The sequence below is a fragment of the Amblyomma maculatum genome, chromosome 5 (genome assembly GCF_055883805.1).
Source record: "Amblyomma maculatum isolate TAMU_Amacu chromosome 5, ASM5588380v1, whole genome shotgun sequence".
Classification (NCBI taxonomy): Eukaryota; Metazoa; Arthropoda; class Arachnida; order Ixodida; family Ixodidae; genus Amblyomma; species Amblyomma maculatum.
Window position 1 is genome coordinate 112868824 of NC_139348.1, and position 144179 is coordinate 113013002.

The 144179-nt window shown below is 44.4% G+C and overlaps 1 protein-coding gene and 1 pseudogene across 1 annotated transcript; one reads left to right on the forward strand and one right to left on the reverse strand.

Annotated features, from left to right (window-relative positions):
* Positions 1–39048: 39048 nt before the first annotated feature.
* On the reverse strand, positions 39049–56205 carry LOC146189253 (Golgi SNAP receptor complex member 2-like). Its single transcript, XM_084605215.1, has 4 exons — positions 55656–56205; positions 52052–52097; positions 47746–47899; positions 39049–39201 (listed from the first exon to the last, which is right to left on the reverse strand). The coding sequence occupies exons 1-4, from the start codon at positions 56203–56205 to the stop codon at positions 39049–39051; spliced, it is 903 nt and encodes a 300-aa protein (XP_084461341.1).
* Positions 56206–64479: 8274 nt separating this feature from the next.
* Positions 64480–65346, forward strand: LOC146189254 (uncharacterized; annotated as a pseudogene).
* Positions 65347–144179: the final 78833 nt, after the last annotated feature.

Consider the following 144179-nt stretch of genomic DNA (forward strand, 5'->3'; position numbering starts at 1 on the left):
ACTATGGAAAATTTATTCATTTATTTATTGATACATGCTGCAGCCTCAATGAGGCTATTTTTCAGCGTACTACACGAGACTGGAATGACCTGCCCACCGAAGTTGCCATTATCATCAACCCACTAGAATTGAAGCGGAGCGTCGCCAACCTTTCATCTTAACATTTTTTACCATTGTTTGCCAGATACCGTCCACTCCCTCATGTAATGTCTCAACCGAGACCTTTGAGGAAATAAATAAATAAATAAATAAATAAATAAATAAATAAATAAATAAATAAATAAATAAATTACCTGGAGTAGGCAGGGAGAGAAAAGGAAAATACAAATATATACAAATAAAAAGTAAATGGCACTAAGAAGCAATGAGAGTGAAAATATATTTCGTGGGTCGCGAGCAACCCTTTCCAGGCAGCAAATTTCAGAGCTCGATGTATAGAGGAAAGTAACTTTGTTTGAAGCTCAGCATGGAAGAAGGAAGGGGTAATGCTCGGGATACGGGAGCTTCTAGTGATAGAAGACTTGGTAAAGTTCAAGTAGTTTTCCGTGAAGAAAAGCGCGGAGAATTAAGCACCGCGTGCAAAATCTTCAAAGATTTTACCCGTAGCCGAAATGATAGTTCTGTGCGAGCTAAATTCGTATAATTATAAGGCGAAATCTCACGGCCATAGCAGTGACAGATGGAACGTGTTGAATTTTTTTTTTTATTTAGTCTAACGGTTTATTAACAGGTTAATTAGGAGGACTGTATACGATACAACCATAATCATAAATTGGGCAGCTAAGTGTTTTATACGCGACTAGTTTGGTTTCCTTTGGCGCCTTGCACAATGTACGATGTAGGTACGAGAGACATTGAAACGCTTTCTTACATATGATGCTTTGTTATATCAATATCTTAGGACCATGATATATTAGGAGAAAAATGATAGGAAAACTTACAGGAAATTATAAGAAAGGAAAATAAAATTTCGTAAATATTAAACGCTAACCCACCTGATCAAGTGAATCATGAGATGCGCAGAACTAGCTAGGTAAGGGCCAGGCTTGGTAAGTAATCCATGCATTGACACTAAGAAAACTTCTTGTATCGCGTCATACATTGCAACCAATCAGGGCAAAAATCTCACCTCGAAGCTACACTCAACACTTTGTCTAAAGCTGCCCTTCACCTAATTGTTGAACCTCTGCCTGTATTCTCCACGCATAGGATTTCTTTTGTCGCTTGCGATGTGGGCGCACCTTTGTAGTTCAAAGCAGGGCTGATGGGATACTTGATATGGCAGGTACAATCCCTTAGACCATAACCTGAACGAATCCCATGCAACTTCCTTTTATCACAGCGACCCCCTCCGAAATCCAAATCTCCGCATAACTCTCCTGTCACGTATCGTGGACTGCATCAGACACTAGCGCTTACATGGGGCAAAGCTAGTCATATTACACCCCCCTTGATCACCAGCAATGTCTCTTTTACTAGAAACTGCACGTAGTACCACAGGGGCAGCGACTTTTCCCCCAGTTGCAAACCATCCTCACACAAACATAGTGCTCGTTTTCTCACCCCCATCATTTTCTATACTACAATTATTTCCGGTATGTAGCAGGTCTGCAGAAGGCGTGATGGGTACCTCTAAATGACGCGGTTACACAGCCTACAGTCATTCGCAGGCAACAATAAGAGCCATTGAAACAGAAACCCTTTAATCAGGCCTTCGCGAGCAGTTGATGAAAACACTGGCGGAAGTCACCTCAAGTCCAGTACAGAATGTATGGCTCTCCTGGTCATGCTGTCGCAGACAACCAGTTCACTCAGTTCATTTGCGAAACTTTACACTGGCCACCTGTAACTTCCTGTAATTATTCTCATCATTCTGACGGTGGTCCTTGATATCAGAAACAAATCTACAGGAATTTCGACAACATGCGGTAAAATAATAAGACTATTCTATAACAGCTCCTTCAACTGTTCACTTCATTCCGTCTTACACCCGTTGGGGTTTATCATCGTCGGGCCACGCTTTCATATCCCAAGTAGCCAGATCATTATGCCAACCAATTCCCTACTATAGCTGCCCTTTTGAGTGCTCATCAGGTATACAATCACCGCATTCCCCTACACATCCTTAATTCATCAAGGCTTCAGTTGTATCGTGTTGTTGTGGTTTCGGTTTCGGGACCGAAGCTTACTCGCCTCAAGGGGGCGTTGTATGAGCGGCGATAGTGTAATTTTAAGACGCCGCGGACTAAGTAAAGGACGGGAGAGGAGTGGTTACTCCTGGCCCTACGGGTTAGGACTGGTAGGTCACCGCCGCTTAATTGCGGTGTGGGCTAGCCTGCCACAGCATTTTTATCTAATGTAGGCTGTCATCGCGCACGCCACCGCTTCGGTGATGGACGACGCCTGTTGCGACACGCGTCTTTCTCTCCCTGTTCTTTTTCTTTCTCCTCTATTTTTCTTTCTGTCCACACCTGGTAGCGGATGTGGCTCAGATACATGCCAGTGGCAGGCCTGCATTTTATTTTCTTTCTTCATACAGTAGCACCAACAAAAGAATACTCTCGCTCTTTTATGTTCGGTCCGCGGCTGAGTCCGTACGGTTAAAGATCCCCAGGTGGTCGAAATTACTCCGTAGACCTCCACTACGGCCCCCCTTTCTCTCTATCCACTTTCACTCCCACCTTCATCTCTTCCCTTACGGCGCGGTTCAGGTGTCCACAGAGCAAGTGTGACAGATACTGCGCCTTTCCCTTCCTATGAACCAACCAACCGTACGGTGCGGTTGCGGTGTCCACAGAAAATAAGTGAGACAGTTACCGCGCCTTTCCCTTCCTATAAATAAATCAGTATCACTGAAAGCAGCCGGCCCGGCGTGCCCCAACTTGCTTCGTGCTTCGGCGTGACGTTCATGGGGGCCATGCCGACACCACATTTTTGGCGACTAGGATTTAAATACATCAGGCCTTGAGGAGAGGTGAGGAGATTTTAACGAGTTCCACACTACGCCTACTATATTTGTTGTCCTGCCTTAAAGCAGAATTTTTGCGTTTTGCTGCTTTTCAACACAACTACAACGTCGTCTGCCTGACCCATCGACGCTACTGCGGCGTCTCCTGCACGGTTGTCCTAAACACTTCATTCCGCCTGCTGCTTCTTCAAAATGGACGGGGCGATTCTGCCACCACCCTTCTGGTCATGCCCCGGCGTTCCAGCTGTTCCTTGGCTTAATTGGCAACGTGTTTTCCAGGCTTACGCCGACGCCACCGCCAAGGCGGCTACGCCGACCACAAGAAAGCGATGTTGCTCAACGCGCTGGGAGTACAAGGCATGAGTATTTACTACAGCCTCGACGAGTTAGAGAAGCCGGCTGGAACCGACGTAGGGACAGGTGACTCCGAGGCGCCGGATGTATACAAAGCAGCGTTTCAAGTGCTAGACAAGCACTTCATGCATGACGAAGAAAGCGAATATTGCAGCCGTGCACATTTCAAACGCAGAGTGCAGAGTCCCGCAGAGCCAACTACGGAATGCATTGGAGATGTGCAACGGCTCGCAAAATCTTGCAAGTTCAGCTACGCTACCGATATCATGGTGCAAGATCAAGCTTTGTGCGACTTGCAGTCGCATGAAATTCGCCTCCGGTTTGTCCAGCTTGATGAGAATTTTACCATCACGAAGGCAATAGAAATTGCACAGGAACATGGGCGCACTGCTAGAATAACGCAGGAGGTCGGTGTTCTACAAGTTACGCCGCTTCACAGTGTCGGCAGCAAAAAAATGACGGACGCGACCCGTGTCGTCCTCGGCGAAAATTTCAATATGACATTATTTTTCGCCTTGTTCCAGTCCAAGATGGCGGCCTCCTTTCCCGTCCGGCTTCACTTCAAGATGCCAACGCCCTCTAACCGGTGAGCGATGACGGAAGCCGGTTCATCTTAAATAACTATCAAAGGACAGCCAGCGTTACTAATATGAAAGCATACTTACATCTCCCGCTGTTATCTACTCGAAGAAAACTATCCCGCCTCTCACTTTTTCACAAAATATACTACCATAACTCCACCTTGCGTTCCTCATGGGTTCAGCCACCATCCTACATTTCGTTTCGCCGCAACCATAGTCAAAAGTTAAACATTCCGCACACAAACACAGTTGCCTATTTTAACTCCTTTCTTCCCCGCACCTGTAATGATTGGAATAACCTCTCTGCTCACTAACAAGTATAACTGAAGAACAAAAATTTAAATCCGCGCTGCAATCTTTCTTCTTTGCCTAGTTTTAAAACTTACTGTATGGTTATTTGCATAACATCATTGTATACTGTTGCTTATTATATTTTTATATTGTTGTTTTTAACACCTATACGGTTTTCCTAAATTTCCTAAATTGCACATGTACCTTGTTCTTTTTTATTTGCTTTGTTTTTCAGATTTGTACGCTTTTGTTAACCTTCTGTTTTATATATATATCCTGTATGCGCCCCTCCCCTCTGTAACGTACAACTGTACCATGAGGGTATTATAAATAAATAAATAAATAAATAAATAAATAAATACATAAATAAATAAATAAAACGAGGAAGTCGAGCTGCCCGGCAGGAAAGGAGGCAACCGTTCGTCTCCGCGTCATCAGCCCGACCCGGCGCCTGTTTTCGCTGTGGCTTGCCGGATCACTGGGCGAATGTTCAAAGTTCCCTTGCTGGCCAAAAATACTGCCAGGCATGTAGAAAAAAACGGACATCTCTTCTAAGTGTGCCGTTCAGCAGAAGATACGGCGAGAACCACCAATGAACCGGAAACACAGAAATGTACCACTACAAATACATTGACTGTGCTCAATATCGAAGATGGTGGTAATGCGCAGTCATTTATACGTCTTCCGATTCAAGCTGATAATGACCCTTTTCTTAATTATCGACAACGGAGCAGTCGTCTGTCATAAATGTTCCGAACTACGAGATGCACTGTTCACATATCCGCCTGCTTCAATGAAATTTAATCGTCTAGAACTACTCGCAGCAAGTGGTGAGAATTTGGGATTATTCTCCACAACCGTGAAGTATCAAATTAGTGGGCTGCGGTAAAATTTTATGTCATGGAACATGGTTCATCACTTATGGGACTTGACGCTATTACGAATTGAAACTCGTCATCATTGGTAAAACTGCCTTGTGCACCGATCACTCCCGTGTCTGCCGTTCCGCCCAACGCACCGTTGCAATTTAGTCATCTCTACCCTCAGGACTTGGCTCTGGTAAAAGGCTACGTGCATCAGGTGACTCAGCACCGGACGTAAAACCTCTGACCGGTTTCACAGGAGGTATAAACTCTTCTTGCAGTCCTGTTGTAAGAACGGTGTTCCGTAGACAGCAATACCTGAAATGACACGTGGCCGCAATGGAGGGAGCGAAAGGGCGGTGGAGGGTGGCAGGTCCTGGCCCTCATGGGGCTGGGATAGATAGGTCAACGCCGGTTGCGGTGGGGACCAGCCTTCCAACGAATTGTTTATCTATTGTAGGCCGTCATTTCACCCGCCACCGCTTAGGTGGTGGGCTATGGCTGTTGCGGCGCGCGTCTTTCTCTCCCTCCTATTTTTCTCCTCTATTTTTCTCCTCTATTTACTCTCTTCTGTCCGCACGAGGCAGTGGAGGTGGCTCAGCTACAGAGCCAATAGCAGGCCCGTGCATTTTCTTTTTCTAGTTCCTCCAGCCAAAACAAGGGAGAGAAGATTCCATGTATACATTTGGCAGTAGAGTAAAAGCACGCAACGTGCTAAGTACAGAGGTCCATTTACAGCACACATCAAGATATCGAATAATTCATTTAATCTGAGTGATAGAAACTTTTAAAATGCTTCCAAATTTGTTCTTGTGCATGCAGAGAGCAGCAGTAATGGGAAACAGAGCACACAGTCATCTAACAATGCTTCTTTGTTACAGCACAACTCTCAGTTTTTTCATACGAGATTCCTTCCTTGGTAGCTATCCCATTCCAGAAGTGCAATTATCTTCAGCCGGAAGGCGAGATTATAGGCACGGGTTCAAATTCCGAATGACTTTCCCAGTCAAAAATTTTACGCTTACAGCACGGAGTGCTGAGTGCTTCATAGAATCTGACGATTTTATTCAGGCATCAGTTCTACATCCGGTGGTGGTGACAAGTCAACATGTTCTTTTCGCCGGATAGATGTGTAACTGAGCCTAACGGATCAATACAGGCACCTTCACAACAAAGGACAGATATGCCCAGCCCTCATGCTTTCCGTGAAACGCCTAGCGCCCATGTCTTTGAGCCGTGAAAATTGCTGTTGGCGATGTCTGGGCACCCGCTCGGTCATGTCCGCATACGGTTTAAAGCGGACTGCCAACAGATTTCCACAGGCAAACAGCTACTATGTCACAATGCTCTGCGCAAGTATTTATCGTGGCTAAGCTGTGGGCTCCACACTGGCGAAACATATGCACCCTCGACTCCTGGCAGTCCGTCAATTGCCTGCGCGGAACCACAGCAGCTAAGTGCTGGCAAAATGTAGTGTGCCCGCATTGTTGTGCCCGAGCGATGGTTCGGGAACGAAGCTGCAAGGAGCTGGGCCTTCCGTGCGCTGCCCGGGGCCTCGAGGAAGAGACTCAATGCTCAACCATCTCCGTTTACGTATAGAGAGTGACTGCCTAACAACCTGTACAATATCGAGGGCGCGTAGTCCGTTCAGAGAGAGAGTGTGAAATACAGTAACAAAATTACAAAACCAATAGGCACGACTGCTTCCAAAGGTCCGACATAGTCGCCGTTTGTCTTTCGGCGAATCGTCCCCGTAACGCTGACACAGGCACACAGCAGTTCACAGGAAACAGAGCGGTCCCGTCGAAGGCTTCAAAGGGAACGCGGAGAACACGCAGCCCAGCGGGCGGTTATCCCTGCTCGGCCACCGGGAACATAATTCTACTTGCTCCCTCTTTTCCTCGCCGCGGCGTCTTGTCCGTGCGCATCGCAGGCCGCTGCGCGGTCGCTCCTTCCCGTCGTGGCGGCGTCGAGCGCCTTCATGAAAGCCAGGGGAGTCGTCCCAAGCACAACAGCGTCTAACCCATAATTCCCCGCACAGGGTGGCAGCTCTGAGCTCCAAAGTCGATAGGCTTGGGCCGAGCAATCAATTGGCTAACAATGCTTGCTTTGGTGCCATGTCACGAGCAAAGAAAGAATCATTGATATTCCAACTTGCAGCCTGGCTGTAACAATTATTCGAAATAGGTGGGCTAAGCTGCATACTTCGCAACATAGAGCGCGTAGGTTCGTCTCAGGCTTAGTAAACTGTGGGTCTCTTAGAGCGCGTAGGTTACTCTCCGGCTTAATAAACTTTGAGTCTCTCTCACAAATTGCTCGTCGAACAGCTGCCTGGAGCAAATCATGGAGTAATATCAGCGTTTTATTCTTCCAACTGATCTTAGTCAGCGTTACACAAAAATCAATTTTTGAGGTCGGTCAGCCCGTGCAAGGTTCACGCGTGGCGGTGCATTGGCCAGTGAGAAAAATACTCAGCGAGTGTAATAATATGCATTTATTTGCTTAATGGAAGAACCACAAGGTGAAACACGCGTAACGGAATCCATTTAAGTAATATGACAACATTTCAAACCCTGAAAGAAAAAAGAAAAATATAGACTCGACTAATTAAGAAAATATATAGCCACATATATAAATTCCATACAGTAATATGCGAGATAATATATTTAGACTAAAAAGAATAAAGAAAACGTGCTCGGAGAGTCAGCATGTACTATGGCGAAGGAGGTTCGGCGATCGTCGACATCCTGGGAGCTCAGAAGCGGCAAGCCCAGAACGATGAAACGAGCTGCTCGGCACCTGTAATTCGGCCCTAGCAAGCCCGCAGACAAAACATTCCCTCTCGTCCTCCGCCTGTTTCCCATCGACTGTGCTGGCGCTTCTCACGTGCGCTCTTGGCTTGCCCACGCTCTGCGCAGACGAGCGGTGAACGACAGGGAGGGCAGAGACCCTGATAGCGGCAAGAACCTCCTTCGGTTTCACAGTTTTAGTACACAGCACTGAACCAACGGTCCTACAGCCATAACAAGAAGGTAGAGAAGCCTCCATGTATACATTTGGTAGTCGAGTAAAGGTACGCAATGCCCTAAGTACACAGGTCCGTTTACAGTACAAACCGAGGTATCGAATAATACATTTAATCTGAGTGATGGAAACATTTAAAATGCTTCCAAATTAGTTCTTGTGCATGCAAAGTACAAAAGTAATGGTACCTAGAGCACACAGTCATCGAACAATGCTTCTTTGCTACAGCCGAACTCTCAATCTTTTTCATACGAAAATACTACCTTGGTAGCTATCCCCATTCCAGAGATGCAATCATCAGCAGGAAGGCGAAATTATAGGTACGTGCTGAAACTCCAACTGACGTTGCAAGTCAAAAATTCTACGCTTACAGCACGGACTGCTGAGCGCTTCATATCATCTGAAGATTCTATTCAGGCACCAGTTCTACATCCGGTTGTGGTGCCGAGCCAACATGTTCTTTCACCGGATAGATGTGTAACTGAGCCTAACGGTTCAATACAGGCACCTTCACAACAAAGGACTGATGTGCCCAGCCCCCATGCTTGCGCTGAAATGCCTAACGCTCATGTCTTTGAGCTTTCGAGCTCACATGCAGTAATTCATAAGTCTCCGCTCCCAGCTTTGTCTGAGGTGCGCGTCACTGAATCTTCGGACTCTTCTGAATTCTCTGCTTATTCATAGTTGTGTGAAGCACCTAGTGAAGGTACACATCGCCATTAATCGCAATAGTCTCTGCGGTCAAAAAGGCAGCGCTAGAAACCGCGCCACGTAAAAGATTTTGTTTCATGATTGCTTGATGTGTTTATATAACTTCCAGTTCCATGTGCCACACCTAGTCTGGTGTTCAAATATGTTTTGTGCTGGCAGTTTACTGTGTTGTCACGTGTTTATTTCGCTTACACAGTGCTATTTCATGCTTTTTGTTCTAGAAGTGGGGAGAGAGGTGGTCAGATGAACGTCAAAGGAATGTATATCATTAATACCTGCCCCAGTAGCACAAAGTGATGGGTCGATGTGTGTCCCACATATACAATGTGGGCAAGAGGCTGCCTATGTCAAATCTGCATTAGTCCTGCTTGGGGAGAGTGCGGGAAAAACGCACTTCGGCTGATCATATCTAACCTTAACGGGCCTCTTGCAGGCTCTCCGTGGCCTTCATAGGAGAGGGCAACCTATATGGGTTCAACAACAGATACCTATCTGCGGGCGATTTGCAGGGCTACATGGTCACGAAACGTAGGCATCCCCACTACGTAGAGCCCTGCAGGCACCGATTGCGGGATATTGTAGGCAAGCAGCTAGCATGCCTACATCTAGCCTATAAAGGTCCCGGGTAGTATACGAATGCGCTGAGTACTGGGCACTCCAGTGGCGAAGCGTGGGCACCCCCCAAGAGCAAACTGGCCGTATAGAGACCAGAACGGATCCGCAGCAGATCAATGTGGGTAAACAACTGGCGTTCCCGCATCAAGCCCACAGAGGTCCCACGCAGGAAATACCAGAGCTTAGACGTGAGAAGTGCTGTTGGCGATGTGTGGGCGCCCCCTCTGTGATGTCCGCAATCGCTTCAGAGCGGACCACCAACAGATTTCCAAAGGCAAACAGCTACTATGCCCGCGTGTAGCTCACAATGCACTGCGCAGTGTTTATCGGGGCTCAGCAGTGGGCTCCACAGTGGCAAAACATGGGCACCCTCCACTAATGGCAGTCCGTCTATTGCTGGCGCGGAACCACACCAGCTAATTGTGGGCAAAATGTAATATGCCCACGTCTAACACACCATTCTCCGAAAAGAGAATCAGCTGTGACCTCCAAAGTCGATAGGTTTGGGCCGAACAATAAATAGGCTGGCTAACAATGCTTGTTTTGGTGCCTTATTACGAGCAAAGGGTCAGTGATATTCCAACTTGCAGCCTGGCTGTATCCATTACTCCAGTTAAGTGGGCTAAGCTGCATACTTCGCAACTTAGAGCGCGTAGGTTCGCATCAGGCTTAGTAAACTGTGGGTCTCTTAGAGCGCGTAGGTTAGGCTCCAGCTTAATAAACTTTGAGTCTCTCTCACAAACTGCTCGTCGAACAGCTGCCTGGATCAAATCATGGAGGCATAGGAGCGTTTATCCTTCCAATTGATCTTAGTCAGGGTTAGACAATATTCACTTTATTGAGGTCGGCCAGCATGTGCAAGGTTCACGCGTGGCGGTGCATTGGCCAGTGAGAAAAAACCTCAGCGAGTGTAATAATATGCAGCTATTTCCTTTCAAGACGAAACACAAGGTAAAACACGCGTAAAAGAATTCATTTAGGTAATATGACAACATTTCAAACCCTGAAACGAGAAAAGAAAACAAAGAGAAATGTGATCTCGACTAATTAGGAAAATTAGCAACGCCATCTATATATTCCATGCAGTAATATGCTAAATAATATATTTAGATAAAAAAGAACAAAAAAAACGTGCTCGGAGAGTCAGCATATACTATGGCGAAAGGGGTTCGGCGATCCACTACATCCTGGGAGCTCAGAAGCGGCAAACCCAGAACGATGAAACGCGCTCCTCGGCGCCTGTAATTCGGCCCTATCAAGCCCGCAGACAAAACATCCCCTCTCGTCCTCCGCCTGTTTTTCATCAACTGTGCTGGCGCTTCTCACGTGCGCTGTTGCCTTGCGCAAGCTCTGCGCGGACGAGCGGTGAATGACAGGGAGGGGAGAGACCTTGATAGCGGCAAGAATCTCCTTCGGTTTCACGTTAATGTTGTAGTACACAGCACTGAACCAAATGTCCTACAGCCATAACAACAAGATAGAGAAGCCTCGATGTATGCATTTGGTAGTAGAGTAAAGGTACGCAATGTCCTAAGTACACAGGTCCGTTTACAGTACAAACCAAGGTATCCAATAATACATTTAATCTGAGTGATGGAAACATTTAAAATGCTTCCAAATTAGTTCTTGTGCATGCAAAGTACAAAAGTAATGGTAACTAGAGCACACAGTCATCGAACAATGCCTCTTTGCTACAGCCGAACTCTCAATCTTTTTCATACGAGAATCCTACCTTGGTAGCTATCCCCATTCCAGAAATGCAATCTTCAGCAGGAAGGCAAAATTATAGGCACGCGCTCAAATTCCAACTGACGTTGCCAGTCAACAATTCTACGCTTACAGCCCGGACTGCTGAGCGCTTCATATCATCTGAGGATTCTATTCAGGTTGTGGCACATCCGGTTGTGGTGCCGAGCCAACATGTTCTTTCACCGGATAGATGTGCAACTGAGTCTAACGGTTCAATACAGGCATCTTCACAACAAAGGACTGATGTGCCCAGTCCCCACGCTTTCGTTGAAACGCCTAACGCTCATGTCTTTGAGCCTTCAGGCTCACATGCAGTAATTTATAAGTCTTCGCTGCCAGCTGTGTCTGAGGTGCACGTCACTGAATCTTGGGACTCTGCTGAATATTCTGCTTATTAAGAGTTTTGTGAGGTACCTAGTGAAGTTCACATCGCCATTAATCGCAATAGCCTCTGCGGTCAAAAAGGCAGCGCTAGAAACCGCGCCACCTAAAAGATTTTGTTTCATGATTGCCTCATGTGTTTAACTTCCAATTCCATGTGCCACACCTAGTCAGGTGTTCAAATATGTTTTCGGCTGGCAGTTTACTGTGTTGTCACGTGTTTATTTTGCTTACCCAGTGTTATTTCATGCTTTTTGTTCTAGAAGTGGGGAGAGAGGTGGTCAGATGAACGTCAAAGGAATGTATATCATTAAAACCTGCCTCAGTAGCACAAAGTGATGGGTCGATGTGGGTCCCACATATACAATGGGGCAAGAGTCATTAGTCCTGCTTGGGGAGAATGCGGGAAAAACGCACTTCGGATGACCACACCTGACCTTAATGGGCCTCTTGTAGGCTGTCCGTGGGCTTCATAGGAGGGGGCAACCTATGTGGGTTCAACAACAGATATCTGCGGGCGATTTGGAGGGCTACATGGTCACGAAACGTAGGCATCCCCACTACGTAGAGCCCGTCAGGAACCGATTGCCGGATATTGTGGGCAAGCAGCTAGCATGCCTGCATCTAGCCTATAAAGGTCCCGGGTAGTATACGAATGCGCTGAGCACTGGGCATTCCAGTGGCGACGCGTGGGCACCCCCAAGAGCAAACTGGCCGTGTAGAGACCAAAACAGATCCGCCGCAGATCAATGTGGGCAAACAACTGGCATTCCCGCATTAAGCTCACAGAGGTCCCACGCAGGAAATACCAGAGTTTAGACGTGAGAAGTGCTGTGGGCGATGTGTGGGCCCGCACAGATTTCCAAAGGCAAACAGCTAGTATGCCCGTGTCTAGCCCACAATGCACTGCACAGGATTTATCGGGGCTCAGCTGTGGGCTCCACAGTGGCGAAGCATGGGCACCCTCCACTCCTGGCGGTCCGTCTATTAAACTGCGCGGACTAACAGCAGCTAAGTGCGGGCAAAATGTAGTACGCCGCGTCTAACCCACAATTCCCCGCATAGGGCGTCAGCTCTGAGCTCCAAAGTCGATAAGCTTGGGCCGAACAATAAATAGGCTGGCTAAGAATGCCTGCTTTGGGACCATGTCACGAGCAAAGGGTCAGTGATATTCCAACGTCCAGCCTGGCTGTATCCATTACTCCAAATAAGTGGGCTAAGCTGCATACTTTGCAACTTAGAGCGCGTAGGTTCGTCTCAGGCTTAGTAAACTATGGGTGTCTTAGGGCGCGTAGGTTAGTCTCCGGCTCAATAAACTGGGAGTATCTCTCACAAATTGCTCCTCGAACAGCTGCCAGGAGCAAATCATGGAGGCATAGGAGCGTTTATCCTTCCAATTGATCTTAGTCAGGGTTAGACAATATTCACTTTATTGAGGTCGGTCAGCATGTGCAAGGTTCACGCGTGGCGGTGCATTGGCCAGTGAGAAAAAACCTCAGCGAGTGTAATAATATGCAGCTATTTCCTTTCAAGATGAAACACAATGTAAAACACGCGTAACAGAATTCATTTAGGTAATATGAAAACAGTTCTAACCCTCTAACGCGAAAAGGAGGAAAAATATAAATTGGACTAATTAAGTGGTTAAGCATCACTTTCTATATATTCCAGGCAGTAATATGCGAGATTATATCTCCAAACAAAAAAAAAATTAAAACGAAAACGCACTCGGAGAGTCAACATACAGGGACTACCGAGAAAGAGTTTCGGCGATCGTCGACATTGTGGGAGATCGGAAGCGGCAGGCCCAAACCCACGCCCCCATGTTTGTGCTCTCATTGAATTCCAAAGGTTTCTGTAACAAGTCAGCACGTCAGGTTTGGCTGCACTTGAAAAATGGCACAGATTGTAAGACCCTGACGCGAAAAAATTTCCGCAATATTCTGACTACTATTTGCCAAGAATACCAGGTTCTATGAGATTTGAATTTAGTATATATTTGGAGATTTTTATAATTGTGTTCATTGCAGGAAGTATTCATAGTACGTTCACATAAGGGCAAGAAAACGATTTTTGACATGACATTTTTTTTTCTTTTTCTCGAAAGAAACGACCTATTTCTTAATATTACAATGAATATTCTATTCTTTCAGTAAAATTTGTGTCGTCATATTATCAACGTCATCACCATCAGCCGGGCTATACCCAATGCAGGACGAAGGCCTCTCTCATATTTCTCCAATTAACCTGGTGCGGTGCTACCTGCATCCACTCGACCCCTGCGAAATTCTTGACATCATCCACCCTCCTAACTTTCTGCTGGCCCCTGCTACGCGTTCCTTCCCTTGGAATTCAATTTGTTACTCTAAGCGACAATCGGTTGTCCTCTCTTCCCACTACACGCCCTGCCCATGTCTATTTTTTCTTCTTGATTTCCTCCAGAATGGCATTACCACGAGCTATTTCCCGCCCGGACTCTGCACCCTTCCTATCATCCTACTATCCGATCATCCTATTAGTCTTGAGCTGATTCTTTTCGACAACAGCGCACATTGATCCGGCATTTCGTTGACGGCTGGGCATTCTTTGCATGAATAAATACTTCGTAGTGTTCGATAACAACACTAGTTGTTTGGAACCGAAGGACGATGACCAAGCTTACGAAAACTCGCCCATCGCAGCATAAAATAAAAGTAATTTCTGTTTGTTTTCTTTTATTCAATTCCACCGCTACCAATGAAAATGTGTCCCAAAGGGAAAGTCCCAGCTTTGTTTACCAAAGTAACATGACCCGATAGATCTCGAACTGCATAACTTTCGAAGAATGTTAAAACATGAGAAATATGATGTAATTTGTTGCGAGGACCAGTACAATTCTAAAACTTTGCTTATTAACATTGGAAAAGTAGATAGAGGAGTAACCGTGTACTTGTTTTCTTTGTTGTTCAAAATAGACTTGAGGACTGTTTACTTTAACCATCGGAAGTAGTTATCTTGTGGAAGAGCATCCAACCTTCGTTCGGGAGGTATCAGGTTCGATCTCTCTTTGCCACCCTGGTGCTCATCGTCTTCCAATACGCAAAAGAGTTCCCTCGTCCTGGTGCTCGACTCTTCTGAAGTAAAATGCTTCGGAAAACGGCCTCCCACGAAACCATTACAAAACATGGGGACCATTATGCATTTCGTCTTCTTGACACGTTGCCGTTGCAACCTGAAATGAATCCGGATGAATTTGCTGAATATTCATCCAACCCGAACAGTTGAGCCACCATGGCAGGTGGTGTCGCACTAGGATTACGCCAGCTACCATCATCATCTGATTTAAAGGAGCAAAGCAGATGCGTTTCTGGGACGCTTGTGTTGTGGTGTCATGATGCGGTGCTGTCTATTAGTGAAGGGCGCTCGTATACGTCGTCGTATTCTGCGAGTACGCATGGTGCGTCTATATCACCTCCTGTTCGCCGCCGGGGTCGCTCACCTAACACTGAGGACGAGTACATAGAGATGTGGGATAGGAGTGCAGATGCTATTAGGACAAACGGTGGCTAAAACGACCGAAGAGATGGGGTCAAGAGCGGCTAAAGCTAAGCGCCTGAAGCTTGCCAAGGATCCAGGCTATCCTGCGAGGCACGCGGAGGCAAAACGGCATAAGCTGCAGGAAGATGCTGATTACAGAACAAGGCAGGCGTAGGGAATGTGTCAGCAGCCGGCTGCATAAGCTGGGTGCTGAGCGAGGGACGTGGGCCGAAAATCCTGAGTAGAATCATGTGAAAGAGGTGGAAGCGCAACGTCAGTGGCGAAGTGATGGCGCCGAAATGCGGCTTTGGGGACGTCGAAGTCAGATGTCGACAGCGACTGGGCAATCCGGTGGTGGGAGCAAGGGAGGCCGAAGCAAAGCGACTGACATAGACAGAAGAATCGTTGAACGAAAAAGCTGTGGTAAAAGTGCTATCGCGTCTTCCTTTTGGGGGGAAACTTGAGTGTTTCATAATTTCATTCTAGATTCTTGCACCAGGGTTAGTATTCTACATGCTGTTTTTCTACGGACACCTGTATTGAACTAGACTTCAAATAAAGGATGAGGTGTACAGCAGGTTCCTTACTGAGGCCCTGCTCCTGGTGGAAAATGTTCTACGTGAAGTCAGGGCGAAGGCTGAAATGGCTGTGTGTTGTATATTACCGTCGGGCAAGTATTTACAGTCTCAGTTTTATTGACGCTCTTTTCAAGCTTCTCTGACACCAAGAGAGCGATATCTACCTTAGATTATCTAGTTTACGTTGCTTGTTGGGCATGCGAATAAACCGAAACTTTGCAGTCGGTAACCTTGCTTTAGCACAAAGCTGCTTGTTGAAGCCTTGCACCAGTGACAGGAGGATGACTTCGCTGTGGTCGAATTCAGCATTGATTTGACTTGAATCTAAACCTGCATTTTTTTCCTTGCGGCCATGATGTCTGCTTTATTTAACCCAAACTTAGTTTCCGCAGTTGGTAATCTTTGGTTAAGACAGCCTTGGTGATAAATGTGCCGTCAGTTTCAATATGTGGACATTGTCCAGGAATGTAGGTAGTGAGCGAGAGATGGTTATTTCCATGAACGGACGTACGGACAAGGGAAGCGGATATCTATCTTCTAAATTCATTCCTGCGTTGAAAAGACATTGAGCAATGTGACTGCCATGAGGATAAAGTTCTTTTTACCTAATAATATTGGCAGCAAAAGATTGTTATATTTTACTCGCGTCTACAGAAAAACAATATTTGCGTTATATATAAATATAACTACCCGGATCATGATGTTTAGAGAAATGCTGGGAAATATATCTGACTTGCAAAAGATGGAATACGCATAGTGCGTACTTTAAAGATAGTTCTTCCTTACTGTGATGTTTTGCAACGTATAAATGGCAGTCCAGTTAATTTTATGAAAATAGTAATATTACCTGCGAACTTAAATTTTGTACCAATGTTTGGTGAATTCGGTATGTGTTCTGTTGCAGAAAAATTAAGCTTTGGCTATACAAGAAATGCCATCGCTCTAAAAATTTATGAATTCAGATTATTGCATTTATACTAGATACTAATATCCATACGCTAAAGAATGGGTACTGAAAGTAGCTAGGAAAATCCAGTCTAGCCCGAAGGCTGTTTGAGTTACTTGATTTAATTACCAAAATCAAAATATCGGTGCGCAGTCAATGATCATTGCAGAATGCTCGTGATTCGTGGATTATTGCACTTATACTAGATACTAATATCCATACGCTAAAGAATGGGTACTGAAAGTAGCTAGGGAGGTAGTACTAGGTTAATAAGACATGGCTGAGTAGATATTGCTGAGGTCCCTTCGCGTACAATCATGGGGTCCCTTTAAAGGCATGAAAAAATTCTCAGATTCTATTCCCGGTTTTGGGCGTGCTGACAAAAATATAGGAGGTCAGTTTGAGTGTTCAGTTCGGCGTCACAATTTTCTTGTTTCTTAGTCTGGGCAGGTCGAACTCTTTTAGGGATCGGAAAAATCGTACAATTTGCTAAGATTTCTTTTAAATAGTTCGTGACGATACACAAACTGTTTCGTTGCTAGTTCAACTGATCCTAACATTTAGATGCACTAGCCCACATTTTGGGCTGTTGCAAATACGCCTTTGAGATTTGCGCACACAGATTGTAGGTTTAATCCAACACTTGTACTAAAAGGCGCCGAATTTGTTCGGGTGAGCAAAAGCGCATTCCTTGATATTGACGGCGACTGATTGGCCCCCGGCATGATGACGTGAAAGTGCTTTTTTAACCATCTGCGGTTTATACCTGTATTCGCGGCGCTCACAACAGGTTTTATTTAAGACATATAATGCAATCTAACAATGAATCAATAAGGTCGTGAGGAAGCTCTGGTAATAATTATGAATCTCTTGTAATTTTTATTCCTGATGAGTGAAGAGTGTACAGATGTAATTTCATATTACTGGTAATGCCCATTCCGAAGCATATGCTCTTCCAGAAAAGCAGCTGTAGACCGTGCAAAAGTGGGTGGTTTCTCTACTGTATGAATGCTCTTTGTTTAAAATAAAGACAACATACTTCAATGCCTGTGCAAATAATTATGTCTACTCTAGCATAAAATATGCACTGGTTACACCAAGTTTATTCTGAGGAATACACCAAAGTATTACACACATATTACATAAAGATATCACATGGGTGGCCTGCAAAGGAGCACTGGCCCTTAGTTAGAACGCCGGAAAATTAGGCACGCTCATCGTTTTATCTTTGTCTGTCGCGACGCTCGGAAAGCACTTGAAGGCGCAGTTGCTTCGACACGACGCTGTAATCCAGCGGCAATCCTCGCACAGCGTTTAGCAGGGCTTTAGGAAGTTTTGGATAATTGTAAAACATTCAGGCGCTTTTCAGGCTCTCGATACAAGGGACTGTAAAGGTTTTGCAATCAGGTATTCATTTACAAGGAACACCCTTTTATTATCGCCACATTTATCCTCGAAATCACTGCGTTAGTCTATGCTGTCACGAGAAATACATCAATGAGAGCTACAATTTATCTATGGGCAAATATTTGCTGTATTTACACACAATATGTTGACGCTGTTTCGAATTTCTTGGTTCGACTAAAGCTTGTCTCTCCAGGAGTTTTGAAAAATATCTAGTGTAAAAAGGTATTCAGTCAATCCCCATCATGCAGCGTTATTGCCAGAGAAAAATATCGCGACTGAGCAGTTAATGGGATTCGATTTCCTTAAACACCACATAGAGACGAATGAAAGTAATTCTTGAAATTGTGCAACATTTACGATAAGCTTATGCAGCCATTAGTGGCTACTTCTCATCGAAATATTCTTCTAGAGCGGTTTTAGGTTCTTCTCAATGTTACATATTGCTTAATATCGTGACGAGGATCTCCCGCTTGTTAAAGTAAACAAATTGGTTGCATTTATTAGCATTATAGCGCCATATTGTTTACCTATTTTGTTTCAAAATTCTCGTCACGTTATGAGTCTGCCAATAATAAAAAAAGCTAAATATTTCTCTTCTTTGAAGCGTACAGGGCAATATTGGGCCTACAGAAATGTTGTGAAGAAGCATAATTGGAAACAGTTGTCCGTAATACGGCACTGAAGACTCGAATATTATTAATGGGCGCTTTGATTGCCGCATAGACGTCTGAAACTTCCGCTCCTTTACTGTATAAAGTGTTTTCCAGGTTGGGGTCTTTTTTGTTGTTCAGTCTATGTTTTCATCCCTAAGCTAAAATAGTTTTTTTTTTTTCATTTGATAATCAATACATTAGTTCACGTGCTATTTGTTTAGAAGATTTTTGCAGCACTAAAGAAAAATAGAAAATAGGAGACACAAACGTACTCGCAGCAATGGTGTGCCCACACACAGCACTTTATTGCACCATCAAACAAGTTGTGGAATAGATCCCTATATTTGGCAAGCACAAAATCGTGAAACGAAAAGCCGAACTGAGCGTTATTGATGCAACATAAATTGCTCCTACACGAAGGATGGGACACGTGTCCATGTCAGGCCTTTGTTTTCGTCCAGACTGGAATACAGCACAATTTGCTTTATTCCAGTCGCAGATCCCAATCCACATGAGGCGTATTTTCGCAGCAAGAGGTGCAAAACGTGCTTCTCAATAGAAATACTCTCTTTTTCTTGTCCACTTTCAGGGATGAGCAACGATACGCTAGCAGGGATTCACCAAAGCAGAGAAAGAAAATCTTTTTGCCATGACAACACCTCGAATAGCTAGAATTCGGTGTAACATTCAGGGGTGTGCAGGCAAGCGGGAAAAAAGGCAGTTAACAGCAGCAATGTCACATAGTCGACGTGGTCAAGACGTTTGCTCTGGAATCAAAAGGCTACTCTGCATCATAAGAGCTGTGTTTTCTGGGAAGGCGTGTTTACCGGATCAGGCTGGCCAGGAAAATAGAGCCACCATGCAAGACCATTCCTACGTGATTGACACAAAAGAGGGAAGCCTCTCAGTCATCGACCAAAGGCGAGTAGAAAAGAACGTGCTTCGGAGAGCATGCTGTTATTCTCACAAAACGTCTGCTTGGACACTGCACTTAACGCGCTTCGGTGCAATCAAACGGCCAACACTTGTCCGTACAGCAAATGACCTCTTGAGACCCATGCTAAACGCGCTAAGATCTGTAAATAACGAGTTCGGGCATAAAAGCAAGCATAGTCCTCTTCTGAGTTCGATTAATAAAGATTTGGTCATTTTTCTACTGGCTCCTTTGTGGGTTCTTGCGCAGAGTACAGTGAATAAATTTGATTCCATGTTTCTTTGTTATATTGTGACTTGTGGTTGAAATTATTTAATTTTCGAAGGCAGAGGACGAGAGAAAAAAAAATCACTAAAAGAAAACGCAAGAACGATGTGCAAATAAAGCTGTGAACACCGGCTTGTTTCGATAAGAACATCTGACGTGACGTAAACTACTGAAAGTGATTTTGTCAGACACAAAAGAGAGTTTTTTGAAATACCACTGCTGAGTACACTGTGCAACAAAATTCGTCTCGACCGGAGCTTAAATTATTAGATCGTCTACTTAAGATATAAGCAAGATTTATAATAAACCAACCGAGTGATTCTGTCCAGCTGTCCAGCTCAAATATCGCTCAACACGGCTCCTGGAAAACTGTCCTCCCTTATCTCCATCTCCTGTGGTGGGTACCAAAAAAGCGATCGGTACAGCCATCCTAAACTGGTATTCAATAAGCTACTGAGGACATTTCCGTTGTATATCAAAACTATTATATAAAAAGTTGGACAAAATACATAAACATTTCAGGCTACAATAAATTTTCCTTCCATGTGGTATATTTAGAGTACCCTGTTATACATCCTGCATTTTAGTATCAATATTGTCCTACCTGACTCTTTTTATTAATTCCTTCACATTATTATAAACTACTCGATTCGTTTCTATAGAAGGAACCTAAAAATAATAGGACGTTGGCAATATTCAAGCTCGAAAAATAATTTTGAAACAGTAGTTACCAACCTCCAAAAAAGAATAAACCATGGTTACTACAGATAAATGCCCAGAGGCGAGCAAAATAAAAATCTACGCGCTTGAATTATAACGGTTGCCTAAACAAAAGCAGCCAAATGATGGGCGATGAGAAGAAAATATAAAGTTTGTTGGATTAGAAATGTTGATTTGTGTTGTCTTTTTATAATTATGTTTTAGAGGTAACATCTGCTTTTCGGGAGCCCTGAGTGGGAAGTTCATGGTCTAGATGTATTCATTGGTCTGCATCACTTAATGACCATCCGATACTCCACATCGAGGCAAAGGCACTTTTTCTTCTACCATTTTATTTTATCAAAAAAATATGTCCAATAAAGGTTGCTTCACTTTGGCTTGGCATTTCTTAACCAGCTTTGCCAATTCTTTACGAGGTTCGTTAGAGTCATTGAGATGGAGCCTAGTAGGTTATAGTAATTCCAGCTTTAGCGGAAAAATCATACGGCAGATTTTGTTACATTTTACTGCCTTATACTCGTTGGACGTTATCCTAAAAAACCTAAAAAAGTGCTTCACTTGCAGTTATTAGAGGAAGTGGCAGTGAGAGAGAGGGCGAAGTGGTTAGAGCGGGAAAAATAACTAAAACAAAAAGATAGCTATGATCTTTGTTTACGTTTTGTTCTCAATATCCTTCTAAGCAATTGTCGATGGTTTGCTTTTATGAAAGGGATAATAGTTTCGGCTGGCAAATGCAAAAACGAGTAATAGCTAATTATTGAAAATATATGTTCTAAGTATTGCTTCTTTTGTATTCAAACGCATTAATTCAGTTTAGTCAATATTCCTTCAATGAACGCTGGCATGCTACTGCGTTCCCAAAAAGCGAGAGAGTTGATAAAAACATTAAGCTTTCGACTATTAGTTTCCACCTCCTGCTTCACCCGTGAATCCTTGTTCCTATCAATCCACATTTCTAATTGCCTATTCATCGTTTCCTTCATTTAGAACTCGAATATCTCAGGATAATTAATATTACAAATTCGGAAGAAGTCTCTCGTTTTATTGTATGAAAGACTACCCGACATAAATATAACACCGCTGCCGAACCAAGCAATACGAGCAACTGGCTAGGTTTCGAAGTAGTAACTTGTCTTTCACAAAACAGAATTCTCACGCTTGCTTCGATTCTCGCCTCATAAAAAAAATGGCTGAATTGGCACCTCCTACCATGGTATGTGACAGCGTGACGTCACACAACTCACCGACCAATCAGTATCCGGCCATTTCTTCGTGCCATTAGCCCCAAGGCAAAGCGGCCCTGTAATATTTCGCTGACAAAACCGATAAGGCGTACAAGGCTGAACTTTGCGCAAAACAAGATTTCGAATGCGCTCGCATTTAGTCCCAGCAATTATTTAAATAAGAAAATGTTCAGAAGTCATACGATGTCGCTAGCGTGTATTGCGCCAGTGACATGACCAGTGGAAAATGGCTGATGCAGAATACTTTTTGACCAAGGCTATGCGTTTTTGCGAGAAGATAAGGAAGTGTTCCGTCGTCGTAGACAACGACCAGGAACTATACTTGCGTGCTCTTCGCCGCCATGCCGGTTTGCGAATACCGTGTATGTATATGTGAATACATGAAGCTACACGTAACAATATAAACCAATCTCGAAGTCTCGATTTCAAAAAAAAAAAAAACCTGTGGGAGACAGATTATCTCTGCTTTAATTGCTCTATTTTGCTGGCTCACTTTGTGCATCCTTGTTTACACGAAAGCAAATTGCTATTCGTCTAGTAACTGGGATATAATAATTGTGCTTTTATTACTAACGTCTACAACTTAGCGTTGAGTAATAAGCTATCATACAACCATCTCGCTTTAACCAAGCCGTATGAACGTGCCTACGCCCCCTAGCGACAGTTGGCATAACTCAGTTCTGGCTTTCGACCTCACCTTCCCACTTCAAAAGTGACGCCTGAGTTCGCAATGCCTTCCAAGTCGGCCATGCCGTTCACTCTAATGACGTCACACAAACCCAACGACAAGCGAATGTACAGCTGCGTCCCCTGCCAGCTGCAACCCTTTAGCGGCATACCCCCAATTTTTACTTATATCCCAGACAGTGCTGATACCGGATCTAGCTGCTGTGTTCAAGAACCAATTTCTCATTCTACGGCATGGTCACCTCACCTGTTTACAGCAATGCTACACTGTTCATTACCGCCTTTTTTATTTTCCTTCCAAGTTGCTTAGTTAAACTTTAATGAAGTGGAACTAAATTAAAATAAATTCCTTGCTATAATGGTATGATCATGCCCCTGATAGCAGGCTGTTTTTCTTTGTAATTTGTTAATACAATGTGCTTTCGGATTTACATTTTCTTAAACGCTTTTCAGCGGCTTTTATATTCTCGAAAAAAAAAATTAAAACACGGCACACTGGACAAAGAAAAGGACGACTAGACACCAGAGACTCTGGAGCCACGTCTTTCTTGCCTTTGTCCAATACGCGCTGTTCTTTCCAAGGTCCTGTGCCAGCCGGCACAAATGTCGGCATTAATGTGTGATTTATGTTGTCCTGTTTTTGCATTTTTCTCTAAATATACTGATGACTGCAAAAATAAAATTTCCTCCGTTTCGCTAATCGAAGCCATAAAGCTTCCCAGTTTTGTGACCGCCTTTCCACACTCAGTGTTTGGTAATATATGAGTGTATTAATATAAATATCAGCCCTTTCTTAAAACTAGACATGCACTAAATTTTATCGCGTACATCTCTGCGGAAAACAATTTCTGTTATCTTAAATGAAATTGCACTTTGTTGAGCGCACTCCTAATCGCCCTTTAGAGAGTAGTTGCTCAGAGGCGCGTGCGGCACTGCATTGCGAAATGATTCAGCGGCATCCGGAGTGAGCAAAGACGTTTATGCAATATTTTCACCTAATTTTCAGACTTTAACATATTTGCGCTCTAAGGGGAGCAAGAAAAACAAGAACATCATCCAATCTCTCCTATAATGGCACCGTTTGCAGCAGGTGTTGCTTTTCTCTGGCTCAGAAAAGTATTCGAACTACGTTAAGGGATGTTTTCTGGTAAATAATTACTCTGAAACTTCTGGCTGGAACGGTCAATCTACATTTAGAACGCCAGCCGCCAGAATATTTCGACATCTGGCTTCCAGATAATTCACGGAATCACCCACGATTTCGCGGTTTGTTTTCAGCCATGTAATGATTCCCATGTGCCGATATCAGTATTCGCGCCAAAAACTTCCCGAGCTCTATACGCAGAACAAAAACAAGCAGCCCAGCAATTTCCCCTCAACAAAATCTACGCACAAGCAAAAGGAACAGAAAATGGCCGCAAGTATTGTCACATATTTGACGAAAAAAAAAATCAGTACCATGCATGTGAAAAACTGCTCTTTGTTGTAGTTTCATTTTATATCTGAGTTTTCCTCCCTATGGTTCCCTTTCTTTAGCAGCCGTCCCCTCATTCATGCAACTTGCTATTGATGATGCTGCCTAAAGGGTAATGCTGCAACTATAAAACACTTGGTTTATTAGTTTACAGCCTTAAATGAACGATAAATGTTGGTTTCAAAACGAGTCTTTGGTCACACATTTGAAATCGCGCCATAAGAAGCCAAGCGAGTCACTTTTTGCACTTCTTCATAAACATAAACTATGAATTTTATACTTTCATGTCATTATGAGCCATTGATTATAGCACTGCCTCCACAAGGGGACCAATATGTTTCGCCTATCTTCTCAGCAGCATTCACCGTGCAGCAGAGCGCGTACTCAGCAGGTGGGCAAATTTAAGATGCACAGGTAGCATTTATACAATTCAGCTAGCTAGTGTGAAGCTCAACGCTGCGATTTATTAATATATAATTTAATTGAAAACAACTCGACAAGCGCAAGCTTGACGAGTCCAAAAACAGAACCGAGTTGCCTATACACGATAGAGCCTCCTTAGTAGCAGGTATCGCCGTCACGAGTTTAAGCTAAATTCCTTGACAATGCATGAATGCGAATATTTCTGCCTCAATGTTTGCACACAGCAGGAATCCTTTTTTATAATGCCAATTAGTAACTGGAACCAGTAAACTTCAGTACCCATTTATTAGCAGGGATGTTTTCGTGCAAAAACATAAGGAAGACAGTTATTACAAGAAAGTGACAATAAATAGGATGCTCATATTGTGCTCATTGTGGAATCAACACCTTTACTGTTACGCTTTCGCTACATGCGCTTAAGGACGTGCATATTTGCAGCTTTAGTTCAGAGTACCGGATCCTGCATTGCTATCATGTGTAAAGAAATCTATCTTCTTTATTCACCTGCTTCTAGGATTAGCGGCGGACTTTCACCAACTCACTTCAATGCATGGCCAATAAGTAAACTATTTAGCGCAAAATTAGAACGCACTGAACAGAGAACACAAAAGACGTTTGACGAGCGCTATGGCCAATAGTGAGCGCGGGAAAATGACTTGGTGGTGCTTGAGACCCAAATATGGACAGTTTCAGAACGGGGCGGTAGATTTTGTTATCTATCCTTAGGGATCCATTTATTATTACTTCACCTCGCGACGTCAATACCAGCGCGGCCCATCACTCATAGGGCGGACCGCGCGGACAATACGGAGCAACTCGGGCAGCAGCTTTGCTGATAACTCGACTGCGCTTTCTGCTTATACGCGACACTGTCCGTTCTTTTTCTCTTGAGCCTACGAGAGGTATCCGGCACTGGTGCATTGTATCTTCTTAATATAGTGCCATGCAGCCTCATGCTTTCAGCGCTATCTTCCATTTGGCTTGCAAAATGATATTGTTATATGGATGTGTGTCAATCCCAGATTCCATGATACGTCGTAGTAACACGTCGTCTTTATGCGGCGAGCCTCAGCTTGGGGATGATATCCATAAATGGTTGCAAGCAAGACTAAACATAAAGAACCTGTGGACCAGGAAACGAAGTTATGCACATTTAAATGTGGGAAAAATTATATATGGCAAACCGGCTAATGTATTAATACGCGCCTGCGCCAACATAACACTTCTTTGACAAGTGCCCCTTCATCCAATTTGGCCCTTCATTATAGAGACTGTCATTTGAATAAACCTAGTGGGTCAAATGTGCCTAGTAGGAAAAAATGCCTACCGCTTTTTAACAAAACCAAGATTAAGTTTAGACACAAAGATCAAATGACTAGAGAACTGTCAGAGTCATATTACATCCATAAAAACAGTAACACGTGCGTGAGCTCACCATCTGTAAGCATCCAAGATTGTGGGATTTTATATCTGGATACCTAGGAAAGATCTGTGAAGCGCATGTGCCTTTGGTTGTCTTCTGCGAGTATTTAATCGGTGTTCTTCGAATAAACTTTCAGTTGATAATAGCGCCTGTCCTTGTCATTACTCTCTCGTTGTTGTTCTCCGTCGCAGCGCTCGTAATTTGCAAATGGGTTATTCAGCGCTAAAGCTGTAACAGGGTCGGAAAGTACTGAAACAAGAAGCAAGCAGCCGTGTGAGAAAAAAAAAACAAACACGAAATGTAGTGACCACACAGAGATCACGTGGCTATATATGGTGCTTTCCTCGTTCTGACGGTGGAACTCGTCTATATGAGAACTATCTGTAGAGAACAAAAAAGGAAAGGATAGAAAAAAAGAAGTGAGAGAAATAAGGCAAAGATAAAATAGGGAGAGATCGGATGCTTTAGTGGGGCATTAACATAGAACGTGGAGAAAAAGGACGACATTGCCAGAGGGGAGAACAGTTGCACTCAACCTACAGCATAAGGAATAAACGCCATTTCCTTACGTGTTGGTATAAGACGTCGTCGTGGGTCAGGCCATGACAGGAAATGGGAGGATATGGCTCGAAACGGTGTCCCGTATCTAGATATTAGAGTGCAGTGCTTCACAAGCTGCCGCCCTTCACGACGAACGAATTGCCAAATTCCCTGACCCACGAGGAATACAATAACTGCGTCTGCTGGAAAAGTGCCTTTGATGAGAGTGCCATCGATAACTTCGATATGTAACCGAATATTAGCTCGGAATCAATTGCCGCATATTAAAAGAAAAGTGAAATATCTAGCTGTTTGATAGCCTAAGGCAAGGCCTCGCCTCCGCAGCCCTGCACAGTTCTCGGAAACATAAACTTGTTTCTCTCAGCTGTATAATGAAGCTCATCGCTACGTAGCGGGGTCAGTACAGAGACTCGAGTGAGCGAAGCTGTCGTGCTCAATCCATGTTTTATTTTGGCATACCTAGTTCCTCCAGTACTTTGGCTCTCGGTAGGCACTGCACGCAAGATTTTGTCTTATTTTTTTTTTTTTATACATGCGCAGTTTTTGATACTTAGCTCGTTGATCAATTTATATATTCAAGTAGAGTACGAAAGTCTGCCCAATTTCCAAACAATCGCGGATTTACGATGATCGCCTGATATTTTAGCAAAAAATGCATAACACCAGATTTGGCCGCCGCATTACTTTCGTTGCTTTTCAGAGTTTCGGATATTTCCCTTTTTGCAAAGTTTCCCCGCATAAAAGCAGTAAATTTCCCTGTGGCCTAATTCACCAGGTCTTTTATTCCCTCGTCCATACGCTAGCCACTCAGCTGATTTCCCCCTTTTTGACCCGTCAGTTTCCATCAACGTTCGCACCGACCCTTCCCGGATATGCAGTTGGTACCATTCTAGCCCACTGTCGCTAACTTCGTCATAGCTAATGTCATACCTCATGCCAGCCGCCTACTCTCGACCACAAAACAAAATTACTCAAATACTGAGCTCGAGTGGCTCGTCCATGTCTGGCCAGTAGGGAAATTCATACCCTACCTATTCCTTATTTCATTCGCTTTTGTCAATATTGTCGAGCGCTGTTGTCAAGCGCTCAGGCAGTACGTCAAGAACATAGGACGCTCATGGGCCTAGTCATCACTAAGCTTAATCTCGACGCTATCATATGAGCACCTAGTGACGCGAAAGCATTTCGAAAACGGAGCTCCGGCATCTCGCAAATTTTTGTCAATGACTGCACATAGAATAAATGCCGAATAATTACTGCTCCATATCATAGAATGCAATTCCGGACTTATGATGAAAACCTTTCATGCTTGCTGAGCAGATATTTGATGCCAAGATCTTGAGGCACCAGTGTGCGAGAGGCAGTTTTAGTCTGTATAGAAGGAAATTACATTAAAAAAAAAGGGTTTAAACTGTATCTTTATCCAGTCATTCGATTCTTTTCTATGACTCTCATGAATCCTTATGCTCGCCATGCCGAAAATTATACTATCGGGACTGTTCGAAGTATTATTCGTACGGTAAGGTGCGAGTGTGCAATTAATCGTTTCTTCCCAGTATATATCCTTACTCATGAGTGGAATGACAGACACAAGGAATGCATTTATTGTCTTCTTCTAATAGCAGCCTTCAATTTTTTAAATAATGCAAATTCTTACAGGGATGAAATAATGGAGCATTCAGCATCTATAAACTTCTCGCTGACTATGCAACAGACCCTTCCAACAAATTCAATACCGCGAGTATTCTTTCCTACTGTGCCTATCTTTAGCCCACTCACTTTCCATGGCAACAGACAGCTTTAAAGAATTTAATACTGTGAGGTCTTCAATCTACCATTGCTCTCTCGCTGCTTTCACTCAATCTTCGTCCGGTACGTTGCGCGACCAACCTGGAATGTTTCATTTAAACGTAACCACCGGAGGAGCGTTGTTAGAACTAAGTTTTGTTTTTTAGTTTGGTTTGTGGGGTTTAACGTCCCAAAGCAACTCAGGCTATGAGAGACGCCGTAGTGGAGGACTCCAGAAATTTTGACCACCTGGGGTTCTTTAACGTGCACTGACATCACACAGCACTCGTGCGCCTTGCTTTTCGCCCGCATCGAAAAGCTGCCGCCGAGGCCGGGATTCGATCCCGCGCCCTGTGGGAACAGTGGTCGAGCGCCGCAACCACTGCGCCACCCCGGCGGGGTTTAGAACTAAGTTCTGCAACTCTTATAGAAAAGAAAGTGCTCAAGAAAAAACAGCCTGTTAAAGCAATATTGCATTTTTCCTCATGCTGTTTAAATTTTTCTTCGGCATAAATAATTTTTCTCATTCTTCTACGTTTTTGCTACAATAAAACTAAATAAAAAATACACTATAAATATACGACCTTGAACGCACATTATGTTCCACGAAGACGCTCGTTCGAGAACATTTGGTTTGGTTCGTGGGGTTTAACGTCCCAAAGGACTCGGTCTATGAGAGACGCCGTAGTGGAGGACTCCGAAAATTTCGACCACCTGGGGTTCGTTAACGTGCACTGACATCCGCATAGCACACGACACACGGGTGCCTTGCTTTTCGCTGCGATAGAAAAGCGGCCGCCAAGGCCAGTTCAAGATTTAATGTTATATATATATATATATATATATATATATATATATATATATATATATATATATATATATATATTACGCTTCAAGAGTTGCCCCCATAAACGCTAAGTCGACGCTAACACTTTGTGCATAGCGCACTTTCTTTAGATACAATTAATTGGCGTAGTGATCCTTAGTATCCACCTAAAGAATGCCATTTGGCTGTCATTAAAATTTATTAGCTCCGACAGGAGCGTAGACTTCAAGATAAATTATTTGATTCATGTGTCGCCTCGTGAGAGGTATGTTTTCTGTACACTACGGGCCAGGCGTTCGTCGCCCGCGTAGAGTGTTTGCGCGCCTGGTTGTGTGTTGTGTCATATTTATTTTATGGCGTCGCCGCTGCCTGGCGGAAGCACAAAGGCAACAGGCACGCGCAATTTATCCAGCGCTTCGATATCTCCGTCTCCTCCTTTGGAAGTTCCCGTCCGAGCTTCTGGAAACAGATGGGGAAGCGCGGTTCCTGCAGCGCTGGCATACACATTTCTTTGTTGTTCGTCCGGATGGTCTCGCCATGCCGGCACTGCTTTATTGAGTGTTATGGAGGGTCGTGTTCTGTTTCTTCCGAACATTCCCTCCCTTCCCCCCCCCCTTTTTTGGGGGGGTGGGGGGGAGGGATTTTGGAGTCTTAACGCCTGTAAGTTGTAGTAGTAGTGCAAGTCGTGTGCTTTCTAGCTTGGCATTACTGCAACGATCGTTGTGCTGGACGGACCTGCATCTTGTATATCATTGTTTGATATAGTGTTGGACAGAGTGTATAGTATATAGTGTGCATTTGAGCATGTATACAAGCGTATAGGTATATATGTATATGAGTTGTAATAAACTGCTCTTAAGTGTAAATTAAGGATTATGTAATTATTTACCACTACTTAATACACATGTATTCTTACATGTCTTCTTCGCTATTTCAGACATGTTTTACTATAGAATTACTTTTTGAGAGGCTCCCTCTCTTCGATCGACATTTCTGCTAATGATAACGTTCCATATAATTCTTAGAATAAACATAGAATTTATACAGCAGTAAACTGCGAAATGAAAATCATTTTCACAATAATATTTGAGATGGGCATCAAGTGAAGCATTTTTGATAATGACACAGTTATCTGCCTCATGAAAAAAGAATTGAAGATGGCTTAGCTCTGCTATGCCTGGATATACGTAGCGAAAAGCAGTGACTACCTCGCGATCAGAAAAAAACTAATTTCTCTAGTCTTGCGCGCCGTTCGACAGCAGCTAAACGCTCCTTGGCCTCCATGTCGAGGAACTTCAAGTACACAAGCGCCTTATAATTCATTCCCTAGATGCTGCGCCTTTCCTTTCCTATATTTTGTTTACAAGAAAGGAAAGGCGCAGCATCTATCACTCGCGGAAGGCAAGAAGCGCCGCTCGGCAGCGTTGGAGAGCACTCGTTCCCGCTTGGTCCTCATAGCTGACGACAGATGGATTACGTCACATCCTTGACATCACCATAATTGACTGACAACTATTTTAGTCTTTGGTACTTTCAAATTGCGCGCCAATCGCAGTATATGTCACTCGCGGAATCTCGCTATCAGCTTCAAGGTAGACAAGCTGAATTATGAGTGTTTCACGACCCGGGGCGTGGCTAAGCTGCCCTTGGCTGTGAAGTCAAGGCATACGGCATAGAGCATATGGCATACGCGAAGCTCAATTCCAATCCTCGTAGTGGAGCTTTTCACTTCAAAATATCAAAACCTCGCTCCTTTAAATAGGAATGCACCGCACGTTATTGTTTTCTTCACTGTTAACCTTTTTATGTGTCTTCCATAAAAACATTTGCACGAAACGTTCTCCTTACTCCATATTTAGAAAACGTTTTATTAGACAATAAGCATTCACATGAGCGGCGACAAATGACAAGTATGTATGTATGTATGTATGTATGTATGTATGTATGTATGTATGTATGTATGTATGTATGTATGTATGTATGTATGTATGTATGTATGTATGTATGTATGTATGTATGTATGTATGTATGTATGTATGTATGTATGTATGTATGAAGGAGCCGGCAAACGACAGGTAGCGTCTACCCGGGGTTATGCCCTACTCTGCTCTACCTCATTTGGCCCGTTTGTGGTGGGTTGTGAGGCTTGAGCTTTTCGAGCGCACCCCGGGCCTGCTGGAGGGCCCATAGTTGCATGTCGTTGTCTGTATGCGCTTTGAAGTTCCGGCGGGTATGTCCTGGATACAGCTTCGGTCGGGAACCTGGCACAGTCCCACATGAAGTGCCATTGGTCCGCCGGACCCACTTGACATACACTGCATATATTGTCAGCGCATGTTAAAGCTCCCCAGGTGGTCAAAATTACTCCGTAGCCCTCCACTACGACTCATCTTTCTCTCTATCCACCTTCACTCCCACCTTCCTCCCTTCTCTTACGGCACGCTTCAGGTGTCCACAGAAACGCCTGTAACAGTTACTGCGCCTTTCCCTTCCTGTGGACCAATTAAAAAAATGGTGACCTACAATTTTGAATGGCAATATATACGAAGGTATAGACAGTGTGGAAGACTTGCCTTGTCAGATGGAAGTAAGGATGCACTAGGTGCGATCCTCCTGTGAGGGTACAGACCTGAACCTGCGACCATCATCATCCTACGGCTACCCCAGGCAAGGCCTCCCGCACCATAAGGTTTGGGGGTTTTTTTGTTTCGGGGAGCGGGCTTTTCCCAGCCAAGGGGCTCATGCAATCCGGCCTGTTCCCACCGGGGCGGGGTCGCAGTACATATGCACCACGTCCGCACCACCCCGGTGGGTAGAAGCCTGACGCGGGCAAGTCTTCTAATATCTCACTTCGAGTTTTCCGTTTTCTTCTTTGAAGATCACCATGGGGGGTCCCCATTCTTCAAAAAAACTTCTTTCTCCCTAAGTGGGCCCCGCCGGGGTGGTGCAGTGGTAAGACGCCCGACTACTGTGCCGGAGTTCCCGGGATCGGATCCCGGCCTCGGCGGCTGCGTTTCGATGGAGGCGAAACGAAGTGGCGTCCGTGTGCTGTGCGATGTCAGCGCACGTTAAAGATCCCCAGGTGGTCGAAATTACTCCGTAGCCCTCCACTACGACCCCCCTTTCTCTCTACCCACTTTCACTCCCGCCTTCATCCCTTCCCTTACGGCGCGGTTCAGGTGTCCACAGAGCCAGTGTGACAGATACTGCGCCTTTCCCTTCCTATGAACCAACCAACCAACCAATCCCTAAGTGGCGTCTCTCTCTCTCTAGGTGGAACCATAGTTATTTTCTGATTTTGGCCTTCACTTCATGGAGGCTCGGAGTCTTGTTCGAGTAGGCCGCTTTGCAGCAGGCCAACCACACCTGATAGTTGACCTCTGCCAGCGTCAAGACAAACTGCTTGCGCCCTTCCTTTGGAAGCGGGTCGAAGTAGCGCACGGTGGGGTATGGGATCCCGGGGAGGCCGAACATATCTCTCAGACGCTCTAGGAGTGCTGCGGGAATTAGGCAGTCAAGAAAGATGTGCTCCGCTGTCTCTCGGGCCAAGCAGAAGGGACACAGGTCAATCATTCCTGACGTCACAGCGACGAAGGCACGCCTTCTGATTGGTAAGATGCCTCTTGCGAACCTCCACATCAGGGAGGCTCGGCGTACATCGAGGAAGTGGGCGGTTATGTACTGCCAACTCGGTCTTTCTGCACATAGCATGTGGCTTGATAGGCGGGCAGGGAGCGGAGGGGTGATCATATTGATAATTTCTTTCAGGTGCATGGTTAGTGGGTCAACGTCAGACGAGTTTTCTTTCAGGGACTCTAAGTCTGTGGCTGCGGCTCGGTAAAATGATAGGGCGACCTGCTAAATGAAATATGAACTACACCAATCGCAAGCATTCGAGTTTGGCTTAATGCGTTATTTCTCTCGCCTTAATTCCTCAGAAAGAACAACAATGTAATAAATAAAACCGCTATATGGTGCATAGGGGCTGTAAGAATCGTCTCACACTTTCTGCTGTCTTGATGTAAAAAAAAAATTTTCCGTTCGTTCAACGCGTTCGTCTTCTTCACACCGTATTATGTTTATATATATATATATATATATATATATATATACGGGTTGCTTGAGAAATAGAACAGAAGAAAGCAAGCACGAAAATTATATTTGTTTCTTTACAAAAAATTCTTCAGTACCGATGTTAATGGACGCGGAATAAAACCGCCTGTATCGCTGGTTAACTCTGTCATTATAGTGCTCTTCTAGAGCAATATAGAGCACTATACTCTCGTGCCGGACATATTTTGTGCTCCAGATATTTCGTTTCTCTCGTATTTCGATGTTTTTTTTTGTAAACAAAGGCCTTTCAGTTACACCGCGTTTATAAGTCGTGATGTGGTCGTTCAGGCTGTAATAATAATTTGTTCATAGAAAGGTGAAACCCCGCCGGGGTGGCGTAGTGGCTACGGCACTCGACTACTGTTCCCAAGGGTGCGGGATCGCATCCCAGCCTCGGCGGCCGCTTTTCCGGGAAGGTGAAAAGGAAGGTGCCCGTGTGCTGTGCGATGTCAGTGCACATTAAAGAACCCCAGGTGGTCGAAATTTCCGTAGTCCTCCACTACGGCGTGTCTCATAGCCAGAGTCGCTTTGGGACGTTACACTGATTTATTTATAGTAAAGGAACGGCGCGGTAACTGTCTCACTTGTTTTCTGTGGACACCGCAACCGCGCCGTGAGGGAAGAGAGGAAGGTGAGAGTGAAAGTGGAAAGGGAGAAAGAGGAGCCGTAGTGGAGGGCTACGGAGTAATTTCGACCACCTGGGGATCTTTAACGTGCGCTGACATCGCACAGCACACGGACGCCTCTTCGTGTGCTGTGCGATGTCAGCGCACGTTAAGGACGTTAAACCACACAAACCAACCAACAGAAAGGTGAAGGCACTTGTTTCTGTGGACACCTAAGCCGCGCCATAAGGAAAGAGAGGAGCTGTAGTGGAGGGCTACGGAGTAATTGCGATCACCTGAGCTTCTTTAACTTGCTCTGGAATAGTACTCTAGCACTATCGCGGTGGCATATCACTGCACACGGACGCCTCTTCGTCGAAACGCAGCCACGGCGGTCGGGATTTATTCTGGGTACCAAATGATATTATTGATTTATCTTTCGTGTTCAAGAAAATTTAAATTTCAGAGCGCTGCAGAATTTGCATTGGAGTTATTCGACAGCACGTATGCTGATGTTGGTTGCTTGTGGTTGCTTAATTCACTTCTTGTTTACCCATTTTAGTCTTAGGCACATTCAAATTGCGCGCCAATTCCTTCCTATGCCCTTTTTCGGCTTCACTTCCGGTAGCGTGACGTCACATCCTTGATGTCAACCTAAATGACTGACTTAACTGTAGGGCCATTTGTTTTACTTACACCAGCTACACCTCTGCAGCAAAAATCTATTGTAGGTATAGGAGATTTACTAGACTGGTGTAGCTGATGTAGGTTAAACAAATGGTCCTTATGTTAGTCTTTGGTACTTTCAAATTTCCTGTCAATCCCTTCCTATGCCCTTTCTTGGCTCGACTTCAGATTGCGTGATGCCAGCCTTATCGACTGATTTATTAACTATTTAGTATTTGATACATCTCGTCGTCATCCTAATAACTGACTTAACTATTTTAGTATTTGAAACATTCAAATGTGGCGCCAAGCCTGTGGCTCATGGTAGGCAAGCGGAATTATGAAGAGCGTTTCAGGATCCGCGGTGTGGCCCTCTTTTGTTTGATATTTACATTGGACCGTTTGTATAAAAATAATGAAAAATGACACTAATAATGGGTTTAAGTTACAAGCAGCCGAGGTGAAATTGTTTGCGTACGCGGACATGTTGCTGTTTTTACGGTTGAACAGGAAAACGTGCTTGGGGCTGTTAAATGTGTCCGTGAGCTCTCCCATGTTACCGGTAGTGAGGTGAACTGGGTCAAGGAAGGGTGGCAGTTCCTGGCCCTACTATGCTGCGATGGTAGGTCAGCGCCGCTTGCGGCGTGGGCTTGCCAGCCACCGACTTTTATGTGTTGTAGGCCGTAATTGCACCCGCCACTGCTTCGGTGGTGAACGATGTCTGTTGTTGCGGCGCACGTCTTTTTCTCCCACTTCTTTTTCCTTTCTTCTCTATTTTCTCTTCTGTCTGCACGAGGCAGCGGAGTTGGCTCAACTACAGAGCCAGTAGCAGGCCCGTGCATTTTCTTTTCCTTCTTTCTACAGCCACAACAACAACAACTTGCCAGTTCACCGGACTAAGTGTCTTGGGCTATAGAATGGAGGTGGTGAAGGATGGCAGTTCCTGGGCCTACGGGGCTGAGCCGGTAGGTCAACGCCGATTGCGGCGGGGGCCAGCCAATCACCGAATATTTATCTGTTGTAGGCCGTCATTGCACCCGCCACCGCATAGGTGGTTGACGACGGCTGCTGCGGCGCGCGTCTTTCTCTCCCGCTTCATTTTCTTTCATTTCTTCATAACTCTTCTGTCCGCACGAGGCAGCGGCGGTGGCTCAGCTACAGAGCCAGTAGCAGGTCCGTGCATTTTCTTTTCCTTCTTCCGACAACCACAACAACCACTTTTGGCTATGACATGGACAGTGGCTATCGAAGCCTGACCACTTAGCCAATTTGACCAGGGCGAAGACCCCGACCAAGTACATAGATATCGAACTGGATAGTTACGGCCAAAGCGTGCAATATTAGAAAGGGAAGACGCAGGAACTACCGGAGAAAGCAGAGAAGTGGAAAGGCGCCGACATATCCATTTTCGCCGAAGTTACAGTGTGTAATCTTTTTTTCCTCCGCAAGCTATGGCTAACGTTCGATATGGTACGCGTTGAAACTGCTGCGTTGTTCGCGGGTAAACTTACAAAACTCGACAGGAGTTTTGCCGTTTTTATTTGAGCGGCGAAATGAGAACGCTGCAGCAGGACGAATCTGTTCCGGCGGGTTAAAGATGGGGCTTCAATCGATTTTGGTTTATTTCGCGACGTTTCCGACCCGTTCTTGCCCTTTAGGCTGCGGAACCTGCTGCCTGATTTTGTTTTCTCCACCGAAGAAGTAGCGTGTGGGTTTGTATGGTTATTACAGGGAGGTCATCGAGAGTGTTAGATTTATTTCAGCACGTTTCTCTATGGAATATTTGTTTTATGTAAAGAGGAAAAAGTTGTACGGCGATCTGTGTGGTATTGTCTTCCCAGAACCCTTTTACAGGGTCATATACAGTGGAGGCCTCGGCACAGATGTATTAAAGAGTGTAAAGAACATGCAAGTTCCGCCAAGAGCTAAGAGCTTTTTTTTTTTTTTCAAATTACATACCGAAACATTACCAGTAAAGAAGTTTTTGGAGGGAAGGGGATTTTTTTTTTTTTACAGTGGGGAGCCCAATATTTAATCTGTAAGCAGCCGGGAACAATAGATCATGTTTTTTTTATATTTTTGGGAAGGGGTATATCTGGGCTGTATTACAACGGACCATAACGAAGGTTTCCCACTGTACTCGCACGAGATTCGATATTTAAGCATAGAGAATGAGGATTGGGTTCCATTTGACATAATTATGCTTATGGGCCTCCACTGTATATGGCGCTCCAGCATGGCAGGCTATCACTGTGACAGGGATGCCAGACCTGCTCCAATTTATTTTTGAGAGTGTATGGAAAGGTTTATTGCCATCCAAAAAGTAGCTGCGGAACCTCTCGAATGGCTCTCGAGGGTAGAGCCTTTGTTGTCGGTGCGGAAGTTTTAATGTGACAAGGCCAGTTTAACGCTGACTGATCAGATTCATGTATATTGCCTTGTGTGTCTTTTTCCAAGTTTTGACCGGAGTTTTGTGTTATGTCCTATGCCGAAGCCAGGCAATAAAGAAAAAAATCCGGGGCGTGGCACAGTGGTAAAGCGCTAGGCTGATGATTCAAGACATGGTGGTTTCATTCCCGCTGGAGGCCTTTTTTTTTATTTAGGCAGTGTTGGCAGAGCTTGGCGAGGGGGCTGCGCAGCTGGCCTTGGCTGTGACGTCACGCGCATGCGCAAAACTAGGCTGTGTGTAACCACGCGAATCTGCGGTCTGACACGGGTAGTGAAGCTTTCGCTTCAAAATTTCCTACTTGCATCTCTGCTCACACGTATGCTGGCAGATATGACAACATAGCGGGTTGAAGGCATCGCTGTGTCGTTTTGGTCGCTGTTTATCGCCAAGTAAAGAGCCCTTTTTTGCCTTTATATAGCCAGCTCGCATTGCAATTCATTTAAAATTTTGTAAAATTTAATCACGTCATATTTTTTTTTCTTTCCTAACTGCGTTCACTGCTGGCAGTACTGTTTGACTGATTCATGGTACTTTCTAAGAGAACATATGCTAAGCACTGTACAAGCTTCAAGCGGTTCTGAAATTGCCAGAAACGTCTTGATAGCATGGCAGTAGGTAATTATTTCTGCTTAGCGGCAATAACCGTAAATGCTATGGCGGATGCGGGAATCTGCGAGCGTAATGCAAGTTCCTCGTGCACGTTCTTTGGCAGTACGGTCGCCGAGGGGGCTGAGAGCGTAGCGCTTCGTTCGAAGTGCGCACGTGTCAGCTTCCCACGTTGCTACGCACAGCAACGTACTCGTGTGCTTTCTTGCTTGTTTCGGTATAAGTCCGGGTCAGCATCCACGGCCATGGTAAAACGGAGCACGACATTTTAAGTGCCGATACGCCTTTCCTGTAGGAAATGAAGGAATATCACTTGTTTCCGAGAATTCATACATTATATTCCTCAGCTTTCAATATGCATGTGCACGTGAAAATCTTTAGCACCAAACAGCGTGTTCTGGTTTCGTGGCCCACACCTTTACCACATTGCACTAATCCAGCTAATCGATAAGCGGTAAAATAAAACATGTATGGCCTGATTGAGGTAAACGGTCAGACGTGTTAAGTCCACTTTCACTCCCCTAATATTTGAATATAAGCACAAACAAATGAAAAATTTTCAATACTCTGCTTAAGACATATGTCGAAGAAACACCAAGTATGTTACCTTAATATTTAAAAGTGTAAAGATTTTGATATTAACAGGTTAATAAATGAAGTGGTGGTGGTGGTAAAAATTTAATGTCTAGCAGATACAGGATAGGCCTTAACCTATACGCCTAGTGGCAGCATGGAGTTCTTGAACCCGGGAGGCATGTTCGGTCAGTTGGATTAGACCTAGCTGACATTCAGGATATGAGCTCCACAGTATAGTTTGCCAGAATTCCTATGTTTTTTTTCTCTCGATTTATATTTTAGGTTTCTGGTGAAGTACATATCATATGTACCAGATCCGTCTTTTCGTGACATTTTGCGTCTATCTGAAAATTGTTCTGTCTGCCACCAGCTAAACGTAGCTGGATTCGGAAAAGGTCCTTGTTTGTTAGCTCTTACAGATGAAAAATGGTTAGAAAGAAAGGCTCACAAAAAATAGAATAAAACAGTCTCGTCTGGGACATGACGTTACAAATTATGTTCGCACTTGCCGTGACTGTCAGCGCTGAAAAATTCCCCCTGTCAAGCCAGCCGGCTTCCTAAAACCCATAGAGCCTCCTTTCCAGCCATTTTAACAAATCGGGGTGGATTTGTTCGGACCATTCCCTATCTCAAGCTCCGGACAAAAGTGGATAATAGTGGCCATCGACTATCTGACACGTTATGCGGAGACAGCGACTCTTCCGAGTGGAACCGCTAAAGAAGTTGCAAAATTCTTTGTACTGCAAATCGTCCTGCGCCAAGGTGCTCCCCGGGTTGTGATCACGGGCCGAGGTGCTGCCTTTTCTGCTGAGCTTATGCAGCATATTCTTGAATTAAGTCACACAAGATAACGCAGGACTACTTCATACCACCCCCAAACAAACGGATTAACCGAACGTTTAAACAGAGCGCTTGCCGACATGCTTTCAATGTATGTGGACGTTCAGCACAAAATGTGGGATGCAGTCCTACCATACGTAACGTTCGCGTATAATACAGCCATACAAGAAACGACCAATATGACGCCGTTTAGCCTTGTTTATGGCCGCCTAGTCGCCACAACACTCGACGCGATACTGCCTCATGTCGACGACCACCCCCCTGATGACGTTGCGTACTTTTTGCAACATGCCGAAGAAGCCCGCCAGCTCGCTAAGCTGCGAATCCGTGAGCAGCAGGTGCAGTATGCGAGACACTACAACCTGCGACACCATGAGGTTGAATATCAGACGGTTGACCTTGTCTGGGTTTGGTCTCCAATTCGACGACGCGGATTTAGCGAAAAGCTCTTGCGTCGCTACTTCGGCCCTTACAGAATTCTGCGGCGCGTTGGCGCTCTCAACTACGAAGTTGTTCCTCACGAGGCCCCACGATCAATTCGTGCCGCACGCACAGAGATGGTCCACGTCGTTCGCCTCAAACCTGATCACGCGAGGACGCCCTCCCTGTGAGTATGTGACTTGCCTCGAGCATCGGGTTGATGCTTCCTCCCCGGGGGAGCTAATGCTGCCAGTGTGAAGAAGACAAGGAAGAGAAGCAGAAGACGACGAAGTTCCCGTTTCGCTCTCCGACCGTTCGCCCCTGGACTTCGACAACATAGTCCGCCCTTCAATACCCATGGAGTCGCTTACACGGATGCCTCTTATGTGGCTCCTCGCGGGTCCGGAAGCCAGGTCCTCTTTCATCCTCGTCTATCTACCCCTGTCACACACTAGCGGCCCCTTTCTCCATTCTCCGGATATTATCTCGCTGGAGGTCCTCTCCATCATTCATGCAATTCAAAGTTTCCATTCTCTCCCACCTGTGCCTCGGTATATTACATACACTGACTCCCAGGCTGCTATCCGTGCCATTCAATCTAAAAGTCTAACACTTCATTTGTCCACGGAGCTCGAGGTTACACTCGTTGCGCTGCAGCCCTGCCTCGTCTTCCTCTGATGGATCCCTGGACACTCGGGGATTTACGGCAATGAGCTGGCGAACCAGCTCGCCCGTGAAACTCGTAACCGGGCACCATTTATCCCCTGGCCAAGATCCTTGCAGGGCGGGTCGAGAGTGTCTCTTCGCGCCACCATCAGTGAATACTACAATACTGCTTGCTTAGACCGCAAGCTCTACCCCGACCCTCATCCTAATCTTTCCGTTCGGGAGGGTCATATCCTTCGGCGAATACAGTTGAACACACTCATAACCCCTGCCCGGCTATATCTCTACAAATTCCGTCGCGATCCATCATGCCCCAACTGCCCTTCCCCTTATGCCAACCTTTCACACTGCCTATTTTCATGTCCGGTTGCATTGCAATCGCGATTCTTTCCCACCTCTTCCCATACTATCTGGACCTGGGTGGACTGGCTTGGTGCTGAGGGTGAAGAAGAACAGCGCCTGCTCTTCCAGCAGGCCATCGATGTATTAGGCGCCTAAGTGTTGCAACTCAATAAAGTCTTGTACTGCTACTACCAAAGGGTTCTCTGTGTTACCGGCTCTGCGGCCTTCACACGCCTTTTTGCCAACGTGACAATATCACGGTGCACAAAAGGTTTGTAAAATATTTCCTTAGAGGAAAATTTGCATTTCTCTACGCACCTTGTCATCGTACAGCGCAAACAATTGCTGAGAATTGCAGAGTGTGGACTTCCTTCGCGGCCTCCGTTCATTCAAGCTTCTCCGAATAAGCGCTGTCTTGAAATTATAGGTGGTGGAGATTAACGTGTTCGACCATCCCTGGAATCTAAAGCAGCATGCTACAAACCCTCATATGCCTGAAGACGCCCACCACCGTGAGGTGTAAGTAAATACGACTGACTCTCGCGCTTGTTTACCCCACGCAATGGTATATTGATGTCTATAGCATGTGATGCATTATTGATTTTTACTTTCTCTACATTAATACGCGTCTCGCCGTTACAGACGCTCCTCATCGTCATTAGCAGGAGGTGAAACTAAATGTCAGGTTCGTTGTTATCTGAATTGGTGTTCACATTGCGGATGAGAATATGCAAACTCAGCATAAATGTACAGAACATGAAGGAAAAATCAATCAAACTTAATATAGGTATTTCTACATAATAATTTACATTTTAAGTCTTCATTTATTGCTCATGACCGGTATCTTTTTGAGAAATTATTATATATGCAAACAATAACACAAATTTTAATTGAGGCTAACACAGAGGGCTATGAAGCGCAAAAGGGTAGGAAGGAGTAACGTTAAAATATAGGAAGGGTGCAGAGTCCGTGCGCGAAATACCTCGTGTTAAGGACATTATAGTGGAAATCAAGAAAAAAAAAGGACATGGGCAGTGCATGTAGTGGAAAGAGAAGACAACCGATGATCGCTTAGGCTAACAAATTGGATTCCAAGGGAAGGAAAGCGTAGCAAGGGGCGGCAAAAAGTTAGGAGGGTGGATGAAGTTAAGAATTTCGCAGGGGTCGAGTGGATGCAGCTAGCATCAGACACGGCTAATTGGAGAAATAGGGGAGAGGCCTTCGTCCTGCAGACTCTCGTCCTGGTATAGTCCAGCTGATTATTATGACGTTGATGATGATATGACGACACGAATTTTACTGAAGGAATAGAATATTCCCTAATATTTTAGGAAATAAGTCGTTTCTGTTACCCCTCATAAAAGCCCACACCGAAGGGCCCTTGAGGTATCTGAAATAAATAATAAATGAAAAAAAAAACAGAGATAAAAATGTCATGTCAAAAACTGTTTCCTGGCGCTAATGCGCACGTACTATATCGCCTTCCAGCAATGAACACAGTTATAAAAAAATATAAATCCATACTCAAATCAAATCTCGTGCAACCTGGTATCCTTGGCGAATAGTAGTCAGAATATTGCGCATAATCGAACGGTAGTGTCTAAACATCTCTGCCATTTTTCAAGTGCAGCGGAACCTGACATGCTGACTTGTTACAGCCCCCATTTGGAATTCGGTCAGAGCACAAACATGGGGGAAAGGGTTTAATGAAAATATCGAGAACGTTTTTTAAGTGAATATAGGCGGACCATTTATTCCTAGATGAGCAGCTCCCCGTATATGAGTTTTCAAAAGAGAAACCAAGAAAAGTCTCCTGTGGGTTTACTCACCGTTTCTAACTATGTTTTCATGTCTTCATAGAAACCACGCTGATCTCAGCTACTCTAAATAATGCTCGTCTTACTATATGCTTCCTTGATCATTTTATTTAGCGTTTATTCTCGTGCTTTCATATGGATGTCCGTACGTGAACAGGCAACTAACAGACCGTATTACTTTCAAGCCTGAGATCCGATTCCCCAAGCCCCCCCCCCCCCCCCTTCCCCTATGAATAAACATCACTTCTTCACAGTAAAATTCCTTGTTAACCTCAAGTGAAACCAGCTCTCGTGTTCTGCGTCGTCCTCGAGCTCTCGTATACTGCGTCGTTTCAATAGCAGGAACGGAATATTGATGCCTGTCGACTGTTGGGCTGCCCCATTGAGATGCCCCATCTAAATCAAATGAAATAAGTAAAATTAAAGGTTATGTATTAAACATCGGACTGAGAGTTTCAATGAAGGCATGTTACATGTACACACTGAATGTTCCTCGGGACACAGGTCAACAAAATGTTCACATCTCATGGAAAGTATCTCCTTGTCAAGTGGGAACTTTTGGTATGGGGTTTATTTCTTGCCTTGTATTCGATAGTTTTCTAAATAGTACGATGTTTTATTTTATTTGTAATTTTTTTCACATTTCTTCTTGTCAGCTCCTGTCGGTTCTTCACTGCTACCATTCTGCATTTACCCTAACAAGGCTACCTAGCTATTTTAGTGGTATCCAGCAGAAACATTTTCCTGCTGGGTCTGAATTTATATCTTTCTTTTTATATTACGTTACACTCATTTTTGCTTCCTGTGTCCTCCGGTTATATATTTTTTATTTCACTTTGCAGTGTCACCTTTTCTCATCTTTTGATTTCTTCTTTGACGTAGGAATAAGACATGTCTTGAAGAATGTGGCGCTGGGATTCTGGCGAGGATTTTGTGGTAAAAGTAAGAAAGGGCGTTTTAGAGGTTCATGTGAAATGAGTTGCATATTTGTTGTCTGTATGCTGCGAAAAGTATATATGACATTTGAACTCATCAATTTACAAATAACGGCTCAGAGCACAAATTGCTATTGGGAGCAATCTAGAACCTTTTCACCAAACATTGGATACTGCGAATGTTCAATATTATCTTTCGAGACGCCGCCAATGCTTTTTCAATGTAAACAGCCGGCCCATATGATTCGGCACTGAAGAAAGGGGTGAAAAGCTGCTTCCCAGGGAGGGAATTTACTACTTACGTTTCAGGAGAAATTTCTCATACGGTGCCCACTATATGATTATGCTTTTCCTTCCCTTACACGCATATTTAAACTGTACGTTTTTTTGTGTGCTGGAACTATTGCTGAAAGAAAAGAGAAGAGAATACAGAGTGCGAATGAATTAAGCAAGATAGCTAAAACATACAAGATGCTTGCCATTAAAATAGCATTTGCTGAAATAGGGCAGTGAGCAGATAATAGGCTAATGGGAGGGCAACCTGCCTCATCATAACGCCGGTATGCACTGGTACATGTGTTTGATAAATGGCCACTTATTCAATCACAAAGGCAAGTATCGCTGGTAGGAAACGGGCACTCAATATGGATTCGAACTGCTGCACATATTAATAGTCCTAAAGAGTTTGGTTCTGTCAGGCATAGGAGTGACTGCCACTGGTTCTGCTTAAAATGCTCAGAATGAAATGATTTAATAAGACAATGACTGCAGTTTTTGTAGACTGTAAAATTGCAACAGCGCATTGCCCTTGTGCGATATTCTGTTTGCAAAAGGGATCGTTTTGCACGCGACAGGAGCTTCCTTTGAAGCATGTTGCTGCTTAATACCCGTTCAGTGTTGCACCAAAAATCTTGGAATGCTGAGAGAAGAATCCTTTACAGCGGTATGGTATATCTGAGTTTTATAGAAAAAACTTTCTCTGCACAAATCCTGATATCGAGTTCTTCAGGCAGAGAATAAATAGGTATGCGGGACCAAGTGCACTTTTTATGCAAGGGTTATTTATCAAGGCAACCATTTCCGGGCAACCTTTTTGAAAAAACAGACTTGTAAGGGTACTTCATCGTAGGGCCATATTATATAATACTTTGTAGCCTCTGAAAGAACAAGTTTGAGAAAAGGCAACCTTATCTAACATTTCTATGTTTTTTTTCGCTTTTGCCCGCTTAATACATGCGAAAATTGGCTCCAGCAAAAGGAGGGGACAAGCAGTCCCAGCTCCTGTAAGGGCTGAAAAGATGAAATGCTTTTATGTAAACTAGCAAGTTTAAAATAACAACGTGATCTTTTAGAGAGAGGATCACCTTGCTCACCCCACTTCAGCAAGAATACGCGCTCGAATGATGTGAACACCACATAATAAACGTTCTAGTACGTCAGATTATGAAATTTCTTCTTGCTGTCATATCTATTCGCTTGGAAACTGACTCTTTGCGGAGAGCTGAATAGAGGAGACAGTAAAAATGTTCTGAGTGTATTGAGTGTTTGTTAATGCAGTCTTTGCTGCATCAAGCAGATTGCGCCTGTCAAACATAATGTACCGACATAAGTAGAGTGGATTTCCTGCACACGTCGCTTCACTCGAATGAGCTTTGTTTCGTATTTCAAGGTGAAAAAATGCTTGGAATGCAAGGGTCACGTGTTCTCCCTTCTGCTTTGAGGTCAAAGTTTCTGCGAGCTTTGTAGCAATAAAACATGCTTTGATTAGCCCCAGTTAACTGCATGAGCACTTACGGGCTGCTGTTTTCTATCACAGGTAATATATAAACAACAAAGCCGATGTGTGTACAATCGGCAATTAAGCAATGTATAGGGCAAACGTGACGAAAGGCGTCCAGTGTACCACAGATTTTATACAACGTAGGGTGTTGGCAATCTGTATAACCTTGCTATTTCTCTTTTGTACTTTTTTTGAGATGGCATGAAAGAGTATGTGACATTGTGCTATAGAATGTGGGATAGGGGAAATTAAGCCTATAATGAAAGCAGGGAGGTAAAAAAGTTAGAAAGGAACTAAGATCTGCATAAAGTATATATATACTTTTCTCACCAAAGTTCACAACAAAATACTACAGAATAAAGAATTTACTTAGCGCGGTAATAAATATCAGTAGGAATACATGAAAGGCAAATTTGGAATGTTCGACTAAACTCTTGGTGTTAGTCCGTCAAAAAGTATTCCTGTCAACTCAATATTTTTTCTTTTGTATTACGTGCAGGGCTCGTAAATACAGTGTTTATTTCTCAGGTTGATATGCCAGCCACGTGATAATCTGTAGCCATGACAATACTGATTAACTACATCGGCTCTTCGAAAATATCTCTGAATAAATTTTTTAGCACAGGATGATTGTTGGATATGTTAGTGCAATGATCGAAGTTTTCCAAATATGCTCACCATATTCGGTTAAGGCGCATGATTATGGGACTAGAAACCTTTAGTACGGCAAACGAAGGGAAAAAGCACTTTCATCTTGGCGGCGCTTTTGAGGGTAATCTACAACTCTAAAAGAGACATATTCAGGTGCTGTAGCGAGCCAACACACGTAAGTTTACGCATATTTTTCTATAACTTTACTAGGCTAACACTAGTTGTCTGACAGGCTGCCTTCGCATTAAATAACAATTCTGACCATTCGATTGCCTCCAATAAATATTAATACCGCAATACCGTCACGAATTCCAGAATCCATATTCCGAGGCAGAACATTAATTTCACTGAAGCTTTATGCAGTTTGATTTCCCGTCAGTTTCAGGCTATCACATGCTGGAAATGAAAATGAAAACTCAAAATTGTTGAAAAGAAACAAACGTTTTCACTGAGGCATTCAAAGTTGGTGTGAAGTATGGCTTGGTAATGTTTATGATGGTCACGTCCTTTTGACATTTGTAGCCTCAGATGTGCGGCGAATATTTGAAAAAAAAAAAGTTATAATTTTTACAGAAAACGGCACCGTCGCTATCCGTGATACGAAACCAAAGGACCGTTTAGAGTTGTCTTTAACATTGCACAACCGTGACAGGTTGCTTATCCGTACTATTAAGAATTTTTCCTGCTCTAAATTTTCACGGTTGACTTCCAGGCCAGCCGAATTGCAAATTTCGAAAATTTCTGACCTGGCAATATCTGACCAAGGCTCTCATATTGCTTCTCTTTTTCCCATCCGCAATAAGAATTAGCAGACCAAGATTACCTACCGCCAGTGGACCTTTCTATTTGACTCTTCATTCTATTACTTTCCCTCTGTCTAACTTTGCTGTTGTAGAATCAACGCTCGCTGAATGCGATTACAGCTTTCGAAAGAACAAAAGAGTGCTTGCTGCGATAGAGCAGTCAGCATATTCTGTTCTCTATCTCTCTCAACACTACCTCGATTCCCCCCCCCCCCAAAAAAAAAAAAGAAAAAAAAAACATATTCTTCATAAAGTGCTGCCTTTACTCGAATTTACATAATGCTTTTTGCACATAACATACTCCTCAGTGCAGAAAAGACTGAAAACGAAGAGGCTGGCTGCAATCGCTCACCCATCCAACCAAGGTGAATTTTTCTTTTTCCATCCCAGTTCCGCGCGGTTTGTGCACTATTGATCGGAGTAGCCTCCTATTGTAACGTGCTTCCCTCTAACATTGAAAGTAGGCACGCAAACTGGGAGACGATTGATTTAGCGATCGATTATATGTCTGCGCCTGTTAGTAAAGTTTACAGAAAAGCAGATTACCATATTTGTCTTGAGCTGGTTCTTTTCGACAGTAGCGCACATTAATCTGGCATTTTGCTTCTGGCTGGGCATTCTTTTCATGCATAAATACTTCGTTGTGTTCGATAACAACATTGGTTGTTCGGAACAGAAGGACGATGGCCAAGCATACGAAAACCCGCCCATCGCCGCACAAGAAATAAGTCATTTCTCTTTGTTGTTTTTTATTCGCTTCTTTCGCATCGAATGAAAATGCGGCCCCAATGGAAAGTCGCCAGTACGCTTGCCAATTACAGTAGCATGACTCGATTAATCTCAAACTGCATGCGTTTTGGAGAGTTTTCAAACAGAAGCGATATGACATAATTAGTTGCCAGGACCAGTACAAATCTAAAGCTTTACTTAGCAACATTGGAAAAGTGGATGTAGTAGTAAGCGTATGTGTTTTTTTTTTGTTAGAAAGTGATCAGAGGACAGTTACTTTAAGCGTCAGAAGCGCTGGTCTTGTGGTAGAGCATTCACCTGGCATTCGAGAAGTGCCAGGCTCAATCGCTCTTGTTGCCCAGTACTCACCGGTTTCCGATACGTACAACAGTTCTCCTGTCTTGGTGCTCGACTCTTCTGTGGTAAAATGCTGCGGGAAAGGGCCTCAAACGAAACGATTCCAAAACATTGGGACCATTCTGCAGTCCCCTTTTCTTCAGACGTTGCCGCTGAAAACTGAAATAAACCCGAATGCAATTTATCAATAGCCGGCTAATCTGAACAGTTGAATCACCATGGCAGGTGATGTCGCACTACGATTTACGCCAGCCATAATCATAATCCTATTTAAAGAAGCAAAGCAGACGCGTTTCTAGAAGGCGCTTATGCGGTGTATGCGGTGCTGTCTGTCAGTGCAGGGCGCTCGTATAATTCCTCGTCTTCTGCGAGTAAGCATCGTGTGTCTATATCGCCTCCTGCTCACCGAAGGGGTCGCCAACGTAACACCGATGCCGAGGACGTAGCGATATGAGATAGGAATGCAGATGCGATTAGTGCAAAAGGTGGCAAAAACACCACGGTGTGAGCAAGAGGGGCTGACGTAAAGCGCCTGAAGCTGGCTGAGGATCCAGGGTATCCTGCGATGCACACTCACGCAAAGCAGCTTAAGCGGCCTGATGTTGCTGAGCACAGAGCAATGCAGGCGAAGGGAATGCGGCAGATACCAGCCGAATAAGCTGGGTGCTGAGCGAGGAACGCGAACGAAATGCGGCAAAAGTGGGCCGAAATCCGGAGTAGAATCTAGCTGAAGAAGTGGAAGCGCAACGTAAATTTCGTAGTGAATGCGCCGAACTGCAGCTTTGGGGAAGTCCAAATCGGACGTCAATAGTAACTGGACAATCCGTTGTTGGGAGCCAAGGGGACTGAAGCAAAGCGACTGAGTCGGAAGAACCGTTGAACGAAAAAGCTGTGTTACAAGCGCTATAGTGTCTTTCTTTTAGGGGGAATCTTGAGCGCTTCGTAATTTCATTTTAAATTGTTGCACCAGTGTTAGTACTCCTCAAGCATTTTTTCTACGGATAACATTAATGAACTAGACTTTAAATCAAGGATAAGGTATACAGGAGATTCTTTTTTATTGACGTCCTTCTAAAGGTGGAAAGTGTTCTACGTCCAGTTAAGCCGAAAGCACAAATGGCTTTTTGTCGTATATTATCGCCGAGTAAGTATTTACAGCCTCGTTTTTATTAACCCTCGTTTAAAACTTCCCCTCACAACAGATAACGATATCCATTACAGATTATTTAGTTTAAGTTGCTTGTTGGACTTCTGAATAAACCGAAACTTAGTAGTCTTCCAGAATATCGGTAACTTTGCTTTAGCTCAAAGCTGCTCGTTGAAGCCTTCCACCAATGATAGCAGGATGACTTCGGTGAGGTCGAATTCGGCTATTATTCGATCTGAACCTAAAGATGCATTGTTTTTGTGCTCACGATTTATTTATGTTTTATTTATATATTAATTTATTTATTTATTTGTACAAGTACCTCACATGTTCCAAAATAGAACATTGTGTCATTTGGTCATTTGGTCATTATTGAATCCAACTTTATTTTGCGTAGTTGCTATCCTTTAGTTAGGAGAGCGTTCGTGAGAACTGGGGCATCAGTTGCCATATTTTGACCTTGTTCAGGAATGTAGACAGCAAATTAGAGATGGGTATGGGGGAACTGAATGTATACTCCCAAATGCATTCCTGCGTTAAAAAGACATGGAGCATTGTGACTCACATCAGGATGAAGTTTTTTTGCCGAAAAATATTGGCAGCAAAGGATTGTTATATTTTTTTCACGTCTAGAGAAAAACAACGTTTTGCGTCTTATATGAATAGGACTACCGGTTGATGATGTTTGGTCAAATGCTGGCAAAACTATATGACTTGCAAAAGATGGAATATCCATAGTGTGCGTTTTAAAGAGGGCTCTTCCGTATTGTGAGGTTTTGCAATGAATAAATGGCAGTTCAGTTAATTTTATAAGAATAGTAATATTACCTGCACACTTGTATTTTGTCCCAATTTTTGGCAAGTTCTGTATGCTTGCTGTTGCAGAATAATTAGCTTAGACTATGCACTAAATATCTTGGCTTTAAAATATAGTTAAACTGAGTCTGGAGGTACTACTAGGTGAAGACAATACGGCTTAGTAGATATTGCTGGGGTCACTTCGCGTACAAACATGTGAAAACATTGAAGGCATTGAAAAAATGTTCAGGTTCTCTTAGCCGCTTTTTAGGCGTGCTGAACAAACATAGAGGTGACTTTGAAAGTTCAATATGGCGTCACAAGTGTCTTGTTTCTTATTCCGGGAAGGTCGAAATCTTTTTGGAACCCGAACATTTGTAAAATTGTGTAAGATTTTTTTCAAGTCGATCGTCACGATATAGAAACTGTTTCGTGTCTAGGTCAACTGCTCCTAACATTTAAAGGCATGAGCACAAATGTTGATCTGGTACAAATACAGGTTTGAACTTTGCACACAAGATTTATGGGTTAAATCACACACTTGCACTTCGTGCCTTTTTTGATTTTGTGGTGACTGATTGGCCCTCAGCATGATGACGTGAAAGCGCTATTTTACCATTCTGCGGTTTATACCCATATTCTCGACGCCCACAACAGTTTTATTTTTTTATAAGGTATATAATGCATTCTAATAATAACTGAACAAATAAATCGTGAAGGAGCTCCGATAATATTTAGGGATCTCCTGTAATTTTTGTTCCTGATGACAGAATAGTGTATGTGGGTGAATGCATTTTACAGGTAATGCCCATTTCCGGGCATATGCTCATCCAGAATAGGAGCTGTAGACCGTGCAAAAGTGGGCGTTTTCTCTACTATATGAAGGCTTGTTGTTTAAAATCAATCCAACATACTTCAATTCGTGTGCAAATAATTATGCGTACTCTAGCATAAAATGTGAATTGTCTACACCAAGTTTATGCTGAGGAATGCACCAATGAATTACACGAATATTACATAAAAAAATCACATGGATGCCTACAAAGGAGCACAGGACCTTATTTAGAATGCCGGCAAATTAAGGCACACTCCTCGTTTTGTATTAGTCTATTGCGACACTCGGAAAGCATTTGAAGGCTCGATATAGTTTCGGGCAAGACTCTGCAATCCAACGGAAATCCTCGCATAGCCTCTAGCCGGCCTTGAGAAAGATCGAATAATTCAGATAATACAAAAAAATGAGAAGCTTTGCAGGCTCTCGATGCAAGGGACCGTAAACATTTTGAAACCAGGCATTCATTCACAAGCAACCACCCTCTTATTATCGTCGCATTTATCCTCGAAATCACTGCGTTAGTCTAGGTTGTAGCCAGAAGTACATCTTTGAGATCTACAATTCATCTATGATCAAATATTTGCTGTATTTACACACAATATGCTGAAGTTGTTTCGAACTTCTTGGTTCGACTAAAGCTTGTGTCTTTCCAGGCTTTTCGAAGAATATCTAGTGTAAAAAGGTATTCAGTCAATCCCCATCATGCAGCGTTACTTCAGAGAAAAATATCGTGACTGAGCAGTTAATGGGATTTGATTTCTTTAAACACATCATAGAGCCGAATGAAAGTTATTCCTGAAAATTTGGAAGCCTTTACGATAAGCTTATGCAGCCATTTGTGGCTATTTCTAATCGAAATATCCTTCCAGGGTGGTCTTAGGTGCTTCTCAATGTTATGAAATTGCTTAATATCGTGGCGAGGATCTCCCGCTGGTTAAAGTAAACAAATTGGTTGCATTTATTAGCATTATAACGCCGTATTGTTTACGGATTTTATTTCAAAATTCTCGTCGTTATGAGTCTGCCAATAATACAAAATCTAAATATTTCTCTTCTTTGAAGCGTACAGGGTAATACTGGGCCAACAGAAATATTGTGAAGAAGCATAATGGGAATTATAGTCCATAAAACGGCACTGAGGACTCAAATATTATCAATGGGCGCTTTGGTCGCTGCATCGACATCTAAAACTTCCGCTCGTTCACTGTATAAACTGTTTTCCAGCTTGGGGTCATTTTTGTTGTTCAGTCTATGTTTTCATCCCTAAGCTAAAATAGTTTTGTTTCATTTGAGAATCAATACATTAGTTCACGTGCTATTTGTTTAGAAGATTTTTGGAGCACTAAAGAAAAATCGAAAATAGGAGACACAAACGTACTCGCAGCAATGGTGTGCCCATCACACAGCACTTTATTTCACCCTAAAACAAGTAATGGAATAGATCCCAATATTCAGGGAGCAAAATATCGAGAAACGGGAAGCCAAACTGAGCGTAATTGAGACGACATAAATTGCTCCTACACGAAGAATGGGACACGTGTCTATGTCAGGCCTTTGTTTTCGTCCAGACTGGAATACAGCCCAAATTGCTTTATTCGAGTCGTAGATCCCAATTCACATGAGGCGTATTCTCGCAGCAAGACTACAAAAGGTGCTTCTCGATAAAAATACAGCCCTTGTCTTGCCCGCTTCCAAGGATGAGAAACGATACTCAAGAAGGAATACTCTAAAGCAGAGAAACAAAATCTCTCTCTCATGATACGCCTGGAATAGCTAGAATTCGATGTAACACTTCAGGGGTGTACCGGCAAGAGGGAAAAAGGCAGTCGTTAGCTTCAATATCACGTAGCGGACATGGTCAAGACCTTTGCTCTGGAATCAAAGAGCTATTCTACACCATGAGAGCTGTCTCTTCTGGGAAGACGTGCTTACCGGATCAGGCTGGCCAGGAAAATAGAGCCACCATGCACGACCAGTCCTACGTGATGAACACAAAAGAGAGAAGCCTCTCAATCCTCGTCCAAAAGTGAGTGGAAAGAACGTGCTTCGGAGAGCATGCCGTTATTCTCACAAAATGTCTGATTGGACGCTGCACTTAACGCGCTTTGGTGCAATCAAAAGGCCAACACTTGTCCGTCCTCATGAAAACCCTGCCAAAAACCCCACGAGCCGTACATATCTAGTTTGGGCACAAAAGTAGGCAGTCGTCTTCTCAGCTCGATTAATGACAATTTGGTCACTTTCTACTGGCTCCTTTCTAGGCTCTTGCGCAGACTATTGCGAGTAAATTTGATTCCATGCTTCTTTCTTATATTGTGACTAGTGGTTTAAAATGTCTAATATTTCGAAAGCACATGACAAGAGGAAAAAAACAATCACTAAAAGAAAACTCAAGAACGATGGAAAATAAAGCTGTGAACTCTGGCTTGTTTCGATAAGAACATCTGACTTAGCCTAAATTACTGAAGGTGATTCTGTCAGACGCAAAAGAAGTTTTTTGACATACAACTGAGTGCACAGTGCAAATAAATTCGTCTCGACCGGAGCTGAAATTATTAGCTCGTCTACATAAAACATCAGCAAGATTTACAAAAGACCAACCGAATGATTCTGTCCAGCTGTCCAGCTCAAATATCGCTCAACACGGTTCTTTAAAAACTGCCCCTGTTATCTCCATCTCATGTGGTGGGTACCTAAAGAGCGATCGGTACAGCCATCCTAAACTGGTATTCAATAAGCTACTGCGTAGATTTGGCGTTGTATATCAAAATGATTATATAAAAAGTGGGTCAGGATACGGAAATATTGGCGGCTACAATAACTTTTCCTGTCATGTAATATATTTAGAGTGCCCAGTTCAACCTTCTAATTTTTCATACCGTTATTGCCCTACCTGATGCTTTTTATTAATTCCTTCACATAATTATAAATGACTGCATTCGTTTGTATGGAAGTTAAAAAATAGTGGACGTTGGCAATATTTGAGCTCTAGTAAAAAAAAGGTGGAAACAGTAGTTGCCAACCTAAAAACATAATCCATTGGCACTATAAGTTACTGCCGAGAGACCAACAAAATAAAGGCCTACGCGCGTGAAATACAACAGTTAACTAAACAAACGCAGCTAATATACAGGCGGTGAGGAGAAAAAATATAAGCTTTGATTTTTTGTTTTTGTTTTTGTGGCATGACCGCGCTTTGACTTCCGGAATTAATTAAAAATATTGATTTGTGTTGTGTCTTTATAATCACAGTTTAGAGTTCACTTCTGCTTTTCGGGAGCCATGAATGTGGAGTTCACGGTCTCGATGTGTTCATTGGTCTGCATCACATAATGACCATCCGACACTCCACGTAGAGGCAGAAGAAGAACCTTGAGAATGCGATGTAGTAGAGTGGCTCAGGACTTTTACTCCTATGGTAACGAGGGTAAACTGCGCAGATAATTGAAATGGTCTCAATATTGTTTCTCTGAAGAGCGCCTTGACATATGATGGGAACTTCCTTGATGCATTACTTTAGAGTACTTTACGCACGAGGCTCTCCTCCATCTTGGCCTCTAGGGCACCTATGTGTGAGGGCACCCACTGAAGTGTGTATGTACACATCTGCTGGGCATATTATGCACCAAACATAGATAGATACGAGACTAGGTACTTACGGTGTAAGCTTTGAAGAGCTGATTTCAAGTGCATGAGTATTACAACTGCTGAAGCCTGATAAGAACCTTAATTATCTCTGGCGCCGCTAATGTCACAACCCCTGCTATGTAATTAGCTGCAGACAGTGTGTGATAATGCCACAAGGTTACGGCGCCGCCGCTTCTATGTATTGCTATGAAAAAAGAATAAATATGGCAGTTAAAGAGGCCGTTTCAGTCCCAAAACCTAAGTCAAATTTATTATGCTTTAACGGCAGGTTTACTACATAAATAGCTGGCTGGAGCATCCAACTATATTATATAAAGCAAAGCACTCCTTTGTTTCTGTCTGAAAGCATAGTGAATGAATGGCAACTGCTTACAGAGCAAACTATAGTGTTCTGGCGTTGCTGATATCATACAACACGCGCAGATATGACATAGCGCTACTGGCTTGCCACCTGCTCTGTCGAGACAGAGCACATTTGATAAAAGCTCATTTTTTCTTTCCCTGTCATAATGGTTATTAGCGGCATCAGTCCGCATACAAGAAATGCCAGGCGATCATGTAGTGTTTTTAACGGCTGTAACGTTCTATAGAAGACCATGATTTTTATTCGTCACGAACAATGTCTGCTACACACAAAGGCGACTGCTCCTCCCTCGAAACCTTTGAAAGAGGAGTGGCCTGCACCGACACTGTGTTTAATGACATGCACGAGTTCTTCAACACAGTACACGTCATTGCTCGTGACATAAGGTGACTTTATTTTAGAGTTAATTATTAAATTCTACTAGGCAGGTAAAGTTCATTCTTTTCAATCCTAAACAGCCATACATTTGCCTACAAAGGAGCGAACAAAAAAAAAAAAAAAGGATCAAGCAAGCTGCCTGCCTTTAAGGGTTAAAAGAAGCGGGGCTTAACAGGAGGCACCAATATAGAACACTGTGATTTAATTTGGACACCGCCGATTTCTAGTGAATGCAGGGTAGTATTCATAATTATAATATTCAAGAAATAATTAACCAGAGCAATCTGGAGATCTTTCTGCTAAAAGGACTCTATTTTTCTTTTTTACGTTGGAAAATCTGAACCCAGCGCATTTACATGTCTTAAGTACCCGTATGTCTACTGAATAGTCGGAAACAACTTTATTCAGCTTAGCAGGGGACAGTCAGTGAACACGTCGCGTGTAGGACTGTGCACTCTGAACTTTTGCATGCTATGCTTATTACTCATTAACGTGTGTTTTGTTCAAAGATTAGTTGGGGCTGTATGGATGTATGGATGCGAGAGTTGGACTGTGAAAAAGGCTGACCGCCGAAGAATTGACGCGTTTGAATTGTGGTGCTGGCGAAAACTCTTAAGAGTTCCTTGGACTGCCAGAAGATCAAATCAGTCGATATTGTCGACCACAAACCCTGACTGCTCATTGGAGGGTCAAATTCTAAAGTTAAAGCTCAGCTATATTGGTCATCTGATGAGAAGAGAGGAGTCGCTGGAGAAAGATTTGATGTTGGGAAAGGTTGAGGGTCGCCGGAGAAGGGGTAGGCAGCGAACGCGATGGTTAGATGGCATTCTCGAGGCATTGCAGATGAAGCTATGTGATGTTAAGAAGATAGTGAGAGACCGGAAAGCGTGGCGTGACATGGTCCATAGGGTCACGAAGAGTCGGACACGACTGAACGCCTGAACTGAACTGATGGTCTTATTACAGTTCTGCAGGAAAGAAATTGCTTTTAAGGCGACAGAGTAATTCAAAATGCCGAAGACCCCGGCCTAACCAGCAGCTAAATGTGTTTTGGAATCAAGGAGGAATTTCATACGCAAAAGAGTCCTCTTAGACAAGCAAGGAGATTGGAATGAAAAGCTTCTATACAAATGCTTTACCACTTACTGGTCATCCTCATTACGGTGTTGGACATGCCAAGTGTGTTGGCCACATCCAGAATCTTTCGGTGCGCGCCCTTGAGCGTAGTCCTTTGCTCCCGCAGATTGGTGAGTATGTTGCTTCCGCTGCCAATCAAATCGCCCACATTGTGATGGGCGGACTGCGCCCTGGAATGGAACTGTAACGACTCATCGATGTAGATCGCCGTGTCGCGGCTGTCATTCGTGGCGAATTTCTTCGAAAGAAGCTCCTCTCGGTTTTGCAGAGCTTCTTCACGTTCGAAGCGGCGGCGCTGTAGATTGGCCAGAGCAGCCTGAAGGTGCTTTTGCTCATACCTGAGTTCGTCCACTGTCATCTTTGCGTTCTGTCGACGCGGCACTGGCTCCTTGTTGGCCAAGATGGAGAGCCGCTCGCAGTTTGATGAAAGCTCGTTGATTTTTTCCTGAATTACACCTTCGATGCGTTGAGCTTCATCGCCGACAGAGACCTCATATTTCTTGAAGCACTGGTGGATGTCTTCCACGATGCTGTTCGAGGCGTGGTACAGTCGTTCCATATTACGGCACTCAAAGAAGCAGGTGAGAAACGGGAAATGGGCCTATCACCAGACAGGTTTCACCGCGCCATAGGCGCAACTACGAAGACAGCTTCTACCACATGTCACATCGACAAACACTGCGAATGACAAACACGGTGCCTGTTTTGCAGTCCCGCACAACGTTGGCCCCGCACTTAATAGTAAGATTGATAAGGTTGGGTTGCACGGTTGTACTTGTGCTGCTACTATTGCTACTATCACACTGACCGCGCCTAGCCATAAGCCTTATCGAAGGAATTCACTTGATATCAATGGAGACGTATGACAAATCATTTTTTCTCCTGTAATGAACATTAGAGGTACTTTTTGTCAGGCTTTTCAAGAGAATTTTAAATTTCATAGATACAACAAAAACTTCACTAATGCGAGAGGAGCAGGTCACTATAGACTGATTCGTAAGGGCTGAGAAGTTGAGAAGGTGCTTAGTAATTCGAAAGGCTACCATTTTTTGGGCTCAAAAATATAGAAACAGGGAACTTGCTTTACATAAAGGCACAGTTAAACTGAACCTATTTCCATGAAAGCCGCAGAAAGGCAAATGCAAATGGCGTACGCAAACCCTCCGCTTAAGGTTACGCCGAGATGACGCGATTTTTCCGGTGTCTTTTAAAAGATAATTTTGCTAAGCAAGCTGTCTTTCAATTCTTCCCCAAATATGACTGCCAACCTGCCCTGGGTCCTCTCAGTATAGCTATCCATGACACAGAAGACAAGATCACCTGCCCTTTCACAATGGCTGAGCTGATAGCTGTCATTGAAGACTTGCGCCCTAACACTGCACCCGGTCATGATGATGTGTCTTATGATCTATTCCGCAATTTGGAATAATTGACTTCACTTTTCAGAACTTTAAACGAAATCTGGATGTCCTAGTGAAATGCCACCAGATTTGAAACATTCTGTGGCATTTCCCATGCCGTTTCTCAGAATAATCCCTGCAACTCTTGTTTCCTACACCCGATTTCCCTCATCCCATTTGTACGAAAAGCTACTTGGCACTCGACTCTCGTGGTGACTTCACAGCCATCAGAAATATTCGTCTTCGGAAATTGGCTTCTCAATTGGGTATACGGATGTGAAGGTGACCCGTCAGCTTTTTGCCAGTAACGTAATACATTGTTCCCCACACTGCTGTCTCGTTCGCACAGGCGTAGCAACAGATATCACGAGGGCCTACGACAACATTCTGCATATTGCGATCCTAACGACCATGTCATCACTTGGAATGCCCTTGCAGCTTTGTAGAACAATTCGTGTTTTTTTCTCCCAACTTTTGCTATCCGTGGTAAACCAACAGGAGATTTTGTTTCCATTCGCAGTGTTGCGCAGGTCACAGTTTTAGCCCAAACGTTTTTTATTATTGTTATAATTCCACTCATGCATACCTGCGGGAGGTGGTCAGTTCGAAACCCGCCGCCGGACACCCACCGGTAAAATTGGGTACAAGCGTCCCCCGGCCCGGCGCCCGGCTCCTTTAGGGGTGTGCGTTTGGAAGAGGCTCTGCTAACCCTGCTGTGCCCCTTCGGGGGCTTAGTTTCGAACAACCATGGCCTGCAAAGGCCGTGCCGAATAAAAAAAGGGCCACATTATGGGCTGCTGCCGCGCAAGGCGGACTTATTGTTGTCCGATGGCGGAACGAATCACTGCCACATCGGCGCAACTATTTGGGCCGTGACCCCTTTTCCCAAGCATTTCACCCCAGAAGAGCCGAGCACCAGGCCGGGGGAAAGCTTGTACCCATTAAAAACCGGTGGGTAACCGGCGGCACCAGGAATCGAACCCGGTACCTCCCGAATGCGAGGCGGATGCTCTACCACAAGGCCACCGCATTCGGGAGGTACGGGGTTCAATCCCCAGTGCCGCCGGGTACCCACCGGTTTTTAAATGGGTACAAGCTTTCCCCCGGCCTGGTGCTCGGCTCTTCTGGGGTGAAATGCTTGGGAAAAGGGGTCACGGCCCAAATAGTTGCGCCGATGTGGCAGTGATTTGTTCCGCCATCGGACAACAATAAGTCCGCCTTGCGCGGCAACAGCCCATTATGTGGCCCTTTTTTTTTTTAGGACTGCTGCAGCTGAGGCTCTAAGGGAGCACTTCAGGTGACGGTCAAAGGAAGTACCTTTGCAAGACAAACAGAACCACCTTTGCAGGCTGCGAGGTTCGAAACTGGGTTTGGGCCCACTGCGGAGGAGGGGCGCGCAGCGGGGTTTACGGAGCTTCTCCCAAACGTACACCCCTGTAAAAGCCGAGCACCAGGCCGGGGGACGCTTGTACCCATTTTTACCGGTGGGTGTCCGGCGGTGGGTTCGTTCGAACCCGGCCTAGTGGTTAGAGCGCCCGTCTCGGCTGCGGGAGGTGGTCAGTTCGAAACCCACCGCCGGACACCCACCGGTAAAAATGGGTACAAGCGTCCCCCGGCCTGGTGCTCGGCTTTTACAGGGGTGTACGTTTGGGAGAAGCTCCGTAAACCCCGCTGCGCGCCCCTCCTCCGCAGTGGGCCCAAACCCAGTTTCGAACCTCGCAGCCTGCAAAGGTGGTTCTGTTTGTCTTGCAAAGGTACTTCCTTTGACCGTCACCTGAAGTGCTCCCTTAGAGCCTCAGCTGCAGCAGTCCTAAAAAAACAAAACGAAAAAAAAAAGGGCCACATAATGGGCTGTTGCCGCGCAAGGCGGACTTATTGTTGTCCGATGGCGGAACGAATCACTGCCACATCGGCGCAACTATTTGGGCCGTGACCCCTTTTCCCAAGCATTTCACCCCAGAAGAGCCGAGCACCAGGCAGGGGGAAAGCTTGTACCCATTTAAAAACCGGTGGGTACCCGGCGGCACCAGGGATCGAACCCGGTACCTCCCGAATGCGAGGCGGCCTTTGAACAACCATGGCCTTTGCAGGCCATGGTTGTTCGAAACTAAGCCCCCGAAGGGGCACAGCAGGGTTAGCAGAGCCTCTTCCAAACGCACACCCCTAAAGGAGCCGGGCGCCGGGCCGGGGGACGCTTGTACCCAATTTTACCGGTGGGTGTCCGGCGGCGGGTTTCGAACTGACCACCTCCCGCAGCCGAGACGGGCGCCCAAACCACTCGGCCACGACCGAAGCGGTGGCCTCGTGGTAGAGCATCCGCCTCGCATTCGGGAGGTACCGGGTTCGATCCCCAGTGCCGCCGGGTACCCACCGGTTTTAAAAATGGGTACAAGCTATCCCCCGGCCTGGTGCTCGGCTCTTCTGGGGTGAAATGCTTGGGAAAAGGGGTCACGGCCCAAATAGTTGCGCCGATGTGGCAGTGATTCGCTCCGCCATCGGACAACAATAAGTCCGCCTTGCGCGGCAACAGCCCATTATGTGGCCCTTTTTTTATTCGGCGCGGCCTTTGCAGGCCATGGTTGTTCGAAACTAAGCCCCCGAAGGGGCACAGCAGGGTTAGCAGAGCCTCTTCCAAACGCACACCCCTAAAGGAGCCGGGCGCCGGGCCGGGGGACGCTTGTACCCAATTTTACCGGTGGGTGTCCGGCGGCGGGTTTCGAACTGACCACCTCCCGCAGCCGAGACGGGCGCCCAAACCACTCGGCCTGTATTTTTCGTTATTTCACTGCCACATCAGCTACTGCTGTGAATCTTGGGGACAAACGTACAAAACTTATCTACTTCCCTTACAGAGACTGCAGAAGAGAGCATTGCGTATAATATACCGCGTATCTTTCAACTGCAGCAACAATAATTTATTTACAGAAAATCGAGTACTTTCTTTAGAATCAATGCTTAAATACAAAATCTGTGTATTGGTAAATAACATCATTAATACTAGTATTCCTCTGCCACTTGATATTTTCTTGTTGCCATCTCGCAATACAAGACACGCATTAAATGGCAATTTCAACCTCCCTGCCTGCCACAATGTGTACGGAGAACGTTTAGTACAATTTTCTGGAGCAAAACATTGGAACACGTTGCCTATTAATGTGAAACTTGCAGGTAACTTTAAAATGAGTTGTAAAATGTTCTTTATTAACAGCCAAGGAGAGTTATGATCCCCTCCCCGCCCTCCCCCCCCCCTTTTTTTTTTTTGTGTGTGCGCTTGCGTTTTGTATTAATTGCTTATGAATTGCTTGCTGAAAAGTATTTTTCTCCGTGCCTGTTGATTCTTTTTGCTTGTCTGTTTTAGTCGTTTTTTGTGTGTGTGTGTGTGTGAGTGTTTGTATGCGCTCATTACGGCTGCCTGACCAAGTTTATTCTGTACTGGACCGTCTACTAGCCCCTCGGCTATCGGTCCAAATATTCTTTATGTATTTCGTTTCCTACAAATAAAGATCACTTTGATTGATTGATTGATTGATTTTCCGCACTTCTTAATGTTAAACATTTATCATATGCAGATGATATTCTTACGGACGACATCAAGGAAGAAGAAGCGGGCAGTGGCGCGGACAGGAGCGCTCGCGCTAGGCCCGCACAAATATTCAGTAAACGTCATCTCACGACCATCAAGCATCTTCTCTCTGTAATCTGTTCTCCTGTTGTCATCGCTTGCCGCCAAGTAACTTTTGGTTGGAGGTGCGGCGTACGTCATCCCCATCCTCGCCTCGGGGCATTGACGCCATCTGTAAGCCGAGACCATTGACCGAGGGCCCAGGGACATCACCGAGCAGCTTCGCCCCAGCCCTTCAAGTCCATACCTAACCAATTACCACCGCCCAGCCCCCAGCTCGGACCTGAAGACAAGGAGTACAGACAGACCAATCGAAACCGAGACGAAGGACCCGAAAGACCCGAATTACCCGAAGGAACCGATGGACACAAACACGCAACCCCCGCCCAAGCTGCCCGACGTGACCTCGAGCCATCGGTCTTATGGACTCTGGTGACGGCTGGTTGACAGCTCCAGGAGAGGCGGATCACCCACGCATCAGACATCGTACAGGCAAGCCGTTCTATTCTTACTTCTTCCTCTTCTTCAAGCATCCAGACACGCCCGTCATCATGCCATGCAGTCATCAACATCGTACACTTCCTCGTCCACGATCGGGACGATCGCTCCGTAACCCCGGATCATGTTACGGACGACATCAAGGAAGAAGAAGCGGGCAGTGGCACGGACAGGAGCGCTCGCGCTAGGCCCGCACACAGATTAATTAAACGTCATCTCACGGCAATCGAGCAACTTCTCTCTATCCTCCTAACAATGTTAGTATTGTTGAATATGTTTCAAAAATGAAGTGCTGTTACTCTGTGTCGCTAACAAAGTGTTTATGTTTGGTAATGCTGATGCTCCCCTTGCCAGGAGGGGCGTTAGGGCAAGTGCGATAGAAACTTCGGATGCAGGGCTTAAATATATATAACATGTATCTTTAAAGGCTTATCAAAACGTTTGGCTGCAACGTAGGAGCACGTTTACATGACTACTTCGTTTTACCGCGCCTCTGAAGAAGACAGCGAAAGATTTTTCTGCGAGGAGAATCAAAGCGGGAGGGCACATTAGTCCCTTAATCAGGTATGCACTTACTAGCCCAAAACGAGGTGTTAATGCAGGCTCCGGCTCAGCCGCAGTCACTGTATCCCGCATAAAGTAGTGACCAAACGGAGATAAAAGCAGAAACATAGTTTGGGTAAAAGTGATTTAGCATTTATTGTGATACAGCCCATTTTCAGTTCCCTTTTAAAGTAGTGTTCTGTTTCCGGCAATTCTACATACCGCATTAACTTGCCCCAAACTTGCATACTTAACCTTACACTCGCTGATTTCACATCCTTATAATTCTTCTCTACCTTTACGCCAAGGTTATGATGCCTACCCGGCTGTGATACTTTTATTGCATGCCTTCCGTTTCCAAGACTGGCTTTACCTCCAGCAAAGAAAATGCCCATTAACTATCCCACTTCTCCGGGGAGGTTACAAAAGCGCAATGTGGACCCGAAGGTGGGTTGATTGATAGAAATGTTATAGCCGTAGCGGAGGGCCCCGCAATCACTTCAATCACCTGGCATTACGTACCATTTATAGCCCATTAAAGATAACCGCATGGCAGGCGGGATATTGTTGGCGACAGCAATGTCATTATAGAACAACAGGCGGCCAAAATATTTGCTTGCCTTTCGTATGGCGCCTTTTGAAACGATCTCTTCATGGCTACGGTAGGGGCAAAAAGTAGTCGTCAGCATTGGGTAAGAAATGGATGTCATACTTTTTTTTCCGAAAGACCTACGTGAGCCAATGTTGTGCCTGGGAAAAATGTCACACGGTGATACCTGGAACAACGAGAATGGAAAGGAAACTTTGTATGGGAATAATTGTGGGCGCATATCTCAAAAAGCGATAACCTTATAACATTTCTGTTTCCTGCAAATAAAAGTTCCATAAGTTGCATATTGAATATCAGTTCACAATATTTCGGCTGCCAGCCGAGCACGCTAACGATTAGGAAATTAATAAACTCATATATGGTATTTTCGCGGGACGATTCCTACATAGTCATATAGGTTTGAATTGAAGGTGGTATCTTACGAGTGTGTTGTCGAAAGTATGCGCATGATCAAAGACTTTTACACACGTGAGCAGTAACTATAGGCCAACAAAAGATGGCGTTTTGCCCTATCTTACTTGCTTGAAGTGCATGGGGGCAGCAGCATGCGGCGCCAACTAGAAACATTTTGCGATTTGATACGCTATCGCAACCACAAAATATGGCGTTTATAGAGTCATCTTATACGCCTTATCTTTATTATAATCTAACAAAACAATCTGGGTTGCACTACTGCCACCATGAAAATGAGACGATTTTTTTTCATCGTTTTTCTAAAAAACGCTTTTAATTTCACTTTTCAGCCGAGTATTCTTGGAAGATCAGCTGTTAAGTTTCGTTTAACTGGCTAACTGGCTGTCGCTTGTAAAAATGTAATTTGAAAAATACGGATCTACAAATCAGCCGTAAGAAGACACTAGCTGACGCGGGACATATCTGACACCTTCCCACACTTGTAGTTGAGGTATTACAGTACTGACAATCAGTGAGTCAAATGATGCATTGAAGTCCGTGGTCTGAGTTGGGGGCATTGCTTCTTTACATACCATGGCTCCTTGCGACACTCAGACAGGTGTGAGTACGTTACCTGAGATATTATCAAGTTTCCACTGCCCTGTCCCAGCCTCTCATTTCCCATTTCCCGTTTTCATAGTAGATCACTCTGTAGAGAGAAGAACGCTGAGACGCTGTACACTGTCTCACATCCTCACTTCTATCCTCAACTTAGAGCGTATGACAGCTGCGTCGGCAGCCATAATATTGCGTCTCTAGCTTAAAGGGACACTAAAGACATCCAAAGATGGTATGAAAATCTAATGAGCTACATTTGTAGACACTGTCGCCGCATATCCGGCAGCAAAAAATCGAATAATTGCTGAGGTATTGCGATAAGAAGTTGAGGTTTTTTCTTGTTCCTGCCGGTCAAATTCAAACTGTGCCCTCCGACTACGTAGTCGGAGTTAAGTGACGCACAATGTGGCGTAAGCGGAGACTCCGTGATAGCTAGCGAGCCGGCGCGGCCCGCGGCGTCGCATCCCTAAAGGGCCAACTGGCAACAGCGTATTCGCAATGACGGCCACAGCCGAAATAAATAAAACGATGAAGAGAGTAATATACCGAGCGATGGGCCCATAAAGGAAGAAAAAAAAACATAGAGCGCTTGTAATGCACAATACTTTACATGTTTCTCAAGCTTTTGCACTCCTTCTTGCATTGTGTATAAACAAACCGAGCCCTCGGTCATCGCAACGCTTCCCGACATGTTTACATACAAATAAGATTTAGTTAGAAGCAAAATAGTGTCCTCGCTGCTGCGCTTGTCAGTTTTGAAGCTTCGTCGTACTTTTTTCCTTCAAGGTTTGTGCTACAGCTCCGTGTTCAGCGAAAATTACGTCCATGGTAGCAGAACATGACCGAAGTGCCGGCGCCACTACATTTGCCAGCGCTGTGAAATTCCACATGTTAAAATGGATCCAGTGCACAATATAGTGCGCATAGGCATCCAAAACATTAGTTGCAAGACGTGAGAGCAGGAAGCATGCGCCGATGGTGAAGAAGTAATTTTTAGACCGGCAGCAAGAACACTTTATTGTAAATGGGGCCACCATGGCTCCATTTACAATAAAGTGTTTTTGCTGCCGGTCTTAAAATTACTTCACGTTGGCGCAGCCTAGCAGAGAGTGGCGCGAGTTGATTCAGTGGCGCGGGTAGCGTTTCGCGATGCTCTCCGCTACAAAGGTTCAATCGGCCTCAGGCCGAGGTACTGCTCAGGTTAATGCCAGCAGTAATGATTACCGTGTTGTCCTTCCCCGTTTCCCAAATGGTAAGCTTGTCATCGATTCTGTTTTTCTGCATGCTGACCTCGCCGGTCGCCCCTACCGTGCCCAAGACTTCAGAGAAGCCCTTCGGAACGTGGTGGATTTGGAAGAAATAAGCTCTATCGCACAATTTCAAATGTCGCATATCTGGATGGTTACATGTAAATCGGCGCACTCTAAAGCGAAACTAGTCTGATGTGGAGATTTATTGGTTAAGAACTCTCGCTGTGTTGTTGTGGATATAGAACCGAAGGAGATAAAGCCGAAACTTCTCTGGCTGCCTGAACGCTTCGATGACTCCTTTATTTGTGAAGCTCTACAAGCTTATGACAAAGACAGCTCGATTTCGAGGGAAAACTGGAAAGTTGCCGATATGGAACTGATGAAGACGCTCAGCCGAGATGTAATTTTGACTCTTGCGGAGGGGGTTAGCATTGGTGACGTTCCACATCAGCTAACTGTGTGTGGAGTGCAGAGCCTCATTTTGATACCTGGCTGACCACCTCTCTGTCTCCGCTGCAACCGTGTAGGACACATTCTTCGGCACTGTCGTGCGCCGCGTTGCGGAGATTGCCGGTGTTTCGGCCACACAGCAGAGGAGTGCGTGGTTACATACGCGGACAAGCCTCGGCACCGAGTCCGGCCTCCTGGCGAAGCATTACGGGAGCACATCATGGACGCGTCTGAGATAATTGACGCGTCTGGCGACCTTCCTGTCGGCGTTGTGGCCGAGCTCTCAAGTGCTACTCCACAGGATACTGAGGAATAAAATACTGCTCATGCGTCCGAGGGTAATGAGAACAACTCAGCGTCTCAGGCCTTGGACGAGATGTCGTGTCAAGCTTCGGACAAAGAGCCAACCGCAGACGATCCACCAATCGTTCCCGAACACCCAGCGAATGTCACCGCGGATATTGTGACCCCTGTGGCCGTTGCTGTGCAACAGCATCCAGACCAGAGCCAAGTTCCTGTGGCTGGCGGGCTCGCGGCTGCCGACGAGCCAGTCTTGAAATGCCGTGCATCATGTGCCTCCGAGTCCAGTGAGGAGGACGATCAAGCTGGCAACAAGCGTCGTCGTCGCGGTCGAGCGTCGAAGCACAAAGGGAAGTGCCGGCGTTCGCACTCGAGGAGGCCTGGCGGTGGGTCGGAGGCGGCTTCGCCGTCTTCCGAGAGGCAAATGGAATTGTAGGCAAAACTATGTGCTGTCACCATGGCGGTCTCTGAAGAGATAGTGCTTGCAACTCTCAATGTATGGGGTCTTAGGTCTCGCCAGAGACAGATGCAACTTCGCCGACGTTTGCACAGCAGGCATCTAGATATTGTGGCAGTCCAAGAGACAAAGATAGAGATAGAGGAGGAAACCGAAAGGGCGCTACAGCCCTTTTTTGGCAGATTTTAACGTTATGGTTGTGCATGCTGTGGGCTTGTCGGCAGGTTGGTTTCTGTTTCTGCAAAAGACACTGCCTTGTACTGGCCTAACTTATAATATCGACGCCGAGGGTCGGTTGATATGTTTGCTATCTTCTACTCTTTAGGAAGCCATGGCGGATAATTAATGTTTATGCTTTTAATACTGTGACACAGCGCATAAGTTTTTTTGAACACATAGCCAGCTTACTTGACTGTGACCATCATCTTGTGCTCATGGATGACTTCAACTGTGTTTGCAACACCGTAGATCGTTCTAGTCCAGACGCACGCAGTGACAGGAGCGGGGAACTTTTGTTCCGTGTTACAGAAGATGCAGGACTGGTTGATACAGGGGCGTCCTGCCGTGCTTTTATATCATTCACCCACATTCAGGGGCCTTCTCACGCTCGTCTAGACCGGATCTATGCATCTTGTACATTAGTTTCCCGCTGGCTTGTTTGCGAAACTATACCGGTTTCGTTTTCTGATCATAGCATGGTAGTAGCCCGGCTCGGTGGCAATTACCATTCAAAGTTTAGGCCGCAGTGGAAACTTTGGAAGTTAAACTCATCGCTGGTAAATGATCAAGAATTTATCATTCGTGTGCGCTCACAGCTCCAATCATGTTTTTCAGAAATCTACCATTGTTCGCCGCTTGGGAAATGTTCAAGTAGGAAGTACGTGCGATAGCAATTGAACTTGGCTCAAATTAATATTTCTACAGGAAACATCAGCAGGAGACACTTAACAAAAACTTGTGTAACCTGTATGAGCTAGAATGTGAATCCCCTGGATCATATACGGACGAAATTGCTAGTATCAAAAGTGAGTTACAAAGGCATGATGCGGAACGATACAGGGGTGCCTTAATTCCATCTCGTGTCAAGAGTGCTTTGCACTGCGAACGGCCGACGCGGCAAGCTTTGCTCGATGAACGTCATCATGCGACTGCAAAGCTGACTCCGGGAATTATGCGTAATGGCGCATTGGTTACGAGTACGAATGAGGTTACGTCCGCATTCATGGATTATTACTCGATGTAGTTTAGTGCCACTCCTCCTGTAAGAAATTCTAACATCTCGCGTTTCACATCCCTGGTTACCCATTTATCAGAAGATGATTGTTCTGTAATTAGTCGCTCTTTCACGCAGCAAGAGGTAGAAGTGGCAATTGATCAATTACCTCTCTCAAAAACGCCTGGTCCTGATGGCATTTCCTCCGAATTTCACAAAGTTTTTAAAACTGTTCTTGCTCCTATCCTGCTAGATGTCTTCGCGATAAGTTTTGATCTAGAAGCCTTTCCCGAGACTTTTACAAAATGCCACACAGTCCTAATTCCAAAGAGTACTGATGAAGAAAAATTAGCGCTCAGTTGAAGGCTATAGACCAATCACACTGGCAAATGTAGATTACAAGATTTTCGCCAAAATTTTATCAAATCGCCTACAGTTCGCAATGTCGGTTCTCATTGGCCTTCACCACACGTCCGGCTTGAGGGGCCGAGCCATACAAAGTAATGTACATATTGCGCGCACAGTCCTACAATCGTGCTCCTGCTCTCATGATCAGGTTGCTTTACTTCAGGTCGACCTCGCAAAAGCATTTGATCGAGTTCGTCATTCTTTCCTGTTTTCTCTTCTGGAACGAGCGAACGTTGGTTCTGTAGTACTGAAGGGGGTGCAACTTTGCTGTAGAAATTGTTCGACTCGCCTAACTGTAAATGGCCACCTATCAAGCCCCATACCCATCAACTCTTCTGTGAAGCAAGGCTGTCCGATGTCTCCACGGCTTTTTGCTCTTTACTTGGGAACCACTTTGTCAGAGTGTTTTACATAACAGTAGTATCCATTGCTTCCCTCTCCTTGGAAATGAGGTTAAAGTGCTTGCATATGCGGATCATCTTGCGTTTTTCTGCACTGACAAACCAAGCATAGAAAAAGTTATATCCAGCATAGAAGAATTTGGCGTTGTTTCTGGTGCTCAGATGAATCACTCCAAGAGTTCCGGCCTTTGGTTTGGTTCGTGGGGCTCAACACCACCCCTATATGCAGGAATTGAATGGTCATGTGTACACCCTAAATATCTAGGCGTTCCACTGCATGCATTTAAGTCAAGTTCAAATTACTGGAAAGAGCGTGTTCCAGTAGTCCAGCGTTATGCTAATACATTTGTCCCCTATCGGCTTTCAATATTCGGTCGGGCTCAAGCCTGCAACATGTTTTTGGCGATAAAACTTTATTATGTGCTTCAGGTCCTCCACTGTGCTAGGCATTACATCCAGCGTTTTCACCGAATATTTGCGACTTTTATTTGGTCATCCAATTTTGAACCGATTCGGCGTGATAACCTATTCAGACCTGTTCGTGCAGGGGGGCTCGGCTTAGTGATTCTGTATGTAAGGCAGTTAGTTGCCCGTTTCTTCTTTTTTCGTGATTGTTCACATCCGATTATTAGAGCATTCGTACAAGTTAATTTCATGAATCTGCTTCCCGACTTAGTGGCTTCTTCAGATTTTACTGATCGCCTGCAGTTACTAGGATTTATGCAGGAAGTTTATGCTTCGGTGATTTTTTTGACAGTACGATTCTCGAAAGAGTACTTATATTCTGTTTCGCGCAAGATACTATACAAGGATTTGGTAGCAATGCTTTTTCCGCCACCACTGTATCGTTCTTTATACTTTGGCTTTAAGTGTCATGATGTGTTAAAAAGGGTGCGCAAAATGCAGATTTCTCTTTGCACGAAAGCATTTTTCTTTAAATTACACACCGAAGCTCTACCTGTTAACACATGGCTCCATAGAAAAAATATTTTTGTATCTTCTGTAAACTGCCGTTTGTGTGATGTGCCCGAAACTATTGAGCAGTGTTCCATTAATTGCAAAGACGCAATTCTTTTTTGGGAAGTGCTGCAAAGAACCCTAAAGAAAGACTTTGTTCTAAATTCGTACAGTGTGCGGTATCTTGCTGTTACACAATCTGATTACGAACCATATGACATGTTTTTCCCTATTGGACTTCATAGCTTGTGGAAGACACGCATGTCGGATCGTAACGCTGAACCTGTTGTTCCACCTAGACTCCATTTCAGCAGAATGATGCTGCAACTGAAGGACACTTATGATGAAAATGACTTTCAACCTGATTGGTTTCCGCTGGTGACACGGTGCTTATTTCTGCCTGCCTTTTAAAAAGTTGTGTATTCTGTTGTGCATCTCAGCAATGGCTGAAGGAATTGTAGTCTGTGTACATAACCCTTTCTGTATAATAAATACCATGTCAGAAAGTGAAAAAAAAGCGTAGCCGAGCGGTTAGCGCCAAACGTTACGGAACAAGCAGTAGCGAGTTCGAATCTTGCCGCTACTGGCGGTTTTTTTTTTTTTTCTACAAATCATTTTTTTTTTACCTTTTGTAATGTATTTCTGATGCTTCATTATTTTTAGTTTCTACATTTTACCCGAGGCCCTTTTTTTTCGCCGGGCGACGAGCGCAATCTATCGACGCTCTCCTTGCTATGAGCGGCAAGTATGCCCCTTTTGTTTACGACGCCTGCAAATAGCACGTTGAAGGTCTTGTTGACGCAGTAAGTTGGTCAGATGTGCCATGCTTTAGTGAACAATTGAATGATAATGCTTTTTTCCCTCGGTACTTAGCATATGTATGCTTTTCGTGGCGTACGTTGCTGGAGTCGAGAGGTCAGGTCGCAGTCGAAGCGGCGACGGCGGCGATATGTTGGCGCAGAAGTGTGAACGAAGGAGCGTGTCGGCGGCAGCGGACTTCGCTCGCTCGTGCCTCCGAATGCTCAAATGAGAACCATCAAGGTGCATCTGCTGCTCCAAGCTCGTACTTCAGGCGCTGCAGGTCCAAACAAACTATCCGAGTGCCCACAAAATGTCTGAGCCGAAACATAACCAAAACTGGCGCCTCCAAGTATATTTTTTTATTTGCCTTGCAACGTTTACGTTGTCTTTTCGCCGTCGTTTACACATAAAAGCGTGTTATTATATTCGAGACAAAACCTACGACCGCATTCAAACGGGCAACGTAATTCGCATTTGTCAGCCTCCGTGATCCCTAGCGCGTCACGTGATTTGTAGTTGCGCGGTTCGGCTGTGCGGCGATACCTGTATTTCTGTTCTTCCTCTTTACTACCTTATAACAGCTCTGTTTTCAGTAAGAGTGGATTTTTTGTAATCAGGAATTGGCATTCTATTGATGCAAGCCCACTTCAGTTTTCTCTTTAGTGTCCCTTTAAGGGGGAAAGTGCTTGCGAGGTAGAGCTGACTGCCGTTGGATAAATGCCACTGGTCAACTGTGCACTGCCCCTTCTTTGCCCAAATTTTAGCTGAGTCAGCTTCTTAATTGGCTCTGCCTTCATCCTAGGAGGCATCCCTTTAAGTGGTAGATTATCTTTTTAAAATTTTAACAGATAACTTATAATGGTGTGATTCTTTATACACATGCCTTTCTTGATGAGACTTGCTTAGAAACGTTTTCTCATTCTGCAGTCTTTCTGATAGCTAAAAATAAAACTGTCCAAAGAAATTTGATTATTTTAAACTTATAAACACTTAATTCAAGCTTTCCATTTTCTTCGTAAAGCTCTTCAAAATTGCGCTTTTGTATCAGCCACCTTCCGCTCGGCTCTACACAGAGTCTGGTCCCATAGCAATACGGGTACCTTCGTTAGGCAGAAAAATACAATTTAGAATGGCAGATTTATACCTCAGCCAAGAAATGAAACTCAATTTTCTACTTCCCTTCTTGTGATTTCTTCACTGTTCTGATATGATCATTATTATAAACGAAGTACTCCATAAGATAGAAAAAAAATCCACTGAAATTTTTTTCAAACATCCGGATCTTGTGGACTGCAGCTTGCGTAATATTGCAAGCATCCTGACGTTCTCAGGCTCCTCGCTTTCTCTTCTTCTGACATGTCGTTTCTCGCAATCCAATCCATCACTCCTGAAGGGCCTTGGCCATTTTGCATTCGCGTAGGTGCGCAACGAAAACTCATTCTGTTGGAAAGTTTGATCATACCGCTATTAAATTTTATTTGTTCTTTGTCTCATTCATATTCTCTCCTCTGTCCAAACGCTGCATCGCAATTATGATTCCGTAGCACGCTCTCATTCTCAACAAAATTTTGACTTCTGGGTCAAATAACATGCATGATTATTTCTTTGTTTCTTGTCTACGCCACGTAATACTCGTAACTGTAACCACCAAAACCACTCCGTTGACGCCAGACACGCTGCTGCATAAGTAACTCTACATGGTTAGAACACACCAAAATGAAACCTACTATGGTATGCAAAAGAAGCCGAGGAAGAGGCCATAGGAATATAACCAAAATATCATGTGCATAATTAAGAATCGCGGTATCTCTGCCATGCAACACACGTCTCCGGCTGTCGGAAGCAATCCCGAGTGGTCATCCGTTTTCTTCCCTCTCACAAAGGCGACAATCGGGTCTGTACTAGGATTGTTGAGTAATGAACGAGCTTTTGGTGACGCTAATGGAACTGCTGTCCGGTCCACTTTCAAATAAGCAGCTGCCGGCTCCAAAGCATCGGCCACGTAATAAGCCAGCTCTTTCCTCTTCGTGGCGCTGCACGTAAATTTTGTGGTGCTACTCTGATGGAAGGTTTGCAAAGGAAGTCGAATGGTCTTGAGGATATTCGAACCAACCCTAACCTCGACGGAATCCGGCTGCGTAACTGCAAATGGCGTCGCCTAATTTAATGCGAAAAGAAAGCAATCTTATATTTCTTGCGCTTCTTTTTGTCCCTTCGACGAGCTTCTTCCGTCGATTACTTATTGCTACGTGGTGAATAAAGCTTAGATCTAGGTAATTATTCGGTGGTTGCTTATTTGAAACACATCTATATTCATCGCCTAGGACACCCAATTTGAACGCAGTTGAAAAGCAAAGGCTCTGATGGAATCTGCACCAGCATGACAGCTAAGTTATAAAATTTCTGTTTTATTCCAGCTAATACATGCAAGATTAACGATGTTCATTTCAAACTTCGTCGAAAAGGTATTTTTTTTCTGTCACTTTTACTTCCACTCGAAATTCCAGGATTGCTTCTGAACACGACATCGAAGGAAAGCCGGCTGAATGCAAAGTGTACGCACAAAGCATTGCTAGGCGCGAATATTTGACTTCATTTTCAATAATCAAATTTGTTCTTTGTAAAGAAACACATTTCAGCATATCGTTTTGTACAACGGGGTAACATGGACTAGGCCAGTGGTACTCAGCCATGGATCTGTTGGTGACCTTTTCTGGACGACTGGAAGTGATGGCGGACCCCATGGAACTGGAGGACTGATTAAGAGGCGATATTGTAGATATTGCAGCCAGTTTAAGAAACAGGGTGTAAAATGTGTAATAATATAAACCTAAATTAATTCTTAAAATGCGCACTGTGTAAGCTACCGCGTCTCATTCCACCGAGGAGCCTGAGGAATAGGCGACGCGTTGGCGCTGTATGCTGTTGTATTTATAACGCAAAATACCAAGCACTTGGTTTACTCATAACCAATGGCTGGTTGTCGGTCCAGACGAAACAATTGTTTCAAATTGAAGCATCAAATAAGTAAACAGAAATTATACATCAGTAATGTTCTATGTGATGTCGATCGCATAAAACAGAATGAACAAAAAAGAAAAATGTCAGTGTAGAACGTTCTTTCCTATCTTCAAAGCAAATGCAAAAAATACAACATTCCTGAAGCTTTGCCAGCATCAAACAAATAGACACCGGTTCGCATTTTCATACTTATTCACTTGACGAAGGCACTAATTAGTTTCATTTTGTAGTATGTTATAAAATATGAGCTATGTATTTGAGATGGTTGTCGAAAACTTTATCTTGGCTGCTATATAAAAGATTATTGTTTATTTTATATACATTGGCAGTCCATTCAAAACAAGAGCAATGATAAATTCTACAAGCCTTATTCTGTATACATTGCGAAATTCAGGCACATTGAAATTCTCGTTTGGGTGCGGCTCTTGTATTTCGGGATAGGATTTTAAGACCAGCGGAAGGGAAACGGGTGATTAATTCTCACAACTGTGTGAATAATTCCAGCGGTTTTTTTTTATACAATGCGACCACTTCCCAGTCGGAAAAAACTACAGAACATTTTCTGATGTTACGACAGAATTTCTGTGCGGTTTTCGACGGGAAACCTGTTGTGACAACAGAACATTCTGTCGTAACATCAGACATTTCTGTAGTTACAACAGAAAAGTGCTACAGAACTACAGAAAAGTACTACAGAACTACAGAAAAGTCTGATGGTTACGACAGAACTACAGAATATTTTGTCGTATTTTTGACACAGTTCTGCAGTTTTTTTCTACTGGGTTGTAACCCGCAAAATATTATCAGCAAGCGTAAGCTCTACTGAGTATTCCACGAGAAAGCTGTAATTTTTTGTTGCTGATTTTACAGATGGATAAATAGTTTTAAGTAAGCGACATGCGTTGAACCCCAATACTCTATACAGTAACATAGGTGGCAGTCAAAGAAAGAGAAATAAAGAATCCCTAATATAGTAGATTTGAAACATTCCCTATGCATTAAGTAAAATATAACAATTGTAAGCAAGCTTTGAGTAGAGTTGCCTAATATGGATTTTCCAGCATATATCATAGTCAAAGGAGAGTAATATTTGAGACTTGGTGGAGATTTGAGCAATCTGACTCTATACTAGTTCTTCCCTGACTGAAGCACTTCCGTGTTTTCCGTTAAGGAAACACTATATACTTGGCAATGTATGCCACTGGGTGTGCGTGCAGTTTTGTTGTAGAGTTATTTTACAGTTATCTTGATAAATCATTTTTTCTCTGTCTTTAATTTGATGAGGTAGCCGTTTAGGCAAATTTTTCTTGCTTGGTCTCTTAGCACTCATGTGCCAAAGACGTGCTGCGCTGCTGATTGTTAAGCAAGTCACGTAAAACAAATTTATTTTTCCTGTTTTTTTGCCATCATGCCATGGTTTTCCTTGCCAAGAACCTTCTTAAGAATGTGATATCTCGCTCCTGAATGTTGTACACTCTTTTCAGAAAACGTAGTAATATCAGAAAATGCATCCTAAAACTGTGTATCTCGTAATTTCATGACTATATTAGATGGTGCCGACCAAATAAAAGGATAGGATGACGCTTCGTCTCGGGAGCCTTGTTCACAAGGAGGCACAACGTAGCGGTGTTGTTTATTTTATAACCGGCGCGTGAGTGAACCCAGGCACCTGGCGTAGAATGGAGGCGTTTTTGTCATTCCGATTAAGCGTTTTTGCTGGCGTCTGAATAATCAGCGATTCCAGATAGAGCTGCGACTTTTGTTCCTTTCCTTTACGGTCACACGTGCCTCGGCTCAGTCTATGTTGGGAGTGGCGGACAGTCAGGGCTCGGCAAGCACATATTAATCCACGCGCCGGTTTCTGACGTCACTCTGGCGGTCACGTAATCTTCTCTCAAAGTCACCCGACTCGAAGATGAACACAGACGCGCAGTCCGCACATGGTATCGAATACACAACCCCTGAGAACGTTTCTTTCTTCAACTTGCCTTCGACTTGCACATACTAACTCCCCAGTTTTCGAGCACGCCCAGGTTCTGCCTTTACTTCGCTCGATCGTAATATGCGCGCCAAAGTTTATACTCGCAATTTAAATACAGCAATCTTGCGTCAGCGATCAAAATATATGAAAGATTTCCCGTTAATTAACGCTAGTTCTTTGGGTGCACTGCAAGGAAAGAATGATACTTCGCTCAGGCCTTCCCGGAAGGAATAAACTACGCTCGTTACTTTGAGCAGCACTCTAACTGAATTTACTTTTGCCTTACTAATGTGTGTGCGCATGTTCGTGTGCGTGTGTGCGTGTGTGTTTGCGTGTTTGTGTGTGTGTGTATTCTTATATGCGTGTTCATATATGTGTGCGTGTTAGTATGTGTGTTCGTGTGTGCTTGTGTGTGCGTATGTATGTGCGTGCGTGTTTGTGTGCGTACGTGTGTGTTCAAATCGTGTTACCTGCACAAATGCTGTTGCAATGCCCGTCCTTGCGTATAAAGACTACGAAGGGTCACATATACAAATAAATGCTTTCATTACTCGTATGCAGAAGCAGAAATTCATAAAGTTTGCAGCAGCGCTTATTGAAAAATATTTTTTACTTTGTTGCTGTAGTCCTGCTTTTCTATTACTTCCTACCTGGCTCTTTGTTTTCAGTTCCTGGGCTCTGTTCTTGTAAACGACTGTGCGCCTCTTTTATATTCAGGCACTCTCCACCTAAAGATTGATTTAATATTCTATTTTCTAAGTTTTACTAGCATCGTTTAAAACGCCACACAACTTTCTTTTATTATTGACATGCGCGACTGCATGCTATTTGAAAAGGTGGAATGATAGTCATGCCATGCCTCTTTCAGGGCATAGCCATGGCCTGAAGGCACCCTTGAAGAAGTACTTATTAAATTATAAAACGCCCCGTGCAATAGGCATCCCATGATTTCTCCTAGCATTGCAAAATATTTAGGCAAGCTTGATTACCACCGAACAGATGGGTGATAAAAATGATGCGCCTCCTCTCCCCCCTCGAGTCAACTCATGCTGGCGCGCAAGAAAAAAAAAAAACACAAGACGTCTTCTTGTCCCGCCTGCGTAACTTGGGAGCGTCCAATGATCGGTCGCGCCCAGCAGCCCCGATGACGTCAGTGGGGAGGTTTTCATGCGGAGATGTGTCGCCCAATCGGTTTCGAGTGGTCACCAAGAAATCATTAAAAAGACTATTTCAAAAATGTCGCCTCCGAGCAAAGTTTTTAAATTTTGTTCGAATAATCGCAAAGACTGTCTCTACGGAATTTTTTCATTATAATTTTACGCCAGGCAACATTTCATTTCAAGGGCTCTTTAAATTTAAAATCGAATCGTGAACGATTGTTTCAGCAGTGTAAAGTATAATATTTATTTGCTCGCGTTCGACGTGTTTAGCACTGCAAAACGAACAGTTGTTAGGGAAATAAGAGAGCATTTAAATAAGTTGATTATTGTGCCAAGATTTTTAGGGCCCATTGATCGTTCAAAAGTACTCAAAAACAGTAACATGTATTGGTTAAACGGCTGCAAGAAAGAAGGTGCACAGAAGGGTGTTAGAAGCTCATTGTCATCAGTATGTTAAAACTGATTGGAGGGTCAAATTCTAAAGTTAAAGCTCAGCTACTTTGGTCATCTGATGAGAAGAGAGGAGTCGCTGGAGAAATGTTTGATGTTGGGAAAGGTTGAGGGTCGCCGGAGAAGGGGTAGGCAGCGAACGCGATGGTTAGATGGCATCCTCGAGGCACTGCAGATAAAGTTATGTGATGTTAGGAAGATAGTGAGAGACCGGAAAGCGTGGCGTGACATGGTCCATAGGGTCACGAAGAGTCGGACACGACTGAACGACTGAACTGAACTGATGTTAAAACTGCAATGGGTATTTAACTGTGTCTGAGAGAAGACCGGATTTCACTCATGCGTCGTACATGAGACCGCGAGCAATCAGGAAGTACAGTACTTACAAACTACAGTCTAAGCTAGCATATTCCAAAACCAGTAGGTTTAGAGTTTGACGCTCTGCAGGTCATGCAATTCAAGTGTTCTTTAGATACGGATACGCATCGACGCAGCACCCTTCAAGTTAGCACAAAGCTATCGTTCAGGGGACAGAGCTCATCTTCTCGCGTAAGAAAAGTTAGAGGGCTTCATCTGCACAATGTCATATACACATTTACCAAACCACGGCTTGAAAGGCTGCCTTTAAGTATTTATTATGCAACTGTCATCAAAAATAGCGAAAAAATATATTTTAATTCTCTTATTCTGGTAAGAAGCTATAGTTGTAAACTGCAATGCGTCAATTCCAGTAAATAACGCCCTCATGATATATCAAATAACTTAGTAAGTCATGTTGACATTCCAAAAAATGAAGTGAAGCGACATGAAAATGAAAAAATCGCATGAACGAGAATTACTCGCAAACAATGGTGAATTCTCTTATCACAGCAACAGTACAAGATCTCTGAAATGGCCTGAATAGCGTTTTCCAGTGAGTTGTGCTACCTTTCCAAATAGCAACAACTAACACTGCTGCATTAATAGTATCAGGGCTTTGTCGTTAACGATGCATTTGACCTCTTCCTATTTCGGTTGACTTATTCAGAGAACTTTACAGGTATGCAAATGATATTCCTCGACTTGTTTATCTTTATGCACCTAAAGATGTGTTTAACCACAACATTACTATGACACACTTAACAAAATAGGGTCACAAGTGCACCAAGGTTGTCCATCCAATACTCTCACTCCTTCGTCTCTGTGATTTTGTGACTACCGCACTTTAGTTGCACATGGTCGAGGCAATTACATTTCTTTAAGGGTTGAGGTGGAGGAACTGTAAAAGCCATATGTCTACGACGGAGTAGCCGAAGGTTAACTGTGCTGAAATATATTAGAAATTGAGAAATTGTTTGGAGGTAAAGCTTCCACATTATTATTTTTTCTGGAATGATTGAAGTCAACCAGTTGTCAACTTCAGGAAAACAAGTTTTTGGGCAAGTTGGTAACATTCTTGATTCATACAAAGAGAAGGAACATGCAAGGAACAAACCCAAAGAGAAGGAACTTGCAAGAATGGACGAGCGTCCGTGTTTGTGCTTCTTCGCTGCCAGTTTGAATCAAGGATATCAAGTTTTAACTTCATAGCGTGGATCATTCTTTTTTTTTTTGCAGCTTATACTCGTAGGTTTAGTAATTCCTAGCTTTAAATTTTCATTCGCCCCTGCACTAACTCCCACATATCTCTATTACCTCCCCAATTATGTTATCGCTCTTATCATTCAGACCTCGCAAATCATATTCTAATCCTCTCAGTTAATGTTTTGAAATGCTTCAAACATCACTTGGTTCGTAAGCTCTGCAACCGTCAACACTGAACACCGTGTAAAACGTCGATTTTCGTAAGCAGGGACATCACATGTCATCACAGCATTACCCCAGTGCTGTTATTTTCACCTCAGCCTCACATTCCGCCCAAGCTCTATGCCTCAGAGTGCAAAAGTTAATTCAGAAGTGATCCTTTAAACTGAAATTTATGCCCCAAGAAAAAAACGCATCAGATTTTTTGGAAGCCTGATTTTTTTTAATGCGATTTTACTTCACAAATTAGCCTTGTATTCATTACGCTTATTCAGAGTTTATTCGCATAGAGATTGAACGCTTCTAAACGGAAAAAAAAGCCAAGTTCATTAGAAAATGGTAGATTTTCTGCCCACTCTCAGTAAAAACTGTGACAGCCATACTCATTGCAAACCTCCTCTCTAAATTTTGGTAAACATTACAGAGAAGTAACCTCTTATTCTACCATCCTTTCTTTCAAGCAGCCTCGCCATTCATGCCGCCTTGCAGTGCTGATAATATGATTTTAGCGTTGACGTTGCCCAGATATCATTAAAAGGTGCACGACAAGCACTGGAGAATACAAAACCAAAGAACCGTGCACTGTGATCTTGCTATATCACACAGCGCATCGGCAGGCGAAACACACTACAAAGTTTTCTTTGCACTTGCCTCAAAGACTTTTATTTATTCTCGTGAGTGGGAGTCAACGGCCAAGCCTTGTGCATGCACTTGTAAATTGCACGTTTGCCCAGCAATTCATAGCTGGACGTCACGGTAACGTCATTGCATTCTCTGCTAAGGCCGAAGTTCATGCCACGAAAAGTTTCAAGTCCAATAATGCAATTTCTGATGTAATAAAGCTGCTAAAAGCGGGCGACTTTTTCTTTCACAATACAATAACAGTTTTTCTTCCGTAATTGTAACACTCACAGTGCCTGGTTTGTAACAAGGTTTCGGCACTAACTGGTTTAGTGAGTTAAGCCCGTCACTGCATATACAAGGATGTGGGCTTTGGCCCACATCCTTGTATATGCACTGACTTAGGCACTTAGGCACCGCACACTTTCATTCCGCTAACAAAATTGCTCACTTATTGCACTGCACCGCCGTCACACGCTTGACACAGGCGGCGTAAGACAGGAATACAATAATGTTAATTATTTTATCCGAGTTGCTGTCTGAATAATGAGATCAAATATTGAACGCTTTACAAATAATAAATTATTAGCTACATTGTTTCTCTCAGTGTCCGTCGCATTCACCCACATAATATTTACGCATTATTTGTTACTCGCACATTCAGTGCATAGTCTTCTATTCGAAGTAACGAAAACAAGCCACTGAGGGCTAGAAATTCGAGACTAACCTGTAGAAATTGGCAGGCCATTGAAATATGTATTGCAAAGAGATCCATTGCATAATAGTCACTGGAATGGTTAAGGAAATCTGATTGAAAGGCTCTCTTCCTTCTACGAGATCAAATCCGAGTTTTCTAATGAAGCAGCTTGGGTGACTGAACGTTATGCAGACGCCATGTCATTCCTGAGGAAAAGAGAGGCAGCAGTTTTCATTGTTGACGAGAACGGAACCTCCTTTCATATGTTCCTTGAATAACGTCAGGAGCTTACTGCATATAGAGCTGTTGCTATAGCCTTTGGCCAGGATACTTTCCACGGCGGTGCCCCTTAAGAAGCAAGGAATGAGCTGCCGTTTGTCCAGCGCCACTTCCAGTTTGTCCAATGTGTCCACAACATCTGGTGTAGCTCGCAAACTGAGCATCTACACCAGCTCGCTTCGGCAAAAGCTCGATAGTTGGAGAATAGCCATGAGCCACACAGCCCACAGCAGACTGAGCACTGCTGCAGGGCGCTTTCGGTGAGGAATCGGAGTAGAAGTTGCAAAAAACGAAGCTGTCAGGGACATAAACGAATCAAATGCACCTTCCACGAGCTGTGAATTCGTCTCTTTATAATCAGTCGCTGCACTGATGACCACACAAGTAGTAAGAGCTTCGAGCAATAGACAAACACCAAGCTTTGACCCTACGAGGATGTTGAAGAAAGAGACATGAGCAGGGCCGCTGCACTTAATGAAGAATGTGTCCTGTGTGCGCATAATTAATGCGGGCATGGCGAAGACCAGTATCATGGTGCGCGTGACCAGAAATGTATGTCCGCAGATATCAATGCTGCCGATAATGAGCTCACATAATATATTCGCATATATTTTAAAGAATTTCAGCTTTACTGTTACGGTGTACAAATAGAGCGCTTCCAAGACTACTTCTTTGGTGACATGTATATATGTAGTCAGTCTTTTGTTGTGCCCAATGTCTGTAGTCTGTCTTGTGAAGTGTGTCGCATGTTTGTAGTCTGTCTTTAGTAATGTTATCCTCCTGTAGTCAGTCTCCTGGTGTGTAGTATTTGGGTGGTGTGGATGGAAGTAGTCTGCCTCGTCAAATAGTTGCTATTGGTCAACTGCCATGTAGCTGCACAGCAGCTGCCCAGCTCTGTGCAGTCCATGCATTACTAAGTATGGCCATGCAAAAAAACTGCTTACTTGTCCCAAAGTAATTTATTACCACATTCCATACTCCCAGCTGATTGTGTCGCTTGCGTTTTCCGCAGGTGTTCAGCAGGTAAACGTTAGAGAACTCATACGTTTAACGGCTGAACAAAATATCACCAGCTGTGCAGACCACTACCGTATTTAGGAGACATATCTGTTCACTGCAATGCATTACATATATAAACTAACCAATTATGAAAACTAAATAATTTTTATAAGCACATTATGCTTCTTGATAACAGGTAGAAAACTCTCACTTATCCTGACCTTGTAAACTAGGCCATTTTGTCAGCTTAGACTCTCTGTATGGTCGTAGGAAAAGTGTGAATAGTTGAATGGTGTTCAATGCCTGTTTTGTCGGAGGCACTTATCTGTGCACCAATTAAATATGTCATGACAGGTAACAAATGAGCATAAACTGATTATTGCATTATTAATGCATTATGATTATTGATTTGAGGTCATCAGGTGCAGCAGATAGTTTTAAAATCTATTTTTATTTTTACCATCAGAATCAGCTTTCGGGTCTCTCAACCATTGACCGATGATGTCAAAACGGCACCTGATGCAATCGGCTGCAATCTTGAATGTACGCTGTGGATGGGGGTCACTGAGCTTTTTTTTCTTCGGCAAAAATATTTTATTCCTATATTCTCTTTTCTTTGAGGAGCCTTCGCTATAATTTATGATCTTAGTGATCCTCAGACTTGCTTTGAGCTTTGTCTAAAGATTGCCAAGGAGGCTGAAAATGATAGGCTCATGATCTATAATTTAGGCATAAAATCAGATGCACATTATTCTCACATTATGACAGCTTATTTCAGCAACAAGCGCTCCAGCATATAAAATGGGCTTATTCAATGTTTCCTTTTGCCGTGTACATTTGCTGCGAAAGTGGGGAGAGGTTAACGTTATGCTCCTTAATGCTGAGCTATTGTCGTCTCACTTTCGATTCCAAAATTAAGAGTAACTCTCAAACGAGCATACCTTGACGAGAGAGCGCACCTTGCGACATTAGAGGAGCAGACAAACCTTTTGAACGAAGCTGTACCTCTTGACCTCCTGTTATATGCGCGTGTTAGTCAGACTATTATTTTCGGCTGGCAAAGCATTTTTGCGAAACTGTGCTCAGTCTGGCCACGCCAGGCACGAACGCATCTGCCTCTGCTGGCGCTTTAGACCCATCATTGTAAAAACCAACGTAATTCTCTTCACTGCATGCCCGCACAGAACAAGATCCTCCCAGTCGCTGCTGTCTCCGTCTCGCCTTCTCTGCAGCCGCGCGCACGACTGCGACTGACTCCCGAGCCTCACCTTGCGTTTTTCCAGTGCTTCGCCAGGAAATGAAGTGTGTGCTTCAACGTAAGCGTGCATACAACCTTTAGTATTTAGTGTGTGAACCCTAGACTCCAGCAGGAATGCGCCGATCCGCGAATTACGACTGTGCCCCCCTCGTGTTTGTTTACAAAGTTTTTGCAATTACTGGTTGTAAGTGCTCCTTCGCAAGGCATAAAATGCACGCTGAGCTAGCAATACCAGAACTATCCAATTCTTTTTGCATCGGTTGCACTCGTATTTGTTCACCAACTGCAACTTCTTTGCAAGAAGGACCGTAGATGCTACGTTTTCTGCCTGCGCCGGATATACACCCAAGTGGCGCCGACAGGTGCCGGCTGCGCTCACTAGACAGGGTAACATATCGACGCTTCCTGCTCAATGGGCACTCGCCTCGTGATGCAAGCAGTCACCGATTGGAGAACTACACTTAATGGCGACATGCAATCGGTAAAGCTTATGAATGAGCGCTCCGTAATTGTCTAAGCTCTAGACCCGAACCCTATGTACTCGCGCTAGGCATACTCGTTGCTGAACGGGCCTGCAGTTCGGCACTGAAAAACATTTCTTTCCAAGGTCATTGCTGACGAAAAGGGGGAATATATAAAGTGCAGGTTCTTGCTTTCCTTTTTCTAACACGGTTAAGCTACAGATAAGCGCAGCTGTTCAAGCCGTTCTGGTATCGGTTGTCAAGTTCTCGCTCGGCCTCCGATTCGACCGAGACATTGGTTGACCATCTGCTGGTAAGTTCTATCAGCGTCGCGGGGCCGAAAATCTCACACTAGGTGGTAGGCGACTGTTGGTCGTTCTGGCGTCGTCGCCGCTCTAATGCGAAAGATCCGTGCGTCGATAAGATAAAGGTCTTATAACCATGCAGCCCACTGACTGTTACCGTGGCTAATGCTGAATAAAACATGCCTTACTTTATATCGCTTTCAAGGGGTAACATCTTCATCAAAAACTTCTTCATGAGAGATGACCACTCTGTCAATCCTTCCACCCCTAAGAAAAGAGAGATCTGTTCTTTTCTATTGCAGCCTGATTGCAGACAACGCTCCGCCTCGTATCCTTTGTGACGTCACACCAGCATTTCAAATGGAGGTCGCTCCCGGTCGGAGGAGCATCCGGATTCCAATTTCTATCCCGTTTGTTTTTTTTTTTTAAATATGCGCCATGCGCTAGACACTAAACATTTGCGACTAGAATCATAGAATGTATATTGCCAGGGGGCGCTCGCAGCGAAAGACGTTGAAGTGGCGCTCGGAGAAAAAGGACGAAGTGAATCGGCTCCGGACAAGAAGGACGTACCTAAAGCTTGGACCTTATAATTCCACCTGCACCGGCTCTGATAGCCTAGCCCTACTCGCCAATATCGTGACAAATCTGGTGGAGGTCAGGTCTGATGTCCCGTACCCCTCCGCTAAGCAGGAGTGCTGGTCATATATTCGAAGAAACCCCTGTTCACCGCACCAGCCGCAGGTAACGAGGCGTACCACCTGAGTTTTCCCCATCGGCTATGACTACCGGCAGCCACGACGTCGTCGCAATGCCTGGAGCGGCCCCTACTTACGTGACGATTCAGAACCCCCGCGTCCCAAAGACCTTTCACGGGGACACCTATGAAGACGTCGACGACTGGTTGCAGCACTACGAAAGGGTAGCTACCTTCAACCTCTGGGATGACGCCGCCCGGCTTCGCAACGTCTACTTCAGCCTTGAAGATGGCGCTCGGACATGGTTCGAGAACCATGAAGACCAGCTGTCATCCTGGAGTGAGTTCAAGCGTCATCTTGCGGCTGCTTACGGTAGCTCAGATCGCCGCGAACGGGCCGAACGCGCTCTCCAATCTCGGGTTCAAATGCCCAACGAGACGGTCGCGGCATATATCGAAGACATGACACGCCTCTTCAAGCGGCCAGACCCTACAATGTCCGAGGACAAAAAGCTGCGCTACCTTATGCTTGGCGTTAAAGAGCAGCTTTTTGCTGGCCTGGTGCGCAGCCCACCGAAAACTGTCACAGAATTCCTTGCGGAAACATCCACAATAGAAAGAGTGCTTCAGCAGCGAGCTTCGGCACAGAATCGTACCGTCCACGCCACCTCCGTCTCTGCCGAGTTGCCATCGCATGGCATGGACGCATCGGCGCTACGTGAGCTCGTACGTTCGATTGTGTGCGACGAACTCAGACTGCTGTATGGCGCACATCAACCAGCTTCTACTTCCATTGCGAGCGTTGTCCACGACGAAGTGCAGCAAGCGCTCCGGCCTCCGTTTCCAAGCGGTGAGCCTCACCCTGCTCCTCCCCTTACGCCACCTGAGTGCCAGCGTCCCACATACGCCGAGGTGCTACAATACTCGCCACCCCAGTCGCCGACCCTAATTCCTGCTAACGTAGCTGCACCAACAACACCGGCCCCCGTGATCCAGTACGTAACGGATTCCCGAGAGTCTAGACGGAAAGCAGACGAGTGGCGTACCCCCGACCGACGGCCTTTATGCTTTCACTGCGGCGAACCAGGACATGTCTATCGGCGCTGTCTCTACCGTCGACTGGGCCTCGAAGGTTTTTCCGCCGATTCTCCGCGGCCTCGCTACGGCGAACGGCCCCGAGCCGTTGAAGATTTCCTCAATGACCAGCGCCGTGGTGTTCCGTCTCGTCTGCGGCAATCTCGATCACCGTCGCCCAGGGCTCGCCCTTCGCCATCTGCTGCGAGGTCCTCATGGGCAGCGCAGGGCCGATTGCCCAGCCCCCACCGGGAAAACTGAAACCAGCGAACTTCGGGGGTAGGCTCGCTGGACATCGCTGCGCGGGAGACCCCCCATCGACGCGGACACGGAAACTCTACGAATCGACATTGGAAAAGTCCGCGGTTGTCGATTATAACGCTACCTCGACGCCACCACCACGCACCCGCAACGACGACGAATTGCCGGTGGAACCGACGACGCACCAACACACCCGCAACAACGACGAATTGCCGGTGAAACATACAACGCAACAATGCACCCGCAACAACGACGAATTGCCGGTGAAACAGACGACGCAACAACGCACCCGCAACAACGACGCATTGCCGGTGGAACAGATGACACGACAACGCACCCGCAACGACGAAGAATTGCCGGTGGAACGGACACCGCAACAACGCGCCTGCAACAACGACGAATTGCAGGTGAAGCATACCGCGTACACCGACGCAGAGCACTCAAACACTCAGAAGCCTGATATTCGCGAGAAGCTGTCGTTGGACATGCCAGTAATACTGGATGGTCGCCATGTTCGAGCTTTGTTGGATACTGGCGCTGATTATTCTATTTTGAGCAGCCAGTTTGCCACGATTCTCAAGAAGGTTTTGACTCCGTGGGCTGGCACACACGTTCGCACTGCGGGTGGTCATCTGGTTACTCCTCTAGGCATGTGCACGGCCAGGGTTCAAATTCAAGAGCCGACATTTGTGGTAAGCTGCCTCGTTCTGAAAAGCTGCTCACGTGACCTAATTCTGGGCGTAGATTTTCTTCGGGAATATGGCGCAATTATTGACCTCCGGGATTTTGAGGTCTCGTTTTCAACTGAGAAAGCAGTGGCGCTCAGCAGTACACAGCGACCACTCAATGTGCTTTGAGTTTATGCGGACATTGTCACGCTGCCACCCCGAACCAGCACCTTCGTTAATGTCAAATGCAATGCACTTCACGATGGTGATGCAATAGTCGAAACTAACCTCTCGTTACTGTTGACGCAGGGAGTCTGTGTGGCTCGCAGTTTGATCCATCTTAACTGTGGCCAGTCCAAGGTACTTGTTACCAATTTTTCGCACGAGTATCGACACCTTTTTCGGAATACTTCCGTAGCTTTCGCGGAACGCATATCTGAAGTCTCCGAGTGCTTGTCCACAGAAACCGTGCCACCGCCCATATCCCTCGACAACCTCGATATTAGCTCAGGGCTATCGGTGAGCCAGCGTGAACAGCTGTTTTCATTGTTAATCGAATTCAGAGAGTGTTTTTCATCATCGTCAAAAGTGCATCAGACTCCCATTGCCAAGCACCAGATCGTGACGTTCGATGATGTCCGCCCAATTCACCAGCACCCCTACCACGTCTCTTCGACCGAGCACGAAGTTATTAAGTCACAAGTTAAACAAATGCTCGAAGATGATGTTATCCAGCCTTCAAATAGCCCATGGTCCTCCCCAGTCGTTCTAGTTAAAAAGAAAGACGGCACGTTACGTTTTTGCGTCGATTACCGCAAGCTGAACGCCGTAACCAAGAAGGATGTATACCCCTTGCCGCGGATTGACGACTCTCTCGACCGCCTTCGGCGTGCGAAGTACTTTTCGTCAATCGATCTAAAAAGTGGCTATTGGCAGATTGAGGTAGATGAGCGAGATCGTGAAAAAACGGCCTTTGTCACACCCGACGGACTTCACGAATTTAAAGTTCTACCTTTCGGACTTTGTTCCGCGCCGGCCACATTTCAGCGGATGATGGACACTGTCCTCGCCGGGCTTAAATGGCAGTGTTGCCTAGTCTACCTAGATGACGTGGTGGTCTTCGCAGAATCGTTTTCACAACATCTTAAACGCCTGCGGTCAGTACTCGAAGCCCTTCGATCCGCTAACTTGACGCTTAAGCCACAGAAATGTCACTTTGGCTACCAAGAGCTTAAATTCCTCGGTCATGTCGTAAGCGCTGCCGGCGTGAAGCCCGACCCTGACAAGCTTACTGCTGTTGCGAAATTTCCGATTCCACGTGACAAGAAAGCTGTTCGCAGATTTCTCGGCTTGTGCAGTTATTACCGCCGTTTTATCGATAACTTCGCTGATCTTGCTGAACCGCTGACTCGGCTCACCCGGGGAGACACCCCTTTTGTTTGTAGTCACGAGCAAGAAGCTGCTTTTAGCGAGTTGCGTCTCCGTCTCCAATCGCCGCCTATTCTAGCCCATTTCGATGAGCACGGTGAAACAGAAATCCACACTGACGCCAGTAGCATTGGCCTTGGGGCGGTTCTCGTGCAACGTCAAGAGGGTGTGGAACGAGTCGTCGCCTATGCCAGCCGTGCTTTATCCCGCGCCGAGATGAACTATTCAACTACTGAGAAGGAATGCCTCGCCATAATTTGGGCGGCTGCAAAATTTCGTCCCTTCCTTTATGGTCGCCCATTTAAAGTGGTCACTGACCACCATTCCTTGTGTTGGCTGGCCAACCTGCGTGACCCATGCGGCCGCCTGGCGCGATGGAGCCTTCGCCTACAGGAGTTTGACCTTACTATAGTCTACAAGTCCGGACATAAACATGAAGATGCTGACGCGCTCTCTCGTGCGCCCGTCGAGCTCGCTTCGCCACATACGGGTGACTCTGGCAGTTTTCTCGGAGCTGTTGATGCTTCAGATATGTCTCATCAGCAGCGTGCTGATCCAGAGTTACGAGCCCTGATCGATTATTTAGAAGGTCAGCCAGCCACAATACCTAAGTGCTTTTCTCGGAGCCTCTCAACTTTCTGCCTGAGAAGTGGTGTACTCTATAAGCACAGCTCTAGATCCGATTCGAGAACCTACCTCCTCGTGGTACCCGCAGCTCTGCGAGAGGAAATCCTTTCCGCGTGCCACGATGAACCAACTTCTGGTCACTTGGGCTATACTCGCACACTTGCTAGAATACGAAAAACATTCTACTGGCCTAACCTTGCAACTGTCGTTAAGCGCTATGTTAATAGCTGTCGGCAATGTCAGCGTCGGAAGGTTCCGCAATCAAAGTCTGCAGGCCTTCTCGTGCCCATAATACCACCACGCGCACCGTTTGATCAAGTCGGCATGGACCTTCTCGGTCCTTTCCCTCGATCCTCAGGGGGCAACCGCTGGATAATCATCGCCACAGACTACCCGACTCGATATGCCGAGACCAAAGCGTTACCTAGTGGTACAGCATCGGAGGTTGCCCATTTCTTTGTACACCGGATCATGCTGCGGCACGGTGCTCCGACCTGTATTATTACTGACAGAGGGACTGCCTTTACTTCACAAATGATGGCCGAAGTTTTTCATCTCAGCGGTACGGCGCATCGAAAAGCTACTGCTTACCATCCGCAGACCAATAAGCTGAATGAAAGGCTTAATAAGACCATTGCGGACATGCTGGCGATGTATGTCGACGCCCAGCACAAGACTTGGGATGCTATCCTACCATATGTGACATTCGCGTACAATACGGCAGTCCAAGAGACGACACGCTTCACGCCGTTTCGCCTAGTTTACGGCAGAGAGGTTCGGACGATGCTGGACGCAATGCTCCCTTGCGAAACAGATACCGAGCTTTCTACTGACGCCGAACACTTTGCCCAACATGCTGAGCAAGCACGCCAACTAGCACGCGTCCACATCGCCCAGCAACAGGACAAGGATTCACGCCGGTACAACCTCCGCCACAAACAAGCTTCCTACAACACCGGGGACCAGGTGTGGGTGTGGACTCCTGTTCGACGCCGTGGCCTATCAGAAAAGCTGATTTGCTGTTACTTCGGACCATATAAAGTCTTGCGGCGCCTCAGCGACGTTAACTATGAGGTCCTCCCAGATGGCCCAGAGCAGAGAGGCCGTCGGCTACCTCGTCCAGAGACAGTTCATGTCCTACGCATGAAGCCGTATTTTACGCGGTAACTGAAAGACGGCATCTGCAAACTTTTTTTTCGCTTGCTTTTGTCCACCTGTGTGCACGTGTGCCGTGTGCGTCACGCTTAAGGAGGGAGGAATGCCAGGGGGCGCTCGCAGCGAAAGACGTTGAAGTGGCGCTCGGAGAAAAAGGACGAAGTGAATCGGCTCCGGACTAGAAGGACGTACCTAAAACTTGGACTTTATAATTCCACCTGCACCGGCTCTGATAGCCTAGCCCTAGTCGCCAATATCGTGACAATATTATTCATATAAGTATAAAACTGCAAAACACTGAATGACCCTGTCATCGCCCCTTTAATACGAACCTCAGGGATTCGCAACTCCTAGCTTTGAGCTATGCAATGCTCGGAAGATCAGTGGAGGAGATGTATGATAATACGAGAATATCAGAATATGAGAATATGAGAATACGAGAATATCAGAAAACAATTTGAAAGCCACGAGGTGTTGCCCCCGCACAACCGATGAGTACAGATGGGTTACATGAAAGTTGCCAGAAAAAAATATTATATTTATGCGACTATTATATGTATGTGTTTAATAAAATTTAATTAGCATTCCCCCCTTCATGGATCACTGCCTTGTCGTGGCGGAGGGGCTTGCGAAACTCGATGAAGTCGTGAGCTCTGCTGTGTAGGGCCACCCAAGATAGACAGGTCACGGCAGAGAGTTCTGAAAAAATGTGATTCACTGGAGAAGGTAATGGCAACCCACTCCAGTATTTCCTGCCAAGAAAACCCTATGGCCAGTCACAATACCATTAATGATATGGCGCCGGAAGATGAGCCCCCCAGGTGTGGCGTCCCATATGTTACTGGGGATGAACAAAGGGCGATTCCTAGTAGCTCCAGGACGAATGAAGCGGCTGGGCTAAAGCCAAAAGGACGCTCAGTTGTGGATGTGTCGGGAAGCGACCGGAAAGTCCGATGTTGCAAGGAGATGTATCACATAGCAACATGGAATGTAAGATCTATGACGCAAGGTAAACTGGATATTGTCAAGCGAGAAATGGACAGATTGAACATTGATATCTTGGGTATCAGCGAGCTCAAGTGGACCGGAATGGGAGAATTTAACTCCGGCGACCATTATGTCTTTTATTGTGGGCACTAATCCAAGAGAAGGAATGGGGTCGCTCTCATAGTAAACAGAAGAATGGGCAAAGCAGTGCTAGGGTACAACCCCAAAAACGACCGAATGATTTCACTTCGGATCCAAGGTCACCCTTTCAACATAACAGTTATCCAAGTGTATGCACCGACCACTACTGCTGAAGAAGCTGACGTTGAGAGATTTTATGCGGACCTACAATGCCTTTTAGACCGCACCCCATCATCAGACGTCGTTTTTCTCATAGGAGACTGGAATGCTAAGGTAGGGAGTGAAGAAATATCCGGAATTACAGGCAAGTTCGATCTTGGTGAGCCAAATGAAGCTGGGCAGAGGCTAGTAGAGTTTTGTCAAGAAAGCAACCTGACCATAGCGAATACTCATTTTCAACAGCACAAGAGGCGCCTGTACACATGGACTTCGCCGGACGGTCTGTACAGGAATCAGATCGATTATATTATTTGCCGACAGAGATGGAGAAGCGCTATACAAGCAGTAAAAACAAGGCCTGGGGCCGATTGTGGCACCGATCATCAGCTTCTTGTTGCCAAGTTTAAGCTTCGATTGAGGAAAACGCAGAAAACTAGAACACCTTTCAGGTATAATCTGGATCAAGTTCCTTTAGAATATGCTGTGGAAGTGAGGAATCGATTTCAAGAATTAGATCTAGAAGACAAAGAGCCCGAAGAGATGTGGACTGTTGTTCGTGATATAATACAAGAAGTTGCTACTAAGGTAGTTCCAAAGCAAAAGAAATGCAAGAAAGCAAACTGGTTATCTGAAGAGGCTTTGCAAATAGCTGAGGAAAGGAGGATGGCAAAAGTTATGGGGGAAAGAGAAAGGTACAATGTTCTCAATGCGGATTTTCAGAAAATAGCAAGGAGAGATAAGAATGCCTTCCTGAACATACAGTGCCAAGCAGTTGAGGACAACAGCCAATTAAGGAACACAAGAGCTCTGTATAAGACAATCAAAGATATCAAAGGAAGCTTCTGTGCTAAGATGGGCGTGATAAAGGACAAACGAGGCAAGGACCTCACTGAAGCCGCAGAGGTAAAGAAGAGGTGGCAGGAATACACAGAAGAACTGTACAAGAAGGACCCGAATGTGCAAACCCAACATAAGACGGTTGTGATCACTGATCTCGAGCCGGGCATCCTGAAGAGTGAAGTTGAATGGGCCTTAGCCAGCCTTGCTAAGAACAAAGCTAGCGGAATTGATAGCATTCCAGCTGAGTTGCTTCAAAACCTCAACCATGACGCTGTTAACATTCTGCATACATTATGTCAGAAGATTTGGACAACCCTGCAGTGGCCGCAGGATTGGAGGAGGTCAGTTTACATCCCCATTCCAAAGAAAGGCAGTGCCAAAGATTGTTCCAACTACCGCACGATCGCGCTTATTTCGCATGCTAGCAAGGTGATGTTGAAAATCCTCCAAGGTAGGCTGCAGCAGTATGTGGATCGGGAGCTTCCGGACGTGCAATCTGGGTTTCGCAAGGGCAGAGGAACTAGAGACCAAGTTGCCAACCTTCGCTGGATCATGAAAAAAGCAAGACAGTTCCAGAAAACCATCTACTTCTGCTTTATTGATTATGCGAAAGCGTTTGACTGCGTAGATCACAGCAGATTGTGGCAAGCTCTCCAAGAGATGGGAGTTCCAATTCACCTCATCTGTCTCCTCAGGAACCTGTATGAAGGGCAAGAGGCCACAGTCAGAACTGGGCATGGTCTTACTGATTGGTTTCCGATTGAGAAAGGAGTGAGGCAAGGCTGCATACTGTCGCCCTGCCTATTTAACCTATATGCAGAGTGCATCATGAGGAAGACCGGTCTGGACGAGTCTTCAGCTGGAGTGAAGATTGCTGGAAAACATATCAACAACCTTAGATATGCGGATGATACCACTTTAATGGCAGAAAGTGAAGCGGAACTCAAGAGACTTCTGATGCGCGTACAAGAAGAGAGTGAGAAGTTTGGGCTTAAACTGAACATTAAAAATACAAAGATCATGGCGTCTTGCCCTATCAAGTCCTGGAGCATCAAGGGACAAGTAGTGGAAGCTGTGACAGATTTTCTCTTCTTGGGCTCCAAGATTACCTCGGAAGGAGACTGCAGCCATGAAATTAGGAGACGCCTGCTTCTGGGAAAGAGAGCAATGGTTAGCCTTGACCGCCTAGTAAAGAGCAGAGACATTAGTCTGCCAACCAAGATCCGTATAACTCGTGCTATGGTCTTTCCAGTTGTGATGTATGGATGCGAGAGTTGGACTGTGAAAAAGGCTGACCGCCGAAGAATTGACGCGTTTGAATTGTGGTGCTGGCGAAGACTCTTGAGAGTTCCTTGGACTGCCAGAAGATCAAATCAGTCAATTTTGTCGACCATAAACCCTGACTGCTCATTGGAGGGTCAAATTCTAAAGTTAAAGCTCAGCTACTTTGGTCATCTGATGAGAAGAGAGGAGTCGCTGGAGAAAGATTTGATGTTGGGAAAGGTTGAGGGTCGCCGGAGAAGGGGTAGGCAGCGAACGCGATGGTTAGATGGCATCCTCGAGGCACTGCAGATAAAGTTATGTGATGTTAGGAAGATAGTGAGAGACCGGAAAGCGTGGCGTGACATGGTCAATAGGGTCACGAAGAGTCGGACACGACTGAACGACTGAACTGAACTGAACTGAATTAGCATTCCGCAATGCAAATTAATAAGAGAAAAAGACAGCACGATTTTATACCACTACTAAGTATGCTGATATTTTTTTAAGGACATAACAACCAAATTTTAAGAAGAGTATTCACATGTACAACTGCATTTGTTTTAACGACACTATGGCTGTAGGGAAGCGAAAAAAAAAAACATTTGTCTTCTGTACAATGCGCACAAAAGTGGGATTGTAAAGTTTCCGCGAATTATGTTTCATACATTTATGGCTTTTCAGTAACCTAACCTAATCAATATTTAAAAGGCACATTTCTTTAAAACATTTCAATACAGAGCACACAAACATGCCCAGTTGCCTTGGAGAATAGTTGCATGCCTGTGAAATAAAACCAGAGTTTAAGTTTGTTGAATCATATATATATATATATATATATATATATATATATATATATATATATATATATATATATATATATATATATATATATATATATATATATATATATATATATATATATATATATTTCTTGTCCGCTGCGAGGAACTGTTAAGTATTAAAAGAAATGCGGATAAATATACTAAAGGATACGACTAAATAACCTGATGAAACATTTTGCCAGATTATGATATTTCATCATTGCTTGCCCCCTCCAACCTTGCGACTTATTTAGAGCTAAAATTTTTTTGTTCTTCCTGGCTATTCTGGCTAGGTAACATTGTTGTGTTCTTCTTGGCTATTCTGGCTAGTAAAATGTTTGGAGCTGAGTCTAGTGGAGTTGGAAAATATGCTCAGATGAAGGTGCTTTCTGATGAATGTGCTATATATATATATATATATATATATTGTGAACCCTCTGTGAACGTTCTTTAATTTGTACATGCCATGATCTTCCTATTTCATTTGTACATACCATCATCATCGTCCCGCGGCGCCGGTTCTGGCGCGCGCCTGGGTTTTGTCATCGGAGTAAAACGCCAGACACGGCATCCCTTGCTTTGCCGTCTCGACCTGGCCTTCTTCCACAAGTTCGGCGTGAGTTTAGAATTGATAGTCTTTGCAAGAACAGAAAGAGAGATGTCTGACGAAACGCGTTGCTGAGGCGGAGGGGCGGTGAGCACCATCAGGGAACAAGGTTGAACATCCACCCTGCAATGCAGAGAAGTTCCTGTTGGGAGCACGAGGGATTCACGTGAAGTGTTAGTGGCCACTACTGTCGCTGAGCCGTTGTGGAACCGGACAAGACTTGACGGGAAGGCGATGCCGCGTGCAAGATGAACATATGATGGTGCTATGAGTACGTCCCCGTCAGTTATGTGGTCAGAAACAACAGTAAGCAGTTTTTCGCACTGAGGAGGCAAAACAGTATCAGCGGCGGCAACGAGGGGATGATGTCGTTCAGAAAAGTCAGATGAAAAATCGCTGTCTGTCATATGGATAACACGCTCACCACAAGAAATTAGCGCTGAAGCGGTTGACAAAAAATCTCATCCAAAAATCATCAGATGCGCACAAGCTGAGAGCCCAGCAAACTGCACATGATGGTGGATGCCGTCGATAACAACTCGTACAGTGCACTTCGCTGAAGGGCGCAAAGGGACGTCATTGGCTCCACGGAGTTCAGGCCCATACTATGGTGTTGTCACTTTTCGCAAACGGTAGCACAAAACAGCGTGAATGACAGAAATTGCAGCCCTGTATTAATCAAAGCTTCAACCGGTAAACCTTCAGCGATAACAGCAATCACGTTATACGGGCGATCAGGAGGACTTTTAGTAAGTTCGCAGAGTGCAGCTTGACCTCCGGAAACTGCAACACTTAGTTTTCGGGATGGTGGACAGGGAGAGTGGTTGCGGGGCGGAGAGGGGAAAATGAGCAGCGGTATGGGAAAGGGTCCGGCGCCGAAATACATGGGCGCCATTTGGTTCAGACGAGGATACCGGCGGTGGAGAGGATCGACGAGGTGGGCTGGGAATAGGTCGCCGCTGATAATATGAGGGTACGTCACTTTCGAAGGTGTCGTAACCACTCCGCTCATTCTGAATGCTTCGACGACAGAAGCGGGATATATGCCCTCGGATTGCATTGTAGCAGCACACTGGGCGAGAGGGGCGCCAAAGTGCGTAATAGGGTGGCGTAGGCTGAGCCGTCGTAGCGGCGTTGTTGTTGTTGTAGGGCGGTGCCAGTTGGGGCGGCTTAACATAAGAAGGGGGTGTTGCTGCGACGAGTGCGTAAGTCGATGCTGGGTGGGGAGCAGGAGGGTAGGACACCATAGGCCGAGTGATTGTTGCCAGCTCATCTTTAATGATGTTGCGGAGACCGGCGTCATTAGAAGGTACCGAAGAATGATCGCACCCGTGTTGACTGACAGACTTGAGGGCTTGGAGCTCCTCCCGGATGATGGCTCGAATCAGTGCCCGCAGATCTGGGTCAGCAGAGGTCGGGCCAGTAGCAATGCCGAACTGCAATCGGGAGGACTGCAGCTGGTCGACACGTTGGCAGGTCGCAATAAATGCGTAAACAGTAGAAGGATTCTGGGCAATCAGGGTGTTATATGCCACTGAATTAATTCCCTTCAAGATGTGGTGTACGCGTTCAGGTTCCGGCATGGTGGGACTAATACGCCGGCAAAGTGCAAGTATGGCCTCTATGTAAGACGCGTACGACTCATCGGGACCTTGGAGGCGAGAGGCGCGCTTATTCTTCGCGACCTCAGTCCGAACTGCTGGGTCCGCAAAATATTGGCGGAACTGCTGCTTGAACGTGGTCCAGTTAGTGGTGTGGGGTTCGCGGTTAATAAAATAGGTTCTGGCGACCTCAGTGAGGTAGAAAGAAACTTTCAGAAATTTTAGAGCATCGTCCCACCGGTTGTGGTTGCTGTAGCGTTCATAGGTGTCCAGCCAGTCTTCGACGTCTTCATCGCGACGACCAGCGAACAGCGGCGGGTCGCGTTTTCATGTGGCCACAGTCGGAGGGGGTGGTGCAGCCGAGGTAGAGGGTGCTGCCGATTCGTGGGTACTCTCGGTAGTCATAACGATGGTGGCAGGCGGTAAACAGCGACCGGAACGTAGCTCCAGCGAGAGGCTGGGCACAAAACAGCAAGGGGATCAAGTCCTACCTCCACCACTTGTGGAAAAAGGCCAGGACGAGACGGCAAGGCAAGGGATGCCGTGTCTGGCGTTTTACTTCGATGACAAAACCCAGGCGCGCGCCGGAGCCGGCGCCGCGGGACGATGATGATGGTATGTACAAATGAAAGAGGAAGATCATGGCATGCACAAATTAACAAATTAAAGAAACGTTCACAGAAGGCTCACAATATATATATATATATATATATATAAATATATATATATATATATATATATATATATAAGGGGAAATGAAGGTGCTCGTTATAATACATGAAGGAAAGAAGCCAACAGTCGGCGAGGCCGAGGAAAGCGCTTTCCTTGGCCTCGCCGACTGTTGGCTTCTTTCCTTCACATATATATATATATATATATATATATATATATATATATATATGTATATATATATATATATATATATATATATATATATATATATATATATATATATATATGTATATACATTGCGGATATCGAACGCTTTCACGGCAGCTGGTTAAAGTAGTATGCTAAGAGAGGCAAATTTATAAAAGGATGTATACCGTACAAGAAATTTCGCTGTAAACATTTTTCAATCATTAATACAGCCACATCGGTCCAAATCACATTCTCTTTTATTTTTGCATTCAAAATTACAGAAGCCTTCAAATGTTACACAAGTGTGTGATCTACCTTGTCGAGTGTGGCGTGTATCATGAGGAACATATTAGGCAAACAGAAACTTTATTCCGATTAAGAATAAATAACCACCGGGCACAAATACAATCACTGCCAAGTCTTCCTATCTCGAGACATATAAGCACAAAAGGGCATTCGTTTGACTCCTTCTGGGCGACGTATAATGCAGTCAGGCTTACCAACACATTATTACAAGGCAGATTGTTAGTCATACGTATTATAATAATTCAGTACCTTGAATGCTGGCATTAATGAGAGTGCTGGTAATCTCTCCTTTCTTTCCACCTGAATTCCAACTGATGTGATCATTGTCTCTGGAACCTGGGTTTATGTGCTTCTGATCTTCATTTTTATGCACAGTAATCGTTGGTGTTTATTTATTTGTCTATTTATTTGTGTATTCATTCAATGACGCGGAACACTTGCTTATTGTTGAGTGGCACCCTCTGATGTATGTTTATACAGTGGCAATTTGTTTCGATTTTGGACGCTGCCCCACTGAGTGAAATTCTTACTTAAGAAAATGCGGTGCTTTCTTTTGTATTTTTTTCGAACAGCTTCAATTCATTATGGCGTATTTACTTCCAAAAAGTTGTATATACTTTTCTTTTTTACTGTTGGTGTCCTTATATTTTATGTGCAGTTATAACCGCTTCAACTGGTCTACGCGATGTGTTGGTGTGTTTGGTACCTTGTGCTTTCATGCTTTTTAGAATTTATGTAAATGTATGCCACTCCTGCTTGGGCGCTCAGCCTGCAGTATGTTCAAAATAAATAAAATAAAATAAGTAAATACTGCGTGTAAATTGATATGTTCGTTTATGCTTACCGCTTTAGCCTTGTTTTTGCTCCTTCTTCGTTTTACTTCCTAGATTTCATTTCCGCCCGTGCACTGAACATCCACGAAGATCATGTTACCTGCTTTATCTGCCGTATGGTACACCTGTGCCTTGTTGCTGCACCCCACCAGTACAAAGGCGCCGGATAGGATAGGATAGGACAGGATAGGAAATACGTTAATTTCTCTAGGAAGGTGTTGTACTAGTAGCAGAAGAGGTCCATCTTCCGTCATCTCACAGGGCCGGTGCCCCTATTCCACTGATCCGCTGATCTTCGCTGCTCGTTGGGCATCCTGGATCAGACCTAGTTGACAATCCAGATCGCCGCTAGAGAGCCGGCTCTCTCACTGTTCCGCACTCGGGTCTTTACGAAAGCTATCGTTATTTCTACACTGCCACGTGATGTGGTATAACGAAGGTTATACCACACCAAGGGCAGGTGTCCCGATATCGCGACGGGTAAAAAGGCGCCGGAAAACCCTGCACTCAACACAAATGTGTACACCCAGCGAGACTCCCCGTCTGCCTCTTCGGTTGTTCACCACCTACTCTGATTGTTTATTGCTCGTTCCCCCTCTTTTGCGCGCGTGTGCTGATTAGCGGTGGTCGCCCCCTTTTTACGTTCGCGTGGCGACGAAATGCTCCTACGTGTCCATGTTTCTTTCCCCACCCCACTCGTCCATTTTCCCCAGTATTTTGCTTTCTCTACCTTCTGTTGGTGTCATTATCAAGGCGCCTGAGCGCACTGTAAACACATCCATGAGAAAGGTCGTGCTACGGTCGAAACATTGAAATAATTCTGTTTTAAGTTTTTCAATTTCACTCTCAGAGAGCATATATATATATATATATATACATTAAAATCATCCGAGAGACTGCTGAACGGCAAACAAAGCTTACACCCTGACCCTTGACTGGACATTAGAAAAATGAGTTTCCTACTCGTCAGAGTAAACCTCTCAAGCCTGAAAATTTGATTTCCAAGAAAGTGTCCATGCGCATATATGTCGCCAGCCGGATCCTGGCGCGGCAACACCATTTTTTGGCAGTGTCATAGTAATCAGTATACAGATAGCAGCACTGTATGCAAAATAAGTTTCGTGGTGCCTCAAAATACGGTCGCACAAGGACATTTAGTGCCGGCGTACATGAATCTTCACTCAATACTATCGATTTTCTGTAACCTGGCCTTTTCTAGAGCCGTGCCTTTCTTGTGACTGGTACGGCTTCACATAAGCTGCGCGAGGCATGCCAGCGAAGATTGAGTGCTCTGGACTCTGCTTTTGAATCGCCTCTTAATTACTTTTCTGTCTGAAGAAAACCGGAGAGAAGGTGACGCCCCTGGGCCGATGCTATAGCGTGGGGAAAGTGTGTACATTCGATGCTGCACCCTGGTAGTCACTAGTTGGGGCAGTTATGACTGTGACACAGCAAGCACCCGCAAGAAACATGCTCTACATGGACACTTGGCCAAGGTCGCACACTTTGTAGTAGCTGGAAACGTGTTCCCACTTCAAGCATCACAGTCTCTTGAACATTCTTTTCTGGGTAAATAACTTCCCCGTTGTTGTGAGCTGGACACATGTTCGCAAGGACGTAACTACTGTCCCAAATTCAATGGTGGTTTTGTTTTGGTGTCTAGTCGTTTGATCAACCGATTCTTTTGTCATTGAGTCTAGTAAATTTTTGTGCCGCACTGTAGCTATTATAAATGTAAAAGTGGGCAATAAGCTTGTTAGAGTTAGTGTAGAAAAGAATAATCAGAATGAGCTGCCTTCGCTTTTCACGTACTGTAATCAATGTGACATTATAAGTGGAAGTAGATTTACTGCCAATATATTTGAAAAAATTGTGTGAAAATATTTAGGGGAAACGGCCCAACTCTGGTGACTACATTCAAGCAGATGTTTACTCCTACTTGTATTTATTGTCCTAATGCAATTACTCCAGTTCGTTATTCATTGCACGTTTGATGTTAAAGCTGACATGAGTGGTTGTTGACCAAGCATCACCAACAATTTTCATCTTTCGTAAAATACGCAGATAAATGTATGTGAACTAACCGTACTGTTCTCGATGGCTCATTTAGTATTTCACATAATGTTTGTTTTGTTCACGGTACATAATGGGTTTAGTAGAAATTTTACTATATTTCTGAGCAAACCTCATCTTCGCTTCTCAAAGTACGATCATATTGCACTTGCTACCTGCGATGGCCCTATGAGACCACATGAATATATTTGGTTGCAGCATAATCCATGGTCGGTGACTCTATGGACACTGAAATCTCCTGCCAACTTTGCGACGTATTTAGTGAAAAGCATGATGTACGCCATAAACACAAATGTTCTTGCAGTAAACATGGGCGAAAAGCAATCTGAATGTCTTTACAAAGCTGTATTTTCGCCAAGTTTCTTCATCTTAATCTCTTGGTTAGAGATGACCCATGATTTCGAAGCTAAAAAAATTTTTGGGAACTATTTGAGACAACTACAGGCAACTTTCTGTGCATGCAGCATCACTGAAAGACACGGCCTTGCTCTCTTGAGAGATATAGCAGCTGTGTACCCACTTGGGCACTTCAGTGTAGTCTTTTCGGCAGCTGAAGGCCACATTGAGGGTTTACAGAGCAGTATTGCGAGCTTGCAGAAGCACAGAAAATTTCGAAACAGCGTTGTTAACGTCGGATGTCATGAAATCAAAAGCATGAAGAACCTCGCTCCAAAGTATTGTCCGGTATACACGGAAGTAGTCTTCAAATCGCTCCGTTTATATAATGTAACCGTGAAGCGACGATTCTTAAAAAGTAATGACAATTTATTACATGAGCTCAGAAGAGGCAGCATTGATATCTTGGGAAATTTAGCCGTGGTCACACAGAACTTCGTACCGTTTCTCGCCATGCCCCCCTCCATTGTGCACACGCAGGAAACTTTCTACGTTAAGCGCAGCGGCCCTACTCTTGTCTCTTTCTACAACATCCTTTTTGAGTCAAAGCTTGGAATTTGCCTATTGCTGGTAGCTATTGCTGCTTGTGTGGTCGTTAGTGCAGTCGCAGATTATAACGAAGCGCAATCACAGTTCGTGGGAAGTGGACTTTATTCGTTGATGTTCCTGACGGCTTCCTTTTTTGCAACTTCTACACCGATTCCTCGCCAAAGGCGATTTGGAGCAGCGCTGAGCATCCTGTTCACAGTGTGGATCATTGCTATTCTCCCACTATCCAGCTTTTACCGAAGCGAGCTGGTGTCGAGGCTTAGTTTGCGGGCTGCACCAGACGTTGTGGACACACTGGACAAACTGGAAGTGGCGCTGGACAAACGGCAGCTCATTCCTTGCTTCTTAAGGGGCACCGCCGTGGAAAGTATCCTGGCCAAAGGCTATAGCAACAGCTCTATATACAGTAAGCTCCTGTTGGCATACAAGGCACATACGAAAGGAGTTTCCGTTCTAGTCAAAAATGAAAAGTCCTGCCTCTTTTTTGCTCAGGAACGACAGGGCGTCTGCATAATTAGAAGTTACTCAAGCTGCTATATAAAAAAACTGGGATTTGATCTCGTAGAAGCAAGAGAGGTTTTCCATCAGGTTTCGTTAACTACACCAGTCAGGAAGGATTATCCATTTTTGAAAGAGTACCAAACTCTCTTACGTAAAGTGTTCGAAGCGTCGCTGGTTAACCCAGCCAAACAATTGTGGCTCTTTTTGTGCGAACGCGATGCGGCTAAGCTTCAGAGTTCGGACGAACTCATCAATAAACCACATGATCTAATGCATTTCTTTTCACTATTTGTAGCTTTATTAGGCGCATCCACTGTAGTTTTCTTTCTCGAACTGGTATGCTATTTGTTTTCAAATTCCAAGGGTGCAATTGAAGATTGTAGCTTCGTTCAAACGGTCGTCGTGCAAAGTTGCAACATGAGTCTTTTCCTGCGAAAATAAATAGCGCCTCTTGTTTTTGGCAATCAATTGTAAGGTTAGCCTTAAAATATTACCATTAGGCAGAACTCTTGTCTGCAGCTTCGATTAATAAAGCGTAACGTTATAACAGGCGTTCTCATCCAATATTGTGGCAAAATTACAATATTAGGTCAGTCTGCTAGTGGCTATATCTCAGAGGTCTTTACAAACCGTTCTATTCGAAACTTGGCTGCCATTGCGCAGAATTGCAGCAGTTGCCATTCTTCTTCTGATAATGACGTTCATTACTTTGTCTCCAAAGATGCCGCGTGGTCGCCAGCGATATATAATTCCTGATATGGAAATTGGTGCTGTTACTTTGAAGATAGTCTCTCAACTATTAGTGCAGAAACGAAAGAAAGCTCTTCGAACTTCTGAGAACCCCACCTTTGTCGGTAGCTCAAAATATATTCCCTTTCAGAGTATCTGAACACGGAGCGCCATACAATTTCGGAATAATATGGATTTGGTATCACCTGTCGCCACAAGCAAAATCGATACAAATATTCTTGTGTTTTCTTTTATTCATCTAGGCTAATTCGCTTAACCTGCTTATACTACATTGCAGCGATGCTTGTATCATACAGACAAATAATTTTGGAAACATTCTGGAGCACGGGTTTCACCGCTGCTGGAACGAGGAAAATGTCTATAGCGGAATACAAGTGCATATGATGGAGCGAGAGGCAGTGGAAAACCAAAACTCAGTTATCCTTGAAGAGAATAGCCACTGCTTATATGGCTTGTCAATTCCAATGCACCACAACAGTTGATGAAATCAAGGGGTCATAAGGCCTGTAGTTGTATTACGACTGCGAAGATAACGAATAATAATTTTTTTAAAGTTAGGGTAATTCTTACTTCTGTAACCAGTGAGGTCAATCATGCTTTCCTGCATTCTTCACTGAAGCACTTGCCTTCCTCTGGCTTCTCCGGAACGTTAAAGATTTCATTACTGAGCAAAGAAGCCCCTTGAGAATTCATTTCCTTTCCCTTGCAAGGAGAGTTCCTAAGTTCAATTGCATTGTTATGGTGTTCAAGTTATACAACATTGCGATGAGTTTGAAAGGTGAAAGTGCTGGTAAAGTACATTGCTTAATCAATGCAGCACAGCAACGCGCCAAGCTGAGCTGTACTAACCCTGTGTATTTTGGTTTGGTTAGTAGGCAGAGATCTCACTGGAAAGAAAAATCTTCTCTGATCTTGTTGCCATTCCGTTGTATGTTCCAAACATGACTTAAAAACAGTTGTTGTTGGGACAGTTAGTGATCACCTGCCGAAGCCACTGGAGAGTGCGCTAAAATTACGGCAGGAAATAGGTACATAGAATAGAATGATACTAGGATCCTCGTCCTATTCCTTGCGCTCGTAATGTTCTGTGTGCCTCCATTGTGTGTCAAGTTTTAGTGCATTTTACATTCCTTATGTGAACACAAATAATATCGTTTTATTTCAAGGGCCTGATACACCCTTTCGTTTCAAACAAGCCATTTCAAGTGCAGAATTTTAATTTATGAATCCATATATCCATAAACTGAGAAATCAAAAGCGTTGTTGCCTATCCTTCTGCAGTATAATAGTATGTTACGTCCTGTACAAAGAGTGCGTTTACTGCATTTGCAATGTAGGAGAGACCTAATTTCGAGACACCTATCTTAATGTTGCCTTACGGTTCGACTCCCGATTAATGACTTATACAGTTATTACCAATTACCAATGGATCCGAACTAGGTTTCACGCAGATTTAAACACAAATGTTCCTTCACGTGTGCATTGCTTCAGTTGCAGAAAAAATATTTCACTGAGTACACCTCACTATTCCAGGATAATGCTAAGCTCCGAAAAACAAAACTAAATTATTTCTCTATGCCATTATATAAACCTTCTAATTCTATTTTATATCTTTTTGTTTTCAACATTTGCGCCTTTTCCTATTAATCATTTCTATTTCCTCTAGTTCAAGTTGCAGTTCATATTTTTTTACACAGTTTTAGAGCAGGTATTGAATAACAGAGCTTTGACATACTTTAGAAGGATCCCTTTCAATTCTAACGCTCTATTGAATAATGTTGTATTCAATAAATTTAGTAGCGGCTGCTGATTATGAAGTAACCGTCTCGCGATTCATTTGGCGTTGTTGGCTATGAGGTGCGTTGTCTGCAGAAAATGGGAAATATGTAGAATTGATCATGTTCATCTATTTCTGAAAAAGATATTTAATATGAAGAATTTTGGTGCTCGTTGCAACTAGTGTTGTGTGCGCAGTTTCTAACCATTCTCGGCGCTTGAATTGTTTGTTCTATTTCCTCTGAGCTCTCCATCAGAGCATTCGAATTGAAATGAAAAATATCATTGCTTTTTTTAAAAGGCGCTCCATTAGGTATCTGGGATTTCTCAATCTTTACTTAGAGCTCCCTACCTATTCTTTCTGTATAGATGTTATTGCAAACAGCAACGTTGCTGACTTTCTGTCCTTTCACATGACAAAGCACTTTCCCTTCTCAACACTGCCACGGCGGTGCCGCAGCTGGGACGCTTGATTGCTGTAACGTGTGATTTATTATGCTTCATTTATTTCTGAAAGAGCTATTATATGTAAACAATTTCGCTACTCGTTGCAAAGAGTGTTGTGTGTGCAGCGTTTACTCTTTCACGGCTTTTGAACTGCTTGTTCTATTTCCTCGTCCATGGCGCTCATTCTTTGCCATAACGGGGATTTGGTTGCGGTGATCACACATGAACTGAGACGACATAAAAACAGTTGCTTGCCGTGTGTAGTGCAAACAAAATAAAATTTCCATTTACGGACTATTCCACTCTCGTCGCTTTATTTTCACCAGTCGTTCACTGCTGTATTAAGATGGATATAAGACTCTAAGCTTCGCTATTGTGCAAATGCGCAAATACCACAAAATGATTGACCAGACACATACATGTGCCAGTCACTCTAATACACGTTTAGTTAGGAGCTTTCCAGGTAGTTAAAGTGCAAAAGAAATTAGGAGCGTTTCCTTCGCTTCAGGTTACAAAATACGCATGTAACAGTAACATCCAGAGTTCGAATGGCAAGCGAACCATCAAGATTATCAGTGGAACGCTTCTTAAGAGGATTCTAATGGAAATTAAAAATATGAGTGCTTTATAAAAAATATTTCATTACATATTTGCGATCCCTAAATTGTTGCTTGAACGTCTCTAACCTTTTCCTTACACCATAAATAGTATTTTAAAAAGCAAACTTGCTGACTTTATATCTTTTATGATGACCAAAGTATATTCACTTGTGAAAACTGCCACAATGATGCCGTAGCTAAGCTCGAGTTTTGTAACCATTGATGCGGAATCGAATCTAGCTCCAGTGTTCAGCACTTTAAGATTTAGAATACAATTAATGGCCGAATTTTATCTCTCCCTTCATTTCTTTTAATCTCCTCAGGATTCTTTTTTCACCTTTACCTCCCGAATTCCCCTTCCTACACAGAGTAGCATATCAGCGAAATTTCAACTCCGGCTAAAATCTCTGTTATTCATTAAACTCTCCCTCTCTCTTCAGCTTGAGTGTGCAAGAACAATTTTCTTCGCTATTCTTGAATAATGTGCTGCTTTTCACATTAGTGATATTTGTGTATCAAATGTTGTTAGCGTCTGCCCTATGAATCAGCTCTAATGATCATTTTTAGAGCGGTGCATACCAAATGTGTAATGTGTATATTATATGGCACAAATTTGTGCATTGTTGCATGATATATTGAAAAAAATCAAGAAACGATAAGGAAACTTCAATCTAAAATTACCTTATAAAACCACCAGCTAGAGCTAAAACTGTCACACGAAAAGCTTAGGAATCTGGGTTGGCGGCCACCAGTGGTTGCTTGCTAGCACTTCTACTCAAAACATCATGATCTTATGGACGAGCTATTTTTCCTCACCTTATTACATAACTTATATAGCACCGACAACCTGAGATTCTACACAGACTAGCTCGGTTCACTTGCTTGTGAAACGTTTTATTTCCTGCATCAAAGAGAAAAATGCTTAACGCCAGCCTCAGCTAGTCAGGAGCCCTAGTCCAGCCATAGCAAGTGCCAGTAGCCTCGCGAGCATGCCGGGTCAGGGCATTTTGTGGCCCGATCGATGAGCGCACGAGGAGAAAGGCCTACCAGGCCTCTTCAGTGGGGGATGGGGAGGAAAGGGGGGACTACACCAAAAATGTAGCCAGATGTTCGACGGGTCTGGAAATCGGTACGCACACATGCTACCTGTCCTGATCAATCGCTGTACTGCCAGAACCCATTGAAAATTTCTGTGTCAAATCCATACTGCATTCAGTATAACGGTTTAAGGAACAAGCTGAGTCGGTGTGAAACTGGGCGGAACTCATTGCGAAATTTTTTGTATGGTTGATGGTTCTCGTTCCCGAACAAACATCCGGCGACAGGACACGAAAACACGCAGATTTGGAGAATAACCCCACTACCTCTGAAAAATCAAAAAACATCAACGCTCCTGTCTGCTGTTCGATCTCGGTGCACGTTGAATTACCCTAGGCGGTAGAAATTTCTGGCGTTGTCCACTGGGGCGCCCCATAACTTGTCTCGCTTTGGGACAAGAAACCCCATAAAATCATATTTCATTCACCGACTGCTGACCAGTTGGGCTCACTCTCTTTCCGTTACATCATCAGCTGGCTCGACTTGGCAGACACTGTAAGGTGGGAACCCCGTCTTCTAGTCGCTCCTGTGGTCGAGGGGATCAGACGGAGATTTTTGGCAGTATGAAAGCCATTTACTACTGTTGCCACTTTTCATTCCTTCGCGAGCCTCATGATGATAATTTATTATAAATTTATTTTGTGCGGGTAAATGAATGCGAGCTGAATTTCGGCCTTCAGTGAGGAGCACGTATTCAAGAGGCTACCCTGTCTGCCCTTTCTTCCACGGAGGCAAAATCGGGCGCGGTTTTCTTTAGCGGCGCAAAAGGAGCGATGCCGTGCAGAGCAAAAAAGATAAAATGAGTCGGAGAGAATAATTATAGGGCCTTTTACATGTCTCTTACAAGGAGAATGGCCAAGCCATGCTCATCCTCTCCTGTCACTGGGCTCTCATCGTTTGCCTCTTATCGGCGTTCGTTGAAATGCTGCATATAATTATTTATATTTGTTTCCAGGAAAGTGAAGGCGCCGTATCTAACACACACTCTCCGGCAAGTGTTAGTTTTGACGGTGCATCATCGCTCTTTCTGCGTGGTGTTCCTTGGCGCGCGATCAAGTTTGGGACATGCAGATGGCAGGAAAGCTAGACAAGAACGCATATCGCGGAATCTCGCGGAATAAGACAGATCTTAACAACTGACTTCGTGCACTGGTTTTGGGCCCAACTGTCGCTCACGGGGTTTCTTTCCAAGTGCCAAAACATATCGCTTTAAAAAAATGGGAAACGGAAGAAACAACAAAATTTGTAGAATAGGGCGGGACTCGAACTGCACTCCCAAAGCACCGCTACCTGACTCTCTTGCAATCACTCCAACACTTCTTTTCTTGTTGTTGCTGCCCTATATTTCACATACATCAGAGACTGGTTGATTTTGCAAGCATGAGCTGGAGACTCACAGAAGCCGCTGAGGCGCTGTGGTTTTTACCGCCAGTTCGCGATGAGCAGAGTTGGACGGTGCTTTTGCACTGCGTCCAGTGCAATGATGTTGATATATCAATTCAGGAGCGGCAACGAGCAGTGAAAGCGGATCCCGAGGGAGCAACCGACGAGTTATGCTTGAGAGCGAAGAAAGGACAGCCGTGCGCAAAGTTTGCTCAGACGCAGTTCTCGTTAGTCTCGTCAACGGGAGCAATTGCGGCAGATGGCGCAGGAAAGCAATTTTCCGTCGCTCTGCCACAGAGAAAGGGGTTGGGTAAAGAACGGACCCTCGGCGAAATCTGGCCCCAGGAAATGACGCATGACTGATAACGTTAGTAACAGTTTCACGCACGACGAAATGGATTGCGCCACCAGCATTTGTCGCGCCGCGCGCGCGGGTGCTGCCGCCGCAGACCGAAGCAGACTAAGCAAGGGCAGGGCCGTCTACGCGGGCGGCGTGTTCGTGAGGACTGACTGCAGCTTCCTAAGCCTTCGAAGCGTAACTGCTGCAGTTTGTCTGGAGGGCAAAGTGAGGAACGTTATTTTGGCTTAAAATGTTGCATTTCGAGCAGTTTATGCTAACCGCGCCGGCCGGTTTCTTGAATTGCGCAGCTCGTGAACAGGCGCCGGTGCACACGTCATGGGTCGACCAGTTCGGGACACCCCGGCAGCTTCCAGCAAAGGCAAGCTGAGAACTTTTTTTCTGTTTGTAAACTACGCTATATTTCAAGCAGTTTAGTTCAGCACTCTGGCTGGCGCGGTTGTGAAGGGAAGGCCTATATGTGCTGGATAATGGCGCAACAAGGGATCGCCAGTTACTGCGCAGTTAGATAAGAGCGAACCCACGCCTGACGTTCTTTTCTTGGTTTGCCTAGGGGTCAGTTTTGCGTGGCCCTTCATGTACAAACTGTGGGTGCGACTCGTCTATACGCCACATTCTTTCGGAGTACCCCATATACCGTGAGAAAAGACAGTTTCTATGCAGTGCGCTGGAGCATCTAGACGGACGCCCATCGACTGAAATCAAAATTTCAGGTCCCTTGCCACGGCGATCATCTGCGGTGAAGACCTCCCAGGCACTGCACCGCTTTATGAAAAGCTCAGGCCTAATCGAAAGATTATAATTTTGCAGTTATATTACGTGATATGTGATGCGTCGCGCGATGTGATGTGAAATGTCTGTGGTGCGACTTTACTAACTTAACCCATCCCTCTCTCACAACTTTTATATCCCCTCATCTCGTTCCCCTAGTGCAGGGTAGCAAACCGGTTGGTTTTACGGGTTAACATCCCTGCCTTTCCTCCTCCTCCTAGGTTTGCCTGATTTCTCGTTGACTTTTACGTGTTGGGCTGTTGTCTACGGCCTTCGCCAGTGCGCAAAATCTCTTTTCGGTGAGGGGTGAAATCTTAACATCGAGAGTAGGCTAATGTGTTAAAGACGAGCGTTCTCGTGTGGTATGTACGGGACGGCAAGAAAAAAAAAGTACAGCACAACACCTGGAGAACCAGAAACGTGTGTCGAGAATCGTAATCTGCAACGAAAAACCCGCGGGAAATGCGCATAAAAGAAAAAATACAATAGATAAGGAAACGCCGAGGTGCTTCTAAACAATTTGATACTAAACAAGTGACGCACCGATAATTTAGTCCTCTCCGTTTCTGAAAACACGCATTCCACCCGCCCATTTATTTTCTGTGCTCCTAACGCGCGCTGCGGTATCCCCTGTGTTGTTACCATCCGGTATCAAATTTTTTTGTCGAATGAAGCGCGTAGTCGGCTGTGAATGCAGTTTTTAAGACCAAAGTCTAACATCGGAAAGGAGCAATGCTTGGACATTACTGGTAAGACACATCGCCGTGTAGCTTGATTAGTGTGTTTTACAGGGGTATGCACGAGGTTCGATAAATCATTAACAAATAATCGTAACTTTATTCCTTTACATATGTCTCGCGTTTAATCTGTTTACAGTGTCAGTAAAAGGTGTATCAGGATGCCATATATTTCTACTGTAAATTTTCCGGTTGATACCAGGATTCGGCAGTCTCTGCTGTGGGCTTTGGTGAAACAGTTTCAGCATACGTGCAAAAGGTCCGGGCCATATCCCGCATTCCACTATTCGATCGGTTTGAACTTTCACTTTTAGCTAGCAGTTTCACGTTATTTAATCGGCACATCAGGTATTACTGCAATGATATAATTGTTATTTAATATGAAAAATGTGTTAATAGGCATGAAATAAATGTGCAATTGTTTTCTTAAAAATTAATATTAGTACATATTATCACATTTCAACAAACTGATCATCTGAAAATATAGCAAACCAAGCTTGATTGGTTTCTATTTATCGTCCCATAGAGACCCAGGCTATCATCATCATCATCATCAGCCTGATTTAACCCGCTGCAGGGCGAATGCCTCTCCCATATGTCTCCACTTAACCCTGTTCTGTGCTAGCTGCATCCACTTCACCCCTGCGAACTTCTTAATCTCATCCGCCCACCTAACTTTCTGCCGCCCCCTGCTACGCTTTCCTTCCCTTGGAATCCAGTTTGTTACCATCAGCGACCATTGGTTATCCTCTCTTCGCACTACATGTCCTGCCCATGTCCATTTCTTCTTCTTAATTTCCACTAGAATGTCGGTAACTTGAGTTATTTCTCTGACCCACTCTGCACGCTTTCTATCTCTTAATTTTACCCCTACCATTTTTCGTTCTATAGCCCTCTGGGTTGTCCTCAACTTAAGTAGAACTCTCTTGGTTAGCCTCCACGTTTCAGCCTCATAGGTGAGTACAGGCAAGATGCAACTGTTGTATACGTTCCTCTTGAGCGATGCTGGTAAGCTGCTAGTCATAATCTGCGAGTGCTTGCCAAATGCGCTCCATCCCAATCTTATTCTTCTTGTTATTTCCTTTTCATGGTCCGGATCTGCGGTTACTACCTGTCCTAAGTAGACATAAGTAGACATATTCGCCTACTACTTCAAGTATTTCGCTACCTAATGTAAACTGCTGTTCCTTCCCGAGGCTGTTGAACATTAGCTTAGTCTTCTGCAAGTTGATTTTCAAGCATACCTTTCTACTTTTCCTGTGTAGGTCATCAATCATTATTTGCAGTTCATCCCCCGAGTTGCTTAACAAGGCAATGTCATCAGCAAATCGCAGATTCTACCCTTATACCTAACTGCTCCCATTCCAAGTCTGAATACTTCCTTTAAAAAAGCTGTGAATAGTACTGGGGAGATTGTGTCTCCTTGCCTAACACCTTTCTTTATGGGAATTTTGTTACTTTCTTTATGCAGAACTATGGTTGCTGTGCAGCCACTATATATATCTTCCAGCACTTTCACGTACGGCTCGTCTACCCCCTGATTTCGTAAATGCCTGCATCACCGCCGAGGTTTCAACTGAGTCAAATGTTTTTTCGTTATCAATGAATGCTATGTATAAGGGCTGGTTATATTCCGAGCATTTTTCTATCACCTGATTGATGGTATGGATATGATCGATAGTAGAGTACCGTTTCCGAAACCCTGCTTGATCCTTTGCTTGATTGCAGTGTAAGGTTGTCCTGATTCTATTAGCGATTACCTTAGGAAATACCTTATATGTAACAGACAGTAAGCTGATTGGTCTGTAATTTTTAAGGTCCTTAGAGTCCCCTTTCTTGTGAATGAGAATAATGTTTGCATTCTTCGATGGTTCCGGTACCGTCGATGATACCAGGCACTGCGTATACAGGGTGGCCAGTTTTTCTAGCATGATATCCCCCCCGTCCTTCAGCAAATCTGTAGTTATCTGATCTTCTCCAGCTGATTTCCTCTCTTCATAGTTTCTAGTGCTTTCTTGACCTCGTCCTTCATCACCGGTGGAACGTCTGACCCAGGCTATAAAGACGCGCATGTTGACACTGTTGAGCATTCTGGCTATGAATTTAGCGAGTACTAGTTACATTGTCATTGTAAAATTCATACAAGGCACTTTGTAACAGGAGTGAATGTTTTGCAGCTTATTTTGGGCTTACAAAATATTTGTGATCAGGAACCTTTGAAACTTCCTGAAAAAGATTATGCTGAGGGTAAAAGACGTGATCCGTCTACTGGGTTTTTTCTGCAAGGTCGTATTCAAAAACGCATAATTGTGTGGGAAAGGGTGCGCATTAAAGCTGAAAGTAATATGTCTTGCATAATACTCAAGACTACTTGAAGTATATTTGTCTGAATTCTGTGTTTAAAATATAGGGTATTATGAGGGAGCCGCGAATATATTTGGAGCATAGTGTATGTCTATTTTCTTGTGTATCATTTTCCATGCTTTGTATATCTGCATGTAATGCTACATTTGTCTGCCTATGTTGTGTTTCTTGCCATGTGTATTTTTTTTTTACTTTTTATAATGTACACTTGGGCTGATGTATCCTACCTTTTGTCTGTCTTTCTGGTTGCTTTCGTGCACCAAACTGTGACAGAAATGTATCTATTTTGTTTCTGTATGCAGGAAAATAAAATTTTCATTTCACAGATCTCCTGGCATATTTCCTGCAATCATGCTGTTTGGCAAAGGCTTTGATGCAGCTGCGTTCATGGCGAGTCAGAAGTAATTGTGACCAAATTCTATATTTCATTGCTGAAAATAAACAGAAAAATAATATTACACTGTACAGAATAGAAATAATGTGCCAACAGGGCGCGGCAGTATGGCAAGCGCTTGCTAGCATTCAAACTGCGCGCCTTTAACTGAAGCGGATGTGCAGTGAGCATCTGCCGCTTGGTGCGCTACTGTCAATTGGGCCGCTGGACCCTATGAAAGTGCCCGCTCTTTACCCAATTCCTTTCTCTATGGCTCTCCCACGCGCTGGAGATCCCGCAAATACGTTGCTGCTGACAGTACATCGGTTTAGTAGCGGAGCGTGTGCATCAGTCACGACGGAGGGGATCAAACATAACTAGGTACTCACATAGGCGCTCAGGCACAACACTTAGCCGTTCGTGGTGTATACATAATCTAATCAGGTAAATAGTTCTTCTGCAACGCAATTTAATTGATTTTGGATGTAATTCATTTTGTCAATCCCCGGTCCACTGGTAAAGTGTATTCAGGTCTTTCAGCAAAAAATTGAAACATTGGGCAATTCTCACTTCTGGGCGCACCACATATTATTCGGTAAACAGTCGCATGCAGGCACCCACATTATCTCGCAAATTCATTAAGAATGGAGTAACTGCAATTTTACAAATGCCTACCCTAGTTAGACGCCAGCGATGACAACCGCCCCATTAAAATTTGCGCTGTCTGTATTCATAGATTCCCGCCTCATAAATGTTTACCCTGCACCGACGTTCAACTTTTGGTTCAGTTTGAAAGAATGTAACTAAACAGATATCAGATTAGCACAGCAGTTGCGCAAAGTTCACATACCCTTGCACCGGGAAAATGTATGCACTCTCCTTGCACATTGTATTTTTGTTTCTGGTCAGAAATCAAGCTGCTTTGTGTTACACATTTTATTATTCTCATTCAAGGCGCAATTCATAGTTCAATTGTATGGAGAAACGCACTAGGGTGTGATAAATTTTAGAACGTAACTGCGCAGAGAGATAGGAAGAAAATAATCAATAAGAGCGCTGATATAGAGTCGTAATACAAATTCTAAATATTGCTCAGCCTTTAACAAACATTCGAGTAAAAGTGGAACAAATAAACCTTTCTGCATGGTATATTGTTTTCAACTGATATTCAGAATTAGTCTGAAAGCTAAGAGCAATTTGTCAGTCAAACTCTGTCTTCAACTGAAGAAAACAGAACGCATCTGCGCTTACCACATGCAGTGACCACAACACTTTTGAACCTATATCCTCCGACAGTGCTAAGATGCCGTTCCCAGCTTTAGCTGAGATTGGATAGCGCACCTGGCATATTTTTCGGCTCTAGAAATCATATTTATTCCATGATTTCTAGGGGAATACGCGGAAAAGCATTCCTTTTTGCATGTGAATTTGCAGTGATGAATAACTTCCTCAACAAAAAAGCGCCGTTCATTCTTGATCACACGCCATCTAGAAGTTAATTATAAAAGATTACCCTTTTTCTGCCCAACACGCATGAAAATCACATAGGTACCGCATGGATTGCGAATGCTATATAAGATCAGTCCAGAGTTGGGCTCACTAAATGTGATGTCATGCGCATCATTAGAAAATTCGTAAATCGTCATCATCCTCATTATCATCATCATCGTCAGCCGGGCTACGCACACTGAAGGGCGAAAGCCTCTTCCTTATTCCTCCAATAAACACGGTCCTCTGCTAGCGGCATGCACTTAAACCCCTGCAAATATCTTTAACTTATCCGCCCGCCTAACATTCTGTTGCCTTCTGCTACGCGTTCCGTTCTTTGGAATGCAGTTTATTACCCTATGCAACCATCGGTTATCCTCTCTTCGCAATACATGTCCTGCCCATGCCCATTTCTCCTTCTTGATTTCCTCTACAATGTCCGTAGCTTGGGTTATTTCTCTCACGCACTCTACATGCTTCCTATCTCTTAAAGTTACCCGTACCCTTTTGCCTTTCATTGCCCTTTGCGTTGTCCACAACTTAATGGAAACCACTCGGTTAGCCTCCACCTTTCAGCCCCAAAGGTGAGTAGAGGTAAGATGCCTTAAAGAAAGCGTTGAAGGTAATGTGAACTTATAAAACTTGAGGATTCAGCACCTGACTGGCTCCCTCACATGGAAATTTTGAAATCCTGAAAGAGTTTCAAGCCTGGTACGTTAGTGAAATATGGCTGACAGCTCCTGTGTAAATATTGCATGCTTTGAAGGGAAGAAAAAAAAGAGTACAGGTAGGATGCAACTGTTCTATACTTCCATGCCTAAGCGATACCGGTAAGCTGCTCGTCACAATGTATGAGTACCTGTCAAATGCGCTCCATCCCAATCTTTTTATCCTCGTTATTATATTTCATGGCTCGGATTTGCGGATAATACCTGCCCTTAATAGACACATTCTCCTTCTACTTATAGTGCTTCGCTATCAAACGTCAACTACTGTTCCTTCGCGAGGCTGCTGAACATTACCTTCGTCTTCTGCATATTGCTTTTCAAGCCTACCGTTTCGCTTTTCATGTCAAGGTCATCAATCATTCTTTGCAGTTCATCCCCTTGGTTACTTAGCAAGGAAATATCATCAGTGATTTTGTAACTACAACTCCGTAATTAGGGAGCAATCATAGCCGTTGTGCATAAGCTTCGAGCCCTTATCGCATAAAATCTGGCAAATCCCCGTAATTGTATGTATGCTGTGATACCGTACACTGTTGTGGTGAATAACTCCTTATTATGGAAACATTGAAAAAAGAATTTGTTTATAGGAAGGAGAACAAAAATATTTTCTGCTTCCGATGACGAGGGCAGGCCATACATTGAAAGGAATGTGAATCACACATGATTTATTACCTTTATTGATACTGTTTCTCGCTAAGCTTAATTTGTTATGTGCAGATAAACCAGAAACCACAAGATTCTTTGGCGTTTTTCCTTGCCAAAAATGAAGGAATTCCGTTACACGTTAAAAACATTTGTGACACTATAACGGTGTCATTCATAAATAAGTCGCGACGTGCACCGTAAAATAGAAACCGGGGAGTTTGTCCATAATTATTCAGTCGTTTTGTCTTGCATGATTACGTTTATGACACTTTTCTCTGTACGTGTTGTGACCATGCTAATATTTGCATTTACGTGGTATTAATATTTTTGTGTGCCTTTTTTAGTCGTTTTTATGTCATAACTTTTTGATTTTTCCAGGCTTGCTATAAAATTTTCTGTTCAATGTGCACTTTCCTATGCTTCTGCTTCCACCCTGATGTGTTTCACAAAGTGCTTGACAGTACATAATTAAAGAACGTAATGAAGAAACTGTATACGCAGCCTTCGGCTCCTCAAGATAATTGTTCTTCCTAATCACGACTAAAATGTAATAAATGTGTTCAACTTTTATACTTGATTGCTTTTATATGTCCCAGATCGCGGCGACTCAGGACAGTCCAGATATGCCGCTATGGAAGATGGTGGCGCTAGTTACCGCTCAAAGCGTTTGTAATAGGCAACATTAATACGCAAATAAGAAATGCACACTAAACAACTTCTCACCCTTAAGGGTGAAAATTGGCTTGTCCCCAGACGCTCACCCTTTCTTACCTAAAGGGTGCAACAAATAGGGTGCAAGAAATAGGGTGCAGATACCGCACCCTTAAAGAAGGGTGCCCAGCTTAAAATTTTAGAGGGTGAAATTGTTGCACCCTTCTCTAAGGGTGCACGTTTTCCTTTGCACCCTTACGAAATAGGTAGCAAAGGGTGCACCGCATAGATTCGCTCTGAAGCAGTAGCCTGGGATTGTTATGCGGCAGGAATTGTAAGCATAAATATAGAACTCTGTGGGCCCATATTCTTAGTTTCCATCGTTTTCGCTCTCAACAGATTGATACAAACACAGGAAATCCTTGTCAATGCTGACTGGCAACCCAACAGACATCTTTGAAATGCTTTAACCATTGCAGGAGAAAGTGAAAATGACACTTCGGACAGGTCAAGGGTGCATGAAAACTCATATTCAAAAGTTTTCATGCACCCGTGATCTGTCCGAAGTGTCATTTTCACTTTCCCCTGCACTGGTTAAAGCATTGCAGAGAAGTCTGCTCGGTTGCTAGTCAGCATTGACGAGGAGTTCCTGTGTTTGTATCAATAAGTTGAGGGCAAAAACAATGTAACTAAGAATATGGGGCCACAGAATTCTATATTTGTACATGCATTTCCTGCCACACATCAATCCCAGGCTTCTGCTTCAGGGCGGGTCTATGAAGAACATCCTATAAGCATCTAACACAAATACGTTCCATGTTTAGGTATATGTAATTTTGATGAGGCACAATGACATGTATACTGCTCAATTTTAAGGTCTATCTGTGCATGTCATGGAGATGCTTGGCAACTGTTCAGACAAGCATACTGAGCAAAAACATACCAAAAATAGGGCATGGAGATTCTTGAAACAATAATGGGAAAAAGTGTGTGCTGCAAAGTTACTCAGAGGCAGCTTTACAGTCATATACAAGTGACGCCTACAGTTTTGGTAGCAAAGTTTATTCACACTATCAGCATGTTATCTGGCTGGTTTATAGGGTTGGACCACTCAAATTTTCTTAGGCTGGCGGAAAGTCTACAATTTATTACAGTGTAGTATCACAACATAATGACATGTTAGAGCAAGAGCAAAATATTGCATCACTTATTTAGTGCATGGCACCCTTTCCTACACAAACGGCTAAGAAATGTGTAGATATACAAAAAAGGCATGTATATTTATGACAAGACAGCAGAACATACAACTCCTAGCACATGAAAATTGAGATACTTTAGGTGACTTTTCAATGACTTGGTAGCCACCACTCTAGGTACAATGCATAATGAAAGAAGAGGCACCTAGAACATGTGTTGAGTAGCTTGCAGTCATACTGAATGTTGAAGACCATGTTGGCGGACAGAACCGCTGCCAGTCACTCCACCCACTTGTCGCAGAGAACAGCTTTTCACGGTCCACCTGGATGCGCAGCAGGTCGACATCTTCAATATTTTTCCCAGAGTATATGCTGACAGGAGTAGCTGATACACGAGTCCTGCAGTGGCAATAAAATATTGCATCAGTGCCGATTGCTGAAGAGGTATTCTTGGAAAAGTTGAAAGTGCACAGGAAGACACACTTGAGTAAAGACGACACAGGACACGCACTGTCCCGTGTGTCCTATGTCATCTTCACTTGGGTTTGTGTCTTCCTGTGCGCTTTTACCTTTCGTCAAGTTGCAATGCATCATCTAGCCCATCTTCAAGATTTGTTAAAGTATTCTTTCAAACCCACTTCTTTTATAGCTACTGAAATGCTACAAATTATCTCACTATAATACCAAGAATGTTAACAATACAAACGGCTTGTTTGATATTTATGCACACAGAAGTTCCTTAAGCCAAATGTAAATTTGTGGGCAAAGGCCAGCAAACCTACAATGTCTAAATTGGCAGCTTTCGTTTTTTTGTAATTATTCCAAATTTACTCATGTCAACATGTTTGTAATTTAATTAAGCACTGATAAAAATACACATGACACAATTTCTTTGCCAATTGTAATCTGCAAACTATTTAGAGATGCAATTAAAAATTCGTTATGAAACAGAAAGAAAGTGGCATGAGTGCAGGTGGAATGCTGACAATAGGTATGTGCGTGAAGACGGCACATTTTAAAACTTAGCGTTTAGTTGAAAGCAGCATTTGTTTTTTGTTGTTTTTCATGTTGTATGATTGGGAAACTGCTCCACCTGCAGATACAATGTGCCACCTGCTCTTTCTCACAGTTCTAGGGATCTTTGATGCTTCTGTTGCTCTTTACCGTCATAGCTCTAAAGGAATTATTTTCTTCTGCACAATACAATTTTAAATGCTACATGGTAAAGCTTATAACAAATCCTGAAGACAGTAAGCTATGGAATCAAAATGACATTCAGCAGCTCTCCATAATAAGTTTTTAGGACTTTAGGTCACCTTTTATTTATGGTTTTACTTTACATGTAGATTGACAGGACTACTGTTAGTCTTTCAGATTATAGACTCCCTTTTGGGCGGTAGACGCCCATAGAACTGGGGCCATTACCTGCACATAAACATACTACTTGTTATAAGATGATCCAGGATAGAACAAGAGCAAGGTGACTACATAGCATGAAAGAGAATTGAAGGGTAGCAGAAAAGCTTCCGTTTGCAAGCCAAGCCAAAAGTTTGAAAATGTGCTTGTCTATCTGGACACCATGAGCATCACTGGCAGGGAAGATCCTTTTACTTCCCAAGAAGAAAACTGAGAAAGGGAGGGAGGGGAGAGAAAGAGGGGCAGAGTGAGAAGTGAAATTATGTTTGCCTGGGTATTAACTTCTTTGACTTTGGTCTGGGTGGTATATCACCAGAAAAACAAGATAAAAAGGTGGAAGTAGCAGGGAAAACTACAGTATGGGGTAGAAAAGTCAGCATCTAAAGCAGGTTCAATGCTGCACGTTTCTTGAAAGGAACAGACAATACAGCTGCAGTTAAATAGTTAAAAGCTATTTGGAAATGGTTAAGTACTAGCATAGGCTAAGAATGCCATGCAAAACATAAATGAAATGCTGAGGAGAAAGGACAACTGAAAAAATAAATTTGAGTAAGCATTACCTGCCAAAAAAGGCATTATCAGACGAAAGATTCAAGGGGTAACCAAAGTCACCAGTGATAAAGAGGAAATGTTTAATAAACATGTTGAGCTTATGCTAGTGGAGATACACTTGCTGTAAATACATTGCACCATTAATGGTGCATGTGACTGCCTTGCCAACTACTTATGGTGTGGGGGGGATTGTATTTAAGGGATTCAAACGTTCCTTTCGAGATATTTTCCACTGCTCTAAATTCATAGATTAGAAATGGCTCCTTATAGTTGGTTTTTGTAGAATTAAAGCTTACTCGAGATAAATACCCTAATCTCATCAAAATTATGGCCAATTTCAGTTAAAGGCTATAGACTGCATTCAGGAAGGTTTCGCTTGTGCCTGCCCGACAACTATTTCATGTTATGCTCATTCATTGCCCTGTCTCTCCAATTTTTGTTTATCTAGCCAATAGGTAGTGAATGCTTTTTCCAATGCATGACTCAACGTGTTTACCCAAAGTTCTGTCTTTTTTTTTCTTCTTGATAATGTTTGATAATTTTTCACTATTCACGTGCGACATATAATTCTTTTTTTTTTATCACTACACTCCTGGACACCTAACGCTGGTATATAATTCGCCACCTCCGGAATGCTTTTCAAAAGCACTCTGCTGCTGCTGCTGTTGCTGTAGCCCAGCTCAGAGAAAGCTATTGAAAAGATAACATTCTCTTAACCCTTAGCTCTATTCTCCTTCCCTCCTCTGCTTTCTTCTTGTAAAACAAAAGCATATGCAAGCTCCACAACTGATGACCACACTGCCAAGATGGGGACAAGTACCTTTATTGAAATGCTGGCTTCTGGACTGAGGCTCACTCTCAACCCTTGCTTAGTATTCTTGGAAACAATGTGTACAGATAATGAAAAATACAAAGGATAATCATTATTTTATTGTCTTTTAAAGTCCTCTAGTTGAAGAGAGGTAACTTTGAAGAGTGGCAGTAGTCTTACAGTTTAGATACTGCAGGCACCAAGAAAGAAAAGCCGTATACACCTTTAATACACTTGAAAAATACAAATAAAAGGAAATAAAAGGCAAAATTAGCATGTGCTCATGCTCCAAGTGAAATATAAGTTGCCGACTGAACTTGGAAGGGCCGCATTTAATGAGAGAGTGGTCCAATATAATGAATTCTTTTCATCAGTGATAATAGGAGAACTCCATATGAGAGCTGCAATGATGCTCATAGGTGGTAGTAGAATTATGTCCCAAACAGCAGAAAAAAATGGTTATAAAATACCTTTAAGTGAGAGATTTCTCTTCTATGTACTGTTGTGAGCAGAATTAGGATGATTTATTGATCTTATTTCTGTACTGTTTGCCAGGCATGGGTAAAAAAGTGGTAGTAGTAACTTTCCGAAAAGCAGGCAAGGTAACCTTATAAAGTGAAATAAAAGTTGTGGTTCCGGTTACAGAAATAAGCCTAATGCATAATGGCCTTAGCAGCCTATGTGCCACAATGCCCAATACACCACAACATTGAAGCCGGTTAAGCAGCTTCATGATTTACTGAAATATGAAATAGCTGTCATTGAAAAAAAGCAATCTACAATATCTTGTCGGCGTATTCAGATAAGAACTGTAATTGAGGTCCTATGACTATTTTTTGTTTTCAGTGAAATTGTTATATGTGGTGGGCAATTGTCTCTGCACAAATATGGGTTTAGGTTTGCAAGGTGTGGTGTAGTTTTTTGGGAAAAAGTCGTATATAGCTGCAGGTGAAAAATGCAGTTTTGCAATTTAAAAATGTTGAAAGTTTGGAGACCTGCTGCTAGCGTACTAAAAGCTTGTCAGCTATTCGTTTTATCTACTAAATCTATGCAAATTTTACTTTTATGGGAGTTATTAAAAACATGTTTTGTTGTTGCAGTTGATGAGTTGATGTAGTAAAAAATCCGGAACTTTGCTCCAGAAGCACCGCGCTAAAAAAATCAATTTTCAACCTTAAATAGGGGCATGATGATCATATCTTTATGAAGCCATTTTTCGTTTATAAATCGGATAATTTTCTTATTTTCAGGCAAAACAGGGAGCTCTAGACTGCCCTGCGTGTTCTCGTCAATGGATCAAATCTGCCCAAGATTTGAAAACCGCAAAAATGCAAAAATTTAATTTCAGCTTTTTTTAAATATCATTGATTTTTATGAAAATTCCTCTCAAGAATCCTCTGTATCTAATGAATATTACAGCTTGAAAAAGGGTTGCATTATATTGTTTAACATTATAAAAAAACGTTCGAAATTGAGCACTGGTTTTGAAGTTTGTTAACATTCAACCCTACATTCTAACACAACTAAATAAAGTGCTGCCACTAAAACTCTTACTGCACATTATCCTGGCCTACTACTCTATTTCTCAAAAAATTGGAAGTTCTAGACTTGCTTGTTCTTCCTCCATATTATCTTGCAATTGGCGAAAATTTGGAACTACAAAAAAAAAAGACAACTGTGACTTGAATTTAAAAAACTACAGCATCTTCTTTTTCATTGGACACCCACAAAAGCAATCCTTAGTACATTATAAACATCTGGTACTAAAATTTGTTCTGCTATGTAATCTAAAGGTATAAAAATAAATATAAAACTGAATGCATGTTGTCTCTGTAGAAATGCTTATGGCTTCCTTTTAAGAAGTACGAGTCAAAAGTTCAATTTATTATTTGCTGAATTTAGTTTCATTCTAACATATGCAATATCCAAAGCCTTCTCACTGCTTATAAAGTCACTTTCTTCTTGTTGGCAATGTTGATTGCTTGAAATGGATTAAATTCGCTATTACTTAAAATTTCATGGCAGAACGCCAGAACGGATTACCTTGATTTAACTTTTTTTCTATATCATATTTTATTTGATGAGCTCCCAATTTTGCATTAAATTAAGGAAATAAGCAGAGAATCTGAATAATAAACAGAAAAAGATTTTAATGCTAACGACATAATACATCGTGCACATATATATGTTTTAAAATTGACTTTTTTATAGCGCGCTGTTTCTGGAGTAATGTTTGCGATCTTTTACTAACTCAAGTGCAACAGAAAAGCAGGTTTTTAATCATTTTCATAGAGGTAAAGGTTGCATAGATTCAGTGGGTAAAAAGGGATGGATGACAAAATTTCTGTACGCTAGCAGCAGGTTTCCAAAGTTGCAACTTTCTGAAAGGGCAAATATCATTTTCCACCTGTAGTGATTTACGATTTTTTTTCCAGAGAAAACTACACCATATCATGCAAAATTAAGGTTCATTTTTTGTATCGAGACATTTGCCCGCCGCATATAAAAATTTCATTGAAGACAAAAAATGGCCATGGGATCTTAATTACCGTTCTTATCTGAACACACCCTTAACCTCATCATATGTGCAGATTTCCTATGCTTCTCATCAGTGTGCAGAATGAAACAGGTATTCAAAATGCCCAGCCTTTTTTAGTGCGCCAGCACAAAATGGCCAACAGCCAAATGTACCTTCAATGTTTCATAGAGCAAGAAATAAGAGTGAGTTAAGCGAGGATTTTGTATTCTGTAAGTTCCAACTACAATAAAGCTTTTCAGATAAATTGTACGGAATGCAGGCAGGCTACTATGTGTGGTCTAGGGTTTAGTTCCACGTCTCCTGATAGGCCATGTAGGTGTATGAATTATGCAAATCAGCAACAAATCTCAAGGGAGGTGATTTACAAAACTTAAGAATTGTTTACCAGTCTCGTAACTAACCTGAGTTGAAGACGTGACTGCATGACTCCATTCTCTCTAGTTGCAGGCGGGTGATGGCTTGAATAAATATACCAGAGCTCAGAGGGCGTGCAGCAGGGCAGTCGACCGGCAAGAAATGGTCTAAGCTGGATCCACAGAATGCACTGCAGCTTGAGCCACCTTGTCCTTGTCAGTGATGAGGTTCCAAAGTAGCTGCAGGTAGAGTAAGCAAGCCTGTATTAAAAAAGACTGATCAACAGTAATAATGGCATTGGCATGCCCTAAAGTGCAATCAGATTTGGCAAAAAAGTATTTTGAAAGATGTAAAAGTAAGTTACATATTCAGTTATATAACCACTGACAGAAATATACTTCACAAGAGTGCGGAAAGAAACTGGAGCACATTATGCAAATTTTGATGCACCATTATGTACAATATTGCTCCCTTTACTAAAATATTACAAGAGATAGCTTTTTGATTCCCAGAAAAAAAAAATCAGAAATAGTATTGGTCAAAAATTCTGCTAACTTTTAGCAGGCATTTTGCAGCTACATGAGTGCCAGTACAACGCAGGCATTTCCAGAGTTCTAAAACATGCAGATCTTTGTATACTGGCCCACAGAAGGAATGAAAAAAAAAGCCTATTGAATAAATGGTGTTTAAGAAAGTTGTTTTTAAATATCTTGGCATCCATTAGATGTCATCCATTAGGTTCAAAAAACGATAATGACAGCATAAAATTCAAATGTCAAACCTTACTTTTGGCACCAAAAAAAAAATGGAGATGTGAATATCGGACGGCATGAATGTGATCTAATGGAAATTTAGCAAGGGCCACTTATACATGAGGCTTAGTATATTTCCTTTAGGAATCCGGTGTGTACCTCTTTTTGTAAAAGAATCGTTCTTTATTGCAAGGCATACTATCACACGAAAGGAAGAAAAAAGAATGCGAGCCATAAAACCGAGGAGGTAATTTTTCAAAATTCAGGGACTGAACAAAAATAAAAAAAATGTATAGAATATAGAATCTTTTTTTTTTTTTTGCTTTTAGAGCGGTTTGTCAATTTTAATCTCATTTTGCTCGAAAGACTCATAAAGCAATGCTTTACTGACAACGAAATCCATACCTTGTGTCGTGCAATAGCTCCAGGAAGAGGCCAATTTGAAGCCATGACTGCGATCGATCGGCCTGTGCCCAAAGCAAGCCCAGTATGAAAACAAAACAAAAAGAAAATGCTGATTCAAAACCAAACGCAGAAACTGGAAACAAAGAAACTAGCTGGCCTACATAATGGCTATTGTAACAGGCAAATAGAACTGCTCCAAAACGTAGATTTAAGGAAAAGAGCGAAGAAAGTGAACATTTGGTCAGAACAAAAAACATAGCAACACTGTCACAGCAACTTACTGCACGCTTTTTGGCCTAGAATCCAAGCTGTCAGCTTCTCCTTGAATGCAGAAGCATCACCTGCAAATATCCATTCATTGTAATGCCCACTACTGACAACACAAAATATAAAGGACTGTAGGAAGCAAGTGTAAAAACCATAAGAAAAGCATCACAACCCAAAAAGCAAGACTTTACTCTCCAGGTAAGCGGGTACAAGACCCTCACGATAAAATCAGCTGATACTGCGATTAAAAATGTAAATCCTGTTGGGAAAAAATAACATCGGTTGGGCATAGTAGCCACTCAAAATGGTGCTTTGTAAATTATGCGGTTTAACGTCCCGCAGAGGCAAATGGGATATGACCATACAGGATGGCTAAAGAATATTTTTAGACCTGAGTAAATCCGCTACACGCACTCACAAGGCACCATACCATGCGCTTCTCTATTTCACCTCTATTTAACCTGCTACCTAGGGATGATCAGCGGAGCGGAAAAGCCGCGATGACGGATGGGAAAGTGGTTTGAGTTCCTACGTCCGTAATGTGCTAGCGTTATCTCGAAAGTCAGCTAAATATTTTATGTACCAACATAGTGCGTTTCCTTTACTTTGCCCCATAACGAGAATTAGCACTAATAGAAACGAGTAGAACGAGGCCGAGACTTTGACAAATCTGCGCTCATCACCCAACTTCCATTCGTGAACCTCCTGCGCATAAGGCAAGAAAGCCCAGCATGTGTATTTTTTTTTTTTTAAGGAAGGAGTCATATTTTCTGGCAGCAAATCTGCGAAAATAATCACCGCGACATCCAATTTCATGAGCGTTATTTTTGCAGCCAGCTGAAATCAAGCGCGTTCCGTTCCAGACCGTTCTGTCACGTTCCCAAACAAACGACAAACAGTGTAGCAATGCGGTAGGCCATTGTTACTGTTCCCGCACTGCCCGCCTCGGAATGTGATTGAGTATGCTTACCTTAACAGACGATTGCATAAGCCGTCCAGAAAGCTGTTCGCCTTCGCACCACCGGTGCCGAATCAACGAGTGGGTTCAGTTGGTCACGCAGAAAAACATTTTCACGCATTCTTCCTTCGAACTTCTCAAACTTGACACGATGAACCAACCAATACGCTTGAGCAAAGCAAAGAGCACGAACACTGAAAATTAGCCGGTACGATTAATGCCCGTTTGCACGAAACATCATCTATCGACGGCACTTCACAGGCGTACACACTTCTGCAACAATTATGCACGCGAAACGCAGCACATTTGACGACGATTCGCAATCGATGCTGCAGATTAACGAATGTCGAAACGTGCTCAAGTCCGCAGCGTGCAAGCAGCCATGTTGGCGAGATGAAAGTAGCCTGGGTAGCTACCGGCAGCCGCCTGGCGGTGAAAGGGTAAAAGCATAGAGTATAGTTCGTTTCTGTTTCAGTTTCGTTACAGAAATGAAGCTTGAGTGTTTTCTGTTTTTTAGTGTTATTTCTAGTGCCTTATTTTGGCATAAAGGCATATTGGCGGCAGCAGAAATCGGAGCAATACCCAGGAAATTGTCAGTTGGGGGCAATGTGAAATAACGACCTGTTGCTTGCTTTGCATTGAGTGTGAAAAGTGCACGGCCAGTTCAAATGACATCATTAATACGATTCTCATTTTCCGGTGGTGGATCAGCGAAGCCGAACAAAGTGCACATGAAAGTTTGTTGTAGAAAATCAGTAGTTTCGAAAACGAGGCAACTGTCTAAAATATATAATCGGCAGCACAGCAAATGAAGCAGCAGAATTGGAACCTGTAGGAAGTCCGTTGTCTATTGTGCACAGAAGTGTCTCGCTATGCGTGCAGATAATACGGTGCTGAACAAAGCTGCCTGGTAGATGTGCTGAAAAAAATCTGACGACGCAGATAACTTTCTCTTTTTCTCCTTTCTATTTAGTGCTGCGCGTCGTTTCCTACGCGTTTTAAAGGAGTAGAGACACTTCATTTTTGAATTCGTGTTTTATCATTTGTAATAATGCGTAAGACATTACTGTATATGAATCATCTTATGATATTCGCTTACGCTCGCTGTATAATTTATAATCGAATTTCTTTTGTCAACAGTTTTGGTTTCGCTTTCAAGAGTCGATTGATTGATTGATTAAAACTTTAATTTCCATCGATTTAGGAGGCCCCCTACTCCCGCTCCTGGCACGCAGGCCTGAGGAACGGGGGCTGGAACCTCCGCGACTAAGGACTAAGGCGTCGAGCTATGGCTATGACGTCACAGTCAAGTCTAGGTCACGTGAGGCATGAATAAAACAGCGATAAAATCGCTCCAGTGTTGTTTTAATTCAGCAGAAAACTAAAGCCGTCTTTCTTGGAGGACAAGAATTACAAAAGATGAAGAGTCTGCAATTATATTGCTGTTTTTTCAGGCCGAGCATCGCGTAGATTTGATTGTGATATCACAGCCATTTCTCAGCTGCTGAAACCAAAACTAGAAAGAAACGCAAAAAAAAAGAAAATACTGAGTGGTCGTAGGCAAAAGCCGATCGGTAATCCATATAGAGGAATGTCTTGCGCACCTTAACAAAAATTAAAATGCCAACAACATTTAGTGTCTATTGTCCTTTAAAAGTGCTTTATTCGATGTGGTGTAAGGAAATCAAATGCAGCTTTTTTAATACATCTATGCAGTACGTAATTCGAAGAGGTGCCGTACTAAGGTGCAAAGGCTGCAAACTCTTCACGTGTACGCAGTCAATGCGTTGATGAAATGTAGGCATTCTCGGCGGCGAACGTGTGTTACCGAGAACTTCGCAGAATGCCTATAGTCAGTTGAATCTCTGCAATATAAAACCATGTTTGGAAGTGGGGGCTCGGTGCTCACATTCGCTTGACAGCTTCAGCAGAAAACGCGCAAACACGTAATTATACAGAATTTTCAGTCAGCTGATTAGTTTTAGGAGTACCTTCACCCATTATATCGCCTCACCCAACCAAGATTTGGTTCATTCATTGTTGATTGTCATCCAACTCTAACAACCCAAAAATCCAAAATATTCTTGCATGAACCCAACATCGATCCTCCAATATGACTTAATATTTTTATTCTCCCAAACGAATTTCCCACACTGCCATCAATTTTATAATCATTACATTTTTTCATGCACTGTCTAAACCGGTACTGGTTGTATTTTGATGATGCAAAGGTCATGTGAGTGATATGTGCATGCTAACTGCAATACATTTGAAAAAAAAAAGAAATTGAAGTAATCAACTTTCCTGACAGATTATATATTGTATACAAACATTCAATATTTTCTGTGGTTACCATCGCTTCATTCCACTTTATTTTTTCGTGATACATATTAACGACGCTTTGTGACGTGTACACCATTCGAATATATACTGTATACACTTGCAGCACTCATTTGTTGCCGCACCCTTTAGCGCCGTCGTTTGCACCCTTTTGGTAAATGCCCCATTCTGCACCCTTAATATAGGGCGCATCGGCCGAAATAAGGTGCTATTTGTAGTGCACCCTTTTTCTCACCCTTAAAGGTGAGATACTGCCAAAATGGGTGTTTCAGGGGTGCGCTATGGGGTGCAAATACGCGGCGCACCCTTTTTTCCACCCTTAAGGGTCAGAAACTGTTTAGATAACTCCTTATTATGGAAACGTTGGAAAAAGAATTTGTTTATAGGAAAGAGAACAAAAATATTCTCTGCTTCCGATGACGAGGGCAGGCCATACATTGAAAGGAATGTGAATCACACATGATTTATTACCTTTATTGATACTGTTTCTCGCTAAGCTTAATTTGTTATGCCAGATAAACCAGAAACCACAAGATCCTTTGGCGTTTTTCCTTGCCAAAAATGAAGGAATTCCGTTACACGTTAAAAACATTTGTGATACTATAACGGTGTCATTCATAAATAAGTCGCGACGTGCACCGTAAAATAGAAACCGGGGAGTTTGTCCATAATTATTCAGTCGTTTTGTCTTGCATGATTACGTTTATGACACTTTTCTCTGTACGTGTTGTGACCATGCGAACATTTGCATTTACGTGGTATTAATATTTTTGTGTGCCGTTTTTAGTCGTTTTTATGTCATAACTTTCTGATTTTTCCAGGCTTGCTATAAAATTTTCTGTTCAATATGCACTTTCCTATGCTTCTGCTTCCACTCTGATGTGTTTCACAAAGTGCTTGACAGTACATAATTAAAGAACGTAATGAAGAAACTGGATACGCAGCCTTCGGCTCCTCAAGATAACTGTTCTTCCTAATCACGACTAAAATGTAATAAATGTGTTCAACTTTTATACTTGATTGCTTTTATATGTCGCAGATCGCGGCGACTCAGGACGGTCCAGATATGCCGCTATGGAAGATGGTGGCGCTAGTTACCGCTCAAATCGTTTGTAATAGGCAACAATAATAGGCAAATAAGAAAGAGGTGCAGCGCCGATATAGCTCATTTAGTAGGTCACCGGTCAAGATAATCGGAGGTTGTGGGTTCAGTTCCCACCATCGGCGCGTTATTTTCCTTCTACTTTGTATTTGTCTTTCACCTAAGCTCCATAAAGTACTAATTTAGGTCAACAACAAAGTAAAAATTAAATAAAAACTTCCTGCCTTTCCTTGGCTGCACCGATTGTTGGCTTCTTTACTTCGTGCATTATAGCATCCCCCTCACTTCCTCCTCAACACTCTGCTTACTAGATCTACCCTTACAACTTTAGTAACAAACAGCTTCTTGCAACAAGACCTGAAATGAAATTCCCAGGTAGAGATTTACTCCTTTACTGTTCTTGCTTGCGCATGTATATGTTGAAATACCAAGGTAGGGATTTACTTGTTTACTGTTGTTTCTCCCACATGTATGCGTTGATATTCTTGTGATGCCCTAAACACTACACCAAACTTTTGGCGCTAAAGCAAGTGCTAAAAAGGCTCAGGCCCAAGTACAGCCTCCCTCCCTCCTTCACGGCTTCTACAAGCCTCCATTACGCGGCATTATCTCTCGTCGCATATGGAGCAGTGAAACTATGCGACCAAGAAAAAAACTCACAGCCTCCGATGCTCGCGCATTATTGGAAAACGGCCGGGCTGTGGTTAATGTTTCCGCTTATTTGCGGGCGCAACTGATTGTCCATCGTACGCAGACGCGTTCTTTTTCCTTTCACGGTCCACGATTCTACTGACTATATGTGACTGAAAGGAACTACAGTGGAATAACTACTGGAACGATCATTTAGTGGAACAACGTGGGGCACGCCTTTGTCTTGTTTTGCAAACAGCGTCTCCAGCCTGTCATTTACAGCTTTTGGCTCAAATATCCTGCAGCGTGTAATAAGGGTAGACGATTGACGTCCAACGTTATGCAACCACTTACATGGACGGTGTTTCATGGCTGAGTAATTTAGGAACGTGTCAGCATAGTACATCCACTAGTTTTATAGATTTTGATGAAGAAGAAAGTTTCTGTGTGTGTGTGTTCGTTCGCAAAGTTCATGGTGTAGGAGTCTACGGGTAACTGTAATGTGCGTCGCCAGCTACGGCATCTTCCTTTAGGTTCAGCTTTCATTTCGCCTGTCTTGGGCTGCCGCATCTGGCGCCAATTTCACTAAAATACACACTCTCTGGTAAACCCTACAGTCAAGCTTTGCGTCCGTTACTTTCAACAGTTGCCAACAAAATTCAGGTTCACCATGAAAAACGTCTCAGTATTTTTGGGTCTTATACGAGAAGATGAAGAAGGGGTTAGGATTTGCTGTTTTGTTAGAATATTTATTTGCCTCAATCCGGTAAATCTAGCAGTCAACGCAATTCTGTACGATGCGCCACAAACAAGTTGCAAAACGAATCGTTTTTGCTTTCCACAGCCGCATTTTTATTTTTGAGAGTCCTGCGTCGACCCAATAGCAATGCAGACCATACCGTGGGAACAAGATTGCGGTGTCTAATAGGCGAACGTTTTTTTCTGGCACTGCCGACCACTTGAGCCACAGTAGTTAGGGCCCTTGAGGCTGCGCCCCAGCTACACTGTTCTCGACAGTTCGCAAATTTGTGCAAATTTGACTCATTGTGACGTGTGCAGCAGGATGCTACCAGTTTACGTAAGCACACAATGATTCTGAGAATTTTGACGACAAGGAGGAACACCGCAAAGGAAAAAAGGCGGCGGTGTCTGCTGCTATACATTAGCGCCAAGTGTGATAAAAGACGGTGTTTGAGAAAACGAGCCGCAGAGGTGCATTCCGCAATGTTGACGCCTCCAGCAGCATTGAGAGTGAGGGAACTTTGTTTCTGCTTTGAGGCCTAGGTGTATCATGAAATACATTATGTTGATTATTCTGCAGCAGCTCCGAACGCAGACGCTGACTTCTGCTCGCAGCCTCGTGCGCTGTGTGTCAGCTGGTTCTAGAAAAGAACAGACGTTCGTGCAAGTGCTACCCTACAAGCGGCGGAGGTGCGATTAATATTCCTCACGTCTCGCCTTAGACCCACCTAACATTCTCCCTGGAGCTCCATTCAGGCCTTCGCTAGCGTCAACGGCCCTGTGTAATTGATGAGGGCAACGGTGCTCGCTCACCCCCAGCATCTGCTGCTTCTACTGCGCCTGCCCCTGCTTGGACCAGCTGCCAGCGCAATCCTCAGATCTTCGCTGGCCTTCGCGGTGAAGATGTCCATGACTGGCTTGACAGCTACGACAGGGTCAGTACATTTAACAGCTTGGATGACGCTCACAAACTGCTCAACGTCTTCCTTTGCTTGGCCGACATTGAAAAAACCTGGTTCTTCAATTAGGAGGATGACATTGCTGATTGCCCTACATTCATGGACCAGCTAAACAAAATTTTCGGCACTCCAGCTGGTCGCTCAGAGCAGGCCAAGAAAAAACTCGAACCTCGTCTCCTGCAGCCCGGCGAGTCCTATACATCTTATATCGAGGACGTTACGGCCCTTTGTCGCCGTGTCAACGCTGCTAGGCCTGAACCTGAGCGTGTTCGCCACTTAATTAGGGGAATCAACACTGCTGGTTTGAACGCCTTTGTTGTTCAGAATCCATCGTCCGTGTCTGATATCACATCTACCTTTCAACGTCTGGACCAGCTACAGTCGTGCCGCCTCATGCACGACCCCAGGGATGGCGGCTTCCTCACAGATGGAAATTTGAGCTCCCTAATACGCACCCACCATGATCAGAGAGGAGATCAATGGCCTCACCAACCCCACTGCTGTATCTCCAACTCTTCCGCCAGCAATCGTGAATTTGCACAGCATCATATAAGATGAACTGATCCATTTCAAATGCACTCTGGCACCTGCTTCACCTCCTATCGCCTCCCAACCCCTCTCGCCGCCTCCCATCGCCTCCCAACCTCCCAACCTCCCTTGCCAACCTATGCCGAAATTACATCACGCCTACCCACCCTGCCTTCCCCGAATTGTTCAGCACCCATGTGCGGTCACGTCGCTGCCATGGCATCATATTCTAGAGTGCCTCATCCTATTCCGCCATGGCGCCCCTTCTGCCCTGCGTGCTACTAAATGTGGGATACATGGCCACATTGCCCCCCTTACGGAAATGCCATATCTGGATTTATAAAAAAAATCCAGATCAGGTATATCAGGAATTGGGCAGATATGGTATATTAGGACAGATCTAGGCCAGATAAGGCATATCTGCCCAATTCCTGATTTCGTGTACCAGATAAGGCATATCTGGTTGTATATGCCTGATCTGCCCAATCCTGATTTCGAGTACCAGATAAGGCATATCTGGTCAGATATGCCTTATCTACGCAATCCCTGATTTAAAGATCTAGCCCGCATGGCAGGTAGGTTTGGAAATATAGATTTATATATCTGCATATCAACATAGAACTTTATTACAACACACACAAAACAATTTCAGTATTCCACCTAAACGCATGCTCAATCAAGTTTGCCAAGGGGAACCTGAATTTCCCCTTTTATTTCAATTCTGACAGGAAAAGTTTTCTTTTTTTCCTGCCTATATCGAATCGCTCAAACATGGTCCTGAATTACGGGTGCATACCGAGGGTCAAAGACATGCTCATCCGTTAGTAAATATCGAGATTCTATTCATATACGCACGATACTATAACTAATGAGATATCTGAACAGAATAATGTCTACACGAGAAGCTAAAGTGAACTACTTTAACCTATTAAATTAGATATTACATTTTTATTCTACTCTTTTACACACAGAGCTTTAACCAGTAAATGCTTTTAGTTCGAGCTGGTTTACTTGCGAAGCTAAATAAAATAAACGGCTAATAATCGAACTAGACTATTGAAAGGGAATTTAAAGGTTTGTCGATACCCGGAAATGGTACCGCTAAACCGCAGGGCGATAAAACACACACTGCTGGGACTGCTGATAATACCTAAACCTTAGCAAAGTATATATAGGCTGTCAGGAAGTACCGGTGTTACCTTAAGCAGAGACTGCAGAGCAAAATGAGCGAACGCGCCTAACTCGTGGTTGCTTTTGAAATTAAGAGAGAAAAAAAAGAAAAAAGCATGCCCGATGGCATTTGTCATGACAGCGACAGCTCTGCCGCTAAACCAAATCAAGCATGAAGCTACTTAGGTAGTGCAAATAATAATATTAATAACCAACGAAGGACACTATCCACCCACTGAAAATTGTTAAAATTGCTGGAGCGAAAGACCAATGAGCAACGAAATGTACGAAAAAATATCACATACTGGCAATTACCATCCAATTTACTGATTGGAAAATTTTTCCATCAAAATAATAAAGCAAACAATATCCTGAGGCTGCCAAGTGCTAGTTCCCGACAAAAAGTCTCACACTCACGGTTTTGGTGATCGGGCGTGAAGATGAGGCGGCACGATGAGGGTGCGATCCGACGCAATGGTGAAGATTTGGCTGGGCCACCCAGGGCAGAAGCCTCGAAAAGCTCAATCGACCATCAGGTTCGCTGCCAAGGCTGGGGAGACAGCTTCCACCCGCCGAGGGACACAGTAATTTCCTGTGTGCCGATAGTCAGACTGAAGCTCTTGTAGGTTTGCTGTCGCATTTTTGTTACATGCACACAGCTAATAGCGAACAGGCGCTGGCACACACACACACCAGCACACACAACATGCAGCACGCCCGCTAGCCGCACCGAACTCCGATGTCTGCCACCGCGAAAGGAACGAGACAAGTGCTTAGGCGCACGGAGTTGAAAGGGGGAGGGTAGAGAAGCAAGCACACACAAAACGGAGAGCTCGCGGCCTACGCGGTATAGAGCGTGGCAGCGAGGAGGAGAGATGAAATTCGAGCCAGCGACGCAGCCGCCGCTGTTTAAGAGGGAAGAGGGGAGCGCGGGAGAGGAGGAGTCACTGTCTAGCCAGTGCGGCCCTCCACGCAGCCACCGCCAGCTGTCTCTGAGGGTGTCACCGCCTAGACAGCTCAGAGGGGGCCGTATACTGAACTGCCATCATTTTCATGATATTTTGAATCGCTCAACTTAACTGAACATGCGTTGGTGCACCGGACTGCCGCCGCATTTTAAATGAAAATGCGAGTTAGTAGACGGAAAGAGGAGCATGTAGCCATAACCCAGCACCCTCCTGCATTAAGGAACACATGGTGTAATAATTACAGTGCAGCGAAATCTGCATATTTGAAATATTAGGAGTCGTAGCTATTTTCTAAATTGGATACAATTAACACTAAGCATGCAGGCCATGTTGAGTGTAGAAAAATTGAAGGTCGTCCACATGATGCCAATATTGAATATTTGCAGAAGGTAGACGAAAGCCATATATTGCTAATATACAATCACTATGGCGCCTACATAATTAAGGCCCCGATGAGGTTATATAAAGTCCTGTTGATGCCAGGCATATGGCCCTGATCTGTCTATATAAGGTCATGACGATGCCATATATGCCCTTTATCAGGCCACATAAGGTCGCGAGGATACCATATATGCCCCTGATCAAGCAATATAAGGTCCCATTACCCGTTCAGATATGGATTTTATGTTGCATCATATGGCCAAATCTGAGCCATGTAAGGGCAACATATTGCGCATATATGACCTTTTCTGGCCCAGATAAGGTGTTATTTGCTGCCTTATATGTTTGTATCTGGCAGCATATGATCCATATCTGAAGCAGATATGGGATTTCAGTAAGGGCCGTGTCTGTCGCTGCCACCCGCAAGACGAGCAACGGGGTTATGCTCTCTTTTAACCTGCCCGCGTACGCCAGCCTGATGATTCTACTCTGCCCTACTCATACTTACCGGCGTTCTTCCTCTCCTCTGGATTCCACCGATGTTCCACGGCCCTCGCGTCCTTGCCGACGCCGATCCCCTTCGCCTTTTCGCCGCCTGTCAACTCTTTGTCCTGACACGCAACCCTTCGAACCTAGAGCGGAAAACTAACCGGCGCAGTTTTTGGAGGGAAAGCTGCTTCGAGTTAGAAATCTACAATTCCTCCTGGCCGATCGTTGCATATGTTAGCAGTGATTGTTGATGGACTGTACGTTGAGGCCCTCATCGACACTGGGCCGCTTTTTCCGTAATGCATTTCTCTCTGGGTTCTCCCTGCGCAAAGCTCTAACGTTATACATCGTTCCGCAATTTCTTGGAGCTAATGGCACTGTTATCAAACCCACCGGCCAATGCACAGCACGAGTCCGCATCGATAACCAGCGGCATAATATCGAAATTATTGTGCTCCCCACGTGCGTTCATCTCATGATCATAAGGTAGGATGCCTCATCGTAGGCGTCCGCCCTCATCTCTTGCCGTGAGCGCCTTATCCATATTGCGGCCCCCGATATCTTACCGACTTCTGATTGTTCACCACCACACGTGTTCGCAGCAGTTGATTTCGTTCGTCTTCAGGACGCGAACAGCTGATCATTGTGGCATTGATTACCCTTTCGATGGCGAGGCCTTCGTTATGACCGCTCCTGGATGGACCCCCGACGGCCTAGCTCTTGTCGCGTGTCTCACCTCCTTCAGCCGTGGTTGCGTGGTGGTTGCGGCCTTGAATACAACTTTCCAGCCGTCCTTACTGCCCGGAGGTGCCACAGTTGGGTTTACTTTTGACGGCGATCCTATTCCCCTCAACATACTTTCCTGTGCACCACCGCCTGCTGCCAAGCCTCCATTTCCGACATCCTCTGCGCTCGCAGCCGCCATCAGCCCTTACCTCATATCCGAGCAGTCCACAGCTCTGCTAGACATCCTGTTGCGACTCCAAGAATCTTTTGATGTGTGCGCCTCGCCGTTTGGGAAGACCTCCCTCACCTCTCATCGCATAGAGACGGACGGCTCTGCTATTGTTCGACGACGACCTTATCGCGTTTCGGCAGCAGAACGCGAAGTGGTTGAGGAGAAAGTTGCTGACATGCTTGCTCGAAATGTCATCCGGCCGTCGACGAGCTATTGGTCCTCGCCTGTGGTTTTAGCTCGAAAAAAAGATGGCTCAGTCCGCTTCTGCGTGGATTATCGGGCACCTAACAAGATTCCGCGCAAGAATGTTTACCCTTTGCCTTGTATTGATGACACATTAGACTGTCTCCAAGGCGCTGAGTATTTCTGCAGTCTCGACTTTCGCTCGGGATATTGGCAAATTCCTATGCACGATGCAGACAAGGAAAAGACTGCCTTTTCTACCCTCGACGGTGTCTAAAAATTTATTGCGATGCCTTTCTGACTCTGCAATGCGCCGAACAACTTTGAGCGCTTGATTGATACCGTGCTTCGCGGCATGAAATCAAAAATATGTCTATGTTATCTCAACGACATCATTGTCTTCTCGTCGAACTTCGCTCAGCACTTACTGCGTCTTATTGAAGTCCTCACGCCCCTAGCCCAGGCGGGGCTTCAGGTGAATGGCAAGAAATGCCACTTTGCTATTAGGACCATCAGAGTACTCGGCCATGTCGTCAGTAAGGCAGAATTCCAGCCTGATCCCGAAACATTTGCGGCTGTCGTTAATTTTCCTCGGCCCTAACATCAGAAAGATCTTTGCAGCTTGCTTGGCTTAGCCTCCTACTTCGGCCGTTTTATTCAGATTTTTGCAAACATTGTGGCACCAAGCGCTTTGCATCTGGTCCACTGAGTGTGAAGACGCCTTCAAAGCTCCCAAGAGGAACTCACTTTCACTCCTGTGCTTCGCCATTTTGACGCGAACGCGCCCACCATACTTCACAGAGATGCCAGTGGCCACGGTATTGGCACGATTTTCTTGCAACGCAACGCGGTGTGTGAAGAGCAAGTCGTGGCAAACGCCAGTCGTAAGCTTACTGAAGCTGAGCGTAACTATACTAATAGCGAGCAAGAGTGCCTCGCCGTAGTTTGGTCGATTCAAATATTTCGACCTTGTTTGTATGGCCACCACTTCACCATTGTAACAGACCATCACGCACTCTGTTGGCTGTCAACACTGAAGACCTTATCGGGTCGACTGATTCGCTGGGCACTACGTCTTCAAGAGTACACCTGCACCATCATCTATAAATCTGGACGAAAATACCTCGACGCCGACGCCCTCTCTCGCTGCCCATTGCTTCCTACTGACACTGCTCCACCTACGGCCTCATCTCCCTCCTGACATCCGAATCAGCCTTCTGCTGGCCACCTGAATGTTGCACCCATCGCTATATAGCTCCACACGAGATCAACGCTGATTTCACGCCCCTGCAGCTGACTGACCCCTACTGCCGCACAACCACACTCGCATCTATGGAGAATCAGTTGTTCCAAACAGTCGCTTGTGCCGTCAGCTTCGTTGGTTCTGATTTCGCCACGGAACGCTTTACTGCGACGTTTATCAATCTGCAGGTCAACACTGGGTACCCGGTGTATCTCGCTTTCTTCGTTTTAAAATTATCGAGGTTTACCACGACAACCCCACTGTTGGACATTTAGGCCACTTTAAAAGTTACAACAATGCCAAGAGCCGCTACTTCAGGCCTGGACTTTCTACCAGCGTCGCCAAATACATTTCATCATGGCCGTCTTGCCAGCATCGCAAGCGTTCAACATCCTCTCCTGCTGGGCTACTGCAAGCTCTGCCTTGCCCATCTGTACCTTTTAAATTGTTTGGTCCTCACCCTTTGACGTCAGACGGCAACCGTCGGGTTGTCGCTGCCATCAACCATCTAACGCGGTACGCTGAAATCACCCCTCTTCGCTCCGGTGCCGCCTCTGAAGTCACCGATTTTTTCCTGCGTGCGATAGTTTGATGTCATGGAGCTCCAAGTATTCTCATTAGGGACCGTAGAAATACATTTCTTTCTCAAGTCCTTGAGCAAATACTGCGCACATCGAACACCGTCCATACGACTTTTTTTACCTACCACCCTCAAAACAATAGACTCACCCAGCGGTTTTACCGCACTTTGTCCCACATGTTATCCAAGTGTATCGCTCCTGATCACCGGAACTGGAACAACGTTTTACCTTTTGTCACCTGTGCCTACAATTCTGCTGTTCAGTGCACCACTGGTCATAGTCCCTTCTTTTTAGTTTATGGCCGTCGACCATCGACAGTATTCGACACTACTTTCTTTTCTGTTCCCTCCTCTACGTCTGAATCTCTGGGCGAAGAGTTTCTCACTCGTATCGCCCAATATCACCACTTGCCCGTTTGAACACTGAAGATGCCAACAAGAACGCAAAGCCCTGTATGATCAACGCCATCGAACTCCCTCCATTTGCCGCGGTGATGGAGTTCACCTTTGGACACCAGTCCGCATTGCTGGTCTGTGTGGGAAGTTCCTCCATCGTTACATTTCGCCTTATACACTACTCCAACAAACGTCTTCGGTGAACTATCAGGTTATTCCCTCGCACACCATTGCAGATTGAAGTCGTCGCTCCGAAGAGATCGTCCACGTATCGCGCATGTAACCGTATGCCCGTCGTCCCTCATCCCTGTAATCAGCGACCAGGGTGACCGCTCTCTTGTCGGGGGGATTTGTGTGAGCGCAGTGCGCGAGCGTTCATCTCTTTCATCTGTATAGATTCATAATCATCATCACCATCGTAGACTGCTGCTCAAAGCGTCGCGTGCTGTGTGCCAGCTGGTTCTAGAAAAGAACAAACGTTCCTGCAAGCGCTACCTTACAATATCAATGAGACAGCTGCACCATGCAGTAGAGAACTACATTTAATGCCCAGCGATCCAGCCTTGAAGAAAGAATGTGAATCTCAAAAGGCTGCCCACAGCACCATTTCACTACTTTTCAGCAGGACTGACTTGTGCTCAGTGGGCTGCCAAAGCTCAATGAACCGGGAAGACCGCATTTGTATTAAATGCTCAAACTCAATACGTTACGCTCATCAAGTTATGTTTAGTTTTCACTACCAAGGAATAAATACTGAGGAACGTGTTGAAGACAATCTAAGAATACCATAAACCTTCTTCAATACGTTTTTTTTTTCAATGCAATGGGCAAAAACAACACAACTTTTGACGGCTTTTCTGCCTGTTGTGAGATTGCAGCATCACCAAAGGGGCGTGACACTCACGGTGGTTCACTGTTATTGGAGCTAAAGCAACAATTAGTGTTTTGCACCCACAAGTGTTCTACACCCACAAATGTCCTACCCATAAAAAAGATTTTTATATGTACAACGCCATCACAGCTACATTGCACAAAAACAAACGTTTTTCATTTGCTGCATTAAAATGAAACTTTGGCACTGAGAAAACAGCTAGCATGAACAGAACAACTTTCATGGAAATCTTCAATATCTGTCTTGCCATCAATTGTGATATACTAAAAGACAGTGGCTCGTTAGAGAAGTACGTGTGGTGTGGCCCGCACAGGGTGCAGCGCTCAGAGGGGGCAGCACGGCAGTGAGAGGAAAGAAGATGTGGGGAGCGAAATGAATTATTGTGTAAACGCGCGCATTAGTGCTCTTGAGACACTGACTGAAGAGACATCCTTCTCGTAGAACGAATTGTTTCTTAAGGAGTGCTTGAGAACACAGGCCATACTTGATGCCAGAGACTCCATGCCAAATTATGGTTGGACTGCGCCAGCGTACGTGCGTGCACAGTGGAAACACCAGCAATAATTCGATACCCATCAGAAATCCATACACAAGAGAGTGTTAGACCCCACCCGTCGGCGGCCGTACTGCCATGCCTCTTTTTGTGTATGTGCAGTTCACTCTCCTTTCCCAAGCGGGCACCACTCGCAGTATCTCTCCGGCAGTTGTCTTGTTCCTCTATCTTTTATGCTTTTCTCACTCCTCGGCCCATCCACATCCGCCTCAAATATTCAAAATGTCGAAAGAGACAGAATGCCTGATGCTGAATGGAATGGCAAGTCAGATCATGACCCGCTGACTGTAAAAAAAAGAATGAGGAAGAGGGCACCTTTACAAAGGCAAGGTGCTTTAAAACGGGAATTTGGATTGAATGTTCCCAAGGATGCTTACGTGGTGGATTTTGCAGTTATCTTTCTCTTAAAAAGGCATATTCATTGTTAAAATGAAAAATGCAACTGAAAGCATTAAAAAATGATACTGGGGTTGCGCACATCTCCCAGCTCCAAAAGGCCATTCCGTTTAATCTTTTACCTGTGAGGTTTATATTTGCATTCTTGAAGTGGTTAACAATAGCTTAGTAGTTTATAGCATACGAGCTCAGAAACGAATTACGAAACAAAATATGGAGCGAATTGAATTACGAGCATTTACTCCTGGTAACTAAATAACACTATGAATCACTCGATGAAATTTTTCCACGACGAGACCCTTTTTCTTATATGACAAACAACAGTAGTATGAGAATACGAGAATATCAGAAAACGCTTTGAAAGCCACGAGGCATTGCCCCCGCAGAACCCGATGAGTAGAGATGGGCTACAGAAAAAGCAAAATAAATCACATGAAAATGGTCAGAAAAAATATTATATTTATGTGCTGAATGAAGTTTATTAGCATTGCAAGATACAAGTCAATAAGAGAAAGAGTCAGCAAGAAAACCTACCGCCAGTAAGTATGTGATATTTTTTAAGGACATAAAAATCAAATTTTAGGAAGAGTGGGCCCATGTACAACTGCATTTGTTTTAACGACAGTATGGGTGTAGGGAAGCGAAAAAAGCATTTATTTCTTCTGTACAATGCGCCCAATGCGCATAAAAGTGGGATTGCAAAGTTTCCACGAATACTTTTTTATACATTTATGGCTTTTCAGTAACCTAACATAATCAATATTTAAAATGGTACATTTCTTTAAAAAGTTTAAGTACAGAGCACGCAAACATGTCTCAGTTGCCTTCGAAAATGATGCATGAGTGAAAAATAAAACTAGAGTATAACTTTGCTGAGGCATATAAATATATATTTACTTGTCAGTAACGGTTTCTTTTCCGCTACGAGGAACTGTTAAGTATTGAAACAAATACGAATTATTATACTAAAGGATACGACTAAATAGCCTGAAGAGACATTTTGGCAGATTTTGATATTTCATCATTGCTTGCCCGCGCCAATATTGCGACTTATATGGTGGTAACATTTTTTTCCTCCTGGCTATTCTGGCTAGTAAAACGTTTGGAGCTGAGTCCAGTGGAGTTAGAAAATATGCTCAGATGAAGGCGCTTTCTGCGCCAGGAAATTCTCTCGGGACGATTTGGTTCTCTGAACCTTTGGAACTCGCACTCACACACACACACACACACGCACACGCGCACACGCACAAACGCGCACACACACACACACACACACACACACACACACACACACACACACACACACACACACACACACACACACACACACACACACACACACACACACACACACACACACACACACACACACACACACACACACACACACACACACACACACACACACACACACACACACACACACACACACACACACACACACACACACACACACACACACACACACACACACACACACACACACACACACACACACACACACACACACACACACACACACACACACACACACACACACACACACACACACACACACACACACACACACACACACACACACACACACACACAACAAATATATATGCATTTAAATGTTGATTTAATAGAGGGTTTGGACGTCTAGCGCTGCCAGTAATTCGGGCACAGCAGGGTCGAATTGCCAGCCGCAGGGCACAGCTTCAGCACGAGAGTGGGCGCCGCAAACAAGCGATGGTGATGGCGATGACGCAGCGTTTTCCGTTCTTTGTCTTCTTTATATTTCCCCCACGTGAAGAAGTCGCCATCCTGGCGACTCAGGGAGAAGAGACGACCAGAGGGTTGTAATATGGATTGAGGCGGCTAACGTGGACAACCTCGCGGCCGCGACGGCGGTGGTCAAAGAAGGGGTGACTGGCTCGATGACGTAGTTCACAGGGGATGTGTGTTCCAAGACGCGATAAGGTCCGTGGTATTTGGTGTCTAGTTTGTTGGTGGCAGGAACGCATAGCCAAACGAAGCTGTCGGCCAGGAACGTGGGAGCAGGGGTGATCTTTGCGATAGCCTTGAATGTTGGAGGTAAACGTGCGAGCTAGCTGACGGCATTCCTCGGCCTTCTGTACGATACCTGACAAAGCACTGTACTCAGAGGCGTCTGGATGGTGTGGCAAAATTGTGTCCAGAGTACAAGATGGTTCACGGCCGTATAAGAGAAAGAAGGGCGAAAAACCAGTTGTTGCTTGGGTGGCAGTGTTGTACGCGAACGTTACGAATGGCAGTACCTGGTCCCAGTTGGCGCTTCCAGATTCAGATGTAACCTACATTGCGAGCATGTCCCCAAGAGTACGGTTGAAGCGCTCCGTGAGGCCGTTTGTTTGCGGGTGGTACGCAGTTGTAGCCCGATGTATCAATTTACAAGACGACAGAAGCTCTTGGACTACTTCGGAAAGAAAAACACGACCTCTATCACTAACTCGCGAGGGGCGCCGTGTCGAAGAATGAAGTGGTGCAGAAGAAAATGGGCTACCTCTCGGGCTGTCGCCGCGGGAAGTGCAGCAGTCTCGGCGTAACGGGTCAGGTGGTCGACGGCGACGATGACCCATCGATTACCAGCGGCACTGCATGGTAGCGAACCATAAAGGTCGATTCCCACGCGATCAAATGGGCGAGCTGGACACGGTAAAGGCTGGAGAGGGCCAGCGGGGTGGCGAGAACTCTTGTGTTGTTGACAGGCGGTACAAGAGCTAATGTAGCGACGTACGAAATTGTACATTGTCCGCCAGTAGTACCTCTGACAAATTCGATAATAGGTTTTGAGGATGCCGGCATGAGCGCTTTGCGGGTCAGTGTGATGGTGGGCACAAACCTCGGAGCGGAGGTGGCGCGGAATGACAAGAAGCCACGTTCTGCCGTCTGAGTTTTAGTTCCTTCGGTAGAGAAGGCCGTCCCAAATGGCGAAATGGGAGGCCTGTCGGCGGAGTGCCCGAAGATGCGTAGACGCGGAAGTAGTGCCAAGGATATCTAGCAGATTATAAACCCAAGGATCTTGTCGTTGTTCGAAAGGCATCCTCAATTGTGAGTGCTGACAAGGATCCTTGAGGAGGGGACGATGAGTTAGGCGAGCACACCGGTGACCGAGCAAGAGCGTCGGCGTCAGAGTACTTGCGGCCAGAGCGGTACACTACACGGATGTCGTATTCCTGAAGCCTGAGAGCCCAGTGGCCGAGACGGCCAGATGGATCCTTGAGAGACGCGAGCCAGCAGAGAGCGTGATGATCTGTAACTACCTCGGAGGAGTGGCCGTATAAGTAAGGGCGGAAGTTTGTTACAGCCCACACGATTGCTAAGCACTTCTTTTCGGTAACGGAGTAGTTGGACTCGGCTTTGGTGAGAGCACAGCTTGCGTAGGCGACAACGTATTCGGATAAGCCAGGCTTGCGTTGGGCGAGGACGGCGCCGGGACTGACACCACTGGTATCGGTGTGAAGTTCTGTAGGTGCAGTAGGGTCGTAATGGCGAAGGATTGGCGGTGACGTCAGAACATTGCGCAGTGTCGCGAATGCATCATCGCAGGCTGGCGACCAAGAGGAGAGGTTAGGGGTGCCTTTCAAGAGCTGTGTAAGGGGGCTGTGATGGTTGCGAAATTTCGAACAAAACGACAAAAGTACGAGCAGAAGCCCAAGAAGCTTCGCAGTTGTTTCAAAGTGGTCGGTTTCGATAAGTCAGCGACGGCACGCAGCTTCTCAGGATCAGGCAGAACTCCATTTTTACACACAACATGTCCGAGTATTGTGAGCTGGTGAGCACCAAAGCGGCACTTTTTGAGGTTCAGTTGAAGAACGGCGCGGGTTAGGCAGGTGAATGAATACCTGGCGAAGTTGAGTCAGGTGGGTCGGGAAGTCGGTTGAAAAGACGACGATATCATCGAGGTAGCATAAACAGATGTTCCATTTCAGGCCGCGCAGTACAGTGTCCATCATTCTTTCAAATGCGGCTGGGGCGTTACAGAGTCCGAATGGCATAACATTAAATTCGTATAGTCCGTCTGGAGTAATAAAGGCGGTCTTGGGACGATCCGTCTCTGCCATGGGCACCTGCCAATACCCGAAGCGAAAATCGAGTGAGGAAAAGAACTCTGCACCTTGCAAGCAGTCTAGGGCATCGTGTTATGCACCCCGAGTTCAAGCAGTCGTTCGCTCGAGGTACCCATGGGCAGTCCTAGCGCCTTCTTAATGCATCTTCGAATCAGGCAGTCTAACTTCTCTTTTTCGCCGGCCTTGATATCCAGGTAGGGCGTGGCGTAACTGATTCTGCTTATTACATATGCCTGGATTAGTTTTAGCAAATTTCTCTCCTTGAGGCCTCTTCCTTTAGTGGCGACCCTCCTCAAGAGCCCGAGGGTTTGCATCGCGTAACTTTCTAATTTTTTCAGGACCTCTCCGTTGTGACCGTGGGATTGAATGACCATCCCCAAAATCCTGATCTGATCTACTTTTGGAACCGATTTGCCCTCCACCTAAATATGAAACTCCCCGCTATTCTTGCAGCGGAGGTACTTTGGGTTGTAAACGAACAACTCAGATTTATGCGGGGAGCACGAAAGTCCCCTTTTAGCCGCGTAATCGACAATGATGTCGGTCGCTGCTTGCAGGCGTTCCTCCGTACTCGCATCGCTCCCATGGTTAATCCAGAGGTTAATATCGTCCGCATACATGCTAAAATTTAGCCCCTTGATTTGGTTAAGTTTACCCGGGAGGCCTCTCATTGCCACGTTGAATAGAAAAGGCGATAGCACTGAGCCCTGCGGTGTGCCTTTGCTTCCTAACTCTATCGTAGGAGATTCTAAATTTTGAAATATCATGCAGGCTTTTCTGCCCGATAAGAAGTCTTTTATGTAGTTGTACGTTCTCTCCCCTACTCCGAGCACTTCGAGCCCTTCGAGAATAGCCTCGTGCCTGACATTGTCGAAGGCCTTGGCGAGGTCTAGGCCCAGGATCACTTTGGCGTCTCTCGATCGCGAGTCTATGATATCATGCTTTAGTCGGAGCATTACGTCCTGCGTGCACAAGTGTGGTCGGAAACCGACCATTTCATGCGGCCACAGGTTGTTTTGCTCCATGAAGCACGTTAATCTCGTCTGTATTACGTGCTCCAGCAACTTCCCTACGCATGAGGTTAGGGAAATCGGTCTCAAATTTTCCATTTGCGGGGGTTTTCCCGGTTTGGGTATTAGTATTATGTTTGCCGTTTTCCACTGATCTGGCAACTGGCTCGTTTCCCAAACTTTTCCAATGAATTCCGTTAGTAGACTAATAGAGTCATCGTCTAGATTCCTTAGCAGCACCGCACCGTCCATCTGGCGGAAGAGGCCGCAAGAAGCCAAGCGCTACCTGCCAGCCTCTAATCCGCGGGCGCACGACTCCCCGTTTCCGATGGAAATAAAAGTTGTACAACCAACCAACCAAGGGCATCGTCGATTTGTGGGAGGGGGTACACATCACGACTAGTGATTTTGTTAAGGCAGCGATGATCAACACAAAATCATATGAAGCCATCCTTCTTTTTAACAAGGTCCACAGGAGACGACCATGGGCTACAGGATTCTCTAATTACTCCGCGTTGGAGCATGTCATCGACTTGTTGGGCAATAACACGGCGCTCAGTCGGGGACACACGATACGGCCGCTGATGGAGAGGTGGATGAGCGCCAGTGTCGATGAGGTGGGAAACGGTCGTCGTGCGGCCCCAAGGATGATTGCGGGATGTCGAAAGAGGAGCGGAATTGGTGTAGAAGGTCAAGAAGTTGCTCGCGGTGGCGCGGTTCTG

What these genes read in the sequence shown, in the direction of transcription:
- LOC146189253 (XM_084605215.1), bottom strand. Translation starts at nt 56,205, where the DNA reads ATGGAACGACTGTACCACGCCTCGAACAGCATCGTGGAAGACATCCAC. An exon ending in CACCGTAATGAGGATGACCA is followed by an intron (nt 52,098 to 55,655) that starts GTAAGTGGTAAA and finishes TTCATCACGTAG; the next exon opens with GACTGGTCGTGCATGGTGGC. An exon ending in TTCCTGGCCAGCCTGATCCG is followed by an intron (nt 47,900 to 52,051) that starts GTAAGCACGTCT and finishes TGTGCATCGCAG; the next exon opens with GATACCCTGGATCCTCAGCC.